At 39.1% G+C, this 142,041-nt stretch overlaps 23 protein-coding genes across 23 annotated transcripts; 7 read left to right on the top strand and 16 right to left on the bottom strand.

Annotated features, from left to right (window-relative positions):
• Positions 1-32,123: 32,123 nt before the first annotated feature.
• Positions 32,124-37,077, top strand: GCK72_009059 (uncharacterized protein; the record flags this gene model as incomplete). Its single annotated transcript, XM_053727189.1, has 5 exons — positions 32,124-32,251; positions 32,604-32,730; positions 32,781-32,836; positions 34,226-34,825; positions 36,861-37,077. The coding sequence occupies 5 exons, from the start codon at positions 32,124-32,126 to the stop codon at positions 37,075-37,077; spliced, it is 1,128 nt and encodes a 375-aa protein (XP_053586766.1).
• Positions 37,078-37,434: 357 nt separating this feature from the next.
• On the bottom strand, positions 37,435-39,946 carry GCK72_009058 (uncharacterized protein; the record flags this gene model as incomplete). The annotated part of the gene is made up of 4 exons (XM_053727188.1): positions 37,435-37,523; positions 37,956-38,166; positions 38,329-38,532; positions 39,902-39,946. 4 exons carry the CDS (start codon positions 39,944-39,946, stop codon positions 37,435-37,437), a joined length of 549 nt encoding a protein of 182 aa, XP_053586765.1.
• Positions 39,947-40,420: 474 nt separating this feature from the next.
• GCK72_009057 (uncharacterized protein) lies at positions 40,421-41,706 on the bottom strand (the record flags this gene model as incomplete). Its single annotated transcript, XM_003095871.2, has 5 exons — positions 40,421-40,557; positions 40,604-40,676; positions 41,341-41,505; positions 41,550-41,628; positions 41,681-41,706. The coding sequence occupies 5 exons, from the start codon at positions 41,704-41,706 to the stop codon at positions 40,421-40,423; spliced, it is 480 nt and encodes a 159-aa protein (XP_003095919.2).
• A 4,759-nt stretch (positions 41,707-46,465) lies between these two features.
• GCK72_009056 (uncharacterized protein) lies at positions 46,466-46,844 on the bottom strand (the record flags this gene model as incomplete). Its single annotated transcript, XM_053727187.1, has 3 exons — positions 46,466-46,509; positions 46,555-46,663; positions 46,713-46,844. 3 exons carry the CDS (start codon positions 46,842-46,844, stop codon positions 46,466-46,468), a joined length of 285 nt encoding a protein of 94 aa, XP_053586764.1.
• A 2,335-nt stretch (positions 46,845-49,179) lies between these two features.
• Positions 49,180-49,718, bottom strand: GCK72_009055 (uncharacterized protein; the record flags this gene model as incomplete). Its single annotated transcript, XM_003095842.2, has 4 exons — positions 49,180-49,223; positions 49,274-49,391; positions 49,440-49,610; positions 49,659-49,718. The coding sequence occupies 4 exons, from the start codon at positions 49,716-49,718 to the stop codon at positions 49,180-49,182; spliced, it is 393 nt and encodes a 130-aa protein (XP_003095890.2).
• A 667-nt stretch (positions 49,719-50,385) lies between these two features.
• GCK72_009054 (uncharacterized protein) lies at positions 50,386-50,816 on the bottom strand (the record flags this gene model as incomplete). The annotated part of the gene is made up of 2 exons (XM_003095872.2): positions 50,386-50,589; positions 50,673-50,816. The coding sequence occupies 2 exons, from the start codon at positions 50,814-50,816 to the stop codon at positions 50,386-50,388; spliced, it is 348 nt and encodes a 115-aa protein (XP_003095920.2).
• A 1,304-nt stretch (positions 50,817-52,120) lies between these two features.
• On the top strand, positions 52,121-54,003 carry GCK72_009053 (uncharacterized protein; the record flags this gene model as incomplete). Its single annotated transcript, XM_003095857.2, has 4 exons — positions 52,121-52,230; positions 52,279-52,403; positions 52,866-53,028; positions 53,073-54,003. 4 exons carry the CDS (start codon positions 52,121-52,123, stop codon positions 54,001-54,003), a joined length of 1,329 nt encoding a protein of 442 aa, XP_003095905.2.
• Positions 54,004-55,715: 1,712 nt separating this feature from the next.
• Positions 55,716-58,718, bottom strand: GCK72_009052 (uncharacterized protein; the record flags this gene model as incomplete). Its single annotated transcript, XM_053727186.1, has 9 exons — positions 55,716-55,828; positions 56,025-56,466; positions 56,535-56,671; positions 56,942-57,289; positions 57,337-57,426; positions 57,487-57,729; positions 58,000-58,117; positions 58,179-58,340; positions 58,689-58,718. The coding sequence occupies 9 exons, from the start codon at positions 58,716-58,718 to the stop codon at positions 55,716-55,718; spliced, it is 1,683 nt and encodes a 560-aa protein (XP_053586763.1).
• Positions 58,719-61,654: 2,936 nt separating this feature from the next.
• GCK72_009051 (uncharacterized protein) lies at positions 61,655-61,858 on the bottom strand (the record flags this gene model as incomplete). The annotated part of the gene is made up of 1 exon (XM_053727185.1): positions 61,655-61,858. The coding sequence occupies one exon, from the start codon at positions 61,856-61,858 to the stop codon at positions 61,655-61,657; it is 204 nt and encodes a 67-aa protein (XP_053586762.1).
• A 141-nt stretch (positions 61,859-61,999) lies between these two features.
• GCK72_009050 (uncharacterized protein) lies at positions 62,000-62,760 on the bottom strand (the record flags this gene model as incomplete). The annotated part of the gene is made up of 2 exons (XM_003095848.2): positions 62,000-62,148; positions 62,223-62,760. The coding sequence occupies 2 exons, from the start codon at positions 62,758-62,760 to the stop codon at positions 62,000-62,002; spliced, it is 687 nt and encodes a 228-aa protein (XP_003095896.2).
• A 137-nt stretch (positions 62,761-62,897) lies between these two features.
• GCK72_009049 (uncharacterized protein) lies at positions 62,898-65,648 on the bottom strand (the record flags this gene model as incomplete). Its single annotated transcript, XM_053727184.1, has 2 exons — positions 62,898-63,046; positions 65,285-65,648. The coding sequence occupies 2 exons, from the start codon at positions 65,646-65,648 to the stop codon at positions 62,898-62,900; spliced, it is 513 nt and encodes a 170-aa protein (XP_053586761.1).
• A 6,916-nt stretch (positions 65,649-72,564) lies between these two features.
• GCK72_009048 (uncharacterized protein) lies at positions 72,565-74,105 on the bottom strand (the record flags this gene model as incomplete). Its single annotated transcript, XM_003095851.2, has 2 exons — positions 72,565-72,707; positions 73,793-74,105. 2 exons carry the CDS (start codon positions 74,103-74,105, stop codon positions 72,565-72,567), a joined length of 456 nt encoding a protein of 151 aa, XP_003095899.2.
• Positions 74,106-76,369: 2,264 nt separating this feature from the next.
• GCK72_009047 (uncharacterized protein) lies at positions 76,370-77,866 on the bottom strand (the record flags this gene model as incomplete). The annotated part of the gene is made up of 2 exons (XM_003095846.2): positions 76,370-76,521; positions 77,371-77,866. The coding sequence occupies 2 exons, from the start codon at positions 77,864-77,866 to the stop codon at positions 76,370-76,372; spliced, it is 648 nt and encodes a 215-aa protein (XP_003095894.2).
• Positions 77,867-82,234: 4,368 nt separating this feature from the next.
• Positions 82,235-84,041, bottom strand: GCK72_009046 (uncharacterized protein; the record flags this gene model as incomplete). The annotated part of the gene is made up of 2 exons (XM_003095866.2): positions 82,235-82,389; positions 83,570-84,041. The coding sequence occupies 2 exons, from the start codon at positions 84,039-84,041 to the stop codon at positions 82,235-82,237; spliced, it is 627 nt and encodes a 208-aa protein (XP_003095914.2).
• Positions 84,042-86,308: 2,267 nt separating this feature from the next.
• Positions 86,309-88,809, top strand: GCK72_009045 (uncharacterized protein; the record flags this gene model as incomplete). Its single annotated transcript, XM_003095844.2, has 3 exons — positions 86,309-86,536; positions 87,225-87,386; positions 88,558-88,809. The coding sequence occupies 3 exons, from the start codon at positions 86,309-86,311 to the stop codon at positions 88,807-88,809; spliced, it is 642 nt and encodes a 213-aa protein (XP_003095892.2).
• A 1,795-nt stretch (positions 88,810-90,604) lies between these two features.
• GCK72_009044 (uncharacterized protein) lies at positions 90,605-99,316 on the bottom strand (the record flags this gene model as incomplete). The annotated part of the gene is made up of 9 exons (XM_053727183.1): positions 90,605-90,914; positions 91,384-91,541; positions 91,596-91,795; positions 92,602-93,457; positions 94,821-95,401; positions 96,312-96,528; positions 97,534-97,787; positions 98,096-98,199; positions 99,048-99,316. The coding sequence occupies 9 exons, from the start codon at positions 99,314-99,316 to the stop codon at positions 90,605-90,607; spliced, it is 2,949 nt and encodes a 982-aa protein (XP_053586760.1).
• A 4,247-nt stretch (positions 99,317-103,563) lies between these two features.
• On the bottom strand, positions 103,564-105,654 carry GCK72_009042 (uncharacterized protein; the record flags this gene model as incomplete). Its single annotated transcript, XM_003095860.2, has 3 exons — positions 103,564-103,668; positions 104,513-105,006; positions 105,528-105,654. 3 exons carry the CDS (start codon positions 105,652-105,654, stop codon positions 103,564-103,566), a joined length of 726 nt encoding a protein of 241 aa, XP_003095908.2.
• Positions 104,456-105,025, top strand: GCK72_009043 (uncharacterized protein; the record flags this gene model as incomplete). Its single annotated transcript, XM_053727182.1, has 1 exon — positions 104,456-105,025. The coding sequence occupies one exon, from the start codon at positions 104,456-104,458 to the stop codon at positions 105,023-105,025; it is 570 nt and encodes a 189-aa protein (XP_053586759.1).
• Positions 105,655-105,977: 323 nt separating the features above from the next.
• On the bottom strand, positions 105,978-111,641 carry GCK72_009041 (uncharacterized protein; the record flags this gene model as incomplete). Its single annotated transcript, XM_053727181.1, has 4 exons — positions 105,978-106,280; positions 108,150-109,080; positions 109,875-110,512; positions 111,405-111,641. The coding sequence occupies 4 exons, from the start codon at positions 111,639-111,641 to the stop codon at positions 105,978-105,980; spliced, it is 2,109 nt and encodes a 702-aa protein (XP_053586758.1).
• Positions 111,642-112,293: 652 nt separating this feature from the next.
• On the top strand, positions 112,294-114,411 carry GCK72_009040 (uncharacterized protein; the record flags this gene model as incomplete). Its single annotated transcript, XM_003095862.2, has 4 exons — positions 112,294-112,701; positions 112,753-113,132; positions 113,641-113,751; positions 113,796-114,411. The coding sequence occupies 4 exons, from the start codon at positions 112,294-112,296 to the stop codon at positions 114,409-114,411; spliced, it is 1,515 nt and encodes a 504-aa protein (XP_003095910.2).
• Positions 114,412-115,379: 968 nt separating this feature from the next.
• On the top strand, positions 115,380-119,700 carry GCK72_009039 (uncharacterized protein; the record flags this gene model as incomplete). Its single annotated transcript, XM_003095843.2, has 4 exons — positions 115,380-115,584; positions 116,739-117,298; positions 118,349-118,513; positions 119,614-119,700. The coding sequence occupies 4 exons, from the start codon at positions 115,380-115,382 to the stop codon at positions 119,698-119,700; spliced, it is 1,017 nt and encodes a 338-aa protein (XP_003095891.2).
• Positions 119,701-120,181: 481 nt separating this feature from the next.
• On the top strand, positions 120,182-130,746 carry GCK72_009038 (uncharacterized protein; the record flags this gene model as incomplete). The annotated part of the gene is made up of 8 exons (XM_053727180.1): positions 120,182-120,238; positions 120,665-120,752; positions 124,666-124,907; positions 125,064-125,303; positions 126,392-126,797; positions 127,821-128,227; positions 129,267-129,983; positions 130,600-130,746. The coding sequence occupies 8 exons, from the start codon at positions 120,182-120,184 to the stop codon at positions 130,744-130,746; spliced, it is 2,304 nt and encodes a 767-aa protein (XP_053586757.1).
• Positions 130,747-131,578: 832 nt separating this feature from the next.
• GCK72_009037 (uncharacterized protein) lies at positions 131,579-134,923 on the bottom strand (the record flags this gene model as incomplete). The annotated part of the gene is made up of 11 exons (XM_003095853.2): positions 131,579-131,621; positions 131,712-131,767; positions 131,954-132,067; positions 132,142-132,403; positions 132,573-132,865; positions 133,286-133,372; positions 133,420-133,530; positions 133,717-133,753; positions 133,807-133,940; positions 134,027-134,255; positions 134,841-134,923. The coding sequence occupies 11 exons, from the start codon at positions 134,921-134,923 to the stop codon at positions 131,579-131,581; spliced, it is 1,449 nt and encodes a 482-aa protein (XP_003095901.2).
• Between the last annotated feature and the right edge of the window lie 7,118 nt (positions 134,924-142,041).

Here is a 142,041-nt window from a genome sequence, read left to right as displayed (position 1 = left end):
CGTGGTTATTGGTGTTCGACCTTGTTTGAACGGTGTCGTGGTGGCTTCTGGAGCTTCAGAAGACGTCACGGTGGGTTTAGAAGACGAAGGGACAGAAACAGTTGTTGATTCAGAAGGCTTTGAGCTTTCAGAAGACGTCGTAGTGGATTCTGGAGATTCTGGAGTCTGAGTGAGCTCATGAATTCTGACGGACACGGTTAGTGAGTCTTCTGTAGACGTGGGGACTCCCTCATCGACAGCTGGAGTCGTCAGAGGGTCAGATGACGTCGTAGATGACACAGATGGTGATGTAGAAGACACTTCAGACTGCACAGTTGTGGATTCTGGAGATTTAGAAGACGTCACAGATACAGGAGACGTCGTGCTAGATTCTGGAGTGTTTCCAGAAGGTGTTGATTCAAATGACAATCCAACAGGCTCTTCAGAAGACGTGACTTCTTCTGAAAGAGTAGAAGGTGATTCAGAAGACGTGACAGCTACAGTGGTGACTTCTGGAGACTTAGATAACGTGACAGGAGCTTCAGTAGGTGTTGAAGACGCAGACGACACTGTGACAGATTCAGACGTACCAGTTGGTGAGGGTTTTGAGGTCACAGGTGATTCTGACGAAGTGGTTTTGTCTGGGACCGGTGTAGACGTCACAATGGATTCAGAAGGCTTTGAAGACGTCGTGGTGGCTTCTGGAGCCTCAGACGACACAGATGTACCAGAAGAAGGCGTGGTGTCTTCTGGAGACACAGATTTTGACGTCACAGGTGATTCAGAAGACGTGACTGCTTCAGGTGCTTTGGAAGTGGTCTTACTTGGTGTTGATGGCGCTTCAGATGACGCTGTCGTCGTGGATTCTGATGCTGGAGCCTTCGATGGAGCAGCAGTCAGAATCAGGGATTCAGAAGTTGGTGACTCTTCAGAAGACGTTGTGGTGGCTTCTGGAGCCTTGGACGACACAGTTGTGCCAGAAGGAGTCGTGGAAGACTGCACGCCTTCTGTAGACACAGATTTCGACGTCACAGGTGCTTCAGAAGTCTCAGAAGACGTGCTAACTTCTGTTACAGGACTTTCTGAACTAGTGACAGTTTCAGAAGACGTGACACTTGGTTTTGTAGTTTCAGAAGGCTCTGAAGACGTGACAGTTTCAGAAGACGTGGTGGTGCTCACTTCTGGAGACTTGGACGATACAGATGAAGACGTGGTGACTTCTGGTGGTGCAGAAGAGGACACAATACCTTGAGTTGTTGTACTAGAATCAGGTTTTCCAGATTCAGTGGATTTCGTCACCGACGTCTCCTCGTCAATCTCGATCTTCTCTCGATTCGGTTGCTTCTTCTCGTCGACTACACATTTGTCGTCCAATTTCTTGAATCCTGTCAAGCAGACACACTTGAATGAGCCGATCGTGTTCTCGCATTTCGAGTTCTCGTCATCGCACATTCCAGCGTTATTGCACTCGTCGACGTCTGCAATTTCTAGAAGTTATAGGAGGAATGGAGGTGTCTGTCTGTGTGTCCGGATGTCCAGATGTCCAAGTTTTAAGTTTTTTAAACAAAGCTGTAACCCTTGGTTTCTGTTCATAAGACAATTTCTGTCTGTGTGTCCAGATGTCCGGATGTGTCAATTTTTTCAAAAAAAGTCTGTCTGACTGTCCGGATGTCCCAAGTACCAAAAATTTGTTTCTTTTCACATTCAAAATCATCTAAAATTAATTTTCTGATCTGTCTGTGCGTCCGGGTGTCCGGATGTCCTAACACCAAGAGTTCTTGTTAGAGCAATCAGAATTTTAAATGTTCGATTCAATGTCTGTCTGTCTGTGTGTCTGGATATCTGGATGTCCACAGAAAAATTCAAAATTTTCCTTTTTTAGACATTCTATTTTTTTTTGGATTTTTGTCTGTCCAAATGTCTGTCTGTATGTACGTCCGGGTGTCCGGATGTCCAAGAATTCCATAACCGAATATTCTATGTAAAATTCAATGTCTGACTGCTTGTTTGTCTCGATGTCCGGATGTCCACAGAGACAAAAAATCAAAAGCTTCTAAAAACTTTCAAATTTTACTTTATTCCGGATTTCTAGATTTCAGATTCTCAGGGTTTTTCGAGAATGCTCTCCCCTTTGTTTCTATATATCCTGATGTCCACCTGTCTGTCTGTCTGTCCAGATGTCCTCTCTCTCCCAAATGCCAACTCACCATCACACATCATTCCATCTCCAATAAATCCATCCGGACAACTACAGAAATGCGAGTCCGGCAGAATATCAATACACTCCGCATGCTTATTACAATCATTCTTCTGAGCACACAATCCAGAAATTTGCAGAGATTGACATGTTCCATTGATTGGATGATGTCCCGGAAGACAAGCACCACACTGTGGAACCTCTTCTTCATCTACAGTACACTGCTTCTTCTCGAGCTCGCAGAGGCGAGACCACTCCTCTGTGCAACTCGTTTTGTCGGATTTGGAGGGGGAGGGCTCTTCTATTTTTGTGCAGTGCGCACCGTCTCCAGTGTATCCGGCCATGCATTTACAGCCACACGATCCCATTCGATTGATGCACATAGCCATACTGTCGCAACCAGCCATACCACGGTCACACTCGTCGATGTCTGGAAATGGTGTACTTGTAGGTGGTGTTTTGATGCTTAGTAATGTATTTTACACTAGATTAGACGTATATTTTTGTAGTTGACAACTTTTTTTACGGACACACCCCAGCAAGTTACATATGGACAAAACAATTTCTCATTCAAATCGTCCCATTTCAGTGCAAAATCGAGTGATTTTTGAGCGGTCTCCTTAAAATGACCATGACTTTCTAGGAAGAACTCGTACAAAAAAGATGTTAACTACAAAAATGAGGAATATAAAATTTTGCACATTTTTGTAATTGACAAATTTTTGAAAACTTTTCTGGTTTTTGAGATATGAAAGCGCAAAAATGGTCTAACGTTTTGCTCTACTATAGACGAATCTTTAAAGGCACGTAACTCAAAAACCGAAAGAACTATCAAAAAGTTGTGAACAATAAAAATGAAATTTTCGTGAAATTTTCCACATTTTTGTAGTTTGTAGTTTTTGTTCATGCTAGTTCAGAGATATGAAAGCGCAAAGAATGCAGATTCTCGAACCCTATCTTGCCTTTCAAGGTGCATAACTCAGAAAATGAACAAGGTAGCAAAAAGTTGTCAACTGCAAAATTAAAACTCTAAACTTGATCTACACAGTGAATACAATTTCAAAATTATCCCACCATTCTAGGCACCGTGAAACGCTTTCAAAGTTCTCTACGATTTAAACTATCGAGCTCAAGTCAAATTCCACCTCAATTCAATGATAACTCACCAGTACAAACACCTCCTTCTCCCTCGTATCCCTCTGCACATTCACACTTGAACGATCCCTCGGTATTCACACAAACCGCCGACGCCGGATCACAATTGTTTCTATTCTCCTCACACTCGTCGATATCCACACAGGAGTTGCTCTCCTTCTCAAACCGGAAACCAGGTTCACATTCACAAACGGACGATAGGGATCCGTTGAATATACGGACGGATAGACAGGAGACATGATCCACTCTACCACAGAACTTCTCGACGTCTTCACAACTTCTCTCCAGCGGATTCGTGCACTTCTTGATGCCATCTCCCTCGAATCCAGAGTGACATTCACACTTGAATGACCCCTCGAGATTTGTGCATTCAGCGTGTGGATGACATGGATGTTTCTCGTCGCATTCATTGATATCAGTGCACATGAATCCATCTCCACGGTATCCTGACTTACAGGAGCACGAGAATGTTCCATTGAGGTTGACACAGTTGGCACTCTTGGAGCATGGGTTGGCTTCACACTCATCAATATCCTCGCATGTTGTTCCAGATTTCTTATATCCAGACATACATTTCTTGCACTCCACAGATCCATCCGATGTATCTACCTCGCAAGACATATTACTCTCAGCGCAATGGCTCTTACTGCTCTGTTCAGTATCACATGGCTTCTTGGTGTTTGGCACACAATGATATCCATCTCCAAGGAATCCGTTCTCACATTCACATGAATAAGTGCCAGGCTTGTTAACACATTGAGCATTGGCTCCGCAGCACGTTGAGTTGTGTTCCGTGCACTCGTCGATGTCTTCGCATGAGCCATCGTCAGTTTTACGGAATCCTGTGGGGCAGAAGCAGGCGTATCCTCCGATGAAATTCTGGCAACGGGCGGTCTCGTGGCACTTGTGGTCTCCTGTGGCGCATTCGTCGACGTCTGGAAAATTGGGATGTCTGTTTGTCTAGATGTCCTGATGTCACTACATAAGCTACCTAGTTAGCTATCACAAAGAAAAAAGTGAATATTCTATAAGTATTTTAAATTTTTCTAAATATCTGCAGATCTGTGTGTCCGGATGTCCCCATTTTGTTTGTATTTCGGATTATCCGGATGTCCAGAAGGATTTTTCCTCTTAGAAATGAATGTGTTACGTCGGAAAGTCCGAAAATCCGTCTGTGTCTCCAGATTTCCAGATGTCGGACTTTTGTGAATTTTCTATTAACTTGTGTAAATGCCTGCGAGTCTGTCTGTAGATCTGTGCGTTCGGATGTTTTAAAATTCAAAAAATCTCAAAATTTTCAGCTCAGTTTTTGTCTGTCCGCCTCTCCGTCTATTCAGATGTCCGGATCTCCGGATATATCTAGTTATGTGTCGGAGCTTTTGATTCCAAACAATTTTTGGTTTCACGTCTGTCTGTCAATCCAGATGTCCCCCCCCCTAACTCACCAACACACTCCTTCTTCGGTGGAGCTCCCTCGAATCCAGGTTCACACCGACACACGCCGGTTCTTCTCTCGCAGAGAGCATCCATTCCACACTCGTCGCTGCTCGTGCATTTCGTGTTTTCACTGAAAAATGTTTTTAGTTTTAACTTGACACTTGAGGTTTTTAGATCACTCACATCGTCTCATTCGCTGGTTTCGGCTTCTCTGTGGTGGTTGGCAGGGCGAACGTCTCTTTCGTTGGCTCCGGTTTCTCCTTGTCCTCACGATTTTGTGGTGGAATAACTGTGGCCGGTTGAGCGGTTGGTGCGGAGGAGGATTCTGAAGGTGTTGTGGATTCTGGAGCAGCGGTGGTAGCTTCAGAAGATTTAGTTGATTCAGATGTGGATTCAGAAGGCTTGCTAGATTCTGGAGCGGCTGTGGTTGCCTCAGATGGCTTAGTGGCTTCAGAAGATGCAGTGGATGACGAAGATTCTGTGGTGGCCTCCGGGGTCTTAGTGGCTTCAGAAGAAGCTGGCACTGCTGTGGTTGCTTCAGACGACGTCGGGGATTCTGATGGCTTGGTGGCTTCTGGGGTAGCCGAGGTTGCTTCCGGAGTCTTGGTGGCTTCCGGAGCAGCAGTGGTTCCTTCTGATGGTTTGGTAGCTTCTTCCGTTGTGGTCTCCCCGGATCCTTCTGGCGTGGTAACCTCTTCCTCCTTCTTAGGTGTCGTTGTCTCTCCAGATCCCTCCACCTCATTTGTGGTCGAAGTAGTGGTTGAAACTTCTGGTGCAGGAGGAGCAGAAGATGTTGACGAGACACTTTCTGGAGTGCTAGCTTCTCCGGATCCTTCTGGAGTGTCTGGTAGACCTGGTTCACCGGATCCAGCTTCAGGAGTGACTTCGGAGGCGGTGGGGGTGGTTGGTGGCACAGGTGACGTTGTGGCTTTTCCGTCGACTCCAGAAGTCTCTCCATTATCTCCACCGTCGATTTCGAGGCGTGGCTTCTTGGTGCTCTTGGAGACGTCGCGTGTCGTGGCGGCTGAAAAATGGGACTTGTAACTTTTGAAACTTTCAAAAACTTTAAACACTTACTAATCTCCTCATCACCAGTTCCTGATCCTTCTACGGCAACATGTGGCTTCTTGGTCGTTGTCAAATCACGTCCGGAAATTTCGAGACCAACCTGAAATCCACGTTTTAAAATACACCCTAAACTCCTTAAACTCACATTATCCGTATCTGGTGTAGTTGGCTCTGGCGTCGTCTTCTCCCACACAATTTCCAGTCCAACCTCTTCCTTCGACGCGTCTGGTTTCTCGGTGGTAACTGCACTGATTTCCAGTCCGACTTGTGGATTCTTCTCAGATGACTTATCCTCTCCAGATGTTGGTGACACCTTTTCCAGCTTCGTTCCATGCTCGAACGTGGCATTTTTACCTCCAGAAGATGTGGTGAGAATTCCAGATTCTGTTGGGGCGGGCTGTCCGGATCCTTCAACTCCCTCAACTTCGCTGACCGGTTTCTTAACTCCAGAATCCTTATCCTTGTCATCTGGCTTTCCTTTGGAATCTCCTTTCGGTCCGTGTTCACCTCCAGATGTTTGTGATGTTGAGTCCTCTCCGTCGGTAGTGATTTGAGGGATTTTGTCCCCGGAAGGTCCCTTATCTCCAGTAGCCGTTGACGTTGAATCCTCTCCATCTGTAGTGATTTCAGGGCCATCTGGTTTTGGTTTTGGTCCGTTTCCTTTTCCGTTTCCGTTTCCGTTTCCGTTTCCTATTCCGTTTCCGTTTCCGTTTCCAGATCCAGTTACGGTAACCTTATTTCCTCGTTCAAAGTGACCCTTCGATCCAGTCTCGATCCATTCTCCAGATCCTTCTGGAAGCGTTCCTCCAGATCCTTCGACTACTGTAGATGGGGATACTGTAGTTTCTCCGGAGGATTCACGTGAGGCGGTGACAGATCCTGAAGTAGATTCTTCGCCGTCTTTTTTGACAGGGAGGTTGGAGGAGTCTGGTTCAGATCCTGTGACAGAAGCTCCAGAAGATCTAGATCCTGATGTGGATGTCACGGAAGATCCAGATGACGAGGTGGCAGAAGATCCAGAGCTAGATGAACCAGATGCTCCGGACTCGGAGGTTACAGAAGATCCAGATCCAGAAGATCCAGAAGAACCTGAAGACTCAGATCCTGATGTTGATGATCCAGAATTTCCAGAGCCAGAAGAGCCAGAAGATTCAGATCCAGACGACGCGGATCCAGATAATCCAGAAGATCCTGATGCTTCCGATCCAGACGATGCAGATCCCGACGCTCCTGATTCCGAAGCAGTGGCAGCTCCAGATTTCCCTGAAACCTCCTCTCCAGTAGACGTCGACTCATGCCCCTCCTTCTCAACTGCCAATTTCTCTCCAGCTCCCGATCCCTCCACAACTTTCTCAGGTACAGTAACCCCTGGCTTAGTGGCTGTCTCCGTCTCTCCATCCTCTCCAAGAGTAGTAATTCTCACTCGAATTGTTCCCTCGGATCTCGGCGATCCAGTGAACCCGGTTCCATTGATTGTGGTACTCCATGATCCTCCTCCGGAAGACTCTTCCATCAGATCATCATCCTCTTCTTCATCTTCTTCCTCTGTCCATTGACCTCCCTTCTTCCCCGATCCCTCAACTCGTGGCTCCAGGGTAGCAGGCAGTGTTATTCCGATTCCAGACCCAGAAATTTCCAATCCGAACTCTCCGGAATCAGTTGTCTGCGTGACAGCTTCTCCGCCTGTGACACTCTTACGGGTCAGAATAATTTGTCCAGAGGAGAAGTTCTTGGATTGCTGAACGACTTCAGTAATGAGTTGATCGGAAGTCGAGTGATTGTTGGATCGTGTGGCCACTACAGTATCCTCTTCGTTTGGTCCGATCACATGAAGTCCTTTTTCTTTCGTGATTTCTAGACCTGGAAACGGTTAAGAAATCAGAAAATGGGACGATGAACAAAGGTGTCGAGGGGGTTATTTGATAGGTTATTGGTAAAGCAGTTTTAGTTTTTAGAATGCTCGAAAACCAGACCGTAACGGGGCCGTCACGGGCCTGCCCGTAGCTCGCTTAAAACGCAATATTATAGGCTGAAAAATATACCAAAATGTAGATCTCGGCGAGCTCTATAACCGTGATCTACACTACAATCCGGATGGCGGATATGTAATGTGCCGCGGGACGGGTAAACAGTACCAAAAAACGCGAAAATGACCAAAAAAGTCATTCTAGCCCGGCACGTGGCATATTGAGAAACCGCCATACTGGCCGTAGTAGGTCACAGACATAGAAATCGCAGAGATCTACATTTTGATATAATTTTCAGCCCAAAATATTGCGTTTTAAGCTAGTTACGCCCCGGCCCGGTTCGCAAGTATGGTTTTTAGTTTTTACAAGTGCGCTCTACCGAGAAATTTCAAAACTTTGCATATCAAAACTCTACAGTAGAGCGCGATTACAATACTTTTGTGAATCTTACCATTCACTTAAACCTTCAAGACCTTGTTAGCCCTTCTCCTCTTACAATAAGTTATACCAGTATTATATGTATTAAAACTATAAAAATTAGCACAACTCATCTTGTAAAGCTAACCAAGTCGTCTACACTTCTTCCTAATCTCAAAATGTTTCTAACTTACCAATACAATCATCGTGTGTCGCATTCGTTGGATTACAGCAAACGAATCCACCGATCAAGTTCACACACCACTCATTCGCCTCAACATTACAGGTCTCAGTGATACACTCATCGATATCTTCACATCCAACTAGTGCATTGCCTCCGTATCCCTTTACACATTCACAGTATCCTCCGGTACATTCAGAGTTTGGTGGGCAGTAAGATGTGCAGGCGAGTCTTCCAGATGTCGTTAGTTCCACATCTTTTGGTATAAGTCCTCGGGTTACTGTAATGGTTCCTCCTGAAGATGACTCAATCTTCCCTCCATTCTCAATAATTTGCTCTCCGGTAGTTGTGAAGTCAGCGCCGTGACTCGAGACAGTAGACGAGTCAGATGAGAATTGACTATCCGTGCATTCGGGGTCAGTTGATCCGTGTTGACAGCATTTGTATCCGCCGAACAGGTTGACACATCTATCACCGACACCGCCACAAACCGAGTCGTTCTCCACACATTCATTGACATCTACGCATTTTTTGTGTGGGTCACCACGGAATCCGTCAATGCATGCGCAGGTGGCATTGGAGCAGATGGCGTTGTCACCGCAACCGCCGGAGCAGAACGCGCCTTGGTCTGGAATTTTGAGAAGGTTAGATCTTGGTGCTTACTACTTTAGGCTTGCTGAAATGACGGAACTGACATCCGGACAGACAGACAGACACATCTAGTTTTGAGCGTTTTGAAGAAGAGCTTCGAATCGTTATTTCATCAGTGAAAAGGTATGAAAAATTGGGTTTTTGAGCTGACAAAAACCACAAAAATCCAATTTTCTCTTACTTTCACTTCTTTTCAAAACTCTCAAAATTAGGTATAGTCCGGATGTCTTTTCGGTCACTTCAGACTAATTTTGACCTGATTTGAGCCAATTTTCTTATCAAAATGACTCCAAAATCAACAAAATGACATCCGACAGGTCACAAAACCAAAATTTTCGACATGAAATCGTCTTTCCCGGGTGTCCGGTGTCTATTTTCACTCATTTTCGAGAAAATTGAGCTCAAATCTTATCAAAATGAATTCCAAAAGTCAAAAATGTCTCTAAAAACAAGAAAACGGGGTGAACTCAGGAGCGTGTCAAAGCACATACAAGCGCGGTCTACCGAAATAATGTGGGCCTTATTCGATAGAGCGTGCTTGCTATGTGTGCACTGGATTTCTAAAGGTTTGGATGTCTGTCGGTAGATCTGTTCATCCGAATGTTCCCAACTCACCCTTAACACAAGTGACATCATCTTGTCCATCCTTACAACAGACATATCCTCCATCCAAATTCAAACATCTTCCACCATCAGAACATGGTGTATCCTTAGCATCACACTCATTGATATCGTGACATGTGATTCCATCTCCAGTGTATCCTGTCTTACAGTCACAGATATCTAGCACAATGTGACAGGAAGCGTGGCGATCGCAGATTGCAGAGTTTTTGCGGCACGATGATTTTGCTGAAAACAAATTATTAAGGTACGGTAATCGAGATTCAAAGCAAAACTTAAAACTCACGCTGACAATTCTTTCCGTCTCCGTCGAAACCTTCTTCACATTCACACTCGTATCCTCCTACAGTATTGATACATTCCGCGCGGACATCACATTTGTGCAACTTCGCGGATGCACACTCGTTCACGTCTTCACATTTTCCATCGATCAACTTGTATCCTGGTGAGCATTTTGTGACACATTTGAAGGATCCAATAGTGTTTTCACAGATTTCATTGGCTTCGCAGTTATGGGCTCCGGTTTCGCATTCATTGATATCCATGCACTTGTCAAGACCGGATCCTTGGTTACCCTGGAAAACGGAAACTTAAATTTTCAGAATCAGCTTGTCAAGATGGTTCAGAAAAGTATAGTCATGACTTATGAATTACCTTTGGACTAAATCCTTGTGTACAATTACAGTAATAAGTTCCTGGCAAATTGATACATTTAGAATGTTCCGGACATCTTGCTGTAGTTTTATCCGAGCACTCATCAATATCCGTACATTCTGTTCCATTTCCCTCATATCCTGGCAGACATCTACACTCATAAGATCCCAAAGTGTTCTGACATTGAGCCATCATGTGACACGGATGGTCTAGACACTCGTTCTTATCCTGAAGCTCACAAGCGGCACCCGAAAATCCAGAGTCACAATAACATTGTGGTTTCGATCCGTCGTAGAGACACGCTCCTTTTCCGCTGCATGTCGACTCGCATTTGTGTTCTGGAAATGGGGAAATGTTGGAATTTGGGCGAAAATTAGTGAGAGGGTTACCACAATACGGGAAGACTTCATCGTGCATAGCAGGGTTTACAAAGCAATCCTGTTTTCCGTCGCATAAAGAGCTCATGTTGTGGATGTGTAGGTCTGTGGGGTCGTTGCTGAAACGAAACTCAGATTAACATTGCAAGTTTGCTCTACTGTACTATGAAAAATGCATTCTTAGGCTGAACTCCGAGGGTCTAGTTTCTCAAATTCCAGATTTCTAGGCGACCAATGTCAAAGTCATGTCTAGTTGATAAAGTTGTGCTGCGGCGGATTAGTTTTCAAAGTTTTTAGTTTCTAGGCCATCACGGTCTCGTTAAACAAAAATTTTGCAACTCCATCGTGATGTCTTATCAAAACTACGGTAGGTAAAATCTGAACAATACTAGGATTTGTTCGTTCAGACAAGCTCATTTCTGAGGGTGTTGCTGTAGACTAGTTTTCCAGCAATTGAGTTTTTAGGCCATCTATGTCTCGCATTTCGAAAATGTGGAAACGACGCTTAGCGATTGTTTATTAGAGCTGCGTTAGGTCTAATATCACTGCATTGAACTATGCGCTTTTAGAGAAGCTAACTCATGTAAGAGCTGTGTGGACTAGTTTTCCAAGATTTGGGTTTCTAGGCCATCCAGGTCTCGTAGTACAAAAATGTTGCAACTACACTCCATTGTGATGTCTTCTGAAAACTACAGTAGGTTAAATCTAAAAGCGCCTGAAATAGCGGCGGCCGAGTTTTCCTAGATTTGGGTTTCTAGGCCTCTCTGCTCTTATTTGCTGCTCTAAGTCTACAGTATTACCTATACCGTATCCCTTGCCCCCCTACCTATCATTTTATTTTTTATTTCAAATCCCAAGTGTTCCCTCCTTCGTTCCCATGCCCTCCAAGGCCGTCATTTAATTGAATTCCGAATTCATTCAAAATTCAAATTCGAAACATTGCTCCCCCCTTCTCATCGCCACCTTAACATTTTGACACCTGATCAATCAGGCATGAAATTGGTGGTGGCATGTTGTGCCACCTCTCGGATCCTCTCCAAGGTTAACAACTCTGAGAAGGCGAACTTTATGACACCTCGTTAAAAGATACGCTTCGTCTTGTTTTGGCGGGAATTCGGATTTTATTTTGAATTCGTTAATTGGCATGACGAACACATTCCAGGAACACTTACCTATGCTGACAAATAACTGTTGAGGTGTCGAAATTGACCACAAATGTGGGTCGAAGATCTGGTGTCGAGGAGTTGACAAAATTCTTTGCGATTTGGTGACTGCCTGAAAAAAATTTTGAGGTATACTGTAGTTTTCATCATTTCCCAAATAAAATCATTTTGTCAAGTCATTTCTCTTAACCAAAACCACCACCAATTCCAATCATCAAACATGTTGTTTCCCGCCGTCATAAATGGGTCAGTGATGACCTTCAGTGCCCCGGAGAGACACCGCTCTCGCCCCAAAAAGTAACGACGGAATAGAAGAAAGAGAGAGGTAATACACAAAGGTAAACGAATTGAACGGATGACAAAACGGGACAAGAATTTTTAGGAGAGAAGAAGTGGAAGGAGAGAGCGGTAGATCAAGAAAACGGTACGGACATGACACATTTGACCGAAATATTGAGATGTTGTGTCATCTTTGAAAATTTTGATTTTTTGAAAGGTTTGAGTCATCAAGAGGTTTAAAACTTTTTGGCAGTTCTGTGGACCATGAAAAATTTGGGATCGTCTAAAATCTATGACAGGGCTCAAAACCTGCAAGGACTAGAACTTCAGAAAAAAATTATCAGGCTTGCAGTTTTTATAATGGTCTAAAAATGCGTGACGCCTGGACCTTGGTTGGCACAATAGCACAATTGTTTTCCTTGTGCTGCGTATCGTCATCGATGCTCAGCGAATTTGGAAAATGCGCATGTGCGTGATGTAAGCCCGTTAGCGAGTTAAGAAATGATCTTGCATCAAATAATGGTCAAGTTCTAAAACGGTCCAAAATCTTCTAAATCCTGCTAAAGATGTGCTAAAGTGATTTGGACTGTCTTTTAAGCTTTAAGGTTGCAAACAAGTCTAAATAAGTTTATACCGTTCTAAAATTAGGTAACCAAGATGGTAAGAGATCGAAAAAGTTTCGTATATATCGAATTCTTGATTATTATCCGGAAAATCAAAAATGTCCAGCTATTTCGGACCAGGAAGGGTACAAAGAGAGAATTAGGTCTTTAGATTTTTTGAGTCCATCCAAGGATTCTAAGTCCTCCTGAATTCAGTCTTAGGTTTAAGTTCTGGATCTTAGCACATGACTAATAACCTGTTACCCTTTCCAGCTATTTTCAGTCATATGTACTCACCTCTGCACAGGACAAGTAACACCAGCGGGGACACGAGCCATGATAAGGGGCAGGAGCCCCGGCTCCTCGTAGACATTCCTGCAATACTCAATTTTTTAGAATTTGAAATTCAAAATAAAAAGTGCGTGTGATCTTGTTGTACTCTTTGAAAGAAGGACAAAAAACGGAGAAAACGAAGACAGATATATCAATTAGGTGGAAATAAAGGAGACAAGAGATATAGACGCTGAGAGGGGGTGGGGAGTGTGACACATATTGGAATAAGGTGGATGGAACGTTTTATAGGGAAAATGAATATTTTCAGTATTGGGGCCAAAGACTAGAACCGGATCTAGGGCTCTAAATCTAGATGGCAAGCCTCTAGACCTAGCGATCTAGTGCTCTACACCTAGATGGCAAGGCTCTAGATTCAAGACCATAATGCCATGGTCTAGATCAAGGCCTGGCCTCGAGCTTAAAGCCTAGACCCACAGGATACACCTCAGGAGTTGGTCTTAGATCTAATCTGACCGAAGAATCTAAATGTTGCGGAAGAAAGTGTTCTCTGTACTCTCCATGACATCTTTTTGAACCCTCTAAACCAACAAGAACAACAAACACAAAAACGTCTTGCTGTAAAAAGTGTAAAGAGGATCACGATCAAACTCTCTTCATCATCCACACCATCCCTGCCTCCCCCCATCCCTAAGCATTTCCGTTCGCTTCCGTTCAAAACACTTGAGGAGAGAATGAGTAGACGTTTAGGAGATCCACGGACTACACTGCTTAATGGGGTTACGGTGTCGTTCGGGTTCTTTGTGTGCAAATATAATAATAGGAAAAACGGGCGGGAGAAAGGTGAGGAAGTAGAGATGAATGCGGGGATGATGAATAACCAAAACACGAAGATTAGAAGTAGTGGAGAAATGGAGAATTCAATTTGGATTAGCTAATTTAGGTTTAGAAAAAAATTGGGGAAGGTAGAAGCTACAGTACTGGTCAGACATGTAGATCAAAAGTGGAGCTTCATTTATTTTAGTACAGCCACTTCCTAGAAAGCTTTATTTCAAGAAAGCAAGTCTCTCTCAAAACGGTGTAAAATGTTTTGGCTATAAGTTGTTACCTGTAAAAACAAAAAGATCAGCCTCTGGTCTAAAAGTTGATATCATGAGACCATTGTTGACACCTTGGCAATGTCTCAAAGTGCGTTATTGTTTTAAAAATAAACTTGAAAGTGCCTAGTACTGTAGTTATGGACTTAGACTTAGAAATGAACATTAGCCTAAAACTTTTAAAGTTCCTGATTTCGAGGGGATTCCACATAGGACTCAAAGTGATATTAATCATTATGAAAATTTCTGAAACAGGCTCAAACCAGTAAGGAAGTCACTGGAAGCCGAAGCCTTGGCGCTAACAAAAACATGAGAAATTCCAAAAATGTTATTTTTCTGATTTCTGAACCAGTATCATAAAATCTTAGATGTTGAGCAAAACCTTTTGAAGGTGCGATCCTTGGAGCTAGATCAACACTGATCAATATTTCAAAAATTGACTTACAGTAAGCTGGAAACTAAGCTGTGACGCACTCTTTGCCTAAAGCAGACCTAAATGTAGACCAAAGTCTACTAAAGGCTTTTATCAAGCTCTACCGTAAAATTTGGCTTTGGATCAAGCCTCTAGGCTTACTATAAGATGCCTATACCTACTCCTAAACCTACTCCAGACCTAAAACTAAACCATATATACCATTACTCACTTTATCCTCATAAATCTCAAAGATCTCGGACAAACAACGTAACCTAGAAAAGTTCCTTTGAAGGTAAGTAAGTTCACTCTCCCTTATTAAGAGAGGAACATAAATAATGAATTTCGGAAACTCTCTCAAGAGGAGGTGTCTCTTCCCCAATGGAATGATGAATCGAGAGTGTCGGAAAGACAGTTGAGTCCTCAATTAAACTGTGACCGAGTCATCCCTCCTCCCCGATTTCCATAGAAGGCGGGAAAATGAGGAACGGCGGGGAGGAATTCAAGAATTCGGGGAAAAAAAACAGAAAAAGGGGGAGGGAAGCAGCAGCAAAAGTAGGTTACTATTAGGTAGACTTCCCTTCCACGAACCAATCCAATCTTCTCAGAATCTCATACAGATAGGATAGTTGGATGGAGGTAAGAAGAGGGGGGAGGCTAAACAGAACATGCGCAATACTTAGCTGGTCAAGGACACCGTCTCCGCCCACTTTTTCGAGACGAAGACGATACACAAAGAGAGTATTTGAGGAAGAGATAGTGTGGCGGTGGGGTCTTGCACTACATCACTTGGATGTGTGCTACTCGGGAAGTAATAGGAAAAAAACGGTCGCAGAGACAGAAGATATGTGTCTTCTCCGTTTTTTTTTGAGATCTCCGTTGGTTAGATGGAAAAAGAAAAGAGAGAGAGAGAGGATGGGCAACATTTAGTAGGTCTAGGTTAATTTCGAAAGTAGGTTAGGTTAGATTAGATACGGTTTTTCTTTTTTTGAAGAAGAAGAAGAAGAAGAAAAGATGATTATTGGTGTTTACTGGTAATCTAGACGATAATTAGGCTAAGGTTCCAGGAGATCAGATCAAAGGATTTGATAGATATGGAATGCTTGCCGTAATTTATGAGATTCTAAAATTCTTCATTGTTGTATTAATCACGTAGAGCCTGGATAAATGCGTCTATGAATGAGAGTCGCTTGCTGATCGAGAACAGTACTGAAACTGAATCGGAATTGAAATTATTTTTAGGGGCCAATATGTAGTCGATCACTTTTTAGCTGGAGGCTACCTTGCTCAATTTGCCGATTTCAAGAAGCTCAGAAGTCCGGAGGCTATATTTTTGTAGGAAGACATTCATGAATCTTTAAGCATTTTGGTAGATCACTACTTTTTTGTTTTGAAAGGAGTTCAGGAGCATTTCTGATTGTGAGGTGGATTTGTACATACCAAAATGTGTTTAACTATGAAAGTGAGGTGCAAAATTTGTATTATGCAATGAAAGATCGGTACAATTGCCCAGAAGCACGTGTTGGTTGAGTTTAGTTGAAACTGAAAATTCCAAGCCTTTTAGTATCTGAAACAGTTGTATGGTTCATTTTGCTTGATGGGTTTTAAAACAAATAAGGATTCCTTTCAAAGTTTGAGTTTCTTATCAAAACATAATCAAGACTAGACGTTCCATTTTGCTCCCTCAAGTCAGCTAAACTAAAATAAAAGTGCTTTACGAATTCCGTGTATTTTGTGAAATTTTAATCTTAAGGTTTTAGGATACTTATTAATGTAAAACCTCTAATAGAGATGCCCCCAGCAAAGCCTAATTAACGCGGTATACCTTTTTTCTTAAAGAAGATATTAAAAAGTTCCCAAAAACAAAATATAGCGGAACATTTATAAATTTTTCTTCAGTTGGAAAAAAATTTTGGCAGACTCTCAAGGCAGTTGAGATATTGTGCGGGGGCACCTATATTAGGGGTTTTACGGTATTTCTTTACTAGAAATTGATTCAATCTTAATAATGTAAAAATGCGCAAAAGAAGGCGACAGTCTGCACCATGGGATCTCTAAAAACCTTGGCCTCACCTAACTAAATTTTGTCCACGATCTTTTGACACATTCAAGTTTACCTCCTCTCTCAAAATAATGAAATATATAAAACAAACCAATACAATCCATCACTCCCCCCAAAAAGCCCCCGCCATCAATTGTGCCTGTATCCCCTCTATCCCTCTCCTAACCTCCTCTATCATCATTCCTCATCTCCGTCATCATCATCATCATCCCCTTTCTCTTTTTTATAATATATCTATGTATTCGTATCGCCATAAATGACAAAGTGGTACCTAGAGAGAGGTCCGTAACCTTGTCCCCTCTGAAATGAGATGGGGAGGGAGTTTCCACGTTTATAGATAGCCATCTGAAAGGAAAGAAGATGAGGGAGGGAAGTGAGGTAATGGAACGGGTTGACAGGTTGACCGGAGGATTGACATGTCATTTTGGAGGTAAAGAAGTCGAACTGGGATCCAACATCTGCGAACATGGTGGTGAAAAAATAATTTGTTGGTTGCTCAAAATTATTCAAAATTACCCAAAATTATTCAAAATTTTGAAATTCCATGAAACAGGTCGGACTAATTACTAGTCTGTGTGTCTGATCTGAAAGTCCGGATGTCCCAGTCAGGTATCTTCTAACCAGCCGTCTAGCTCTAGCTGGTGGCGGTTAGGCTCAACGTTTTCAAAGGATCCGTTAGATAACATCAGCATGGATAGAGAAGATAGCAATCTTGGTTTTTTGACCTTCCTGAGAGGTTCACAACGGACCATTTTGTGCGTTTTCAGGGTTTTTGTGGATCCACGGGATACGGAAGACTGTGTGAATTTACGGGAAGTCTTTGACAATTTACGGGAGAGCTTATGTGGATATACGGAGGTCCTGTCGATTTACGGGTAGTGGATGTGTAAAGTTACAGTAGCTCTTCGTAAACCTGAATTTGGTACGCGTAAATCGACATAGACCTCAGTAATTCAACACAAGCTTCAGGTACAAATTTACAGTAGCTTTATTGTAACTCTACACATACATAACCTAAATTTTAAAAAATTCACACAGCCTTCCGTAAATCTACACTGAGAAACTCTACGCAAGCTCCTTCGTAAATCCACATAAGCTTCCTTGTAAATTGACTAAGACTTCCCGTAAATTTACACAGCTTTCCATAAATCTACACAAGCTCCTTCGTAAATCCACATAAGTTTTCCTGTAAATTGACTAAGACTATCCGTAAATTCACACAGCTTTCCGTAAATCTACACAAGCTCCTTTGTAAATCGAAATACGCTTTCTTTTTTAAATCTACAGAGTCTTCCTATCAATTTGACAAGCATCCCGTTAATCTACACGAGGTTTCCCTTAAATCGGTACGCTCTCCGTAAACCTACACGAGCGTCTCGTAAACCTTCATCCGTAATTTGACAGACCCCCTGTAAATTCTCAGAGCATCCCGTAAACTGGCGCAGTCTCCCGTAAATCTACACAAGCTCGAGCGTCTCGTAAACCTAAATCCGTAAAACGACAGACTCCCTGTAAATTCTCAGATCATTCCGTAAACTGACACAGTCTTCCGTAAATCTCCACAAGCTTCCTCGTAAATCCAACCACACTCACAAATGACCATAATCAATCACATACTTGCCCTTTCACCGTATCTAATTCCATTCCCATTCCACCAAGTGCCGCCGTTCAGTCTGTTAGTAGGTTACGGTCACCCCGAAATTAATCTCCATTTATGTGTTTTTTTTGTCTCCTCCTCCTCTCGATTTCATTTGCATATATCTCCCTTCGCGAGAATCCCATAAATTCCCGAATTGCGTAACACTCGTGCCCGTAGAAGGGCTCTCATTTTCATTAGGAATAAGAAAAAAAGTGAAGATAATTGGATTCGCGGAAATCCTCGCCCGTCGGGATCGACACGCTTGATCACATTTGTCTCGAACTCTCGTTCCAATCCCGAAAGGTCATTTGGGACGGGACGGAAGGGGGTTTATGACAAGAAGATGTGAGGGTCTTCCCCCCCTCTCTGAGGTCTCTTTGATGTGACCGTGGAGGCAAAAAGGGGGATGCTAAGATACGGGAACGGGGAAGGACAAAAGGATTATGACGTGGCAGTGAGGTGTGAAGGTTGGCATTTACAATGATAGGCGGGCAAGGTTGTGTGTGATACGATTATTTGCAAGTGGTGGTGCGGAACTGTCTGGGTAGTTTTTGAGGAAATGGGGGATTTCAGAGGGGTGGGCATCCGGGCGGGCATGCAAATGGACAGGTAGACAGTGATTATGAGAAAGAAGGTTGAGTCTCCGGAAATTTTTTGTGATGTTTGAAAGAAAATCATGAAATTATTTGAGCAGACAGGTGTGCAGAAATTGAGAAACTCGGAAATTGGGACAATCGGACACCAGGACAGACAGACAGACATACAGAAAGTCTCGAGTTTAAGGACAGGTAGTAATGTTGGTTCTCAGTACAAAAATCTTTAATTTTGAATTTTTTCGAAAATTTTTGATTTTTTTGCAAAAAGTGAATAGCGATAAAAACTCAAGTAAGATTTTTGGCTATTTTTGATAAAAATTTCGAAACATTTTGTGAAAAACTTCTGCACATTTTTTGACTCCGGGTCGAGTTTTTGCAAGTCTGGTTTTTTTCGTTTCTCAAACATCCGGACATCCGGATATCCGGGAAGTACAGACACACAGACAGACGCATAGACAGACATCCGGGAATTTGGTATTATCTCTGCAGGGGGCTTAAAACCGCGCTCTGTCGAAACTGAAAAAAAAATTGCGAGGGGAATCGAGAGACGCAGAGAAAAAACAAATGCTTCTTGAAATGATTTCGATGGAGCGTAGTTGTCAAGACCATGATGTGTTGATATGTTTTCCCTGTTTTTATTGAAAAAAAGTGTCATGTTTTGCAACGGAAATCCGAACAACCAGACACACAGACAAAGATTTTTTTTCAAATTTATGCAAAAAATGACATTAGGACACCCCGGAAACATATAATCTTCACAAACTTCATAAAATTTCTGTTGTTTTTGGGCATCCGGACATCTGGACACTCAGACAGACCTGAAAACAGTACAGAGAAACTCCTGATTTATGAAGTGGACATCCGAATGAACATGATGATTGGGTAATTTTTGATTCTGCAAGTTTTGGACTTCCAGACATTTGTAGCACATTATAATGTTTGGTCTGAAATTCCGGAGACTTTTTAAAGAATTTTTCTCGAAACTGCGTACTTGAAATCTTGAAAGGTTCGGGACATCCGGACACACAGGCACACAAACCGACACTCTCTTCATAGTTCATCCGATTATGCAATTCCCCTCAATTTCCCACCGGAACTCTCACTTTTCCTTCGCCTTTCACCTTCTTTCCCATTAATTTACTCTTTCGAGAATAACCAATTAATTTTTGTCCGAACCGTAACCTACTCTTCCTTTTTTTCCAAAAAAAAAGACCAAGTACCTTGCCGTGACGATGAGTTTTTTTGTGAGATAAATCACACGAATAAATGTTTTTCTTGTCGGGAGAGAGAGAAGAGGTTGACCTATTACCGAACCGTTATTTATCTCAACTTTGTTCGGAAATGACTTACCGCATGGAAAATAATGGGAAACTGACAGATGAAGGGGGAGGAGGAGGGGGAGAGGGGGGAAGAAAAAGTGTTTACCATGAAATTTACAAGGATGAGAGAGGTATTGAGGACGAACTTTATAAGGATGGGATAACTTGGAAGAGGACATGTGGGAATATGGATAAAGCAGACTTGTCAGGGGCCGGGCCGAAATCAAAATTATTTTTGGCCTGATCAGTTTCAAACCAAAATGTGATTTTTTCTTTAAATTTTTTAAACTGTTTATCTTTCGACTCCAAATAATCAAGATGTGAATACTGATGGTAAATTAAGCACTTTTACTCTGATTTTTCGAAAAAATTTCAAACAATTTCCTTAAAAAATTAGTACCCTTTTTGAATCCGGGCCGGCCCGATTTTGGACAGGTCCGGGATAAAGATTGCTGGTGGAGAAAAGAAGAAACAAAGAGGTTTCCAGATTTTCGTATTAGACAATAGTGTCTCGAGATAGAAAATGTCGAAGATTTTCCCAGCCTATCCGGTATTTTTTGTGATTAGCTGTTGTCATATATTGACTGTTGACGATTCTGCTGCTATAGTTATGTTAGACACAGAGATGAGCGGAAGAGTTGGCGTAAGAAATCCTTAAATTGGCGGAGTAGCTTTTCTTTGGGACGGTAGCAAAAAGTGTTCAATAGATAAAATTTGCAGCATAAAAGCCCTGATAGTGAGACCATTTGGCGGAAGGCGGAATGCAGGCTTAAATTGACTGTAACTCGTTTAGTTTTTAATATCTTAATGTCCTGTATTTTCCAATCGATAGACAAATTTATGCTGCAAATTTCATCTATTGAACACTTTTTGCTACCGTCCCAAAGAAAAGCTACTCCGCCAATTTAAGGATTTCTTACGCCAACTCTTCCGCTCATCTCTGGTTAGACACCAAATCCTTAATCGGTGACGTGAACCCCAAACGTACTGTTGGATACGACCTGAAACCCATCATAACTTGAAAAAAATCTAGAAACATTCAGCTCATTCTGATTGTAGAAACAAAATCTTCATAATTTGATTTTTTTTTCTCAAATTGAGATAGTCAATTTCGAAACCTCGCCGGATTATATGTGTCCAGCTCTGCACTTTGTACCTCGACTCATTTTGAGCCTAGAGAATTTGAAAACTGATTCAGATTCCTCAGGATTTCAGCTTTCTATCTGTACATGCAGTCATTCAATTTTTTGATAATGCTTGCACGAAAAAGATAACTTTTAAAAAAGTGTTCATCTTACAAGTCATCAAATTTGATAATCTACCACAAAGCCAAAGACATCCAATTTTTGGCTCATCTTACTGTCCGAGCCTAGAACTTCTTTGTTTTTAAAGTTGATCTCTCTTTTGTACAATACATCTGCAAAATTACTGTCTTTCAATGTTGCATGGAATTCCGACTTCCGACTTCCGGATAAGGAGTTTTTCCTTACGTCTTCCGTCATTCCAAAACAAGGGAATTTAGGAAGAATACACATTGCAGAAGTATAAGAAAAATTATCGGTTATGACAGAAAAGATATTTTTATCCAGCAAAAATTGACTTCCCACTTCCGGATAAGAAATTTTCACTTTCATGCAACTCTGCTGTCTATTTTCGGGACCAGAACTCAAATCTCTTCATTTTTCATAAAAATGAGACAGAGGAGTTCCTTTGATGAGCTATAATTATGCTCCTACAAAACTGAAACTCTACAAAATTTCCATCGCCAAACAACCACCGTTACATAATCTCGAAGTGTGATCTACCATCTTTTTTCATAATAATGTTTTAGGTCAGTACTGCACGGCACCTATAAACACTCTGGTTTTTTCAAAAAATTCCAATGACACATTTGGTAACCAGAAGACACTATCAATATTTCGAAATCTAAAAGTGCAAGTCTGTTACTCATCATTTTATTCTTCTCCCCCTCCCTTCTCCTTTGCATGTTTTTCTAATCTCTTTCTATCTCTCAAATTCTCATTTTCCCCTTTTTGTTGTACCAGTACAAGTCCTTGACCTGAAATCTGTTGTCTCGCGAGTGTCTCTCTCTCCTGAAATGGACAAAAAAGGAAGCGGAATGTTGGTGTGCGTATTAGCCAACTGATATGGAAGAATGCGGTCACGGATTCTCGACTGACCATTATGAAGGGGAGTGTACTGTTTTCAATTCTGTTGCATGGGGGACAAATTGAAAAACCGAATCGTCTTTTGATCACCGTCTGTTTCTTCGTTTTGATTGGATACATGTAGGGCAATGGGACATTTATTTTAGTAGGGGGGACATGAATCAGTAGGTGTATTTTGGGAGGAATGGAGGGGGTTTTTGAGAAAAATGAATCTGAAAGTACATATCTGAACACATAGTAATTTCTATACTTGCAAACCGGGCTGAAACGGGCCGACACGGGCCGGCGGGTAACTCGCTTCAAACTCAAAATTATGAGCTGAAAAATATACCAAAATGTAGATATCGACGAGTTCTATGTCCGAGACCTACTAATGGCCGGATGGCTATTCGTTAATATGTCGTGGGCCGGGCTAGAATGGCTTTTTTGGCCATATTCGCGTTTTTTGGCACTTTTTCCCTGCCCGCGACATATTAACGAAGCTAGAACTCGCTGAGATATAGATTTTGGTATATTTTTCAGCTCATAATATTGATGGTGAGCGAGTTATGTGCCTGCCCGGTTTGCAAGTATGATCTAAACACAGAGTAATTTCTCCCTCAAATCGACCCTTTTCAGTGCAAAATAGAGTGAATTTCAAGCTGTCCATTTAAAATGACCATAACTCTCTAGGGAGTGTCCGTACAAAAAAGTTGTCAACTACAAAAATGAAGCTCTACCTTTGATCTGTATGATCCATATAAAATTTACTTAGTGGGACAGTCAGTCATACCGTAACACCCTCTCAAAGTTGGGGATTTTCAACTGAAAAAGGACACATAGTAAATCTTACTGCACTATACTGTACCTTTTGTCTGAAAATATTATGACAGCTGACAAAAATTATGTTTGCTGAAAAAATTGCTGAAAATCAGGGCTCCGCGACATTCCTCAAGTGCGACATTCCGCAACTGCAGCGTTTCGCAACTCACGTATGTTTCGCAACTACGACACTTTGCAACTGCGACAATTCGCAGTTACGACGTTTCGCAACCACGACGTTTCGAAACTACACCGCATGTGCATATTTGGGTCAGATGAAACTGTTGAGTATACCGAAGGGTCTGGGAACATATTTGAAAACAATTAAATAGAAGAAAAGTTATCTGACCCATTTTCTGACAAAACTAGGTTAAACTATTGCTAGTTATATGATTAACCACGTAGTTGCGAAATGTCGCAGTTGCAAAACGTATTAGTTGCGGAATGTCGCAGTTGCTAAATAAACAGTTGCGAAGTGTCACAGTTGCGAAACCTACGTGAGTTGCGAAATTTTGCAGTTGCGGAATGTCGCAGCTGCGAATTTTTGCGGAGCCAAAATCAGACGCTTTGATTATTGAACTTGATAATTATACGTATGACCGGGTATTTACGTATTCAAAAAATGCTTTTAAAAAAACATTCCACGTAAAACCACGTGTTCATTTTCATTTCAATTAAAAAAACAACCAATATTCTCCATTTCAAAATTTCACAAGCTACAATACTGTGAGTCTCCTATCCTCCCTCTAGAATCCTATTCAAAACATTTTCAGAGCTCTATCTGTGTGATACATTGACTGTTACACAAGTGATTTCAAAACAAGTTAATAAGAATCAAAAAATAGATGCGTTCTCTCTTTCTGCTCGTCGTTCTTGTTGGAATGTTTTTCGTTGGAGGATGGACTGCTACTGACGAAATGGATTTTGGGGTTGAGGATGATTTGGAATATGACTATGAGTATGGATATGGATATGATGATGGTGACGATGGGGCAGATGATGATACAGGAGAGATGAAGTTTGTAGCAGGAGCGAAGAAAAATAAATGTGAGTTTTGGAGAGGACTGTAACCAAGGTGATACGGTGAAGAGGTTTGCTGTGCACGGCAGACAGGAGAAACAATAGTACAATAGAGCGAGATTGCAGAGTCAAACAGTACTAGATTTTTGTAAGGTGACCCAATGCTGACCTTGATTAAAACCACACGTTTCTGAACCGTTTTGAAATTTTGCCGGAATCCACTGAACAATCGGTTTAAACTATCAGTTCTAAAATGAGCGGTTTCACAACGGACCTGAGATTTCGAAAGCTGATACGCGTCTCATAAAGCATTGTGGCGGTTTTGAAACGGGCGGTTCTAATTTGGAAGACGTCATTTAAAGTAGGACTGAATTCATTTTTTCCGCGCCGCTGTATAGGCCTCTTTTTCTTCAATTCGTAGAGAAAAATCTTGTCCGAGAGGACTACACGGCTGTGCGGAAAAACTCTTCCGCCTAGGCTCATTTTGAGTCAAGAGAACGGCAATTGTGGCGTTTAGTGCGCTTTTTAGCATATAACCTATTCTCTGTAAGACTCGAGCAACGTGGGTACTAGGGATTTATTTTCGTATTTAAATGTATACCAGGGCCCATACCATAATTTTTGGGCCCCGGCTCCGGGTTACGGTAGTACGGTAGGTGCTCAAAGAACAAAAAACTCGTTGCAAAAAAGTTTTTCAATTCTGATAATTTGAGAAAAGTATGTACTAATTGTGCATATTTTGTTCGAAAAAAATCAGCTTTTAAAAATAAAAAACAAAAAAAAATTTTTTTTGACCTTTGAGCACCTACCGTACTACCGTAACCCGGAGCCGGGCCCGAAAAATTATGGTATGGGTCACTGATAACCTAATGTATGTGCACATGCAATTTCTAATCTGTATCATCAAAACAGGCCGTACCTAACTACTGTGACCATGTTCGAGTCTTACAGAGAATAGGTTATATGCGCCAATAATAAAAGTTTCTTACAGTTTGTCTCTCCTTTTTAAGGATTGTTGACTCGAGGTCCAGGGGTATTGAGCCTTGTAATTTATGATAGCCTAGAAACCCGTCAGCAAAAACAAATAGACCAGTCATTCTTCCAGACTCGGACCTCGGTCTCATCTACAACAAACTCTCCATCCTCACCCGTATCACCAGTGCAATTTCCCTTCAATCCGCTGCTATCACAAAATCTGTCAAAATTCGAGATGTGATACGAGAACTTGTAAAAGCGCCAGCCAAGGAGTTAGACGAATTGATCAAAATCAATCCGACTGGTCTTGTACCAATTCTGGAAACGAATTTCAAAGCGAGCGAAGAATTGAAAGTGATAGAAGCTGAAATCAAAAAGCTGGATGAAGATGAAAATTTTCTGAAGCTTATGTCGCTGTCGATTGATTATGTGAAGCGGGAGGAAATCGATGGAGATCAAGTGGAACAGTTTTTCAACAGTATTTTTAACAAGGAATTCGATAAAGTGGTGCTGACCTGCGACGATAGTCTGGTGGATTTGATGACTAATTTCTCAACATTTATCGCGAAAAACAGTCAAACTAGTTTAATTAAAAAGGATATGATAACACGTGTCGGTTCCAGCTACCCTGACATCCAAAAATGTCTGAAACAGTTAGAAGGTTATGAATCAAAAACTGCAGGTTTGACATCGCAGTTGAAGATTTTTGACAAGTTGATTGAAGCGAAGGGAGGAGTTATTCTATTCAACGGGTTGATTCATAAAACCAAAACTTTTGGGGATACGGTAGACCTCGTGGGTACTGTATTCTCGAAAACCAAGAATTTCTGGAAGCCCGCCAAGAGAATTGGAGGTCAAATGTCAAGAATCATTGAGAATCTGAAAACTATTCTAGACCCCGCCCATCAAACCGAGATGTCATTAACCCTTGGATTCCCAAACACTGGGGATCTTTCTAGAGTTTCACGGGATTTGAAAAGTGATTGGTTTCGAGAGAAAGTGGCTCAAAGGCACAGTGTGAATGAGCTTGGAAGAGAGCTGAAAGGATTTTTTGTGTTTGGAAAAATGATTAGAAAACTTCGAGTCAGTTGGCATGCCCTGCGAGAGAAATTTAAAGAAGTTTCTGGAAAACAGTTTTCTGATTTGATGAAGTGGGTTGAGGAGTCTGGATTGGGAGAGAACGATTTGAAGATAGCACAGGACACCCGAGACTCGTACACCAAGTTCTGGAAGGATGTACCTGTGATAAGTGATGCCGAGCTTACTGGTTTTGATGGAGTTTTGGGAAGTGTTAGTCAACTGAAAGAACACTTTGATAGAGTCAAGGTGAGGGCTTTTTCTTGTTTGAAAAATTGTAAAAACTTCCGCAGCGGTCAGTGCGGGTCGGACAGTTTCTTTTGTGTTACTATGCCACAGAAAGATCTTTATTGCCGGTTTTGCTATTAGCGGTCCACCTTTTCTTACAACTGCGCCCCACCGCAAACGAGAGAGTATCGGCGAGAGACGCAGAGTTTTTTCTGGCGCGAAACAGATCTTCATCATATTTCATCTATTTTTCATAATTTCATCCCAAAAATCGGCAAAAAAATTATAAAAACTTGTGAAAATAGATCAAAAATGATGAAAATATGTTTCGCGCCAGAAAAAACTCTGCGTCTCTCGCCGATACTCTCTCTCGTTTGCGGCGGGGCGCAGTTGTAATGTAAATGTTCGGCAAATATAATTCTACAATTTTTACTTGCGTGTTTTCAGTCTATGAATATGTATGAATAAAACTATGAATTTCATAAAAAATTACACAAAAAACGGTAAGAAATATGAATAGCGATCCTTACGGGGGAAGAACTTTTAGTGGCCTAGAAAGAAATGAAAATGTTCAAATCTGTACCTTTTTTTTCGATCCGAAGTTTCATGTCTCGGGTACATATATTTTCAGGGATTTTGAGTACTATCACAACAATGCTCATATTTATATTTCTGTATATTGAAACATATTTCTTCCAGACTTGTCAACCGGTCCGGCACGTAACTCGCTTCTAACTGAGTTTTATAAACTGAAATATATACCAAAATGTAGATCTCAGCGAGATCTATGTCTGTGACCTATTATAATTAATCGTTAAGTTACCGCGGGCCGGGATAAAATGCTCAAAAACACAGGGATGCGAGGCGTAAGATCCGCAACAAAAATATTTGAATTTTATCCGTGCGTGCGCGTCCCGGTTTATAGAAAGATGATTCGTCTACCGGCCCGTAGTAGGTCACAGACATAGAACTCGCTGAGATCTACATTTTGGTATATTTTTCAGCACATAAAACACAGTTTGAAGCGATTTACGTCGAAACGGGCCGACCCGGTTAACAAGTATGAAAAAATGAATCCCCTGCTTGATTTTTATGATTCTGTAGCTGTTTTGTTCCTATATGCTCCAAACGTGAATACCCCCTAAGATGTATATAACGAAAACTCAAAAAAAGAAACTTCCAGACGACCGCCCATGAAATCTCATCAAACGTGGTAAAAGTTGCTGTCGAGAGTTTCTTGCGTCAATTCAATGATGCCAGTTTGACGGAGTCTACAGCTATTGAGAGAATCAAAGATATGCAGAACATTGACCTTATGAGAGACTTCACGTCGGGATTCCAAAAATTGAAAGCTTCAAAAAAATCACTTTTGAATTACTTGGATGAGATGAGAAAACGCCCGACGTCAAAAAATCTGGTCACGAATTTGATTTCCACTCTGAGAAAATCTCCATTGAAGAGTAATTTGGAGGCGCTGAAGGCTCAGGGAGACAAATTCCAGCCCCAGAAGGTTCTAGAAATGTTGACATTTTCAAAGAATGTTTATAAAATGGCTGACAAAACCAGCTATCAGAATACCAAGAGTTTTCTGGAAATTTTTGAAAAAATGAGAAAAGAACTCCTTGGCGCAGAGCAATACGTAAAGGATATCGGACCGAAGTATGAGAAAGAACATTCTGGAAAAATGGACCAAAACCCAATTCTGAAACTGGAAAATCCTTTGGAGATGGCGTTGAGTCTTGGAAAAGGAATGAAGGTTTTGGGTGATATGGTCAAAGCGATACGGTACAAGAGACGACTGAGAAGGGCTATGAATTATTCAGAAGGGGTTACCAAGAAGATAATAGACTTTAATGAGCACGCATATGTCAAAGAATTCTGGAAAAGCAGTCGAGAGAGCATTGGAAAACTATTGGAGGAGTTGGACGCGCTTAATAATTTTGCCGCGAAAATCCATGATGAGTCACCGATGGAAATGAGGAAAATATTGGATCAAGCTGCAAAAGTTCACGGATTTTCGAATGTGTTCCGGATGATAGCCGAACAACTTTCGCATGATAACACGTATCCGAGGGAAACCAAAAATTTCGAAAAATTGGGAGAACTCGAGTTGGATTTCTCCTCTCATAGAGGGTATCTGCATGCGGCGTCGTTGAGTTTCGATGAGTTGAAGAACTATTTCGATGAGGTTTTCGATTTGAATCATGAGAGACATAGTCACGAGTGAGTACGGTGGGATAGGTATGGTTGGGAAGATGAGATTATGCGGATTCTGGATCTGTTTACTAAATTTGACAGGAGTGAAAATTAACCAAGTTACAGAAATTCGAAAATTGAAGGTAGCGTATTTCGGTTAATTTTGAGGCTAGAAAAAAATTGAAAACAGTTTCAGAATCCTTACAATGTCAGCTTTCTGGTCATATAGGTTTCTAATAAAATGGATTATTACAAGTATGTCAAAAACGTTACGCAATAGTTTTTGATACTGATGGTAGCATAAGTTTGAAGTATCAAAAAATGGTAACGAAAGGGGAAAAATTGCCGGGGCGTTTCGAAAATCAAACTTTTGGAACCTGAGACATTTGGCAACCATGTCGTTTTGAATTCAGACATTTCAAAACCGTGATATTTCGACACATGATCCATCTAAAGTTGAAGGGAAATTTTTCAATTTTCAACGGTTTTTTTCAGAGTTGCAACCAAAACCGGAATTTCTCCGGGCCGGTCTGCCGGATTTTCAGTATTGAAAAAAATTTCCCCGTGCATAATTGCGACCGGCCGGGTTTTAGTACAAATTTGAAAATTTTGAATTTTTTTTAATTAACTGCAAAAAACCGCATTTTCGACGATGTTTTCAAATTTCGATTAATAGTCGGGCTCCGCGACAATTCAAAACTGCGACATTCAACTGCGACACTTCGCAACTGTTCATTTCGCAACTGCGACGTTTCGCAACTGCGACATTTTGCAACTAGGACGTTTCGCAACCATAGTACTAGCAATAGTTTAACCTAGTTTTGTCAGAAAATGGGTCAGACAACTTTTTCTTCTGTTTAATTGTTTTCAAATATGTTCCCAGACCCTTCGGTACACTCAACAGTTTCATCTGAACCCAAATATGCACATGCGGTGTTTTCAAAAATTGTCAAAAAATTCGTGAAAAAAATTATGTACATTTTTTTAATCCGGGTCGAAAACTGAAAACTTTTTTCACTATACCTCTTTACCATTACTATACCTCAAAATGATTTTTGACAATCTTTTCAACGACATCCTCCTCATTTTTCCTGGTAAAACCTCCTACCCCCTCGAAAATGTTTCCAGAGTCGAACCGAACCATCTCCCTGCAATTATCATCTGCGTCGCCGTCTTCTTCCTCGTCATAATCGCCATCTTCATAGCCTATGGTTTCACTCAAAATGGTCGAAAAATGTATGTAAATATCTATTTGTATTATTTCGGAAAGCCAGAAGTGTTCGAGAAGCGATGGAGATATTCGGTATGTTTTTTTTTTCTGGAAGATTTTCTTAAAAGTTCAATTTTGAAATTTCAGCTCTTCCTTGATCGTCAAGACGGAAAGAATGCTCTAATCGATGCCGCCCGTGAGATTAACGCTACGAACGTAATGATTGCAGTGAAGAAAGGAGCCTATATCAATGTTTTTAATAGTAGGTTAAACCTCCAACAAGAAATTCAAAATCGAAAATCTGTCAGAATTCGGAAACACAGCACTCCACTCGGCGACCAAACGGGGTCACCCGGAAATTGTAGAGATTTTGATAAGGAATGGAGCAGATCTTACTCTCCTCAACTCGCAGAACAAGACTCCAGTACAAATGATTCCGGTGAACTATCCGAAACTATTTCCGGATAAAGTTGAGAGATATCGAAGATTAGAAAGGATTTATATAAAATATCAGAATAAAAAGTTTCGACAACGTAAGTGGTGTGTTATCTCGGATAATTGGAAAGCTAGAAAAATTGATCAACAATCAAAATGTAGAAAATGAAATTCTCTACATTTTATTAGTTGATAGTTTTTTGATATGAGTGAAGAGCAAGGAGTTATGACCGTTCGAAGTTGAGCGGACAAGCAGGCACTCTCGCTTCTCTGCGTCTCTCTCTCTCTCCCTCTCTATTTTGTAAAATTCCAATAGAGCGCACTTACCACAAAAGATACCCTGAAGTTATGATTTCAGGTGTCCCAAATGAGTTCCCTGCCACCTCGTATCACATCTATATCGAGGAACGGACGGAGGATAAGCTCACGGATAAATTCACCGAGAAATTCCAGTCGATTGTGAGTTTTCTTTTATATATCAAAAGTGTGCTCTATTGCACAAACTTTCATCAGAGCGCGTTTGGCGCATTCCGATTATAGACACACCTCAGGTTATACCTCGGGATATCTCCGCCTTTTGCTACTGAGGCAATCAGTGACATTGTGGCGCAGTTCCTACGCTTTTGCCCCACGAGCAGACACTCTGGGGTTCGAACCCGCTCCTCGGCAAACTCTTTTTTTTCAAAATCTACTAATTTCAGACGTCCGACGAAGCCACCCTCACCACTACCCACCTAATCGTTCATACTGACAAAGATGGAATCCTTGAAACGGATAGTCTAGAACTATTGGTATGGGTATTCAGCGGAGTGATAGTAGTGAAGGAATCATGGATGTCCGCTTGTCTGAAAGATGAAAAAATGATAGGAAACGAGTGGGATTTCGTAGTGAAAAAGATACGGTACAAAGGAAACGTCTATGATACAGTACCCCAATGGGCGAAGGACGCGGCGAAAGGAGTGATACCGTATCTTTGTGGAATCTATGTGGCAGTGGTGGCCGATGAATATCCGAATCGTGAGTTGATTTTTCTCACGGTCACTATTAGCACATCACCGTGCTTACAACTGCGCTCCACCGAAATTAATATTATAACCTTTTCAGTGCTGGCCCTCGCCTCGATCGTTACCTCTCATGGAGGTGTCATGTGTGAGAAATTCCCAGAAAAAGAGACATTCAACCGCGGATTCCGACCGTATTTTCATGTTCACAAAGGACCACTTTTTCTAGTTCATGATGGAAAGGTATACATGCGCTCTATTGATTGCCATTAGAGCGCATTTTCTATTTTCAGCGTGACCTTAGTGTCTACAAGAACGATCCGGATAAAATGTACACGGTGCTCACCGAGGAAGAGTTTGTTCGATTCATGCTTGAGAGGAAAATTCAACGGAATAAGAGTCCCAATCCAATACCACCAATGAATGATATGGAAGACTGAAATAAAAGATTTTGAAAATTTTTCAGAATTTTTTAGTTAAAAAAAAAATTTCTGGTTTTCAACGAAAAATTTATCGAAAAATAGATTTTCCGACTAAACCAACCGCTCTGATTTCGATTTTCTAGTTTAAAAATCGTAAAAATTAGTCGAAATCTTTTTGTTTGCTCAAATACAGTAAGCTGGCCTAGAAAACCAAATGGTGGCCTAGAAAATCTGTCACGGCGATTTTTCAATTTTTCGTCGAAATTTCAGCGATTTTCGTGTATTTTCTCAACTTTTTATCGGAATTTTATGATTTGTTTCTTGGATTTTCAGTTTGAAATATACATAACTAGTTTTTTAACAAAGTTTTCCGTCCTTTTTCGCGTTTTGTTTGCAAGAAAACAAAATCAGAAAAATATTTTTCAGATGGTCGCCGGTGTGACGGCGTTTCCGTCTTCGAATCATGTCGAGATAGTACACGGACAACAATTCGCAGTCACTCATCGCTACGTTGATTTGCAGTATATTGGGGAGGGAGCCTATGGAATGGTCGCGTAAGTTTGCAGAAAATTGGAAATTTTCGTTTTGTTATTATGCGGAAATTTTTAAAATTTTCGAAATTATCTGGAACCTATAAAGCATCATTTAAACTTCATTAAAATTCATAATTTAAGACGTTTTTTAGCGCAAAAATCGGAAAAAATTTTAACGGAAAACGCGCCGGCGGCGCGCCAGATAAGTGGAAAAGACACAAAGACAGGCATTCAACGACGACAAAAACAATGTATGGCTACTCAGAAAAACAGACAGACGTCTAAAATCCTAGTTTTTCGTCAATTTATCAAAAACGTGCCGGTGGCGCGCCAGAAATACCACATTTTCATCATAATTTCTCCATTTTTCCAGCTCCGCCCTCGACACGATCACACGTGACCGCGTCGCTATCAAAAAGATCTCACCATTCGAACACCACACATTCTGTCAGCGGACACTTCGAGAAATCAAGATTTTGAGTCGATTCAGGCATGAAAATGTGTGGAAAATTGATAAGAAAATCATTTTTTGAATATTTTCATTATTCAGATTATCAATATACGAGAGATTATTCGATCGGAGACTGTCGACTCGTTGAAAGACATGTAAGGATTGGACGGAACTCCCAGTTTTGTGATTTCGTCACATTTTTCGTGACGTTTTTCAGCGATATTTAAATTCAGACTTGTCAAAAATCGGGCCGCCCGAGTCGGCTCGGTACTCATTTTTAACAAACTTTTTTGAAAATTTTAGAGTAAAAGTGTTTAAATTATCATGCATATTCTCTTTTTGTTTGACTTTTAAATTTCAAAGTCGAAAATTATACTTTTTTTCAAAAAAATTTTCAAATTTTTCAAAACGGGCCGAACTGGTCGGCCCGCCAGCTCATGACAAGTCTGTTTATTTTTGTTTTGTAAAATTCGCTAGTTTAGCAATGAAAATGTATGTTCAGCCCTGAAAAAGGCATTTTTATTCTGCACCGACAAAGAGATTTTCAAAAGTTTACTGAACCATCACCCGAAATTGACAAAAAGCCAGAAAATTGTGAAAATCAGAATTTCGCCAATTTTTCTCGTAAATTCTTTCAAAAATGATTTTTTTCAAAATCTCCGAATATAATCAAATTTTCGCGTTGAAAGTATCTTTTTTCGGCCACTCATGCGCTTACAAAGTACATTTATTTAATTTTCAGCAGATTTTCGAAAAATTTGAACTTTTCTCTGTAAAAATCGAAAATAAACTAAAAAAAACTTCTTCAGCAGTTAAAATCATACTTGCAAATCGGGCCGAAACGGGCCGACACGGGCCGGCGCGTAACTCGCTTCAAACTCAATATTATGAGCTCAAAAATATACGAAAACCAGCCTGTCTCCCCCGCCTTCGGCGGTTGAGCCGGCTGGTCTCTCTTTATTCTCGTGGTCATTGACTTTCAAATGTGCCCGCATGGCCGAGTGGTCTAAAGCGGCGGTCGTTGTCCAAAGCACGACAGTTCGGTTTTGCCCGCTGGCTCAGTTTCTCTTCTCTTTCGAAAACCGCTGCGGACAGTGCCTCAGACAACGCCCACTTGTCTTTTATATATAAGAATGATGTAGATCTCCGCGAGTTCTATGTCCGTGACCTACTACGGGCCGGATGATTTTTCGTTAATGTGCCGCGGGCCGGGCTAGAAAGGCTGTTTTGGCAATTTTCGCGATTTTTGGCACTTTTTCCCGGCCCGCGGCACATTAACGAATAGATATCCGGCCCGTAGTAGGCCACGGACATAGAACTCGCCGAGATCTACATTTTCGTATATTTTTGAGCTCATAATATTGCGTTCCAAGCGAGTTACGGGCCGGCCCGTGTCGGCCCGCTTTGGCCCGGTTTGCAAGTATGGTTAAAATCCAGCACATTTTTGATAAAATTCGCCAAATTTTAGACTTTTACCCTTGTTAGCCAACTTTTTCTTCAGAAAATCTGAAATTTTCAGCGCAAAACCATCTCTTTTTTTCCAGATACATAGTGCAAAGCCTAATGGAAACGGATCTCTACAAACTGCTGAAATCTCAAGAGCTCTCGAATGACCACGTCTGCTATTTCCTCTATCAAATACTCCGTGGTCTCAAATACATTCACTCTGCAAACGTGCTCCATCGCGATTTGAAACCATCGAATTTGTTGCTCAACACGACGTGCGATCTGAAAATCTGTGATTTCGGTTTGGCGCGAGTCACAAATCCACGTGCAGATCTTACTGGATTTCTGACAGAATACGTGGCAACAAGATGGTATCGTGCACCGGAGATCATGCTCAACTCGAAAGGATACACAAAATCAATCGATATCTGGTCGGTTGGATGTATTCTGGCGGAGATGATCAGTAATCGTCCGTTGTTCCCCGGAAAACACTATTTGGATCAACTCAATCTGATATTGGCTACAATTGGATCACCGACTAGTGACGATTTGAAATGTATTATTAATGATAAGGCGAGGTCGTATCTGATTTCACTTCCGCCGAAAAGAAAGTTGCCATGGGAACGTTTGTATCCGGGAGCCGATCCGAGAGCACTCGATTTGTTGGATAAAATGCTCACTTTTGATCCAAACAAGCGGTCAGTGGGGAAAAGAGAGAATTCTGGACAAACAGACATACATACAGACTTTCAACTGATTTTCAGCCAGACCTGTCAAAAATCGGGCCGGGCTGGGCCAAACTTTCTCTCGGCCCGGCCCGGATCAAAAATGGACACTCCTTTTTGAACAAAATTTTTTGAAATTTTAGAGTGAAAATGCTTAAATTATCAAACATATTCGCCTTTGGATTGAATTTTAGATTTTTAGTCGAAAACTATACTTTTTTAAAAAAATTTCAAAAACTCAAAATAAACAAATAAATGTGTCAAAATGGGGCGAGATTTTTATTTATTACCAGCCTGGCTGCCGCGCCTTCGGCGCTTCATCCGGCTGGCCTCTCCTTATTTACGTGTTCATCTTCTCAGAAATGTGTCCGCGTGGCCGAGTGGTCAAAGGCGGCGGTCTCCACAGGTGAATCGCGGAAAGTGTGTAATTTGTCAAATATTGTTCGCGCGCTTGTCCCGATACGTACAAGCGATGATACCTATTATTGGTGTGTAATTGGCAAATCGCGAATATTGACGAATAATTCACATATTGCTCGCAAATCGCGACTAAAAACGTATGATATTTGTGTGATCGCGAGCGGTAGTTGTTCACATATCGCGAAAATTATTTGAATTCACTGGGTTTGAAAAAACATTTTTATTGGAAATAATAAATAAAAAAGGACAAAAAGGGTAACAGAAAAAGGGGAAGGTGATTAAAAGTATACAAAGTAAAGTCAGTTATAAATTATTTTTCGTCCTCACGAACGCCGCCTCCTTTTCGAAAACGCTGCTCCTCTCCAAACAGCTTCTTTGAATCGTTGCAGTCGGTGGTGTTGCTCATGGAGTTGAAGAGTAGTACGATACTCTGAAATAGCAATAAATACTTCAAACAGAAAGTTTTAAAAAATATATATTACCTAATTATGTTCCCATGTATTCAGCTTACAAGCCGAAAAAGAATTGAAGTTTGTCGTTCCTCTTGATCCTCTTCCAAATTTGTTCGAATTACCATCCTATACGGTTCTACCCATATCTTAAAATATGTCTCCATTTATCATTAGACTCTCAATGTGATTGCAGACAAACCTCTTCTTGTTGATTGTCCAAGCAGTTTGTACTTTTTAGGTTGTCACATAAAGAGGTGATTTTACAGAGACCGGTAAAAATAAGAAAAACAGATAAAAATAAAGTAAAATAAGAAAAAGAGACTTGGAAAATATGTTCCGCACACGCTTTCGCGATTTACCAATTACTCATCATACTTTTCGCGATTGTCCAATATTTCGTTAATTATTCATGGATGTGTATAGTTTCGCGATGATGCGTATTACAAGTCTTCCATTTTCGCGGCCTTTGAGTAATTCTCCTATTACTTGTAAACGTATGATTATTCGTGAGTCGCGATTCACCTGTGTCTGCGCAAAGAGAGCAAGTTCGATTTTGGGCTCGGCCGTATTTCTTTCTCATTTCTCAAAATTTGCGGACATTGGGACAGATGGACAAACCCCACATGCGTTTTATATATAAGAATGATTTCCGCCCGACCCGTGACAAGTCTGTTTTCAGCTGACTTTCAGACAAATTTCACTTTTTTCAAAGGCGTTGATCGCATGAAAACTGATCCTCAATTTTGTTTTTTAAGTGAGAAATCGTTGAAAATTATTATTTGTATCGTTTGTTCTATTAAATTCACAGGAAACAGCTAAAATATCTTCTTTTTTTCATGTTTCTTTTGCAAATTCACAAAAAAAAGAGCATTCAATAGGAAACCACCCAAAAACCGCAAAAGATTTTTTAATTAAAAACTGGTCTGCTTCTGTGAAAATTTAAAATTGATTCTAGGGCATTATAAGTTACAAATCCGAGACGTGAGGACACCAGACATCAATGAAATAATTAAAAAATAAGTCATTTTCCTCCAAAATCTCATATCCTAATTTTAATATTTTCAGTTATTTATCTCCATCTGACAGAAATAGAAAAGACATCAAAAGACTTTATAAAATCACAAAAACTATTCCAGCATCAGCATCGAAGACGCCTTGGCACATCCATATCTCCAACAATACTACGATCCAAGTGACGAACCAATTTGCGAACACCCGTTCACTGTCGAAATGGAATTCGATGAGCTGCCGAAAGAGCAGTTGAAACAGTTGATTTGGGAAGAAGCGGAAGCTCATCACAGACGGTCGCAAGCGGAATTGGCGGCGAGATTCGGAAGATCACCGTCCGTTTAGTTAGATAATTGTTTTTATTCCATGTATTATACTAATCGCCATATTTTATACATTGTTCTGTTAGTAACCATCTCGTTAATTAACCCCTTACCATAGTTTTTCACCCCGTTTCTTTTTGTGTCATAGTCCCAATTCAGCACCCAATTTTATATGAACTCTGTCCCGGAAAGCTAGCAAACTGAAAATTGTTTACCACTTAGATATAAGCTCTGTTGGAATCTTTGAATGCGTCATTGACAGCTGCTCTACAAAAAAAAAGAAATATCCTTTCTTCTTTTTTTTTTCGGAATATCCGCCGGCAGAGTAATGACTTTTTATTAGATTAGTGAAAGAAAGGTTCAAAAAAAGAAAACTAAATTAAACTTGTTGGACCTGCTTCAACTTTTGAGCGACTGTCATGTCGTGAGAAACAAGTTTGCGGAGCAGAAGAAGTTTTGCGGTGTCGACTGAAAATTGGAATTTTAAGCGATTTTCGTAGCGAGACCTTTACTAGGAAAGGTCATGGAGTCAGTTTGGAGTTATGGGAAGTGACCTATACCATTGGAAAGCTGAGAAAACGCTGATTCCAAGTATATATCAGTTTTGCCCCCCGAGGCCTGGTATTCAAGAAAAAGGAGGTCAAAGTTTGGAAAAATATAGAATTATTACCTTTGTATTTAACACGCGAAAATTGAAACGAAAAAATTTCGCGTGTCAGAAAGGCAATAATTTGTCATTTTTCAGAACTTCGACCTTCTTTTTCTCGAATTCCAGGCCTCAAGGGCAAAAACTGAGTATATATTTGGAATCAGCGTTTTCTGAGCTTTCCAATAATATAGGACACGTCCCATAACTCCAAACTGACACTATGACTTTCCCTAGTTAATTTCAAAACTTACAAGCCAAGAAGAGAAGAATGAGGATAGTCGAAACGAAACCAAGAATCAAAGCGACATAGAAAAATTCCATGGTTGAAGTGACTTGGAATGCAAAACTGGAGTGGAATGATGAGACGAACGGCATGTGAAGATAATAGCCAGTGGTATTTTCAGCGACAGAAATGACTGGAAGAGTCAGAAGACACAAAACGCCGAGAATGACATCAAGTTTCTGAATTTAATTGATTTACGCATTTAGTTATTAGCTCGGCACAGTTGTTACAACTGCGCTCCACCGAAAGCCCTTAAAAAAGTCTCTTTTTCTCTGAGTCTCTTTGTTTTCTCCGGTTTCGGTAGAGCGCGGTTGTAAGGAGGGTGTGATGAGTTTACTTACACAAACAATGAGAGCAAATCGATTGCCAGCTGGAGAGTTCATCAAGAGACCACCGATTACAAAGAGTTCGAAAGATGGACTTGTTCCAGTTAAGAGATGAGTCCATGGAAGATTCGGATTGTATTTGAAGAAGATGTCGAGGATAATTCCGGTGATACAGAAGAAGAAGATGCAGAATCGAGGGGAGGAGATATGGCGGCTTAGCTGGAATGAGGAGGGGAGGTTGATTAGAAGAATTTAAAGTTATAACTACAGTACCGCTCACAACGTTATCAACTTTGGCTGGTTTCAGTGGAAAATGACCAACTTTGATAGTGTATTTCGGTGTTAACGGATTGTCCGACAAACTCAAGTTTATATGGGTTGTAGTTGACCATTTTTTTGTATGGACACTACCATGAAAGTTATAGGTTGTTAAAGTGAAAGTCTCCAAAAGTTCGCTAATTTGCATTGAAATTAGTCGATTTCAGAGAGTAATGGGTTTCTTTACCTGTAACTTTCGAGATAGTGTCCCTACGGAAAAATGGTCAACTACGAAAATGATGTACTATTTTTGCTCTGTTTATCCCATATAAACTTGAGCTTGTCGGACAATCCGTTAACACCGAAATACACTGTCAAAGGTTGTGATTTTCCACTGAAAACATCCAAAATTGATACCTTTTTGTACGGTACTGTACCTCATTGGGTTTTCGAATTCGGTTTTTTTTAAAAGTATTTCACGTTTCAGGGTTCAAAGAAAGCACTGCTGTATAATCTATTTGAGAATTGTTAGAGCTAGGGTCGAGCCTTCACAGATGGCTTAAAGGTCCGACTCAAAGCTTAAGCTCATAACTCAAGTTCACTAGACTTTCGCCGGAAGTGTCATTAAGGATTTTGAGGGGCGCTACGGTAACGTTGCGTACGCACTGATATCTCTGTGAATCCGCATTTTTACCAAAAAAGCAGATAGGTGCGTACTCATTGCATTCAAGAAAAAGGATTATAGAAATTTGATCTGAAAATTCAGAGCCGGAAAACTCGAGTTGGCACCGAGCCAAAAGCCTCAATAATAAGATTTTTACAGAAAATACGAGATTTTGAACTATTCACTTTCATTAACTGTAACTTTCTAGGTCGATTATAAAAATCAAGCTCTACTTTTGATCTACACGCTCTATAAAAACTTGAAAGTGAGAGATAATTAGTGAGGTCGTGGAACAATCCTCAAGCGTGTGATTTTGTATGCTGTATGTGTCTACAGTAGTCCATCTGATTTATCAGTATGATTTTCCAGAATACCTAAACAAAACTACCAGCAAGGCTGTCAGGAATCTCGGCCGGCCGCGGCTTTTTCCTGAAAATTTCCAATAGCCGTGGCTTTCTAGAGTTTCAACTGAAAACATTAATTGATATACTTTTGACTTTTTGGTAACAATCTGACAACCAGGGTTCGACCCCCACTGGTGCCAAATTTGTTTGGCCAACCGCGGCTATTTGAGATTTTCAAGAAAAAATCGCGACCGGCCGTACGACAGCCTTGACTACCAGTCAAACCCTAGGAACCCCACTCAATAATATACCAAGCGCTCACCTTATTATAAAAATTCATCCTTGCTGGTTGAGTCGCAGCGGTCATATCTAGATTACCAATGAAAATCCTGCTGCTCTTTTCCTTTCCCCCAAAAGATGGGCGGTCCTCCAAGTGCCTTCCAGTGTGTTCACGTGATCTCAAACTCCATCACTCATAGTTCAAACACACATGTGTTTTCTACATTCTCTTCTTCTTTTTTCTTCTCTATGAGCTGTCAACCAATTGGTGTGAGAAGAAAAAGAAGAAGAAGAAGGAGGAAATGTCATCGAGAGAGGAACATTTTTTGGCGGGAGAAGCCGATGAAAAGAGTTTTATGAAAAGGATGTTATTAAGAATTCAAGAAGCGTCGGAGATCAGTTTTGAAAAGGAAACAGTGATCAGAAAGCAAAAACATAAATTGATGTCTTGCACCAGGGGAAAGTTATCGATTTATTGGTTTCAGAATCAGAATCACAAGGAGAGTTATTAAAACATTGAATTTTTATTGAGAGAAGCAAATAACTATTTGTTTGTTCGGATTCACTCAAAAACAGTCGGATAAGCCTGGTGTCTTCTGTTTCGGATAGCCGGTTCCTCTTCCTCTCCCTCCAATTGTTCGTCGGCTGCTGGGAACTCGTATCCCAGCGTTTTCTCGAGACGTTGGCAGGTTTGAATGACTGGAAATGAGAAGGAGGTAACATTATACAGGCAGAAGGCTCTTACTCATGATAATGATGACTGGGAAGAACAATGGGAATTGGAACACGACAGCGGTGATGAGAGCGACGAGGAGTTCCTGTAAAACGATTGGTATAGTTGGGATGGTTTTCTGGTGTTCTTAGTAATCGCCCTCTAGTTAGAAACCTTCATAGCTTACAATTAGAGCGCGGCGCGGTTACTGAAATGTTGAAAAAGGTCCCATTCACCAGAATTTTAGAAAATGAATTTCTCTATCGAATGAGCCAGAAAACGTGAATTTTGGTCAGATTTTTTCGATACAAAAAAAACGATTTATTATTTTTCCAAAAAATTGTAACAGTTTCAGAGCGTCCTCAAGTATATTTCCTTTGTTCGAAAATGTTCTCTGCAAAAAAAGTTATACCACTTTTCTCAAGTTCAGTTTTTCTGTATCAAAAAAAGTTATTTTCTCAATAAAATGCCCGTTTTCTGGCTCATAAGATAGAGAGTTACATTTTCTACAATTATGGTGGATAGGACCTTTTTTCATCCGTTGCGACATCGTAAAACCTGAAAATACTGCATTTTCAGGTTATAGATCTCAAGCCTCTCTCCCAATTTGCAATAAACCACTCTTCTGTACGGACACTTCCAGAAGAGTTATAGTCAGTGAATGTGAAGAACTCAAAAATCTCTTAATTTTGAAGCAAGAATTCAACCCGCCTAGGATAACTCCGTAAAAAAGACACCTATGAAAACGAAGCCTTTACAAATAAACTAACCGCCATAATAACAATATCAAATCCCCGGACACTTCCAAAAATCGAGACCAACATGTTGCCAGATGCCATGAACCAGAACGGAATCTCTTCTGGTGCGTAGCTTCCAATGACACCGTAGTACTGCTGGAGACCGTAGATGGCAAAGGAGACGGCGATGTGGGCCATCTGGAAACAAAGCTGTGGACATCCGGACTTATGGACAGATATACCATGGTGCTCTTAAGTCCTTTTGGGTCCCTGTAGTAAGGCTTCTGGGTGATGATCATACACTCCTCGGAGTTGAACAAACTGAACATTTTTGAATTTTTGAAAAATCCTTTGATTTTATTATAGAACTCACTCTCTCAAATTCGATAAGAACGCCATCGTTTGAGAATGTCTGAAAATGAATCATATATGTATACATATATAGAAAACAAAAAAGAGAAGAAGAGTCTAGAGAGGAGGTTGCCAAGTAACGCGACTGCTCCCGGTAACCGAGAGAGTGAGTGTCAAATGAAATATTGTTTTTCATGTTTTGCTAAAATTAGAATAGAAATGTATAGTTGAGGGGGAGGACATGATTTGTTTTTCGAGACAAGTTAATGAGCGGTCTTGTCTGTCACATGGCTTTTAAGGGAAAAATCTAATCGAAAAGGCATCGAAAAGAAGGGGATGTTTTAAAGCGGGATGCTTGTTCAATTGTGGGAGAAGTTCGTTGGAGCGCAATTACGAATTCCGTAAAATGATAATAATGGAGGAGGACTGGAGAAAGAGGACTTTAGTGCGTCCGGTGGAGCGCAGTTACAAAAAATGTACAACGTTTATAAGGAATTTGTTGGTTTGACAATTGCGCTCTAATCATAATGGTGAAATTATTTGAAAAATAACTGGATCAGTTTTATCATCAGAGCCAAGGCTGTCAAAAAGGCCGTGGGCCGATTCTATATCTCAGTTCCCAGCCATGGAAAATTTTCGCTTCTTCAGGCGGCCATGTAGAGGACCAAAAGATTAGTCGATGTACAAAAATTCAGCCCATTTGGTTAATCCACGGCCGGCCGTGCGACAGCCTTGATCAGAGCGCAACCGCCAAGCACATTGACTATCGTCGAAATGAATGGTGCTTCCGGATATCAAAATTTCAGTTCAATTTTAGGCTCCGCCCCCAAAAGAGGAGTCAGGACATATTGCCCTCATAATACTCTCAAACGGTCTGTACATGTTCCTATACTCAAAAAGTTTGCACCGGCCAATTCAGATTTGTTTTGGACGCGCACGGAGCCAGGGACTGCTAAAATCAACCGCGCTTCGCTGAAATTAGCAAAAATTTTTATTGCGGAATTCAAAATAAATTTGTTATTCAAAAATTATATTAATTTTTTTAAATAGAATCGATCTCGAAAAGACGCGAAATAATCGAAAAACTGACCAAAAATGCTGAAAAATACAAACCGGCACAAAAGATGTACGATAAAGCTGAAAAAAAAATTTGAATTTGCCGCCAATGACTAGTGGAGGGCGTTCAATTTCAGTACTCACCCCCCAATCTCGTGGGCGCGGAGCCTGAAATTCCGACAAAAACTCTGAGTGTGCAATCATTGCATTTGTGAACTAAATTTTTTTTTGAAAATTCTTGGCCAAACTTTATTTCTTTTTCACAGTAACCTAATGACCGTGTTTCTTTCCTCAGTAGAGCGAACTAGCTTACTAGCACAGCGTCCTGTGCTTGTAAACACTTTGAGAAGAAAAAGAAAAAGAAAAATGATTTCGGACTACGATTCTACTACACAACTGAAAAGTTTCCATCGATTTTGTATAGACTCTCAGAAACAAAAATTTTGTTCGAAAAGTCATGTGAAGACACACGACGGACGTACGAATGAATCATGGAAAATGATGAAACAAAAAACCATTACTAGAGGGAGAGGGACATGTGTCAACAATGTTGACCCCCAATGTGTCCACTTTCAAAAGTTGTGAAAATATGTGGAAATAGAGGAGATAAGGGTCAATGATCAGAACTAGTAAAGCTAGGGTTGTGAAGAAATGGAATTGTGTAAAACTGCCGAAATTGTAGTTGTTGCAGTTTTGAGAGATTTGAATATTTTGAAAAACACAAGTTATGTTACATATAATTTTAATCCGAAAAGGAAAAGTTGTAATTTTGTTCTATAAAGTATAGACGTTGTTTGATAATAATTACAGGATTCTAATAGCTTCGGTAATGTTCTTCTAGTGGAATTTTGAATTGAGCATACTTGTCACGGGTCGGGCTTCCAAATTTTCAACTACCCGGGTGAAGCGAACATGTTTTTTAAACAGTAACTTAAAAAAAGGTTTTTGAGATATTTTGAGCTATAATTAGAGTAAGTTGACAAGTTTAAGTAGTTTTACAGTTAATTTAGTGATGAAAAGTACTACTTGAAAATTATTTTTTGAGTGTAAAGATTGTTTAAAAAATTGAGAGATTGAAACAGCTGGATGGAGTGAGAATCAAGATAAATACGCGTATTAACAATTTTGTATCAAGAATGTTAACAAGGTTTTTGAAGGCTTTATTTCACCCCTTGAAAGAAAAAGTACCGTCAAAAAGTTTAGTTTTTTAGTTTTCAAAAAAAGAGACGAACTTTCAGAGGCTCTCCAAGTTCCACTGATTGTATAATTATGAAGATTGTTTATTAAATATAGAATTTCCTTTTGTGGTTGATTACTTTCTTGCATGACCTTTTTTTAATGATCCCAAATTAAAATATTTTACACTACTAGCAAAAAATAGTATTCAGCGTGGGAATAAGTCCATAAGAGTTCGCAGCTTGGTAAAGTAACTGTGTTCTTGAATTCGCACAATTTGATCTACAACCTACGAGGTTTTGACTTCATGGGGAAACATCAAAAGTATGAACAATGAAATTAAAGATTTCAAAATATTACTCCTTGCTATTTAGATCAGGTGACACGAAGGAAATTGTACATACGTAGGGTTTAGAATGAAAGTACAAATTTTATGACATCAATATCTAATAGAACTGGAAAGGGCAACCAGGGGGATAAAAGGGGCGCCGCCCGACATTTTATCACCTGGTACAGCCAGTTACGGTCATCGCGGAGCCGCCGTTTTTTTCCACAAAATCAAAATGAGCACCCACCCTTCCTTCCAAAAAAAGCAAAGAGAAGGTCGGGAGGTGCTAATAAAAGAGGATGCTGCTCACGGCTCCTCTCCTTTCTTTCGCCTTTTCATCTCATTCAAATGCAAATGAACAGCATCAAATGAGAGGGGGTTTCAATAGATGGAAACTAAGTGGCACCGAAAAAAAAATATATCGAAAAAACGGGAAGGAAAAGAGTCCGAGAATAAAATAATGGAAATGTGGGGGTGAGAGGGGTGAGTGACGAACGGGGAGCACAAAGATATAAATTGAGGAAATGAAGGGGTTGGAGAGGAAGAACGGGGAGAAGAGGAAGAATCGGGAAATGAAAAAAAAAAGAAAATTTTGGCTTTGGAGAATATATTGGGGATAAGAAGAGATATCAAAATTTTTTAATAAAGAAGATAATGAGCGTGTCCTTGTTTAAAATTTTAGCAGTATTACCATTCTCCCATCATTTTTCCCTAACTAGGGAGTGTTCCAGACGTAACTCAGCCTTTCAAATTGGCTCATATCCTACTGTGTACTTCTCAACACGCTGATTCCGAATATGTTATCCAATTTTGCAGAACGCTTCACTAAACCGAGATATATGCATTTTGAACATTTTCCAGTGCAAAAATTGCATTTTTCGGGTGACTTAAAATCAATTTTAGACCCAATTTTTCTAATTTTTTCTGTGTAATACGTATAAATAAAGGTTGAAAAAGCACATTAGCAAAGTTTTCTGTGGATAAAGTTTTCAGACAAAAAAATTATATCACTTTCATTATTGACATTTGGGCAGTTGTGATAAAACTTTTTTTGAAAATTTTTTTAACCAGTAAACATTCCTAATGTGCTTTTACAACCTTTATTTACACGTATTACAAAGAAAAAATAGGAAAACTGGGTCTAAAATTGATTTTAAGGCATTCGAAAAATGCAATTTTTGCACTGGAAATGGCTTAAAATGCATATATCTCAGTTCAAAAAAAGCGTTCTGCAAAATTGGATTCCATATTCGGAATCAGCGAGTTGAGAAGTACTTAGTAGGATATGAGCCAATTTGAAAGACCGAGTTACGTCTGGAACATTCCCTAGTAAGACTGCCGCCTCTTACCGTCGTCTTTTATCGATTTAGCCATATTCTATTCTCTGAAATTTATTATCTACATATGTTTGGAACCCCTGTTCTAAAATCGAACACAAGGTCACCGGAAATTCCTCGAATTTCAATTTGTTGTTCTTTCAGTTTTTTTCAGATACTAACTGTAGAAATAAATTAGATAGAATAGTTTCTTGAACAGCAATGAAACAACCACTTTTGCTCTATCACTATCTTCTTTTGTACTTCCGGGATGAAAGGATTGTAGGTAATCTGTTCGTTTCTTCTTCAATATTTTCGCGCTCTTTAACAAGTCTGTAACTAGAAAAACTACATTTCACAAATTTATTTTTCTATTATTTATGCAAAGTAATTTTCTACGAAGCGTATAATTTAAAGCTAAAGTTTTATCGAAATGTTATATTTCAAAGTTTCAGACATCAAGACCGTTTTGGTTGATGTTGTTGAAGCTTGATCAGAACATTATTATATAAGCAATTATTTTAGTTGTAGTTTTATATATTTATTGACGAAAGAAAATAAGAAAAGAAATACATGGGAAGGGGAAACCAGATACAATCCCTCACGAGTTGGACTAGTAAAAAGTATGGAGGAAAATGTGAGAAACCGGGGGAGAAAATATGATAATTAACAAAATAATTAAAAACGGGTAATAGAGGAGGAGGAGTTTTTTGAATTTGATGGGGGAAGGAAGTGGGGAACATTGGCAGTAATTGCATTCAATTTTTTTTAATGCAAAAAAATCGGGGATAGAAGGATGGCAGCAACTTAAGGACATGGGACGTCAAAGGGATTGGGAGATTTTGACATGATAATTAAAATGATAGATGGCACCACTGATGAGACTGATAACAAGTCACTCAACGTTCACAACTTCAGTTGGTTCCACTCCTCAGCCACGTCGGATTTCAAGCCGAGTCCAGGAATAGAAGAAGACTGAAATAGAATATTGAATAACACTTTTTAAAAAGGAAACTGTACCCGAATATGCAATCGCCGAGACAGTACACTCTTCGGTAGTAGCATGAAGTTCCGGCGGGCTCACGAAAATAGTTATGAAGTTGCAGAGGGTGAAGAAGGCCAAAATGCACTGAAAAAAGATAGAACTACAATCATCTTACTAAAAAAAAGAAACATACTAATAATACCATGAGGACCTTTTGTTTAGTCCTCCTCGAAATGAAGTCCACACTGGGATGACCCGCTAAGTAGCCTTGAATGGCGAGGGTGATGGAAAATTGCATTTTCTCTGGGATTTGAAGGTGACCCATGAAATAGTTGAGTAGGATGAGTCCGGGGAAGTAGAGAAGCTGAAAATGGTACTATTTTAAAGTTTTTCAAGGTTCGTTGTGATACTAGTCGTGAAAATCGGACCTAGACCATTTCACTAGTTCATCAGTGTGAGTCCACTAGCTTAAGTATAGCAGCTCCTAAAAAATCGGAGCTTAGAGGTGAATTAGCAGAAAAAGCTACGAGGAAAAGTGTTAATTATTTCATTTCCTCTGTACATTTTTTGCTGCTTATCGTAATATACGCTCATGGACATAAATTTTTTTGAATTCGTAGTTTGGATATAGATAAAACAACTCTGACAAAGGAAATTATGCTACCTTCAATTTGATTGTTCAAAAAAATTTATACGAAATTCAGATTTTCACTATCTATCAAACAAAATCCTTTTAAGTTTGAAACTTATTTTTCACAGGAATTATTCACCTCGACAGTCAGAAGTTTTCACGAAAAACCTTGCACACGTATAAAATTAAAAACCTTACCCAGAAAACTATTTTACGCCATTCTCTCCTTTCTTCAGCCGCCGCTGCACGTTGTCTCGGCATGTTTTGCAAGTTTACCTGCAAAGTGATATTCAGAACAAGAAGACGTGAAATTTGAAAGCACGATGTATACTGCTCTGGCAACAAGGATTTCTGTTAATCCTGCTACAAAAACGAGTGTGACCAAATCTCCCTCCTCTTTCTACGTACGCATTATCACATGGTTCCACGCAAAATCCTTCTTCTTCTTCAGCTCACACTTTCTCAAAAGTACAATTTCGAAAATTGGCACGTTGACTGAAGACGGAAGTAGTAAACAAGAAAAGAGTAATCGATTTCGTCCTGGAGTTTGGTCGGAATTTTGTGTTGTGATAAGAGTAAGGGCACTTCTGCTAGATGTCTGTTGGCTAATTAGGAGACGTCTAGACATTTGGTGGATTTTCATAAAAGATTTGAAACTGCGTAGATCAGCTGGGAGTAAAATGATTCCTCTTTGCTAAATTCAAAGCATTTTTTCTCAAATCAGAAGGTTTCTGTAAAAAAGCACTCTGAAAATACCATACTTGCAAACCGGGCAGGCGCGTAACTTGCTTCAAACTGAGTTTTATGAGCTGAAAAATATACCAAAATGTAGATCTCGACGAGTTGTATCTCCGTGACCCACTACGGGCCGGTAGGCTATTTGTTATTGTGCCGCGGGCCGGGCTAGAATGGCTTTTTTGGCACTTTTCGCGTTCTTTGGCACTTTTTCCCGACCGCGGCACAATAACAAATAGCCTTCCGACCCGTAGTGGGTTACGGATATAGAACTCGTCGAGATCTACATTTTGGTATATTTTTGAGCTCATAAAACTCAGTTTGAAACGAGTTACGCGCCGGCCCGTGTTGGTCCGTTTCGGCCCGATTCGCAAGTATGGAAAATACCTACACACAGAGCATTTAGTAAACATGCCCTTAAAATTTTTAAAACGTGACAGCTACTACATGTCACGGATCTTGCAATCATGCTCTACCGCAACGTATACCGAATAAGCACTAGCTTATCAAAAATACTTCAATATTAAAAATACTTCAATATATACAGTTCCTGGAACCGTGTAATAACTTATCGATTTATCGGCAATCAGCTGAATGGAGGATCCAAGTGCTGGAATATCGACAAGTCGTTTCTTGTTCCAAATTTTTAGACTGGCAATATTGACTTTGAGAACTGGAATAATTGTGCAAGGCTAAATTATACGAACGACTAATTTATTTGTAATACAACGAAGAATTGAACAAGTCCCTCACAAGACAATCAATTTTAAGTAAAATTAGGAGGGAAGATAGAAGGAATAATGACTGGGGATGGAAAGATGATGAAAACGGGGAAACGATAGGAGGGTATGCTGTGCAGCGGTATAAGATGTAAATAATGAAAAGACGAGAGTGAAAATCAAAAATGATCAGAAAGTGTAGACATTAGGTAGGTAATATCATTTCAGAAACACACTCAGGCAGAGGAATTGGGGTAGTGAAAGGGAGATTTGAGAGCAATGAATTTATAAAATAGGTGATACTAAAACATCTCTTTGAGAAAGTGAGGTAAGAAATTTGGAAACACCTCAAATACTGTAATTGAAGCACATTTGTGCTTCTATTCTAAGAATTCGGAATGTATTTCCATTTTACATCTTGAGGTACGAGTCTACCGACATAAAAAGCTTCCAAATGGAAGAAATGTTTAAAACAAATAAAAATAAGAAGAACTACAAAAATAGCTGTGAGAAAATGCGAAATTCATGGAGGAATACGAGATGGGTCGTTGGAGTTTTCACAATATCATTATTGCTCAATTCTGATTGGCCATGATATCATTTTCCGAACTCGCGAACACTGTAAGTTAGTATTTTCGAGGAGCATCTTGTTACACAAACAAAACTCACCTACAAACGCAGTTATAGTGTCGAAAATAAATTTAATATAACCTTTGACCTTCCAAAACTGGAAGTTGGCGTCTTGCAGGTCCGAATAACAGGCGATCCATTGAAAAAAGACCATTGCCTGAAATTAAGACTTTTAGTTTTTTCCAAAAGAAACTCGTAAGCTCACTCTCAAACTTCGCAATTGCAGAAGTTTGATTTCCGATGGAATGAAATCAACTGAGCGGTGTCCAATACAGAACCCGTAGTATGTGTAGACCATTATGCGGTTGTTTCTCTCAGGAACGCCTGCATGGGATAATATAAAACGAAGGAGAGCGCCAGATGAGATAGTGAGAACCTGAAATAAGTAAATTTATAATTATATATAAGGCAAGACAAATCTCACCACAAAAGCTATTACGAGCATTATTGTTTGGTTAAGAGTTCTATTCTGAACACGAATCATTTTTGAGTCTGAAATGGAATCAGTTGGAATTTCGGATAGAATTCTTGAAGAACTCACTGTGTAATTCACTGTGTATCTGAAGAACTGAAAACTCTCCAAGCTGATAATGAGAGGCTGAAGGGTTGATGAGACTATTAGTTGACCGCAGGAAGATGTATGAAACTGATAAAATAATTAAATAATATTTAGTTCACATAAAAAAAGAGTTTCCAAAAAAAAAGCTAACAACTTTGTCTTGCGTCAGGATTCAACAAATTTACTACAGCATAGGTTGAATGAGAAAAGTACCAAATGAGTCACAAACCAAAAAGAAGTCGGAGTCAGGAGAGAAAATCTCCTAGAACACACGGATTTATCACGAGACTTGTTGTTGAAGTTTGGTGACTTCTAATTAGACGAAGATTAGAAGGACAGGAAAAGAGAAAATATTCGAGCATTTATTAAAGTTCAATAGAACAAAATAGAGATAATGCGAGTTGGGGGAAAATCGAAAACATATGAAGGTGGTTTTCAAAGTCTTAACAAAACATTTTCAACACAATTATCTTTCACAATTCAAAAATAGAAGAAGTTACTCATAGAAAAAAAACATCGACTACAATTCCAGTACACGGGTCAATCGAGTTCACAGGTTAAAGAGAGGATGTGTTTAAATGAACAGCTCCGTTTAAGTTGACTGCTGAAACGTACAACGGATGATCATTTGGGGGCGCATCTCTTTCAGGATTGGATCAGTTACGACTATCTTGCGGAACTTGATTCGGAAGTTGGTAGCATCTTCGGCAGAAACAAATTTGAGGTGAAAGTAACCATTAGTGAAGTTGCGATGTAAATGAAGAGGGACTGGCAGATGATATTTAGTGGATAGGCCCTGAAATAAAGGCTATTTAAGATTTAGGAACAATTGGGGCATTATAAAAACATAACAAAAAAGAGGACTAGAGCAAAAAGTACCTGAATAAATTCAATATCATATTTCTCCTGATTAGGGTCATCCTTGCTTAATGGCAGTCTCTCAATAATAACTTTTGTTTCATTACCGGTATCGCTACCGGTCTCCACACGTGCACTTTCTGGAAAAAATAAGGTAATTTGCATTTTGAGTTTTGCTACCCCGAGAGTCAGAGAGCCAGGGCTTGCGGACTTTGGATGTCTTTCTTTCTTGACGGGATAACGGAACATCGTTGCCTCACAAAGAGTCTATTAGAAGTCACGAGACGACGCATTTAAGTATACATGTGTTTTGCAACGAAGCTCCGCTATCTCTTGAAGAACGAAACTCATCCGAAGTTCGTTCGCAAGCCATAGATTATAGGTTCCCAGCAGAGTTGCATGGAAGTGAGTTTTCTTTCGACAATATAAAACAAACTGCAAAAATATGAAATGAATACGTTGTATTGATGGTATTACTACTTTTCATACTTGTCAACGGGCCGAAACGGGCCGACTCGGGCCGGCTCGTAACTCGCATCAAAATGGATATTATGAGCTGAAAAATATACCAAAATGTAGATCTCGACGAGTTCTATGTCCGTGACCTACTACGGGCCGGATGTCTATTCGTTAATATGCCGCGGGCCGGGCTAGAATGGCTTTTTTGGCCGTTTTCGCGTTTTTGGCACTTTTTCCCGGCCCGCGGCACATTAACGAATAGCCATCCGGACCGTAGTAGGTCACGGACGTAGAACTCGTCGAGATCTACATTTTGGTATATTTTTCAGCTCATAATATTCATTTTGATGCGAGTTACGAGCCGGCCCGAGTCGGCCCGTTTCGGCCCGTTGACAAGTATGCTACTTTTCGAGCATAGAAAATTCCGACATTTTACTTATCCCCTACCAGTAGACCTGAAAAAGTCTTCACTTCCGACTTCCGACTTCCGGGATATTCCGGGTTTCAAAATCAGCTCTTTTTTCAAGTCCACTGGTAGAGGATAAGTAAACCCGGAAGTTAGAGGGAAGTGAGTTTTATTTCGACAATATAAAACGAACGGCAAAAATATGAAGAACAATGAAACAGTGTTCAACATGTGTTTTCCCAGAAACCCGGGTTACTGTTGTTTTCTCTGCGAGACCTTGAATCCGTTCAAAGTCAACAAGGAATGTTACCGTGAGAAACTGGCTCAATTGATATTGACCCCCTCTGCAATCTGTATTCTCTTCTCAGTTTGCCCATTTGCACAGAATATTCATTCATTCCTCCCTTTGTATACCATGTCAGATTCCAATTCTTCGGAGGTTTTCGATGAATCCCTCAGCTCCAAAGTATTCGATAACCCCCATCTACTCGAAATCATTGTTAGCAATCTAACCTGGAATTGTGAGAGTAATTTGAGCACACGATTAATCAATAAATCATTCAATTACCTATTTCTTCGAATAATTAAAAGAAATCATCGGAAAATGAAAATTGAGTTTATCGGAAAAGAGGAGAGATGTGAGCAAACTGCAAAGGATTGGATTTTCATCAACTATCGGAAAATAAAAAAATCAATAATTCCCGGATATTTCAAGTGAGTTTCCAATTACTCTTTTGTAATTTGCATCAAAGTGATTTCCAGTTTCCTCAACAAAGTGGTCTGTGTGAAAGTGGAAGAAATAATCACAAAGTACTTATGGAAACCTGAAGAGATGTTCGCTCGAAACCTCCATAACATCATTTACTCGGATTTAATTGGCGGGAATCGTAAGTTTACGGAACTTAATTTTTGAACATCGACTGAAAAAAAAGTAAAATGTTTCTTTGTCGGGTTAACGCTATTATTAAATTGGCCGACGGAGACAACCTTGTCTGAGGTGAAACGGTAGGATCACTTCAATACTTTGATGGAAAATAGGCTAACTAAAACATATCAAATAATATCAGCTGCACATAAGAAGTTTCCATGAAAACGGCAAGCAAAATTCTTTATTTCGAACATTCAAGTCGATCCGCTTTGAAAATCAAAAGCATACCTTAAATGTAGCGTACATTTCCATCTTTCAATTCCAATTTATTTTTGAAAGATTTCCCTGATTGTGAGACAAGCAAAGTTATGATGTTTCACAGCGGATTGACATGAATTTTTAATAAAAAAGAATTTCGAAACTCGAGCTGAGTCCAGCGTACCGAACGCGTCTGTCAAAGAGTCAGTCTAATACATTACAGGCGGAAGTGTCCGCAGACTGATCGGACTGGAAGAAGTGTGTGAAGGATGTGTGGATTGTATGGATATGGCAAAACGATGTGTGGAGTATGGACCATTGAGGTTTCAAGTGCTCAAAGAAGTAAAGAATCCGATTCATTATAAAAAACTGCATATTTCTGATAAGTGAGTGTGAACTTTCATAAGTGGGTTAGTTGGTATTAATTCAGATTACTTGAAATTGTCGCCAATCACTGTACACTGAAATCGACTACAAAAGAGGAGTGTCTCAAGCAGTTAGATAGCATCATACGACGTTCTATTTTATGTGACACACTGCTTCTGTGGATATGTGAAACAAAAGAATACTACGTTAATGGAGTTCGGGAAAACGCTCACTTCCCAATGCCACGAGAAGTATTGGATGTTATGATAAGGAAATGGAAGGTGAAAACAATTCGAATGAATATGATTGGATGCACAAGTGAGAAGATATGCCGTGAAAACTGGATAGACGGAGGATACTTCACAAAGATAAAGTTGGATGATCCATACTGGAAAACGGGTCAATCCGGTGACTTGAAACTCCAGCATGTATCCGTCAAAATGTCGGATTCATACGATTGTGCTGGTGGCCTAATGTACAGTAATCCAGAAACAGGTTACGAGAAAAATTTCGAGAACTACATTGCAAATCTCCGAAGACTATTCCAAATGAACAAAATATCGATTGATTTCAGTCACTGGAGTCATAAATACAGTGGTAATTTGGAAGAATTCATGAAGAATATATTGAGAGTAATTCAACTGGAGAAACAACGGAAACTCGAAGTGAATATTCAGTTTTTCACCGAGATTTGCAGTTTTAAAGTGGGAAATTCTGAAGAATTGGCTGGAATTCCATCAGAATACTCATTGCTCAGTGATCGAGTGGAATGTATCCGCATGTTTGTTCCTTTCGAAATTGTCGAAAGTGGTCCAGAGAGATTGAATATGATTAAATGGGTTGGGAGACAATTTCAGGTCAAGGATATGGATAATCATTTCACACTCAACTTGAATATTTATGTGAAGGAAACAGAGTTGAGGGAGTTGGATAAGGGACTGATGGAGAAACATCCGAATAGCTTGATTGGAGTGTTCTTGATTGTGGTAACATAATATTCCCTGAAATTGGTGTTGGTTTTCTTCGTAACTTTGTTGTAAAGGCGTCTCATGAGGAGTTGTCATGACTGTTTTTAGCCCTAACCAGTTATTTCTCTCTCTCTCTAGAGATAGTTCTTATCAAGAAATGGTCAATTACAGACAGCTGACTCCTTTAATATCACACATATGTGCACATTTACTTGAATTTTTATTGTACGTGACAAATCTCAATGTTTTCATTTCATCTTGTTTTTGTTGTTGCTTGTCATTTATTGTTTTACAATAATAAATCTGTCATTTTGTTTTGTAACACGTGAAATTCACTGAACGCTCACAAAACCCTGAAAACCTCCCTTATAAAAGGATTTGTTGTAGAAGATGTCGCTGGTCTAGGATCCGCAACTCGGCCATCACACTGTCCAGCCAATTACAGTGACAAACTACACTGACAATTTTACACTGCCCAAAATTTCTATTTTCGTAAAATCGGGCAGTGGCTGACCTAGAATCCGACAACTCGGCGATCGTTCAGAGTTTTCAATACCAGGAAGAGTGAAAATATTTGAAAATTATAATTGAGACTTTTTCAAAGTTCAACAGAACAACATTGTAAAAATATCGAAAACATAGATATGAAGTAGATTTTCAAATGGGTGACTCATAACGGATGGTTTTCAAAGTCTTAACAAAACATTTTCAATTGCTCTATCGTAATATGTAATACTGGGTGTCTTGGAGAATGAAAAAGATTGGAGATTGTGAGGAAGGAGTTGACAGAGAAGAAAAAGAAAATGGGGTGCAAACAGGAATCGAAGGTGATGTGATAGAACCAAAATGATACGAAATTAGAGCTGGTATCGATGCCGGAGCAATAGTAATCACTGGTGAAATGTCTTCGGAATATCTGGTAGCCTCCCCACTTGCACTTTCTGAAAAAATTAGTTTAGGTGATTTGCATTTTGAGTGTTGCTACTCAGATACCTCAAAAGGGAAGTTTTTGGAGACGCCACTTTCAAACGATCTATAAATTTGGTTAAAGCTATTTCAGACCACGAGGAGTCCATTTCTGCAGTCAAAACGTGCTAAATGTCTCTGCGAGTCGAGTTATGAGCTCTCAAACTTTTCATATATGTATGCTTTTTCACATGGAATTCCAAATCGGTATTAAAAGTTTCAGAGCTCATAACTCGGCTCAAAGAGACATTTAGCAGGTTTTGACTGCAGAAATGGACTCCCAGTAGTCGAAAATACCTATAACCAAATTTATAAGTCGTTTGAAAGTAGCGTCTCCAAAGACTTCCCTTGTCAGATACCCTCAGCCAGGGCGTGCGTTCTTAGCGGGATAACGGAGCATCGTTGCCACACATGTCGCCTGACGCCTTTAAGTACATATTTGCTTCGCAACTATGCTCCGCTATCCCTCCAAAAAAGAAAGGCGTCCGAAGTTTGTCAGTACGTCATAGCTTAGAGGTTCCCAGTACAATGCTCCGAAATCCCGTTGCCAAATTTTAAACCGCCCCTCTCTCCGTAGATGTTTGTTGCAGTCTCTCCTTCTCACTAACCTTTCTTCTTCATGACGGTTTCTGAAACCTTCTTTCTCCGTCACCCCGATTTGTTAGATTTGAAGCAGCATCCTCGGCCGACCCGCATGTTCTCATATGTCCAGGTAGCTGGGATTGTTCTGGAATAGTACACGTATATACCCACTGCCACTAGATACCATTCAACTAACTACTTGATGTTGAAAGCATCATGGTGTTGTTCCCGTAGTTAAACCATCCATATGATGGAGGTGCGTTTTTGGTAAGCAAGATTTGATTCACTGGCCCAGAAGTATTGTCTGAAACAGTATTGATGTTTGGTGGGGTCTCTTAAATGCCTAGACAAGTAAACTTTATGAATGAGAATTGGTTTTACATAATGAATAATATCCAAAAAAAATATCGTTAGCCTTTCTTTGTGACTACAGTGTTATCTACTTTCATGAAATTGGAATTCCATGCTCACTTGCACTCCATTTGTTGGGGTATACTCACTTGCCATGTTCACCATAGCATATGGGTTTCCCATCACTGGCTGAAACAAGGGAACAGGTTGCATTGAATGAAAGATTTCTTGTGGAGGAGCATCTTGAGGCAAAAATTCTGGTACTCGTGATTTCCCTTCGCCATTATAGTATTCCCAGCTTAATTCGGGATGAGTATCCTTCAAGATGTATTTCTTGTATCCAGCCTTCATGTTCTCCTGAGTTACAAACTTTCGAGAATTTCGAAAAGTTTGCATTTCTTCGAGACTGAAGTCCCGGCGGACTTCCGGTTTGGGGTTCATCATTTGGAGAACCGGATCCTTGTAACTGATGCCACTAAATTTAAAACGGAATGAATCTGCGTCTCGGGAAGAATTGAATTGCAAGCTGAGAAGAGTACGATAATACCGAACATACAAAGGAACACCCAAATAGTGCTGAACAGCGATTTTCTGAAAACAATAATTGAAAATTGCTCTAACGCGGACATGATTAGAGCTAAAACTCGATGCAGCCCCACCTGAAGAAACAGAAGAATGCCTTTGGGATCTGTCATGCCTATTCTGGTGAACGGCGCTTTTGTCATCATTACTCGTTTTTTTCTCTCCTCGTCGCTCGGTATGAAAGTGGACTCTTCGCAGATCATTTGTGATACATCTGGAATAATGAATAAATTTGAGTTGTTTTTAGAATCACTCAGTCATCCCGACGCTCTTGTTGACAGTGCTAAACGTATTCCCATGTTTTGTTTAGCAGATTTTTATTGCTTTCTGCGGTTTTTACTGATAGGTTTGCGGTAGAGCACAGTTGTAAAAGGTGGTGGGCTGCTAATAACACTCTGTCCGCTAAAGTTCTAGACGTTCTTTTCAGTTCTGAGAATCGAATGAGCCCTTCATATTAAGGATTAATAATTCCCTCCAAACTTACCCTCACTCTCCATATCTGGTTCTGAACTCATTTCAACGAGGTGAGGATCCATCGAAGGAGACTTTTCATTAGTCGCTACTGAGTTGAGATCAGCGGCAGATTGATCTGCATTTTGAAAGTGTTGCGGTTCGCTTGAAGCTGATGTCATAGACGATAGAGCGGTATGATATTCTTCGTTTCGTAGTATTTCGATTTTTGGAAAAGTAGAAGAAGTCGACACAGAAGTCGGTGGCGATGAAGTCGTCGTAGCAATTTTATTCGTGACAGTTGTTTCTTTAACCTTCAGGAAGACCGGATTCAGTTCGTAATTCATATCTTTGTAGCACGGCTCGGCTGGCTGTGATTTATCTTAAATTAGTTTATGGGTTATTAGATAGCACAGTGTTTTGTGTTACCTGAGACTTTTTTCGATGTTACCAATGTGAATGGGGTGTCATCTGAATCGGGGATAGTGAGTTCTTCGGTTCCATTTGTTTCATTCTTCTCTGAAATAGCTTTATGAAAAAAAAATATATGTGTAAAATCAGGAGACACTAATTACTTACTCGCAAGTTTCTTAGCCTTCTTCAAGCGTCGTTTTTCGCTTTTCTCGTGGTTAAGACTTTTGTTGTTCATCAATGCCTTCTCATCAATATGTTCTTCGTCAAAAGAATCGGAAAGTTCAAGTGAATGGTTATCAATAGATTGCGTGGACAAAGCATGTTCGTCAGGGTTTACTGGTTTTGTGTCATCTGGAGTGAGCGTGGTCTCCGATGCTTGAGTGATTCCGTTTTCCAGATTACATAGTACTGTAACAAGTCTTTAATTATGTTGGGTCTCTTTCGATTTCAGGTCACATTTGATATGCAGCCAATCAGCATTGACGTTTTCAATTGGCTTCTGTTTTCAAAGTTTGCTAGATAGTTTTAGCTCCTGGAGACATTAAAAAACAATTCAAAAAGTTCAAAAACACGAAAGTAGAGAAAACTTTGAAAACAGAAAACCAAAATGGTAACTTCGGTTGAGACTCCAGTGTAGACATTATTGAATTTTTGCGATTCTGATTTAATTGAACCCACCATATCTTGCAACTACAGAAAATAAACATAGAGTTGCACAATCAAAAAATTCCGAGAATTCGAACAGAACCACAACGGCTTCCAAGAACTTGTTGACTGCCAGAAAAATCCACGAAGTCTGAAACCCTATTGTTAAAATTATCTCGTGAGAGCGTAATTGTCCCAAGACAATGACTCACTTTGATAAACTCATATATTTTTCTTGAGGAAGTTGGTCTGATTAAAGGACGATTCAGAATAATAGTCCATATAGTGGATACAATGATGAACTGATGGGAACATGGAACACCGAGTGTGTTGGAAACGTCGATTGATATAATTGTCAGGGGGATTGCAAGGCCCTGAAATATTAAATTTATGCTTCACGAGAATATTAGATTTTTCTCGGTCCGGACCTCGACCATCAAAGCAAAATTTTAACAGAATTTTCAACTGTATCATGGAATATACCGTAAATCTTGATTGAAAAAGTTCAACAAATTATGTCAACAAATGAGAACCCATTTTTTATTCAGAGCCGACCGGGTCAAGGGGGAAATTTGACAAATTTTATTCTGAAATTGTCCGATTTTCCGACCAAGCCTGACATAATTGATTTTAAACATCCAAAAAACCGTTATGGAACAAGTAAATAATTTTCAAATTTACCAACCATATTCTTCATGTTAAACTCTTCGAAAAGAACTCACCACAACCATAATCGCAAGGAACAGACACATCGTTGACTCGTATCAATCACCCAGAGGAGATGAACTAGTGGAAGTCGTTTGATCAAGCAGAAATGACTGAAAATGTTAAATTTTAAGAAAATTAAATTTAAAAAAAAGGACATGTCGTTTGGAGAGGAGAAATGTAGAATAGAGTTATTAAAATGTGAAACTCATGGTCTCAAATCCAAGTTTGAACAATGCTCAGACTCCTCACAAGTTCAACTATGCACGTAATTGTTCCATAATCAAACTCTGACAAATATCGTCTGGATAACCAAAATAAATGGTCATAAGTTTCGAAAAGCAGAAATACTCTCGACACTCACACTCACTCATTACAAATCAGAAATGGCAAAGTTGAAAAACAACATAGAAAGTGTGAATGGCGATTTAGTACTCTATTTGTGTCTTCTTGGATAAGTTATCATGAGTTGTTGCTTCGAGACACTCATTTGGGATTGAGTGATAATTAGACAGAATATAAGGAAAAGAGGTGGAGAGAGAGAGAGAGAGAGAGAGAGAGAGAGAGAGAGAGAGAGAGAGAGAGAGAGAGAGAGAGAAGTCGGATTACGTAGTCAGAGATAACTAACGTCAGTCGAGATAATAATAGTAATAAAAGGTTTATGACGAAACGAGTAGTTTTATGAGAATAAAGATCAGGTAGAAGATACTTTATTTTTAAAACGTAATTAAGTATTGAAGACATGGGTGGGTTTAAATAAAACTTTAAAACATCAGAACGGTAACATATGCCGGCTTTCACATCAATGAGGGTACAGGGATAATTGGAGGGAAAATGTTAGATGGGTCTAGGTTAGATGGGTCTAGGGGGGGGGGGGCTACTGTTTGGTGGGAAAGCATAAAACGAGAACAACAAAAAGGGGAGAAACGAAAATGGGAGAAAGGTGAATAGCACGAGTTCTTGTGGGTAAGTTGCAGGAATTTCAACATGAAGAGGATCAATATGAGTAAAAGTTTACCATCGTCCCCTTCTATTGGCTTTAGAGGTTGTGGAAGAAGTAAGTGTCTCGGATTCAGCAATACAGACTTCCAAGAAGGCGAGTGCTGGAAAATAATTGTGTTTTTTGGTAAGTGAAGACAGGTCTCGTTGTAGAATTTCAGATTTACGGCGTCTCCCTACCGTACTTCATCCATTAAAACGTTTTAATAGTACGGTAGTCACAACGAGACCCACTGGTCGAACTTTGAGCGAGCGGTCAGCCACCGGTGGATAGGTAATAACGTAAAAACTCTATTATAACGGCATGTTGTTGTATTTTTGAACTGTCCTCCAGAAACATTTTTGGGTTTTCGAGACTCATAAGACTTCATTAAAAAAAATTTTTTAGGCATTCTGTTTGCTTAATCCTACTAATCACGAGAATGCTGGTTGTGAGTTTTAAGCATGGAAAAGGCGCTGTTATAATACAGGTTCCGTTCTATTACAGGTACCGCTATAATACAATTTACAAGATATTTTGAAAAAGCGAATAGCAAGAACTGTAGTTTCTCGCTTTATGGTTAGAAAAAATACGGTAAGCTACGATTTGTAGCCGCCAATTCTTAACACTTCACGAAGAAAAACAATCTTACCGGAATCTGTAGTCAATACCAACAAACCCAAAATGCTCAGACCCAGAAGCTCTGATAATACGCGGCCGGCGAAAACTGCTTCAAAATACTTCCAACATCCCATGAGAATTATTGACATCTGAAATATGTATAATTTTCAGAAAAAATTGCGTCTAGCTGAAAACTCACTCTTATTATACGGATAAGGATACATTTCTTGTTTGATGAAATGATTGTGACCGACTCTTGGCTAACCATAATTACCCAAATATTAGAAATTAAGATAAACTGATAGATGGCTGGGACATCAAACGAATTAAAGACTCGAATAGTTCCAATTGTTAGAGGGACTCCGAGAGACTGAAATTTTTTAAAGGTTTAAGGGTTGAAATCTCCCAAATTACTCCTACCACAACTAAGACTGCAAGCAGTAAAGTTTTCGTTTGAGGCATCGTTTCGGGAAACAACTGAAAATTGTATTTGTAGTTTTCTGGATCTATTAGCATTCCAAGGTTTTTACAACTGCGCTCTACCGAAATTCTTTATCTCCGGTGTCTCGCCATTAGCTAGAGTATATAAAGTAAAGTTACGCAAACGAGAAGCAAAAAAGAGAACTTCAAGAAATCGATTTTCTTTAACACTAGGTACTACCAAAAGGTTTCGAAAAGCAGCAGATAATCTCTTCGCGTGGCGTACCCCCTAATTAGAATATGAGGAGTCCAAGGTGGCAAAGATGGAAAACAAAATAGAGAGAGGGTGAGTGGAGACTCGTACTCTATGTGTGTCTCTCTGGATATGTTATCACGAGAGTTGTTGCTTCGAGAGATTAATTTGGAATTGAATGATAATTAGACAGAATATAAGGAAAAGAGGTGGAGAGCAAAGAGAAGGGAAGCAGAAGGAAAATGTTAGGATGGAGGAGAGGGATTCATGGAAAAGATTGAAAAAGAGAAGTGAAAAGGTGAGAGACTCGGTTGAGAGAAGTTGGACCTGAATGAGAGCTGAAAACAGGGAAAATATGATGAAACGGGGATTGCGCTATACCGAAGTTAAGAAAAACTCTTGAAAAACTTGACAGGAGGAGGGTAAATTACTATTTCGATGGAGCATAGTTGTAAAAATCATGGTGCACTAATGAATTTAAGTTCATTACTTCGTTGTTTCTGAAGGGAAATCCGAGTTTGTCGATATACACAATTGCTTTTCCTGTTCTGCACTTCAAGAAGGGAGGGAGTTGGCTGGGAGGAGACTTCGGTTCGACTGGTTATCTTCATGCTGGCTACAATCATGTCAAACATTTTTGCTCCATAATGATAATTGTCCTGCAGAAAATGTAGTTCTAGCTGTTCTTCCTCCATAATAAGTGTTTGTTTCTAATCATCGTTATATTTAATCAACTTTTCGTGATTCTCCCGCTCTGCCGTCAATTCTTTCTGAACATCTTCCAATTCCTTTTTTGCTTTTTCGAGATCATCATCTACTTCATCTGCATGGTGTTGGCTAGGAGGAGATTTCGATTCGACAGGTTCCATCACTTGAACTGTTTTCTTATTCTTTTTCCCTCGTCTTCTAGTCATCTGAAAGCTTAGCGGGTAATTGTGCATTTGTCTTTGAAAATGAAATAGACGAATCGAAATGAAACGATTGAAATAAGAAACGTTGACATTCGGCTGATTAATAACAAATTTATTTGAAATCCAAGAACCATTGGTCAGAGATTACATATCAAACACTTTATAATTTTTCGGGAAATCATCGACTGTCTCCGTCGTGCTGGAACGCCAAACTGCTCCATCAAAAGGACACTTGGTGTATGTCGGCTTCATAAGTTTCCGAAGACAAGCTGAGCAGATGGTGTGTCCACATTCTGAAACAACAATAATATAATACATGTTTTCCTCGATGAGGGCGGAAATAACTGTCAAACACAAAACAACTCACGCAAGAGCCTTGGAACCATGTCTACGTTTATGGCAAACTCCTGGAAACAAAGCTGGCAATCTTTCCAGGGCTTTATTTTCAGATTGCTCTTCAAAGCTTCCTTTAATTGGTTGCTCCTTTTTCTCAAGCTTTCAGTTGTCTCCTGTTCCATTTTCAAAGCTGCTTCCTGGTCTTCCTCGTCCTCCAGAATTTTAAGTTTCAACATGAGGTCTTGAGTGTCTTGTTGAATTTTTGCTCTGCTTGATACCAGTTTTTCAACATCGAGTTGATGAGTTAGGGAATTAATTTCTGATTGCTTCTCTATCAATTTTTTATCCAATTCCAAAATAGTCAATGCTTTTTGGTGATCGTTGGCCAATGTGAAGTTGCAGAGTTTTTGAAAATCCAGTTTATGTTGAACAGCTTCCAATTCCTGCTTAGCTTTTTTGAGCTCATCATCTACTTCATCGGCAACAAATTGGCTGGGAGGAGATTCCGAATTGACAGGATTCATCACGTGGGCAGTCTTCTTACTCTTCTTTCCGCGTCTTCTAGTCATCTGAAGTACTGATAAATAATTGAAGAGCATAGATTCTTGAAAAGAAATATAAAGTTATCGGTATAAAACGATTGTACCAGGAAACATTGATGTTCGATGTATTAATAACAAGTTTATTCGAATTCCAAGGTCAAAGATCAGATATCAAGCACTTTATAGTTCTTCGGAAAATCATCGACTGTCTTCGTCGTGCTGGAACGCCAAACGATCCCATCAAATGGACACTTGGTGTATGTCGGCTTGATTAGTTTTCGGAGACAGGCTGAGCAGATGGTGTGTCCACATTCTGGAACGACAATAATAAAAATATAACTAGACACTGTAATGTTTTTCTCGACGAGGACGCAAATACTGAATTATAACGGCACCTGTATTCTAACCCTATCTATACTCAGAACTCATGAATATGATTATCCTGGTGTTTTTTTGGATCTGATTAGATGCAGCGCAACTATTATAGTAACTTTTTGATCAGTGAATAGAACGTCCAAAAAATTGTTCCGTTTAACTTTAATGAGTTTCTGAACAGGGCTGGGCAAATTATTTGATCACGTTTTCAGTTCACGGTGACCGCACAGCCTTGTGCCTTAAATTTGGTCACCCAATGTAAGAATTGGTAATTAAAAACAACCGAGAAAGTTTTGAATAGATTGGTCAACTTTCAAGAAAGATATCTCCTCTCCGTTTCTTCACCAGGAAAATCTTTCAACGCTGTAACATAACTTATTCCTCCTATTCCGATCGTCTAGCCCAACTTAATCTCTTCTCATTGCGCCATCGTAGACTAAAAGCCCAGCTTCTCCTCCTATATAAATTTCTAAGCGGTACCTCATACTTTCCACACCTAGATTCGTACATCCGGTTTTCCTCCTCCACCCGTCGCCCTATGAATCTTATTTGTATTAAACCCAAGTGCTCTGACTTTTTTTCCCACACCATTCCCATCTGGAATGCCATTACCTCCCAAAGCTCATATTTTCTCTCCCCTTCCGAGTTCAATACCCTAATCTCATCTAGTATCACACGCTATTAGAGCTTATTCTTATTCTGTACTCCCAAACCACCTTTCCCCGCATTACCACATTGCTCAATTCTTAATGCCTTCTTTTATTCCCCTCATACCGGTCATTATTTTTTTTTGTTGCTCCACTTCTCTCACTTTAACCCACCCTTTGAATGGTCTCGTGAGGAACTCATTCTCAGCCTCCCGCCCCATATATTGATAATTTTTTATAAGAATAAAATACAAAATATCAAACATTCAAAACAAGAATTCAAATAATTTGCCCCGCCCTGTTTCTGAAACCACGAAATTCCTCTTGAAGGCAGTTTAGAAATAAAACGGCATGGCGTAATAATATACAGTAGCGAGCATAAGTGAGCACCCCTAGGTACTTTTATGTGTAACTCAGCTGAATCATGTCCATTTTGCTTAAACTTTTTTTGAAAGAAAGTCAAAATATTCAGCAATACAAATATATGTTTTTTGAAAAACTTCCATCACTGATTTTTTCGATAATCAATTTTTCCTGATCTTGATTTGAAAATCCGAAAAAAAACTTTTTATTTTTCTCTTGGAGTTATTGAGTTTTTTGTTTCAAAATGTTGGAAAATGCTCAGATAAACAAAAAATTATGTTGAATTGGCTTCTCTGCTAGAGCTCCAGAAGTCAAAAGTAGAGCCCTCAGAAAAATCTTCATAACTCATCAAAAAAGGCTTCAAATTAGCCGAAACATGCACCAAAAGACGTGTCTTGTGTTTTTCTACAAACCAACATTAAAAAATTACAGTAAAAAAAAATAGTTTTTCTAATTTTTTTCACTCAAAATTTTTTTAATTCTTATTTTTTCTCAATATCTGGTATTTTCTGGATGAAAAACAAACATAACTTTCAAAAACTGCACGCAAAATACTTTATCACACATAATAAAACACATTTATGTTTTCCTTGTTCGTGTTGTAGTCACAAAATACCAGATATTGAGAAAAAATAAGAATTAAAAAAATTTTGAGTGAAAAAAATTAGAAAAACTTTTTTTTTAACTGTAATTTTTAATGTTGGTTTGTAGAAAAACACAAGACACGTCTTTTGGTGTATGTTTTGGCTAATTTGAAGCCTTTTTTGATGAGTTATGAAGATTTTTCTGAGGGCTTTACTTTTGACTTCTGGAGCTCTAGCACGATGCTCGGGAGTTGAGAAGCCAATTCAACATAATTTTTTGTTTATCTGAGCATTTTCCAACATTTTGAAACAAAAAACTCAATAACTCCAAGAGAAAAATAAAAAGTTTTTTTTCGGATTTTCAAATCAAGACCAGGAAAAATCGATTATCGAAAAAATCAGTGATGGAAGTTTTTCAAAAAACATATATTTGTATTGCTGAATATTTTGGCTTTCTTTCAAAAAAAAGTTTAAGCAAAATGGACATGATTCAGCTGAGTTACACATAAAAGTACCTAGGGGTGCTCACTTATGCTCGCTACTGTAATATTTACGGTAACTGTTAAATACAAAACAACTCACGCAAGGACCTCGGGATCATGTCTCCTTCTTTGCTGAATTCTTGACAGCACAGCGTGCACGCTTTCCACGACTTTATATCGAGAAGTTTTCCCAATTTCTCTTTTAATTTTTCGGTTCTTTCTCTCAAGTTTTCAGTTTTCTCCTTTTCCACTCTAAACTTTGCTCCCAGGTCTTCCTCGTCGAACCAAACTTTCCATTTCAACTCCAGATTATGAAGTGTTTCCTTCGTCTTTTCGTGATTCTTCCGCTCTGCCGTCAGTTTTTTCTGAACATCTTCCAGTTCCTTCTTTGTTTTCTTGAGTTCATCGTCTTCTTCATCGGCATGGTGTTGGCTGGAAGGAGATTCTGATTCGACAGGATTCATCACTTGAGCCGTTTTCTTGAAATCTGAAACTTTAGCGGGTAATTGAAAAGCATATGTAGGTCTTTGAAAAAGGAATAGCAAAATCGAAATGAAACGATTTCAACAAAAAAAAATCATTAATTGATAGATTGATAACAAGTTTATTCGTATTCCAGAAACGAATGATCATAGATTACATATCTTAACAACAAACAAGCAACAGGTTACATAGCATAGCACTTATAATTCTTTGGGTGTCCTTTGAGGTCCTTCTTTCTTTTGAATATAAGAATATCTCCGTCGAAGGGGCACTTGATATATCCGGGTTTCGCAATCTTCCTAGTGCAGGAGAGACAAAAAGTATGACCACAATCTGAAAAAGTTTAAAGTTATCTTAAAATAAATAGGCCCCACCTACAGATGAGCTTTTACTCGGAGCATAATATTAGTGTTAATTTGTTTGTTTTTTTTTTTGAAGAAAAATTTGTAGTTTGGCATATTTTTTAGGCCTGGGAAACGTAATGATTGCAAAATGAGACGGTATATCTTCACGAAACCCCTAAACTAAAAAGGACAAGAACCGTCTGTAATCAGGTTAATATTTTGCAAAGGAAAATCAATTTTTACTTTCAAAAACAGCATACTTGTCAATTGTCATTCCGGCCCGGCACGGATTGCCAAATTGTATTGAATTTTAACACCCAAACAAAATTTTCAAGCAATTTTTATCACTAAACTCACTGTGGAACTACTTAATTTTGTAAATTAACTCGTATTATGGCTCAAAATGCCCCCAAAAACTCATTTTTCCAAAAAATTACTCTTGAAAATAACTTATTTTTCTGATAAAAAGTCGCTTCACCCCGCAGGGCTGGTGAAAATTTGGAAATCGGTTCAACCCGGCTCGTGACAAGTAGGAAAAACAGTAATTTTATCGGACCAAAAAAAACTTTCACAGATCTTGAATTCACTTACAGTACCGCTCAAAAGTATATTAAGTGTTGGCTTTTTTCAGTTGAAAAGGTCTAACTTTGAGAGTGTGTCATAGTAAAACTAACGGTCCCGCAAAATAACTTTTTATGGGATCGAACAGACCAAAAATAGAACTCCATTTTTGTAGTTGACAACTTTTTTGTACGGACACTCCCTAGCAAGTTACATATTGACAAAGAAATTTCGGCACTATTCTAGAACGCCGGAACGAAAAAAAAATCCCGGAACGAAAATAAAAAATCCCGGAACGAAAAAAAATCCCGGAACGAAAAAAAAATCCCGGAACGAAAAAAAAATCCCGGAACCAAAAAAAAATCCCGGAACCAAAAAAAAATCCCGGAACCAAAAAAAAATCCCGGAACCAAAATTTTCATTCTATTATTTGAATTTTTTACCTTTTTCTTTCAATATGTGTCTTATAATTTAGCTAGTCATACATGTTTTCTTCACTCTGCCTTTTAATTATTAAACATGATTTTTGCGGATATATAGTTTTTATTCGATTTAAATGTGTAAAAGGTAACTAGAGATACAAGAAACATTTTTAAAACTTTTTTGGGTTCTTTTTCTTCTTCTTCTTCTTTTGGCTGGAGGGTTACTTCTTCTTTTTCGTCTTCTTCTTCGTCTTCTTCTTGTTCTGGCTGGAGGGCATCTGGATGGGGAACATGAGGGTACACCTCAATGACACTTATGCCAGAGATGAAGACAGGTACAAGAAAGTACTGTATCAAGAGAAAAACAGTGAAGATGAAACCGATCAGGAAGATGAGTCCGAAGCTGAACAGGAAGATGAATTCGAAGCTGAGCAGGAAGATGAACCCAATACTGATGATGAACCCAAGACCTACTCAAGTACACTACTCCACAAAAGTATCGTTCCACCCCTCTTTTTTTCGAAAAACAGTGCTCACGTTAATTTTTATAATAAGGTGTCCACATGAAAAATACTTCATATCCAAACAGAATTCGGGTCCGGGTGTTTTTATTCCTACACCGTGACCCAGATTTGAGAAAATCGAAAAATTCGATTTTGACGATTCCACAAAAGTATCGTTCCACTTCGAAGAAACAGTTTTTTGGGTCAACGTCTTACAAATTTATTTCGAAATTGTTGCAAAAAACGTTTTTAGTCAGTCCGACCTCGTTTCCCTGACATTTCCAGAAAAATTGTGTATCGACTGTACGTTGAGTGGTTTTTGGCACCCAACCACCTTTAACGGCTTCCGGTGCCAATTTTTTCATAAAAAAGTCTTCTGTTTGAGAATTTTTTCAGAGTAATTGTGTTCATTTGTACCCAAGCACATGATTCGGCCAAACAAGACCAGGAGCGTTCTCATTGACGCAGTTTTACAATTCTTCACACCACAAACTGTCGTTTGGAACAGATGGACCAGATGGGTACCGTTCCTACTGGCACAATCTCCGAAAAGAGAAGTTGAGATTCTGTCGTCGTAACCTCAAAGATGGTGAGGTGATGGTCTGGGCGGCCATCACATCTACGGGACGAGTCAAGTCATGATTTGTGTCAAAAAACTGAATGGAGCCGATTATCGAATTGTCCTTCCCAGAAGATTGACGCCGTTTTGGCGTAGAAACCGGAACGGAAACTTTATCTTCCAACATGACGGAGCTCCAATAAACAGAGCAAGGAAATCTACCGAATGGTTGACCAGAAGAAACGTTTCCGTTCCGGTTTCTACGCCAAAATGGCACCAATCCTCTGGGAAGGACAATTCGATAATCGGCTCCATCCAGTTTTTTGACACAAATCATGACTTGACTCGTCCCGTAGATGCGATGGCCGCCCAGATCATCACCTCGCCATCTTTGAGGTTACGACGACAGAATCTCAACTTCTCTTTTCGGAGATTGTGCCAGTAGGAACGGTACCCATCTGGTCCATCTGTTCCAAACGACAGTTTGTGGTGTGAAGAATTGTAAAACTGCGTCAATGAGAACGCTCCTGGTCTTGTTTGGCCGAATCATGTGCTTGGGTACAAATGAACACAATTACTCTGAAAAAATTCTCAAACAGAAGACTTTTTTATGAAAAAATTGGCACCGGAAGCCGTTAAAGGTGGTTGGGTGCCAAAAACCACTCAACGTACAGTCGATACACAATTTTTCTGGAAATGTCAGGGAAACGAGGTCGGACTGACTAAAAACGTTTTTTGCAACAATTTCGAAATAAATTTGTAAGACGTTGACCCAAAAAACTGTTTCTTCGAAGTGGAACGATACTTTTGTGGAATCGTCAAAATCGAATTTTTCGATTTTCTCAAATCTGGGTCACGGTGTAGGAATAAAAACACCCGGACCCGAATTCTGTTTGGATATGAAGTATTTTTCATGTGGACACCTTATTATAAAAATTAACGTGAGCACTGTTTTTCGAAAAAAAGAGGGGTGGAACGATACTTTTGTGGAGTAGTGTACTTGTTACAGTGTCAAAGTTTTACTCCTCGCTTTTTTTCTCGCCGAGAACGGAGCTTTGATTTACACGCAACTTTTTACGTTTTTGAAACGTTATTTTGTTTTCAATCGTTTCTGGTCTAAAAATTATGTCATTCAAAAGGACGTTGCTGGTGTATGTTAACAAAGGTCTCTTTGTTTTAACGCAAATACATTTTAATTCCAAAGATTTGACAAAAGAAACTTGGATCTGACTGAAAAAATTCGTCTCTTTCAGCAGTCAGTGCTAGATTTGGAGTTATTGCAGGTAATCGTAGAAGCGGATCTGTATCAAATCACCCTTAGGTTGTCAACGTCTTTTAGGGTGACTCATGTAACTGTAGTTCATGGATGGAAACGAATTATCGGAATGAGAAAGTTCGTCGTTACATACCACACGTTTTGAAACAACATGAGATGATACATCACATGGACCTAAGTTGGTTCTTAGTACTTTTACACCCAACACACGTATGGTCAAGCTGTTTATTTATTAGAAATAAGTAGTTGAGTTGTTACTCTAACGATGTGAGGGAAGTACAGTGTGTGGACTAAGATTTGCGCGTTCTGGATGTTCTCAAACCGAAAAAAGTGGTTTTTTAAATCTGGTACTCAGTACTCTGGGTGGAGTAGTGGGAACTCCTGAACGAAGACAGGGAAGTAACATCAGATGTTTACGTTTCTTATTTTGATAAATTTAAAATCATGTGACTGCAGGACGGTGAGATATAACAAAACGGCGTTTTCAATATGACAAACCTTTTTCATGTGTTGGGAAAGTAACCCACAACAAACTGTTGCCATCTGGCTGGGCAATACTTTTTTATTCATCGTATTAATTCAACCTTCTTCTCTTTAATTACAAAAATTTTGCCTGACTTCAACGACATTTTAATAGGAAAGAATCCAAATAAAAAGGGGATATCAAAAAGAAGCAAGTTTCCTTTTCCAGTGATCTCGAATAGATGGTCTACGCAGAGAGAATCAGTAAGCTATCAAAATCTTATCAGAAGACTACCAATGCTGATAAACAGTATTTTGAATTTTAGAAATCTTTCTGGATTTGAAAAAATAGAAGCAAAGTTTTATCGAAAAATTGCAGAAAATTATGAACCAACCTATTAATAGAATGAAAATTTTGGTTCCGGGATTTTTTTTTGGTACCGGGATTTTTTTTTCGTTCCGGGATTTTTTTTTGGTTCCGGGATTTTTTTTTCGTTCCGGGATTTTTTTTTCGTTCCGGGATTTTTTTTTTCGTTCCAGGATTTTTTTTTCGTTCCGGGATTTTTTTTTCGTTCCGGCGTTCTAGAACAATGCCGAAATTTCTCCATCAAATCGACCCATTTCAGTGCAAAATGTCAGATAAAAATTAAAAAAAGAGAAGTATACGTTGGCGAGACGATTGTCTGCAGGAGTTGAGCTGTCCTCTTAAAATGATCATAACTCTCTAGGAAGTGTTTGTACAAAAAAGTTGTCAACTACAAAAATAAAGATCTACCTTTGATATGTACTATCCATTAAAAATCAATTTGATAGGACAATCAGTATTACCGTGACACACTCTCAAAGTTGGACATCTACAACTGCAAAAACCAAAACTTAATGTACTTTTGAGCGGTACTGTAGCACCTACTAGCTGTGCAAATCTCAACACACCAGCTGCTCAGATTTATAATAACTATGAAAAAACTCACCGAGAACTTTTGGAATATTGTGCCCTTCTTCTCCAAACTCCTGCAGACAAACCGGACACTCTTTCCATGGTTTCACATCCAACCCCTTCTCCATTGCCTCCGTCAACCGCTTGTTTTTCTCTTCCAGCTTTTGTTTCGTTTTCTTCGCCTTCTCCAGTTGTTCGTCTTGGGTCCCTTCATCCGTTAGAACTTTCAATTCGAATTTGGACCATCGGATTTCTTCTCGTATTTTCTTTTTGATCAGCTTCTTCTGCTTGATTTCCAGTAAAAAGTCTGCTTTCTTCTGAAGTGCTTCATTTTGAATACGGCGTTGGGTTGATCTCAATTTCTTGATTTTTTTCTTGATCTTTACTCCTTTTTGTTTCTCGGCGATAAGATCTTCTTTGACTTTTTCCAATTCTTTTTCCAATTTCTTGAGTTTCGTTGATTTTGACTGCGGGTTTCCAGGAGGAACATTCTTCGTTTTAGGCATTCTGAAATGAACAATTATTAGTGGAAGCAAAGAATACGTCAGTCAGTAGAAAACGGTATTAAAGTAGAGTAGATCAGATGATGACAATAATACGAGTGTGCAAAGTAAAAGGAAATGAAATAGAGATGAGAGACGACAGACAGTTTGGTTTGAGACAAGAAGGGAGATGGGTCTGTTAGGGGACAGCAGCTGGCAGGATAGGTGTTGCAAATGAGAAAAAGAAGAGGGGTGTCTGGTGGGGGCGGAGCCTATGGCATGGGTCACATACAGAGAAAAGTAATAGGATAGCCACAAAAAGCGAAGGCGGATATGATTCAAATGTTTGTAGGGAAATGAAATTTCTCATTAGAGCGTACTTGCACAGTCCGTGCCTCTGTGAGATGAAAGGGTCGACATGACATCTGGTGGAAGAAGCTAACTAACAGGGGAGATGTTGCACACCAGGAAAAGAAGGGGAGTCTGGTGGGGGTGGAGCCTAAATGTCACCAAAAAAAAGAAGGGTAATTGTATGGCTCACAGATTATGGCCTGGGTGAACAAAATCGTTGATCAAAAGCGCCCTACGCGTATGAACTCGACTTTCTCAGATCTCTCAGTAGAGCGCACTTGGACCTGTACCTCCCTGGGATATCAAGGTCACGATTCAGAAAAGTTGTCTGCGTCTCATTCTCGGACAGAATAATCGATAAATCATTTGGCAGGAAAAGCATTGGCAAATTGAGGGGAGCGGCATGAATTGTGATGACTTCTCTTTTTTCTTACTGCGGGCGCGGGCGTGGTCGCGACGCGTATGTTTCACTTTTAACAGAGCGAGTTCAAAAATGAGGAATGATATAAGAGATTGAAAATTTCAAAAAAAAAGTTTTGAAGTGAAAACGCAAAGTTTTAAAGAAAAACTGTAGTGATTATACTTTGTTTCTAGAATATTATATTCCTCCTACTTTTACATGTATAAATATACAATTTCCAATATTGAGCCATGTAAACAGTTGGAAAGTGTATATGTCGGAGAAGTGGTTTATTTTTCATACATTTGTTTTCATTATTTCAGTTTTGTTATTATCAGTTTATTATTTTAAGTCAACCAAAACAAATAATGTGACATAAAAAATGGAACAGTGAGGAAAAAATAATATACAGAAGTTTGAATTTAGAATTTCTGTATAATTTACAACAAAAAATGATTACGTGAGAAATATACAGAGATTTAAATCCGAAATTTCTGCAGAGCAATGAGAGAGAGGGTTAAAACATTGATTTATACAGTCAAATGAGGTGTCATTGGGATGAATTAGATCGGGATGAATTAAAATTGGATCGATAATGAATTACAAGACTTTCAAATTTTTGTGAAGATGATTGATGTTATTAAACTCGGTGAAGGCAAAGACGGTTCCATCAAACGGACATATAAGGAAGTCCGGATTAGCGAGATGTTTGATGCATCCCCAACACAGAGTGTCGCCACATTCTGGAAAAAACAAATATTAAGTTTTTAAAAAGTACAAAATTTCCGGCTCCAACTAGGGAATGAATGGCCTACAAAAAGAATGGTGTACTAAATGATGCATGTCCACGGGGTCTCAAAACTGACTTCGTGATTCGTTCTTTCGTTCAAAATTTCAGTTCAAATTTTTTAGCCGGGCCTTGGAAATTCTCGTCACGGCCCGGCCCGTTGCAAGTATGAGTTTTTCGGATTCAAAAACTGCTAAAATGATGCAAAACAGGAGTCTAGCAAGGGAAGTCTCTTGAGACACGGCTTCCAAACTATCTAGAAATTTGGTTATATGTTGAATGTAGGTACTTTCGACTCCGGGGAACCCATTTCTGTCATCAAAACCGCCTAAATGTCTCTACGAGCCGAATTATGAGTTTTCTTACTTTTCCCATGGTTTAGCTTTTTCACATGGAATTCCGAATCGGCAAATAGTATACGCAGAGATGTTTTCATATTTTAACGTTTGAGTACAGGTGAACTGGGGAACATATTTGAAACCCCGAGGTGGCGTACATGCGGCCTGTTTGGAATTCGATGGGAAAACTCTTGACGAAATGAAAAGCTTGAGAGCTCATAACTCGGCTCGCAGAGACATTTAGCCGGTTTTGATGGCAGAAATGAACTTCCGGAGCCGAAAGCACATATAACAAAATTTATAGATCGTTTGAAAGCCGCGTCTCCAAAGACTTCCCTTCCCTTTGTAACATACTTGCAACGGGCCGGACCGTGACGAGAATTTCCACGGCCCGGCCCGGCCCGAAGGCCCGGCTGAAAAATTTGAACTGAAATTTTGAACGAAAATTTGAATTTTTTTGATTTTTTTCCCAAAAATGTCGAATTTTTGACTATGCTTCAAAATTCAATCAAACTATAGTTATGCATCAAAAAATTGAAATTTTTAATGTAAAATTTCAAAAAAAATTCAAAAAATTTGGTAAAAAATAGATACCTTTTTTGAAGCCGAGCCGTAAATTTGCAAGTATGCTTTGTAAAACATTGATAGTGAAAACTTTGAGACCCGTGAAAACCAATATTTTACTCAATATCCACCAACTTACTCAACAGTTTCGGAACTCTGTCTCCTTCGTCCTTGAATTCTTGTGAGCACAGTTCACACTCATTCCAAGATTTCCTGTCCAATCCGTTCTCCAGAGCTTCAGTCAACTCCTTATTTCTTTGTTCCAGACGTCGAATTGTCTCCTCGTCTTTCTTCACAATATCCTCCTGAACCTTCTTATCGGTTGCCAGTTTCAATTTGACCTGCTTCTCCCTCAACTCGGTTCTTGTCGTCTCATATCCACCTCTTTCCATCTCAACCCGAGCTTTATCCAGTAAAAAGTCGACAGCGACACCGCTTATGACATCTTCCATCTTCTCGATCGTTTCCACATGTTCTCTTCACGATTGACGTCTTTTCTTCTTTTCCTCTGCCATTTCTGCATTGATCTTCTTCAGTTCTGCATTCATTCTCTGAATTTGAGCGTCTTTTTCCTTTGCATTCTTCGGAGTGGTAATTCTAGGCATAGTGTTCTCAGTTCTGGAAACAGAAAAACTATTAGTAGAAGTCTAAGAGACTGCAAGGGAAAAAGCATACTTGCAAAATATCGGCCCGGCCCGGCTCGGCCCGTCGGCCCGGGCCGGGCCGGTAGAGAAAGTTGCCGGCCCGGCCCGGTCGGCCCGGAGTCAAAAAATGAGCACTATTTTTTCACAAAATTTTTCGAAATTTTTTGAAACTTTCATCAAAAATAGTCAAAAATCCTATGTACACTTGAGTTTTATCGATATGTAAAAACATAGTCGAAAATTCGATTTTTTTGCGAAAAAATCAAAAAAATTTTCAAAAAATTCAAATGTTCAACTTTTTGTACTGTGACCCGGGCCGGGCCAGGCTGAGCCGGGCCGGGCCGGGCCGGTGAAAATTCTCAAATCGGCCCGGCCCGTTGCAAGTATGGGAAAAAGAGAGGCAATCGACGGCAGACAGTTTTATATGAAAAAGAGAGACAGAGAGGGTAAATGTATGAGGAATGGGAACTCACGAGGAGAGAAGTGTCATATAACGTGTTCTTTGTAAGACTCGAGCAACGTGTGCCCTAGGGTCAGATTTTTATATAAACAGGTACTATGAGTCTTGGGTAACCCATATGCATAATATTGAGTCGCAGCTCCGGGTTACTGTAGTACGGTAGGTGCTTTTTTTTTCATATTTTCTGAAACTTTGTGAAAATTTTATTTTATAAGCCTACACTATGTGGTAAAAATTTCATTTTTGCACCTTTGAGCACCTACCGTACTACAGTAACCCGGAGCTGCGACCCAATATTATGCATATGGATTACCCAAGACTCATAGTACCTGTTTATATGAAAATCTAAGCTCTGTCTTCTCTACAGACACTAGGCCCCTATCTACTGTGGCCTTGCTCGAGTGTTGCAGAGAACGCCTTATATATTACAAAGTTGTTGCACGGATGATTCCTAGGGACGCGATAACATGAAGTATGAATGATTGAACTGATAACCGGGCGTAGATAAGCTACTGTCGCGGTTCTTAATTTGGAAAAAACAACTGGAATTAGAACCGCGCCGCTTAATTAAGCTTGCAGTTTAAGCTCCGCCCACAACTTTATGCGCTTGCGTGTTCCAGCCCGCGAATTTTTTTTTGAAAATCCTTGTCGAAACTTTATTTTTTCGACAGTACATACAGTAACCATATGTCGTTTTTATATAAAAATGGCCAACTTGGAGAGGGTATTACTGTATCACTGATTGTCCTACAAAGTAAATTATGTATAAACCATAAAAAACAAAGACACTTACTAGAGAGTTATGGTCATTTTAATACGTAACTCTCTAGGGAATATCCGTACGAAAAATGTGTCAACTACAAAAACGGAGCACCATTTCTGATCAGTATGATCCATCGAAAAATTACTCGGAGGAACAATCAGTAATGCCGTAACACCCTCTCAAAATCACAATTTCAACTGAAAACGATCTTTTCATCTCACGGAGGCGCAAACTGTGCAAGTACGCTCTAATGAGAAATGCCATGTCCCTAGGAACATTTGAATCGTAGCCGTCTGCAAAGGTCGCTTTTGATGGATATCCTATTACTTTTATCTGTATGTGACGGGCATTTTCAACTGAAAACGGCCAACGTTGTTAGAATAATGGTCATTTATTGCAGAAAAAATTATTTTATTTCGGATCTACCGAGTTTTTACATGTCGGTTATGCAACTTTTGCTATTTTGTGGTGGGAGCGTAGAATACTCATCATTGCAAAATGAGAGAGAACCAATGAATCAAGGTGAAAACAAAGAATGAGACGAGTGAGAACAATGAGAAGAAGACAGAAGACAATGGAAAACTAACATAAACTTTATGAATGAAGTGATGTGATTATTTTTCAATAGAGCGCGTTTTCGATATTCCTGTAGTTAATTCCTACCATATCTCTCACCTACTGTATTTCTATTGAAAAATGTGTTGAAGATTATCACCATATCTGAAAATATGCTCATTAATAAACTGGTAGCCAAAGCAGTCTCTTTTATTTTCAATTTTTGATAAAACCAAAAGGAGATTTATTAATCAAAATAATTAAATATTAAAAGAGAGAAAAACAATTAACAAATTATAAAGCATTCAAGGCTCGGAAGTTCTTCGGAATCTTGTTGACGTCATCATTCTCGGAGAAAACGAAGACGGTTTTGTCGATTGGACATCTGATGAAGTCCGGTTTTGCGAGTCGCTGGACACATCCCCAGCAAAACGTGTGACCGCATTCTGGAAATTCAAAATACCGTAGAAATTATAGCACAGAGGTGCGAGACGTCAGGTCCGCAACGAAAAGTTTTGAATTTACCGCGCCAGTCGCGTTGCGTGTGCGTCGCGTTTTTCATTGAAAGATACGACAAACACACGCTAAACTTGAACTTGGCACTCGGCCAAGTCTTTTTTTGGCACCGTGCCAACCGCTGAGCGGCGGAGCGCATTTAAGAGACCTTGCGTCGCGCACCCCTGTGTTGTAACGGCATGCCGTTATATTATTCAACTGCCTCCGAGATAAATGTTGTGGTTTCAGAAACTCACTAAAATTAACCAAAAAAAACTTTCATGGGCGTTTTATTTGGTCATCAAAAAGTTACTAATCACGCTGCATCTATCCAGAACCAAGAAAAAAACACCCGTGATAATCATAATAATGAATTCTGATTATAGATGGGGCGCCGTTATAATACAGTATTTACCGTGTATATTATGGGGACCGATGGTCAAGAAGTTTCGAGTTGGGGCACTCTGACTTTGAGAGTGGGCTCTGGCAGACTTGCAACGGGTCGGTTTTCAGTAAAAAAATTTGAAATTATGATTTTTTAAAAATAAATTGTGCGCCTTTTTTTGAATCAGGACCGAAATTTCGCAGGTCCGGGCTCTGGCGTTGAATGGCTGCTCCACATATAAAAACATTTTTTGTACAGTTTTGTGTAGTCACTTACTAAAGAGTTATAGTCAGTTACCGGAGCATAATCTCAAAATTTGTCATTTTTCACATAAAACTGAACCAGGCTAGGAAATGCGCTCTATTGATAAGTTATATTTTTAAAAACAATTCAATAAAATCACCTAACAACTCACTCAACACTTTTGGAATCCAGAGTCCATGCTCCTCGAACTCCAGGGAGCAGAGCTCACACTCCTTCCAAACCTTCCTGTTCGATCCTGAATTCAATACCTCCTCCAAATGCTTGGTTCTCCGTTCCAGACGCTCTCTTGTATCCTGATCCTCCTTCACAATTTCCGCCTTGACTTGCTCATCAGTTGCTAATTTCAGGTCAACTCGAAGCTGTGCCAATTCGATTTTTGTCTTGTCATAGTCTTTCTTTAATACACCAATTTGAATTGCATGTCTTGAAGTTTGGTAGAAAATTTCGTTGTTGATACCGCGTTCTTGCCATCTCAATCTCTCCATGTCTTGTTTATGTTTTTGTTTCGCTTCGCGTCCTTTCTTCTTCTCGGCAAGTATTTCCGCATCGAGTTTCTTCAAGTCTGCCTTCATTTTCTGAATTTGAGCGTTTTTTTCGTCAAGGCTCGGAGGGACGTCATCATTTTTTGGAGTTCGTTTCCTTGGCATGGTGGCCGTCCTTAAAAAAAACTGTTAGTGGAAGGTTTTTAGTTGAAAATGGTAAAGAGACGAAAAGAAAAAGAGAGGTAAAAGACGGCAGACAGTATTTTTAATGAAAAAAGGGAGAGAGAGATGCATTTTGCCAGCAAACAGTCTCCTAAAGTCCGGGTAAGAACTGCAAGGAAATTTTTGATCTCCCATCCCGAAACGAAAAATTTGAGAAATTTGCAGGTCTAAAAGTGCATTTTTTAATTTTAAGCGTAAAGCTAAAGGTGGAAAAGTCACTACAATAAAGGTTAATGTGATGAATACATCAAGGAAAAACAATTATTTTTCTAAAAACCATGATATCATGTCTTTTGAGTGTTGCATTTGATAATTTTGCTAAGAAAACACCATTTTCCGCAGAAAGTTTTTTGCCGAATTCTCGACTTCAAACTGTATCCAGTGCTCTATTTCTTGACGTTTCCATCTCAATTATAGCTCAAAAAATCCGCAATAAATAGGTCTTCATTTCTGATGGATGGGTCACTTTTTTGCCGAATAAGTTTCGAGAAATAATGAAAAAACTGATTTCTCAGGCCAAAACTTCGATCTGTATCAGCGCTCCAAAACTGGTTTTCTTTTTTCCGAAATGTTGCTATTGTCTTTCTCGTTTTTGTAATGGACAATTTATTTCCTTTAATGTTCATAATTTAAATAAAATCAAAATTTTCAGTTGAAAAATTATTTCTGCCTACTGTAGCGCGCGGCCTTTGCGCTCCACTGAGAACGTTCGCTTGCAGTTGTTTCTCGGGGTTTGGGAGACTGCAGCAAGCAAGACTTGTAAAAGAAAAAGTGGTGAAATTCTGGAGAGAGAGAGAGAGAGAGAGACAAAAAAATATGAGGAGTCAAAGAAAGAGGTGTTGGAATAGAAATGAGGGAAGGTGGAGGGGAAGCTTTTCATGGGACAGAGAGGAAGAGAGAAGGTGTTAAAAGTAATAAGAGAGAGAAAGAGAAAAAAAGATTGTTAAGAATGGAAACCAAGGCAGATGTTGGGTGAGGAGGTGGGGCTTAACGGTCAGAAGCGACGCTTTTTTTGGATTTCGCTGAGTATTGTGAAGGGGGATCCCTCCAGAACCCCTTCTGAATGCTCAACCTTCACCTGATTCCTCGGGGGCTTATTAAAGTGTAGTAGTGTTGATTATATGTGGATGTATATATGGGCTTATATATAGAGATTATATAAGAGAATAATATAAGTGAGTAATCATGTGTAATGAATAATGGGAGTAATATATACAGGGGCCTAAGAATCCTAGTGAGACCCAGTCCTGCTGAGGTACAGTAGGACGGGGACTCACCCCATGCTAGGTGACGTGCCTGGGCTAGAATCCAGCTAAACTAACTGAAGAGGGGCGACGCCCTTCCCTTGGTGAAAAGGGCGGAGCCAGTTTTCTCCGACTCTTCCTCTTTGTGTTGAGACGTCTAGAGAAGAGAGGATAGAGAAAAGGAGGAAGACAGACAGTTCTACCCTTTCACAGTATCGACTGCGGCAATTAGAAATTTAAAATTTGATGAGCCAAAAAGATGTTGTCACTAATCAGGACTTTCCAAAATAAAACAGCCAGAATATTTGCTTTATATACCCTTTTTCTTCCCAGGGACCGTACGCAGGGATGCATTTCTCCAGTCCCTTTAAACGCATTTGGATGGTCACTGGGAAGATTCTTCTCGGAAGAAAATTGTCGAGCTCACGATGAGGCTACCCTGCTAACCGCAGACGCGTTTCATTGATAACGGGGTGACAACTTGTCGTGACGGTGAACATAACTTTAGGAACACGCAATTTCTCATTAGAGCGCACCTGCGGAGGTAGTCTCTGCCTGATCGTGATAAACAGAAAGTATGCGAATGAACTCAACCAGTTGAAATGCTTGTGCATTTTAGCGTGACGGCGTTTGCCGAATTTTCGTCAATTACAGTAAGCCTTGCTGCCTTGGTATTACTATAATTTTTTCTACCTCAATAGTAGGTTTCAAGAAAAATAGTAGACTTTCCCGTACCTCGAAGAAATGGAAAATGAATTTGGCCGAGTTATTGCAAGGCCGTGACCGCGATAGTACAGTTGATAAAAAATCAACGGGATTGTAATGGAATTATCATGGAAAAACCTACAAAACGATAGAAAAAAATCAATGAATCGCGGCGCACACAGAACGAAAGGGATGCGTGAGAACAGCACAATAGGAAAACGAGATGAACGTCATAAATTAGACGTGGTCACATTTTTGTTGCTCCTCCTGGTTTGGCAATAATGGGGCACGGTTCTGTCTCCCTTTTTTAGATTGTTATGAGTTGGATTTCGCAGAAAAACAGGGGTTTCCGATCTTTCTGGATCACTCTTAATAAAGGTTTAATTACCCAAGTTTGAGGTAACGATTGGTCTTGAGGATCTTACATGGAATGTACTTCTGTTGCCCCCCCTAAAGTAACAATTTTTTTTGTTCATTCGATGAGTTTTCCCGAGAGAAAATGACCCATAAAGGGTTTTCCTGTGACGTGACCTCGTTTTTGAGAAATTGAGATTTTTCAAAAAATGCAATTTTTTCGAAAAATTTTTTTCATTAATTTTTTTCATTATTTTCCTGGTTTGTTCAAAAAAAGAGTTTAGAACATAATTATAGCAAATTTTATGTAGTTTTTGGCAAAAATATGAAACTTATGAAAAAATAATTTTTTGGTCCTGAAAAAGGTCAAAATGTGACACCCTCCAAAAAAAAAAATTTTTTTTTCGAGAGCGGCAGAGGTGACATATATGTGGTAAGAAAGTACAACTCATCTGGATCATTTTTCTATATAGCACTATAGTCGCTTCCAGTCAAAAATTAAGGAAAAAGTTGGTCTGAAAATTTTCAATTTTCGAAAAAATGTGACATGTCAGAAATGAGTTCGAATTTCTAATATTGTCCAAGCTCCCAATCAAATTCAATAAAAATAACAATTTTCAGATTATGTTCCACCATTTTCAAACAATGATTCACATCCCTGTTAACTTCTCTTGTCATAACACTCGTTCAAAGATTGCAAGTTTTCTCATGTGGTGGAAATTCAATTGCTTCATAACTCCTCTAAAACTGAAGCAAACTTGTTCAAAAGCTCAGAACAACCCAAAAATGACTATTGCTTTTCAAAAATCATAAATGGGCTGTTTTTCCAAAAATTATTTTTTTCGATTTTTGATAAGGGGGGACCACATGAAATTTTTTTCAGAAACTTGAAAAATTTTTTTTTTGAAAACAACCAAAATTAACGGTTTTTAGCATCTATTCTTGTTTATACACTAGTTTTAAGTTGTTTTCAAAAAAAAAAAATTTTCAAGTTTCTGGAAAAATTTTCATGTGGTCCCCCCTTATCAAAAATCAAAAAAAATAATTTTTGGAAAAACAGCCCAATTATGATTTTTGAGAAGCATGAATTATTTTTAAATTTTTCTGCGTTTTTGAGCCTGTTTGCTTCAGTTTTAGAGGAGTTATGAGCAATTGAATTTCCACCATATGAGAAAACTTGCAATATTTGAACGAGTGCTATGACAAGAGAAGTCAACTGGGATGAACTTTTTTATTTGAAAAGCATGGAATACAATCTGAAAATCTTTATTCTGGAAAGATTTTAATTGGAACGTATTCAATATTAGAAATTCGAACTCATTTCTGACATGTCACATTTTTTCGAAAAATGAAAATTTTCAGACCAACTTTTTCCTTAATTTTTGACTGGAAGCGACTATAGTGCTATATAGAAAAATGATCCAGATGAGTTGTACTTTCTTACCACATATATGTCACCTCTGCCGCTCTCGAAAAAAAAATTTTTTTTTTGGAGGGTGTCACATTTTGACCTTTTTCAGGACCAAAAAATTATTTTTTCATAAGTTTCATATTTTTGTCAAAAACTACATAAAATTTGCTATAATTGTGTTTTAAACTCTTTTTTTGAACAAACCAGGAAAATAATGAAAAAAATTAATGAAAAAATTTTTTCGAAAAAATTGCATTTTTTGAAAAATCTCAATTTCTCAAAAACGAGGTCACGTCACAGGAAAACCCTTTATGGGTCATTTTCTCTCGGGAAAACTCATCGAATGAACAAAAAAAATTGTTACTTTAGGGGGGGCAACAGAAGTACATTCCATGTAAGGACAACCCTGCGTTTCATTCTCCACGCCGTAATAAGATATTTAGTTGAAGATAATGTTGATAAAACCATGAAAGTATCATAAAAATGAAACACATTATCAGAATTATAATGGAATACAACCAGTATAGAATTATCGTTAGGTAAAAATTAAAAAAATTAATTAAGTTTATTCAAAGGAGAATGAAAATAAACGATCAATCACATATTAAAAACAATAAAATTCTTTGGGAGGGTATCGATAGTCTTCTTCTCTTTTTCGTCAAGATCGGTGACAAGGCCATCAAAGGGGCAACCAATAGAGTACGGTTGGGCGATTTGTTTCAGGCATCCGACGCAGAGAGTGTGACCGCAGTCTGGAACAAAAAACTTGATGAGTTAACAATGAAAACATAGATGCATATATGAGTTTTAAAACTGTAATCTACTCAACACCGGTTTATTGCGGACAGGGTTGAACGGAATTCCGGCTTCCGTCATTTCAAAAATCGCATTCCGCTCAACTCTGATTGCGATCTGGGCTCAGAATCCAAAATTCTGATGCTTCTGTTTAAAGACCCACTCACAATGATGAAAATGACAAGAAATATCAGATCTTTTTTCTAAGTTTTCACAACTTCTGGTAAAGCGCAGTTCCCAGAATCAACCTTCTTTGGAGATGTGGCTTGCAAGCGACCGATAAATTTGGTCATAGGCACGTTGGACTATGTGGAGTTCATTTCTGTCATCAAAACCGGCTAAATGACTCTAGGAGCCGAGTTATGAGCTCTCAAACTTTTCATAAAGTTAAGCTTTTTAACATGGAATTCCAAATTGGCCGCTTATACGCCACCGTGTGGTTCCTCTATGTTCATACGTTTGAAAAATGAGAACATCTTTGCGTATACTATTTGCCGATACGGAATTCCATGAAACCGCTTAACCATATGAAAAGTTTGAGAGCTCATAACTCGGCTCCTAGAGACATTTAGCAGGTTTTGACAGCAGAAATGGGCAGTCGAAAGCACCTACAGTACCGCTCAAAAGTATATTAAGTTTTGGTTTTTTCAGTTGAAAAGGTCCGACTTTGAGAGTGTGTTACGGTATCACTATTCGTCCCACCAAGTGAATTTTGTATGAAGTATACAAATCGAAGATAGAGCTCCATTTTTGTAGTTGACAACTTTTTTGTACGGACACTCCCTAGAGAGTTACGGTCATTTTAAGGGAACAGCTCAAAAATCGCACTATTTTGAACTGAAAAGAGTTGATTTGAGGGAGAAATTACTTTGACGATATGTAACTTGCTAGGGAGTGTCTGTACAAAAAGTTTTTAACTACATAAATGGAGCTCTACCTTTGATTTGTATGATCCATTAAAAATCTATTTGATGGGACAATAAGTATCACCATGACACAATCTCAAAGTTTGGCGTTTTCAACTGAAAAAGGCAAAACTTAATATACTTTTGAGCGGTACTGTATAACCAAATTTATTGATTGCTTGAAAGCCGCATCTCCAAAGACTTCCCTTGTTAGTTGCTCAAAAAAACTCACCCAAAACCTTTGGAACTCGATCTCCTTTTTCACCAAACTCTTCAAAGCAACGACCGCACTGCTTCCATGGCTTTATACTGATTCCATTATCCAATGCATCCTTCAATTCCTTGTTTCTCCGTTCCAGCTGTCGAGTTACCTCTTGCTCCTTCTTCAACATCTCTTTCTCATACTCCTTCTGAACCACAATGTTCATGTTGTATATGAATTCCTGGTATTCGAGCTCTTGACGGGTTTCTCTAACTATTTGTTTCATCTGATTCATTTCCCATTCTTGTTCGAGACGATGCTTGGTCAAAATCGATTCTCTTATAGCATTCAACTTTTGAATTTCCTTCTTATTGCGTTGAACAGTCAGTTGATTTGTTAATTTCTGTTTTTTTAGTTTAAACTTAACAAATTGAAGCTCTTTTTTGAGAGCTCTGAGTTCCGTGTTCTCGGCCTTTGCTTTTTTGGAGCTCCTTCTTGGCATTGTTGGACTGATAGTGAAGATGCGGATTCTGAAACAAGTGAACTATGAGAAAAGGAATAATTCATCGGGGTGCGTTATTGGAAAAACCGTCGAGAATCAATAATTGACGAGAATGAGGAAACGACGGACGTCTGCAGATGGATGGTATGTACTGCCTCCCATAGAATCTTAGAGAAGACTGGTGCTCTGGGAAGATCAAATCGATTAGATAATAGTGTATGTATTCTCTAATGACATTGCATTTAATTAATTGAGCAATTGTCTCCTTACCCCAATTGGGAAACATCTATTGTCGTTTTGCTTCACAAGATTCCTTCCACGCAAATAGAGTGACCGCAGTCTGGAAGAAGTCGATATGAGTTCGTGGGGAAAGTGGCCATCCCGTTTCTGAACTCCGTGAAACATGAACGGTTTTGGAATCCAGTTAGAAACGGTTACTGTAGTGCCACATCCGGATGATGTTTTCACACTTGTAACCTGATTACCCTAACATTATGAAGCAATTTTGAGACAATTTTTTGACAACTGCAATAAATTTCAAAAACTATTGGAATTTGCGCCAGCAAGATTCATTCTACTTCACTGACGTGCCATTATGAGAGATTGCTTGGCGTACTGGAAGCTGAGGAGGCGATGAAATTCAAAGGTACAGTGTTGTCAAACGTCAGTGGAAAGTCCTGAAACAAAACGGCTAGTGACTATTCTTTATACAAGCCCCGTACTGACGTTAAACGCAGAACAAATAAATTCGGAACATTTATTTTCACATTTTTCTTATAAACTTCAACAACACCTTTTTGTCATCATTCAAAAGAACCCCTAAAATCAAGTCGATATAGAAAATTTATGACCTTTCACAAGTGTTTTATAACACGTTGTGCAAACTGTTTATTCTGACGCATAAAACTGTTCTTTTCTTTTCGTTGTAATAAATTATGTTTCTGTACTGACTCAATATTTTACTTGGCAAAAAATGTGTGAGACAGCTATTACACAAATGTCTAGTTGATTTTTGAATTATTCTCAACGCGAGCATGGCTTCTCATACAGGGCTCATAAAAATTATATCTATTGACATGGAACGGTTTTAACAAATGCGCTCCGCCTGAAAGTTGTATGAGAAATGAAGAGATGTTGAAAAATAGGAACCAGTCAATTTCAGTGGAGAGCAGTTGCTGTTCCCTAAGTTTATCTACTCCAATTCTACCAATTACTTCGAAAACTGTCCCTTTTTCTTCATGCTTCTTCATGCTACTTTTGTTTTGCAAGTTGAGATTCGTCCTCCAACTACATACTCCCCACCTGTTCATATGTTGCTTCTCGAAAGGGCCAAGGTTCTTTTCGGAATGTATCAACACAGACATACTCACACGTGTTCGTGGTACCAGACAACCTTCTCCCTCTCTCATTTCTCTTGCAGTCATCTGTCTGATACTACTTCCACTCTAGACGATCTAATAATTTTTCAAATCTAATCTTTGAGAATTTTGCAATTTACATATTAAATCACCATTCACACTAATAAATGTGTAGTACCCATTAGTTTTTATGCGTGTGTGAACTATGTGCTCAAAGCGAGGTGAACAGGCCGATGAGTGAATAAAGAGGCTACTAAAGTACCATCCAAGTTTGCAGTACCTTGATAAGAGCTACAGTATACTGGACTACAGTAGTCCTCCTAATTTTGATTCCAAATCTCAGACTTCTGAATGTTCAAATTGGTGCTGATTGATTCAGCTTCCACCAGCTACAGTTTAAGCTGCTTTATTATACCCTTACTGTTCTACCGTAACCCTGGTACAGTACACAAACGCGTTTCTGAACTACCAGAAGCCCTGCTACAGTACTTTGATAAGAACTACAGAACACTCAGGTGGACTACGGTAGTCCTGATTCTGATACCGTGTCCCTAGTCCGAATTCTACAGTAATCCTGCTTTCCCACAGTAACCCCTGCAACCCTGTCGCACTCCCCTACGTAATATTTATCGTCCCACCCCTCGCTGATTTTTTCTTTTCAGAAAATTTCCGAAATCACAAAACAACAGATTGAAGAAGAAAACAGCATCTCTCCCCTCCCCATTCATTTCTCTGCGTCTCTCGTATTCCCCATACTATTTCTCTCGTTGGGAGCCTACAGTTACACTCTCCGCTCTCCCTCTCCACGTTCCCTTATTTTCAATTCTTTCTCCAACATAATATTATAGTCCCCTTCCCCTCAATCTCTTTCTTCATCTCAAAAATATAGATTTCGAAATTTCAGAAGGAATGCAAACATACTCTTATAAGCCTCCAGACGCCGTTAGTGATGTAGACTGGGATCTTCATATCATGTCGGATGGACTTCCAAGGTATTACATGAAGAAGCCACGTGGGGGACCACAGGAATATGCAAGACCACTACCAGCTGATGAGATGTTGGATATGATCAGAGCACAAAAGGAACAGGAATGGAAGAAGACATGGAGATATTGGTGGGATGTCGTTTGCCGAGTGGTGAGTTTGAGGGTTTTTTCAAATTTCATAGCGTTCACTGCAAAAATCACAAAGATACGACTGCTTTTTTCTTTTCGTGGCGAGACCCATACTATCGAATTTTTCACTTTTCTTCAAAATGAGTCATCATTATACTCATTTGAACCGTCTCAACATGGTGATCTTAAATATATAAGTTTGATGTCATTCTGACAAAAACTGACCAAGTTACGCGGTAGTTTTTGTGTTGTCGCGGCGAGACCCAAATTTAAAAAAAAATCAAAACTTTTTAAATGTTGTTTTTCGTCTTTTAAAAAGTGAGGGAATGTGAGTTTAGCGATCTTTCATTGATCTGACTGTTATTTATTTGCTTTGATTAACTATTTTCTATTTTTCCCACCGCATTGTGCTCAAATTTGATCACATAACTATGTCTATTAATACAGTATGGCTCGTACAACCGCGCCCTACTGAAACGAGAAAAAAATTGCTGTGAAATTTAAGTGACGGAGAGAAAAAATAACTTTACTCAGGGAGCGAGCGCAGCTGTAAAGACTGTGTGCAATCGTAAAACGTGATAAAAAATGTTTTTGTTTTCTGCACATTTTGGAACATATTATCAGACTACCGTAATTCCACACCATCATGGACAGGAAGACTCAACTCAATAATTTCTAAATCTACTTCTAACTCACCACCAATTTTCCAGATTCTAAAACTTCTGGACCTCTCGACAACATGGTTTCTTTACCGAATGTCCTGTTGTTTCATCCGTCTTACCGTTGGCATATTCTGCGTGTTCACCTGCAAACGATTCATTCGATCCGTCATCCGAGCAGAGAAAAAAGGTTGCAAATTCCCAATGACCGTGGTAAGCTACCACTGCACAGGGAGTAATAAAATCAATCGCGCTCCGCTGAAATTTGCGAAATTTTTGCGCGAAATTTAAAATAACTTTTATTTAAATTGATATTTAGAAAAGTCGAAAACTGACCCACAGGGTCTAGGGGTGAGTAGTGAAATCGTATGCGTTAAAATTGAAAATTCGGTCTGAAACCCCTCATTTCGCTGGCCGGTGAAAATTGGCGGTATGGCCCAGAAATTCGACTTCGGTCGTATGTTTATTTGTTCATTTCCGTGAGTTCATTTTCATATCGAAACAATTTTTCAATTCGGTTCAATCCCCGCTGAGAACGAGCGGCGAAACAGTTTGAGCATTTCAGTGGCCGTGCAACATTCTAGAAATTTCACTTCGAAAATATTGATTTTTCAGGTTTTCGTCGTTTTTTCCTACTATTTTTGTAGTGTTCCTATCAGTTTTTGTCGTTTTCTATCAAATTTATTAATAAAAACCACAAAAATGAGCGAAAATAGCGACAAAATTCGAAAAAATCAACATGGCCGAAGTCGAGAATTTCTAGGCCAGCGAAATGCCCAAACTCACCGGCGCACGATGATTCAAAGTGAACCAATGCAAACGCGCTCTTTTGAGAAAAATCGCTTACCTAAATTTTTTGTTTAAACTGAAAAAGTTTGACAAGAAATAGTTTTAAGGAGAAATATAATCGAGAAAGGCCAATTTTTTGAAAAAACAAAAAATATCAAAAAATTGCAATTTAGGCGTCAAATAATATTACCAAAATGTAGTCTCAACAAAGCGCGTTTGCATAGGTTAAGATTGAATCAACGTGCCGGCGATTGCTCTCAGCGGGTCTTAAACCGATTTTTTAAATTCTTTCGATATGAAAATGAACTCACCGGTACTCATACATTATTCTATGGAAAAATCAGAGTCAGAGTAGTCCACATTACGTTTTGATACGCAGCTTAATCGATGACTTTTTGTGCCGATTTGTATTATTTTTCCCTCATTTTTGGTCATTTTTTCCACTGTTTCGCGTCTTTTCGATATCAATTCTATTAAAAAATGATAAAAATTTTTAAACAACAATTTTATTTTGAATTTCGCTGATTTCAGCGGAGCGCGTTTACTTTCAGTACTCACTTGTGTTACTGTACTTTGAATATTGTTCTAATTTCAGTACCTGCTAAATCTCATCTACGCCCCCTTCCTTCCAACCACCGCTCTCCGTATCTTCTTCTGGTTTGACGATCGAATCGAGGGACCGATGTTCTCGAGTCCAGAAGTGCAGAAATATTATTTGTGGCTGAAATTCGTGTCGACACAGCTAATGGATGTCCCCACTATTCTTATTGCTGCTGTTTTGAAGCCTTTCGGATCTTATGGCACAACGATTTCGGAAATTTTCAATTTGAAAGTTTTGCCCAAGTAGCTCATCGGATAACACTTTTAACCTAACGCCCCGGCCAAGTACATCTTTTACACAATTTTTTCTAAATAAAGATTTATAAAATCTTCATTTATCAACAAGTGACTTTTACAGGAAATTACAACAAAAAAAACTATACATTTGAGCAAACGAACGATTAACCCGGAATATATTGATTGGGGGGATAGCGGCCTATATAGCAGAATTTGGGGACAGAGACAAAAAAACCCGCGTAATTTGAAATGATTAGAAGGCATTGGATTAGAATTTTGAGAAAATATGGCAAATGGAACAAATGACTAAAAAGGAGGAATCTATCTAGGAAATAACTGGAAAATGATACAGATATGAAAAACGTTTTTTTGCAAAAAAAAATCAAAAATGATTTTTGAGTTGTTGAGTGACATAGTCGGGAAGCGTCTCCGGTTCGGCGAGGATGTTGGAGTTGGTGGCGAGAGAGACCTGAAATATCAAATAGAGACTTGAGAGAGCATGCAATAAGAGTGTCTGTATGTGGATCTGTGTGTCCAGATATCCAGAATTTAGTTTGAAATTTGGAATAACTAGTAAAGAATAGTTAGTGGAAGAAGTAGGCGGGGTTTCACGGTGACTCTCGTCGGTTCAATACCGTAACTCGCTGCGCCACGTCGCAGCAAAGTTGGCGGTAGGCGGCCGAGGAGGCGTTGTTTTTTCTCAAAACACATTTGCTCCGGATGTCTGTATGTGTGTCCGGATGCTCAGCAGCCTAGATTTACGAAAGACCAGATATCTGTCTGTCTGTCTGTATTTCCGAATTTCCGACATTTAGCACAAAAATCAGTTTTCGTCATAGTTGTCAAGGCCCGGGCAAATTGGCGCGAAAGTCAAATTTTCAAAATTTCAAATTTTTTGAATTTTTTTGAATTTTTTCGCGAAAATGTCAAATTTTCGACTATCAATCAGAATTAGAGGAAAATCTGAAAAGTGTCATTTTTTGAAGTCGGACCTTGACAACTATGGTTTTCGTCAGATTTTTTAATTGCTTAAGTATGTCTAGATATCCCGATCAGGGCTGTGCGAAAAACTTATCCGAAAAAGTCGGAAATAAAGATTTTTTCAAATAATTTTTGACCGAAAAACCCCGAAAATTCTAAAAAAAAACTCTCTGAGAAAATTAGTTTTTCGGAAGCGAAATCTTGAAGTTTTATGAAAACTGTAAGTTTTTCAAGGATAGACCCTCAGAAACCTGTTTTTGAGCACAAAATTAAAAATTGTTTCCGAAAAATCGAAAAATCACTATTTTTGTTACTTCATTTTTGTAAATTTCAGGAGAAATTTGTTATCTTTTTCGAACGGTTTTTTTTTTCGAAAATTATCCGAATATTTTTCTGAGAGTTTCGAAAATCACCAAAAAAACCGAAAAATCACCGATTTTCGGTTCTGAAAGTCTGTCTGTGTGTCTGTTTAATCTAAAGTCCGGATGTCCGAGTTGCCAGATGTTCCTTTCTCAATTTCAAACATGTTGTCTGTCTGTGTGTCCGTAGTGTCCGGATTTATGCATTCCCACTTTTCGGCCTGTCCGTAATTCTGAACATCTAGCTGTCTGTCCGTGTGTCCGTAAGAACAGATGTCCGGATGTCCGTGGTTCTGAGCATCTATCTGTGTGTCTGTACATTTAAAGTTCCGGATTTCCAAGTTTCCGGACTTTCTGTCTGTTCGAATTTCCAGATGTCCGGATGTCCGTGTCTCTGAATTCCCGGATGTCCCTAGTTCTGCTTGTCTGTCTGTCTGTCTGTGTATCCGTTTATCTCTCTCCCACTCAAAAACTCACCAACAACGTGCTAGCCAACGGTCTCAACTCGGTCGCCTTCCAATTCTTATTAATCCAATCGGAACACGACGCTGCGACTTCATTCCGTGACGACGAGTCACCGGCGACAGTGGCGGCGAACGAGTTGGATTGTGTGACACAGATGGGTTTCAGCATTTGAGACATCACCCAGAAACGCCAATCCTTCTTCGCTCCTTCCTTCATATATCGATCGAAAAATGTCTCGAGAGACGTTTTCGAATCGATTTGAGTCGACGTCGAGGGAGCGCTCGATTGGGGAAGATTCGTTTGGATTGATCTGAAATTAGTGAGTTTTTGAGCTGATTTGGCTGAAAAAATAGCAAATTCATGTGAATTTACGGTGTAAATCGACCCCTAAGACTGTGAAGTTGGGAGTGCGAAAAACTTGAGTTTTTTTTTCCGAAAACTTTTTTTTCGAAAATTTTTGACCGACAAGTTTAAAAAAAACCATTTCAAGAAAACAATCAGAAAAAAACTCGAATTTGTAGGAAAACTGTAATTATTTCAAGAAAAGACCCCCAGAAACCTGTTTTTGAGTACAAAATTAGAAAAAAAACAGGGAAAATCGAAAAATCACTATGTTTGTTACTTGATTTTGTAAAATTTCGGGAGAAATCACCAAAGTTTTTCGACCGATTTTTTCGAAAACTTCGAGAAAAAAATTTCGCACAGCCCTGGTTGGGAGCCGATTTTGGTGTCGATTTACGCCGTAAATCCACACAAACGTTTCAAAGTTAAAAACCCACGATATCCGCTGATTCAACTTCTCAATCTTCGCCTTCGCCTCCTTGATTTTATCCGCTTTATCCGATTTCTCATTTTGAAGACGTCGAATATGATCGGCGGCTTTTGCGAGGACGACAGCGTTCGTTGGTTTCACACCGCCCGAGTATAAATCCGGAATCTGGAAATATTTGGAAAATGGATATTGCAAACGCGCTTTATCGAAAAAACTCACAATATCCATCAGCTGATCGAATCCGTCTTTCAACGCACTCCGCCTGTTCTGCTCGGCGTGTAAATGGAGAATTCGTTTGCGTTCTTCTGGATGCAACGTGGAATCTGGTGCCTGACGTCTCATTGATTTCACACTGGATGGCGCACTCATTGGGAGTGGTTCCTCTTTTGTCACCTCGCGGAGATCGGTGGATATGCTGGCTGAAAAAAAGCAACGATTTTGAAAAAAGTTGGGTTGAGAATAGAGCGCGATTGCTAGGATATCAGCTAACGCGCTCAATCGCTACGAGTCTGGGAAAGCGCGTCCTAATGATATTAAATGGTGCATTTCACGTGGACAAGAGGGATTGTGCTTTTTCAATTTCCAGGTTGCATTTTTTTGTTGTTGTGAAGAAAACCGGAAATTCAACTTTTCCACAAGGAGTACACGGAACATTCCGATGGAGCGCGTTTTCTAGAAGTTCCTAAACAATTACGCTCTAATGAAATTCGTGGAAATATAGCATTCTATCAGTTTTCGATGATTTTATGAGGAAAAAACAGGAAAATTGGCGAAATTTAACTTAAAAGCTCAAATACAGTAATTCGACTAGTCCACCAATGGAACGAGTTTGCTACAAATTCTGTGATTTCCTAAGCAATCGAGCTCTACCGAAACACTCGTGTACTCTGCGTGGACAAGTATAATTCAAATTTCATGTGAAAAACTAGTTGAATTCCATATTTTTCAACAAAATGCCGAGTTTTTTGTCAAAAATTGTTTAAAACTTCCGGATTTCAATGGAGCGCAGTTGCTACTTTCTCTTGGGGGAGCGAGGCGCAAGGTCCGCAACGAAAAAATTTTACTTTTTCCAAGTCGCGTTGCGTGCGCGTCGCGGTTTTTATTGAAAGATACGACAAATAAACGTTAAAAAATCTTTTTTGGCACCGTGCCGACTGTTGTGCGACGGAGCGCGTTTTCGCGATCTTACACCTCGCACTGCTGTGAAAATCCCAATAAAACTAACATTGTCTAGAAGGAATCTCTTCCTTCTTCACCACCGTATCCTCATTCTTCCTTCCATTTAACAAATTGACATCACACGATTGTTGTCGATCGATCACCGATGGTTGTGCCTCTCTCTCCGATTTCTGTCTACTCCTCGGCGGAATGATTTTTGGAAGCGTAGCAGCCGCCGGCACACTAGCCGGTGCCACCAGAATATCAGAATTCGCTGGGCTACTCAATACTGATGGTTTCGTGGTGACTGATGCGGCGAGCGCCTGGTAGGTAGGGGATTGCTCGGCAACCGGACTCATTTTCCACGTCTCATTTAGAGAAGTCGTCCGAAGACGTGACAAACTAGAAAAGTCGATTGGAGAGGGTGTTGGGGTGTTCTGAGATGTCAACGAGGCTAAGATCTTGTTGTTTTGCGATTTGTTATCAACATTCCCAAAAATCGAGTTTGTCGTTGAGATGGGCGGTTGCTCTAATCTCTGCGAGAGTGTCGGTATTCCGTTGTTTCCTCCACTCATTTTAAATCCACTATTCCCTCCGCCCAGCAATCCGTTAAACCCATTCTCCCCTCCAATCATCAACTGTCCCAATGGTGTCTGCGGACCGTTCTGATTGGCTAGAGGTAACGGAGTGGCTACGGATAACGGGGATTGTACACTGGCAGTTAGTGGACTATCCAGCCACCACGACCGTGATGGAGCCATCATTTGATCGTGTGTAGGAGTGGGTTGGGGTGTCGGTTGAGCGGATTGAAGGAATTGGGGCATGTAGGGATCGTTTTGTGGGAGGAGTTGGGTTGAGCGAGTGGGGAGTGGCGCCTGATTGTTGAGGATTCGTTCGACGTGAGATTGATGCGGGAAGGATGCCTGGAATTAAAGAGATTGTGATGGGTTTTAGGCATACTTGCAACGGGCCGGGCCGGGTCACAGTACAAAAATTTGAAAATTTGAATTTTTTGAAATTTTTCTTGATTTTTTCGCAAAAAAGTCGAATTTTCGACTATGTTTTTACATATCGATAAAACTCAAGTTTACATAGGATTTTTGACTATTTTTGATAAAAATTTCAAAAAATTTCGAAAAATTTTGTGAAAAAATTGTGCTCATTTTTTGACTCCGGGCCGACCGGGCCGGGCCGGGCCGGCAACTTTCTCTACCGGGCCGGGCCGAGCCGGGCCGGGCCGATATTTTGCAAGTATGGTTTTAGGGAAGTTTAAAAAAAAATTTTTTTTGAAATTCGGGATTTTGAGCTCAAAACCGGCCCGGAATCAGTCAAAATTCAAAGATTTTTGTTTGGGGTGAATTTACGTAGCGATTCAATCACGCTCTAATGGGATCCGTGAAAACACTCTGTCAGAATTCGTTTTTTTGACGAAAAAAACGAGAAAATTGGCGTAAATTGCTGAAATACTGTAACTCGACTTGCCCACGAGAAGTACACGGCGCGTTTCCAATAGAGCGCGCTTGCTACGAACTCTGTGATTGTCTAAGAAATCACGCTCTAATGGAAAAGCTCGTGTACTCTGCGTGGACAATTACAATTCAAATTTCATTTAAAAAATTAGTATGCAGAAAAAATTTTTCAAAAAAAAAGCAGAAAAAATTTAACGTATTTCTGAATTCCAGACAAAAAGGGGATCCCTGGCCTAGAAAACGCGAAAAATCGGCCACGAGAGTCGATTTACGCCGTAAATCGAAACCAAACTAAGTTTTTTCCCGAATTCACTTGTCAAGGTCCGGGTATTATCGGAATAAAAAAGTTCCGACAATTTTTCTTACGACAAAATGCAGACTCAGTAGTAATTTTGCACTGAGTCTGCATTTTGTCGTAAGAAAAAATGTCGGAACTTTTTTATTCCGATAATACTTGGGGCCAAAATTCAAATTTTTTCGAATTTTTTTGAGTTTTTTCGCGAAAAAGTCACATTTTCGGCCATCATCTGAAAAATCATCAAAAATGTTCACATTTTCGATGAAAAATTTCAAAAAGTTCAAAACGGAAAATGCGGAAATCAGGTTTTCCAGCAAAAACGCGTCAAAGGAACGCCAGACGGATCCAAAACTCATCAAAAATCGCTGAAAACGCGGCCAAGGCGCACCAGACATAATAAAAAATCACTGGAACTGACGATTTTTCGCCTTAAAAACGCGTCTCAGGTGTGCCAGAATGTCTAAAAATCGATTCAAATTCCCAATCTGTCTGTACAGGCCATCCATCCCGATGTCCTACCAAAAAATTCTGCTGTTGCTGTTTATTCCAGTGTTGAGCATGAGCCAAATTATGATGTTGCGTCGACATGACATTTCTGACAGGCAGAAACGCGTTGTTCGTATTGTAATGTGTCGACGTGGCATACTGTGGTTGGGATGATGACGTGGAAGCGGATTGGCTGAGCATGAGCATTTGAGAAGTGATTGCTGAGGACTGTCGAGTGGGCATCAATCGATAATCCATCATAATCGAGTGAGCCATGAAATCTTGAGTGGGGTTTCGGGCGACGGGTTGTTGAATTTGAATTTGTTGGGATGGTTGGGCGATTGACTGTGGCGGTTGTTGTTGTTGTTGTTGTTGTTGAATGACTTGCATCTGATGGAGTGACGCTGACGACGAAGCGGATCGTCTCATCTGAGGAGGTGGTTGGTTAGAAGACGTCGACGGTCGTTCATGGTCTATCGGTGTTCTCATTGTATCCCGATCGCCTGGAAACGGCGGCGATTCGGGGAAATCGTTGAGCGACATCATGATGTCTTCGATCGTTGGTTGGAGGGGTAGAAGACCCGGTTGGATGATGTCAGCGTTGTTTCCACCGTCTGGAAAAGAGAGAGGTTGTATATTAGCTCGCCACAGTTCTTACAACTGCGCTCTACCGAAATCCTCTTGAAAACTGGCTCTTTTTCTCAGAGTCTCTCAATTTCGCACACAATTTTCTTCGGTTTCAATAGAGCGCGGTTGCGAGAAGCGTGCCATGATAATAATTTGAGACTTGTGAGTTGCAGTAGGGCGCGGTTGCTGAGTTGCCAGTTCCCAGGTCTGGAAGGCGAAATCAAACTGATGATACTTCAAAAGCCCCGGGTGTTTTGGCGCCAATGTTCAAATTTCAATTTGTTTTAAATTTTTTGAAAAATTTTGAATTTTTTTCGTGAAGAAGTCAAATTTTCGACAATTTTTCAGAATTCGAAAAAATTCTGAAGAATCATCAGAAATGTTCACATTTTCGATAAAAATTTTTAAAAAAGGTTCATTTTTTTTGAAGGCCTTATCAATTTTTCATCGAAATTTTTTAAATTTTTTCATCGAAAATGTGACATTTGTGAAAAAAAATTCAGTATTTCTTCTAATTCTGAATGATAGTCGAAATTTTACTTTTTCGGAAAAAAATTCAAAAAATTTGAATTTTGAGTTTTGGCGCCAAGTACCCGGGCCTTGACAAGTATGAAACTAATGGAATCGTTTTTGGTGAAATGCGGCAATGATTTAGACAGCAAGTGCGCTCTACCGAAATGCCACTTGAGTGATTTCGGTGGAGCGCGTTTGCTCAATTTACGACAGAATGGACGGTAAAACAGCAAAAGTGCTCTATTGAAATCTATTTTGCAGAAATACGATTTTAATAGAGCGCGTTTATCACCTGCAAACGCGCTCTATCTGACTTTCTCCTTTTTGCAGTAGAGCGCATTTACTCACTAAAATTCAATTTTAAAATAAATTTTTTAAACTCACAAACATCTCTAGAATCAGGAAACAGATACGGCTCATTCAAAGAATCCAAAAAGTCATCAGTGAACACATCGCCGAATTCATTCTCCAATTCATCCAAATGCCACGCGAACTCATCCGAAATCGTGTGTTTCGGCGTTTGACTTCGTTGAAGTTTGACGGGCGGCTCGTTGACATGTGCCAGATGAGTGTCGATTCGCTCTTTTTGTGCTGGTTGTTTCTGGAACTTCCGGACGGTTTTTGGGAGGGAAGGAATTCTTTATTTCAGATTCCGATACTTCAGAAAATTCTAAGAAACTTTCATTATTGGAGCATATGCTTAAAATCTCTCTAAACGGTCTAAATTCCCGTTTTCCCGGCTCAAAAGGAGCCTTCGTGGAAGAGTTTTTCCGCGCGGGTCGTGTAGTCCTCTCGGACAAGATTTCTGTTCAATTCCTCGATTTCTCACTTTTTCCAACAAATTTCCTTTTCTTTTTTGTGATATAAATTGAAAAAAAAACACGTGAGAGTGAGAAAACGAGGAATTGAGCAAAAATCTTGTCCGAGAGGACTACACGGCCGCGCTGAAAAACTCTTCCACCTAAGCTCCTTTTGAATTAGGAGAATGGAAATTGTGGCGTTTAGAGCGATTTTTAGCATATGATTCAATAATAAAAGTTTCTCAGAATCTGCAATTAAAATTAATGAGAGTGGGGGAATTTTCGAAACTTTCGGTTCAGTCTGAGAATAATCTTATCCGTAGAGCGCGCATTCACACGATCCCTCTAAATGAGGTAAAGTTGCAGTGGAGCACGTCTACATTCTCCATCGATTTCGATAGAGCGCGATTGATCGCAGATATTCGATCTACCAAACATGCCTAATAATATGGTGTCTACCGTAATCTTAGCGTTATTTTCGGTTTTAGCGTGAATCTTACAAGTGCGCTCCACTCAAATCATCTTCGAAAATGCAATTTCACTAGAGCGCGGTTGCATAAACCGTCTTATTCTTATATAATTTGACGCTTTCTCATTATTTTGCAGCTCAACAGAGCTGATATCTTCTCCTACCATTTTTAAATTTTCTAACAGCACCGCACAGTTCTTACAACCGCGCTCTACCGAAACCGAAGAAAACTGTGTACGAAATTGAGAGACTTAGAGAAAAAGAGACATTTTTCAAGAGGATTTCGGTGGAGCGCAGTTGTAAGAACTGTTCTAAGCTAATAAAACCAAAAACTCACTCGTTTCCTCTTTCCACTCATACTGCTAACACTTGTCGATGAACACGTCGATACCATTCCTCCTTTCTCCGGATGAATACTATGTTTCGATCGAATTCTCCATCGTTTATATTGTGCACACACTCCTTCCATTTTCCTCTTCCAATACATTCCTTCTACAATCGATCCCTCGATCTTCTGATGTGTTGTATCGTCATCGGGCACTGCGAAGTAGCAGAACGGCTTCTTCGGTTTCACCGGCTGCTTTTTTCGGACTGAAAATGGAAAAATGGTAAAGATGCAAACGCGCTCCACCGAATTTCAGAAGGGCGTGATTCTAATAAATCTGACAACGTGACGCGTATTACAACCGCGCTCTACCAAAACCGAAGAAAACTGTGTGCGAAATTGAGAGACTCAGAGAAAAACGAGACATTTCTTAAGGGTGATTTCGGTGGAGCGCAGTTGTAAGAACTGCGCCGAGCTAATATATTTTCAGATTCTATAGGACGTCAAAATTGACCGATTTATATCGATTTTTTGCTTAAAAAACTTCTAAATTTCAGCTAAAATCAACACTCACACTCAATATAATATGCTCTCCAAATCACATTATTCAACCGAACTCTCTGCTTCCAATGTAGTCGTAAACCTTTGAAATCTTTCCATTTCGGTGTCGTCATTTTACTGAAAGTTGGGGTTTTTTTAAAGCTTAAATTCATTTAATTCGGTTAAAAATGAACAATTTTTGTGAAAAAAGTTAAAATTTAACTGAAAAAGTGTCAAAATTAAATAAATGCAAGCTGAGAGCATTGAATATGTCTTAAATCGCTCTGAAACTGATTTTCAATGTAAAATTTATGAAAATCAGTTTCAGAGCGATTTCAGACATATTCAATGCTTTCAGCTTCCATTCAATTAATTTTGGGACTTTTTCAGTGAAATTTTTCAAATTTTTTGAATTTTTGACACATTTTTCGAGTTTTCTTTTCCAAAATTGTACTAATAGAACGCAGAAGACGTGAGGATTCTGAATCAGTTTTTTTGAATTTATTGGGGATCGAAATGAACTGAGATACATCACTTTTAAGCTAGAAATATATCAATTTTCAGAAAATTAAAAATAAAAAAACAAGGAAAAATCAAGATTTTCATTGAATTTTTGAGAAAAAATATATGAATTCAAAGCTAAACTGATTCAGAAACCAACCCTTTTTAGCTTTGAATTCATATATTCAAAAAAAAACTGAAAAATATATAATTTTTTCTCAAAAATTCATTGGAAATCTCAACATTTAAATCGTCTGGGGCGCCGGCGGCGCGTTTTTCTTTTTTTTTTAAGGTGTCTAAGACTTCAAGGAAACAGGTCATAAATCAATAATTATATTAGTTTTATTTCAAAAAATCATAAATTTTTGGAATTTTCCGCGAGAACATCTATACAGAAATCGTCTGGCGCGTCGGTGGCGCGTTTTCGTTTTCGTTTTCTATTTTTAACCGATTTTCCACATTTCCAATTAAAAAAAAACCCTTACTTATAGGCGACTTTGATACACTTGTTCAGCTTATTCAACGACACATCAATAGCGATGGATTGTGTTTTTCCGACTCCAAACTTGTAAAATGTGACGGGTTTCTCGTCTAAAACTTTATTTTTATTCGCCAATGATTGGGGTTCCGTCGATTTCTCGTCATCCTCCACAACGTCTACTTCGACGTCTTCTTCGTCTTCATCCGGCACGAGGTCGTCGTGTAAATTCGAGCACATAAAGTGCCCACTGTGGATTATTTGACCCCGTGACATGTTGTCTGAAAATTATGAGAGTGGGTGAGTATGTGCGCTCTATTGAGAATAAGCAAAGTTTGAACAGTAAGAGTTTTGTATTATCTCAGCACAGGTCGTACAACCGCGCTCTACCGAAACCGAAGAAAATTGTGTGTGAAATTGAGAGACTCTGAGAAAAAATACATTTTTCAAAGGCATTTCGGTGGAGCGCAGTTGTGGAGTGGTAAAATTTCAGTTTGAGTGATTTTTTGCCAACGTTTTCATTGTTTAGAGAAGTTTTACCGAAATAAAAAAGTATACTGAAAATACAGCTAAAATAGCTTTTTTTGATAGAGAAAAAGATAGGAAAATCTATGAAATCGGCTATATGGAAAATCCGCAATAAAAACCTCGAGAATAGACAAAAGCTATCAAAATGTTCACAATTTACACGAAGGTTTCTGAATATTTCAGCCAATGCTTGTGAATTTCTCAAAAATGATTAATTATGACGGCACGCCTGTTACAACTGCGCTCTACTGAAACAGGAGAAAACTGTGAGCGAAATTTAGAGACTCAGAGAAAAAGGGGCATTTTTCAAGGAGATTTCGGTGGAGCGCAGTTGTAAGAACTGTGCCGAGCTAATATCCAAAAAACTTAAACTCTGACAGGTTTCCGAGAAAACTCGCACAGAAAACAACTCAAATCAACAGAATCTCGCTACAAAGCTCAAATTCCAAAACTCCTATTCTCCACGAGAAGTACACAACATCAAAAGATCTTTAAAACAAAGTTTCCGAGAAGAGAAAACGATGGAAACCAAAGAAATGTGGGAAAACTTTTTGGGGTGGAGAAGGGAACGAAAACGTAGAAAATGTTGGTGTAAGGATGAAGGGAAGAAACGAAGTGAGGAGAGACAAGAAGGATCAGTTGTTACAACACGTGACCCGACTAGAAGAACTTCTCTCATTCTTGAGTACTCTCTCACCACGACGTGTCGATTGTTTTCGGAAACCGATGCAAAAGGCGTTGAAAGATAGGCAGAGGGGGGTCACTTATGGACGTATTTTGGGAGGTGTTTCAGAGAACACAATAATATTTTGATAATGATCTAATTTGTGGAGAGAGAGAGACGCGACTAATGCGTGTTTATGATGGAAAAGAGCGATAGGAGTACGGAAAATTAGAGAGTGTTCTGAGATCAGTGGTGAAAAGAGCCATCAGGTAGCAAAAAATGAGATTATATACAACTTTAGACCTGCTAATTTCATTTTTGTGATGGCAACCATCGAAATGCTGAGGACCATACTCGCAAGCCGGCGCTTACTAGGGAATGTTCCAGACGTAACTTGGCCTTTCAAATTGGCTCATATTCTATTAAGTACTTCTGAAAACGCTGATTCCGAATATGTGATCCAACTTTGCAGAACGTTTCACTGAACTGAGATATATGCATTTTAAGTTCAGAAGTACCTTATGGGATATGAGCCAATTTGAAAGACCAAGTTACGTCTGGAACATTCCCTAGTTAGCTCGCAATGTTATGAGCTGAAAGATATGCCAAAATGTAGATCTCAGCGAGTTCTACGGGTTGGATGGCTAGTCATTAGTGTACAGAGAGCCTGAAAAAGTGCCAAAAAACGCGGAAATGGCCAAAAAAGCCTGACTAGCCCGGCACACGGCACATTAACGATCCACCAGCCGGTCCGTAGTAGATCACAGACATAGAGCTCGCTGAGATCTACATTTTGGTGTATTTTTCAGCCCATAATATTGCGTTTTAAGCGAGCTACGTGTCGACCCGGTTTGCAAGTATGATGAGAACCAGTTTAAGTCCAGAAGAGTCTCTTTCTGAAATTATGATTTCTAGACCACCGAGAAAAAGGTGAAACGTGTATGTCCCTGTTCAACGATGGCTCGTTTAGTATTCCAGGAAATCTATTTTTGCTAGAAATCTCGTTCTTGTTAGAATTTCTAGTTGGAAAGTGTCTGAAACTATCGAAATTTTGTGTAAATCTGTCTTTTACTACGCGGAATCGAGAAATCATTGTACGATGCTAGAAAAACAGTGAAAACTCGAGATATCTTGAATTTTGGTGTGAAATAATTGAAAGTTCTAGAAAATTGGCTCATAGTGAAAAAAAATCCAGTCGATTTTCTTGGTTTTTATAATTTCCATTTTCCGTTTACCTGACCTTCTCACCTACTGAAAACTAAAGAAAAAGAGGGAAAAAATCGAATTGTTAATCCGATTTTCTATTCAATTCCCCTAAATTTTTTCCGCTGGCTACTATACTCTCCCCGCGAGGTGCAAACATAACCTAACTTATAGTATTTGACCATGAAATGTATATTTCTATATTTCCAAAATCAATCAATACTTCCTCTATGAACCAAAAAACCAACAAAATGACGTCAGAAAATGGACGGAAAAGTTGCGAAAAAAGGGTGAAAAAATATTATTTTGTCCTGTTCTTATTGTGAGAAATTGTTCAGCAACAGCAAGAAGGCAACAGAGAAAATACATGAAGAAGAGACATATTTGTGATCACGAAAGAGACGATGATGATGGAAAATTGGGAAAGAAGACGAAGAAGAAAACGATTGATAACACAGTGGTCTGATAACAAATGATAACAAAACGGGGAGCGGGCCGCCCGGGATTTGATGATTTTCACAGATTTTGCTGGGGGAAAATCGATGAAAATTGCAATTAATTGGAAAAAAACTGGTTGGAAATAAAAGAAAATCAAATAAATTACAGTAAGTCTCGTAAATCGACACAAACGACGCAAAGCCAAAATTTGTTATTGGGGTCTCGTCACGAAAACCGTAATTTCACGAACTTTTAAATTTTAATTGGAAAATGTAATTTTTAAAGGGTTTGTATTGAAAATATTATTGTTTTAAGTAATTAAAAACAATTTGATAGCATTTTATATGTTTCGATCACCAAAAGCCTTAAAAAATGCTGAGGTATGTAAAAACACGTATCTTTGTTAAAAGTTGAAACTTTGACATTTTTCTATCAGATTTGTTGTTTTCAAAAGTTTTTCTATTAGAAAAACACAATATTTCAAATTAAAACAAGCTTAAAGTTGAAAAAACTGTCAAAAATTTGCAAGAAATCGTTGAATACTTAAATTTAAAAATTAATTACAGTACACCTCGTAAATCAACACCTAAGACGCATGCATGAAAATTGTCAATCGAGTCTCACCACGAAAACTGTATTTTTGTCAAATTTATCTTTTTTTGTTCGATTTTCATCAGAATTTCCCCCAATTTTCTCCGTTTTTTCAACATAAAGCAATAAATAAAGCCATTCTAATGCCAAACAAAACAAAAAACGCCAACTTTTTGCCATTTTCTCGTGAAGAAAGTGTGGCGTGTGCGTGTGTTGCGTGGATGTTGTGTGTGGTCGAGTGCATCCACAAAAACCAAAAAAACGATGAGAGAGAGTATTGCCAAGGGAGAAAAAGAGCAATCGTTGAGGCGAGTGAGAGAGTGCATGACAATTAAGAGACGCAGACATATTTACAAAATTTTCTTTCTTTTCGTTTGCACCGCCCGTGCCACGGATCACATGACTTTATATGACTATATCTGAATTCAATGGGATGAAACCATGAGAAAATCTGAAAACAGTAAACCACAGAACACATAGAATACACTTTTTCGCTGGAGAGAGGGGGCACGTGGTGTCTCTCGGCGGTGAGACGCAGAGAAAACGAGAGTAAATACGTGCCGTTTCGGTGTCATATAATAAAACTTGTCTATCAAGAAGGAATTGATAGAAGACCCCCGTCCACCACGTGACTTGAGAATTCTTGTTTCCGATGCGCGGTGACGTCATCGAGGTATTCTGAAGGGGGGTTTTGCCATTGATCCCTCCATGTTGCCTTGACCCGATGTGGGGAGAATGCGGAGAGATGAGATTCCTAGATAACGGTAATGAAACGCGCTCTATCGCACAGTTAGAGCTCTAATTGCGGCGAGCACTAGCAGTTTTATTTGTTTCTTTCCTTCAACACAACGAAGCGGTTAGTACAAGAAAAAGAAGGGAAAAATAATAAGTTTTCTACGCGGCGCAAAATATAATTGACAAAAAAAAGAGAGTATATAAATGAACTGATAACAGGCGAAACGAACGAAAATACGTGGTTTCAAGGGGGACTTTCGAAGGGGCGGGGCTTGGGGATGGCGAATTCGAAAAAACGAGACAAAATATAACCACGTGAATTATAGAGTTGGAGAACAGGAAGTTGGAAGCTGCTGGAATGCATTTAGAAGTCGTCGACAGTGGAGAGTTTGACAGTCTCGCCAGGTTTGAATGGTGGTTGTCCGAGGTATGGGCACGTGGCACAACGGAATGCGTCTCCGAGAGCACACTGAAAAAATTTTGGGATTGGTTTTGGAATTTTTGAAGATTTGGAGCACCAATTGGTGTTAGTGAAGCTCCGCCCATTTTCGCGGAACTTTGGGGGCGTGGTCTCATGGCGGTTTGGCACGAAACTCCACTCTAAGTTCAAATTTCAAAAATGACCTATTTCCACTGAAAAGTTGTAGTCAGGAACACTAAAACAGGTTTGTGTAATCAACCGTGCAGCAAGTTTGCAAAAAGGGGCGTGGCTTGAATCTGAGATTCAGATTCTGAGAACAACGCCATTCCGCTCATTAGGCGCATCATATCGGTGCTTCAACTTTAAAAAATGTTTTCAGAAAAAACAAATTTGCGGCGCGGATAAAGGGGCGTGCCTTAGCTCCTCCCACTTTTGCAATATGCCGCACACCTTTTTCGGCCTTTTCAATTTTCGATCAATTTTTTTGAAAAATTAATAATGAAATTGTTGAGTTTTTGTTTAAAAAACATCGAAAGCAACTATTTTCCTGCAAAATCCAACTCAAAATAATCTGAAAATACAGACTTGCAAAATATCGGCCCGGCCCGGTCGTCCCGGAGTCAAAAATGTGCGTTTTTTCACAAAAATTTTCGAAATTTTTAGATTTTATGAAAAATAGTCAAAAATGCTATGCACGCTTGAGTTTTATCGATATGTAAGGACGTAGTCGAAATTTCGGTTTTTCTTGCAAAGAAATCCAAAAATTCCAAAAAATTTCAAATTTTTGTACTGTGACCATGCCCGGCCCGTCGGAAGCCTGCAAAACCGTGCCGCGATGTTGCCAAAGTGGGCGGAGCCAATAATCAAGGCGGAGCTTCCAACCCATCCTTACATTTCCGCAGCTACTCTTCGGCGCCTCGGCAATTTTGCCCATTTTCTCGGCCTCCTCCTGCTCGGCGAGTCCACAATTGCAGTTCTTGCATGCCCGTTTCTTCTTATTCGGATCATCTGGTCCACATCCTCCGGCCTTCAACTGATCTCCAGTTGGTTTCTCGAAATCCTCCTCCTGAAGAAGTCCATCCTCATCGATGAGGTCCTCGTCGATGGTGGCGGCGGCGGTTCCGAGATCCAACGCGACTTTATCTCCGAAATTCACCATTTTGACACCACGAACCGGCCACTCGGTAGCCGTCGTCGGAACACGGAATCCAGCGATACGAAGTTTGCGAGACGCGGTGACGAGATCTTGGGAGAAGACGGCGACTTCTCCGTTCTGTTTCATCACATCGAACACCGTATTGCACACTTCGGCGAGCAGTTCCGTCTCCTGTACTTGGATTATTGCGTACTCGACCTCCTCGGTCAGCACGTCAGCACCACGGAGTTCTGGAAAAGCGAAAGTTGATTAGGGGGATGTGACCGGGAAATAGGCGGAATCTGGACTGAAAATAAGCTTTTTTCGAATCACAAAACTAAAATTTGACAGGATTGATGCCAAAATTTAATTTTTTTGCGAAAAAGTCCAGAATTTGGAAAAATTCAAAAAAAATCATACTTGTCAAGGCCCGTGTGTTTTGGTGCCAAAGTTCAAATTTCAATTTTCGCGAAATAGTCGAAATTCCGACAATTATTTAGAATTGGAAGAAATTATCAAAAATGTTTGCATTTTCGATGCAAAACTGAAATTTTTTTGAAAATTGGTTAATTTTTTGGAGGCCCGGGCCTTGACAAGTATGAGAACAAACTTTTTTCGAGTAAAGAAAAACAAGAATTTCACAGAATTTTCCAAATGAAACTGCACAAAAAATTATCAAAATTATAAATTTCTACCATTTTTTGACCAAAAATTTTGCGATTTTCTCACAAAAAATCTGAAATTTCCATAATTTTTGTTCTCCAAAACTCACGTCTCGCCTCGGCAACACTTCCGACAACTCTCGTCCCGGCGACCCCATCGGTTCCGTCGACCAGCGGTCCGCCGTCCGTCACTTGAAGCAAATTTGGTTGCTTCAAAAAGTCGGACAGAGCAGACATCTGGAAATTGGTTTAGAGTGGGAAGGGGTGATAAAGAAACGGGTAAAAAGTACAGAAATTCGGTGAGAAACCGATAGTCAAATCGGGGAAATAGAGAGAAAATTCAAAAAATCAACTTTTTTCTGCAAAAAAAAAACTTTAAAAAATACAGAATCATGAAACACGAAATGGTGAGATACATGTGAAATATGAGACAAGTTATAGTAATAAAATTATAAATTAGTTGAATTAATTTAAGTTTTGACATAGAAAAAGCAAACGCGCTCCACCAAAGTGTTCAGCAGAGCGTGATTGCAAGCATAACACAGTAAAAATCATAACATTTAATCCGAATCGTCTTCCGACGCATCCGATGCATCCGATCCTCCCTCCGAGCCATCACTTTCCCCGGAATCCTCTTTTGGTGCCGCTTTCTTCTCCTTTTTCTTCGGCTCCTCGTCATCAGAATCGTCCGAATCACTGATATATTCCTTGGATTTCGCTTTTGATGACGATGGGCCCGAACTCTTTTTGGAAGAAGAAGACGGTTTGGATGAAGAGGAGGAAGCTCCGCCTCCATTCTTCTTGTATTCCTTCATTTCAGCCTCGTAGCGAGCCTTGTCTTTCTCCGCGAGTTCTTCCCATTCCTGAATGAAATAGATAGATGAATCAAAATTTTGATTTTTAGCGCTGCTTAGCTGGTTTTAGCGCTGCTTAGACGATTTTTAGCGCTGCTAACAATAAGATGATTCTCACAAGGGAATTGACTTTCGGTATCCGTTCAGAATTTTCTATAAACTTGCACACTAATAGTTTCGAATCTGCTTTAAACAATGATAATAGTGAAAAAGTGCAAAACTCCAGAAAAGTTGGACTTTTTTGCTCCGAAAGTTTGCTCATTTTTCATCATAGAAAACACAAGTGCCAATTCGGGAGGACTATCGGGTTCGTAAAGACAACTAGCTGTCTTCTAGACCAGCGGTTGGATGGCCACGTGGCAGTGAGGGGGACTGGTAGGAGGAAGGTCTGGGGATCGACCCCTTCCCCTTTTTTCTTTTTTGCATTTTGAAAACTGACCATAAAATGTCAACTACAGCGTTTTCGAACTATTCCATCAAGTTTTCTTCCGTTTCGAACTGTTTTCTACATTTTCTGAATATTTGGTAAGAAACTTTTTTGAGAAAATTTTTTGTTCTCATGGTCTCATTGATGATGGAGACTCCTCATTGTCAATTCTTCAATTAATCTTGTGTTTTCCGAGGACATGTCGAATAATCATACAGTGCCTTCTTCATTTTGAAACAATGACTGGTTCGAGAGTAGATGCGATGAAAAATTTGGTTTACAAGCTTTCAAAATGAGTGGGTAGACCATGGTGAGATGAATGAGACCATGAGAACAAAAAATTTTCTCAAAAAAAGTTTCTTACCAAATATTCAGAAAATGTAGAAAACAGTTCGAAACGGAAGAAAACTTGATGGAATAGTTCGAAAACGCTGTAGTTGACATTTTATGGTCAGTTTTCAAAATGCAAAAAAAGAAAAAAGGGGAAGGGGTCGATCCCCAGACCTTCCTCCTACCAGTCCCCCTCACTGCCACGTGGCCATCCAACCGCTGGTCTAGAAGACAGCTAGTTGTCTTTACGAACCCGATAGTCCTCCCGAATTGGCACTTGTGTTTTCTATGATGAAAAATGAGCAAACTTTCGGAGCAAAAAAGTCCAACTTTTCTGGAGTTTTGCACTTTTTCACTATTATCATTGTTTAAAGCAGATTCGAAACTATCAGTGTGCAAGTTTATAGAAAATTCTGAACGGATACCGAAAGTCAATTCCCTTGTCAGCGCTGCTTAGTTGAATATTAGCGCTGCTTAGCTGGTATTCGTGCTGCTTACCTAGTTTTCGCGCTGCTTACTAGGGGAGGGCCGCGCTAAAATTCACCTAAGCAGCGCTAAAAATCATTACCTTTTCTAGATGATTTTTAGTGCTGCTTAGCTGGTTTTAGCGCTGCTTAGATGATCCGAGAGCATCCAAAAACAGCAAAAATTTAGATTTTCAGGGGTATTTGAGTTTAGAACTCGGAAGAATAGAACTGCGACAAAATAAAACTGTGAAAATATAGAACTCTAGTTCGAATGGAGCGCGTTTGCATTTTTTTTCTTTTTAGAAGAATCAGAACGACTTTTTTTTTAATTTGAACAATTATTCGATGAAAAATATGAATTTATTTGAGAAAAGTCAAAAATAAATTGAATTTTTGCAAAAAAAAGCAAACGCGCTCCATTCGAACTAGAGTTCTATTTTGTTGAGTTCTGTTTTGTTGCGGTTCTAACTTTCACTGTTCCACTTTGTTCAGTTCTATTTTTTCCTGTTCTATATTTTCACAGTTTTATTTTGTCGCAGTTCTATTCTTCCGAGTTCCAAACTCAAATACCCCCGATTTTCAAGCTGAAAATCAAGTTTTGGCAGTTTTTCCCAAAAAAGCCGATTTCGACTGAAAATTGCGACTTTTAAGCACCTTCTTCTCCTCTGCACTCATCGATTTCCACTTCGCTCCTCCCTTCTTCGCCACATCCGCCACCGAGTCTCCGTCCTCCTTAATCTTCAATCGATTCGCCGTAAACCATTGGAAGTAGGCTGTGGACGCGCGTTTCGGTGCATTCGGATCCTTCTCCTTCTTATCCTTCTTTCCACGTTTTCCCTCTTTCTTCTCCTTTTTCTCTCGTTTCTCTCTTGGCTCCGATCGTTTCGATTTCTTCGCCGGCGTCTCAGATTCCGATTCCGGTTCAGACTCGCCAGTTCCACTTGAATCCTGCTCGGATCCTGAATCATACTCATCATCTGGCTCCGATGCGGACCCCTCTGAAGAGTCTTTTTCAGTCTTTTTCCTTTTCAAATCTTGATCCAAATCGTAATCCTCATCAGTCTCATCATCACTATCATCATCTTTCTGTAGTCCTTCCGCCTTAACCGCCGCTTTGTATCTATCCGGCTCCTCATCACTCGACTCGGCAGCTCTACTCTCAACTCTCGCTGGATTTCTGATTTTGATACTCTTCTTGCTCAAATAATCGAACAATTTATTGTTCTCCTCCTTCTCCATCGCATTGAATATGATTGGAGCTCCAGATTTTAGATCCACTTCGAAGTCTACCGTACGGGTTACGGTACCACCATCAGAACGAGCCAAGTGACATGAGCTGACGTCTTCGAATCGAATATACATTGCGGGTTTATGAATGAACAAGAATCCCTTCTCCAATGGGTACAGTAATCCTGGATTCTGACGATGAGTACATTGGATAGCGGGAGTGCCAGAGTGACCGATGAATCGTCCGGGTTCAGTGATTTTCAGGTTGCAGATCGATTTGAAGATGGCCGAGACGCTTTTGTAGAGAGCTCCCTCCATTGTTCTCTCGAGTGCTCCATTGCTTTGAGCGAGTTGCTCGCTGGAATAAAAATGTGGTAAAATTAGGATTTCTGATTAATTTCTGTCTGTTTGAAAGCAGTTTCCAATTGAATTATTGGGAAAAAAACAGATTATTTTAATTGAAAAATCAGAATTTTACAGTATTTTTGGGTGAAAAATGATAGAATACTATCGTTTTTAATAAAAAATGTGTTTAAAACCGCTATTTCCTGTTTAAAAGCTGAAAAGAGTAATTTTTGGGGTATTAACTGAAAATTTCTGATAAAAATTGAGAGAAAAAACTATGAAAATTGGGTTTTAGGAGAAATTCGTAGCTTGTTATCTGTAAATTGAAATCTTGTTGAAAAAATCATCAAAAATAAGAAAACCTATATGAAAACTAGCAATTTTTGTCAAAATTGCTCTAAAACAGGCGATTTTTCCGACTGAACCACGGTTTCCAGCTCAAAAATTCGCTTGAAACACCAGAATTTCTATATTTTTACCCCAAAAAAACTGAAAAAGTTCACATTTACTTTTACTCAGTCAACGCCCACTATTTTCCTGTTTAAATGACAGAAAAGGCTGAAAATAGTACGTTTTCAGGTGTAAAACTGAAAATTTCTGATAATTTAGAGAAACACTATGAAAATTGGGTCTAAGCTGGAATTCATTAAAAAAAAACTGATTTTTCATGTGAAATTTTGTCAAAACTGCTCTAAAATAAGCGAATTTTCCAACAGAATCACGGTTTCTAGCTCAAAAACTTGCTTGAAACACCAGAATTTCTCTATTTTACACCTAAAAACTCTGAAAATTCTCATTTCTCCTTACTCAGTCAACGCCAACTCTAAATCCTGCTCCTCATCTTTCGGGAAGTCCATAATCAGATAACTATATCTCGTCTGTCCCTGACGAATCGGCGGATTCAGTGACAACACGAAAAACACGCTTCGCCCATCTTTATGAGGCACCAAGAACAATCGATTGATCGATTTGATTGGAATCTTGTAGTCATAAGTCTTTCCATGGAGTGCAATACTTGTCGGATACACTTTGATATCATATCTTCCACGTGGCGTCGTACAGAGAATATCCGTGAGTAGACATATCGGTTGCTCAGCTTCAGCTTCCAATCCAGCAAATGCCAACACTGCTTTCTTGAATTCCTCTACTTTATCCACGTCATCCTCAGTCTCTGCGTCAACTGGCATATGAAATCGCATTTCCATCAGAGACACTTGACTATTATCATTCTGATGGAACTCCAGAACAGCCTCATTCTTATTTGCTGTCACATTGGACACGTTCGTGCACGGAATCTCGAAAATCGGCTTGTCTTCCCACGAGAATTCGATATTTCGTCCTTTGACCTCGGCTTGTCCGTAACTCCATCCTTTGATGAAGAGATTGGATTGTTCTATTGGTTGAGACCACGCGGCGTCCGTGAATTTTTGGAGTTTTTCGAGGTCCTGGAATGGAAAAATTGAAGAAAAATCATGTGGAAAAAGAAGGAAATCACAAACAATTGGTTTAAAATCTCCTAAATTTCAATTTTTGCTCGATTTTTCATGTTCTGGAATCAAAATTTTGTGAGAAAAAGGTGAAAATAGAATAAAAACTGGAACTTTTTCGCGAAAAAGTCAAATTTTCGACTATGAATCAGAAATCGAGGTCATGGAATGTAAAAATTGAAAAATCATGTGGAACGAATTTTCTAAATTTCAGAAAGAAATTTCGATGCAATTGCAATTTTTCAAGATTTTTGAAAAATAGACATTTATCTTTAAACGGATTAAAAAATAAGGTTTTTGCAGTTTTCAAGAAATTTTTTGGACGTTTTTTTGGTGAAATTTTGTGAGAAAACTTGGAAAATAGAAAAAAAAAACTACGGAAATTCGCTATACTTGTCAAAATCCGGCTCCGAGGCCCGGATAATAAGCCTGAAAATTCAAAATTCTTTTTTTTTCGCATAAAAGTCAAAATTTCGACTATGATTCAGAATTAGAAGAAATTCTAGAAAATCATCAAAAATGTTTACATTTTCGATAAAAATTTGAAAAAAATATGAAAATTTTGATAGAAACTACGAGAAAATCGATAAAAATCGTCTGAAATTGAAAAAAATGTACTGAATTCATCGTTTGAGACCTTTTTCAGTAGTAAAGATACTTTATAACTTCCCAGCAGATTTTAGAGTGAAAAAAATACAAAAAACTGTCAGAAAATTAAAAAATAGCCTTAAAAAAACTATTTAGCAGAACTAGAAATGCTGAAAATGAGCTCTTTATATTCAGATTTATCAAAATTTATCTTTTTCTCATTGAAAAAATAACAAATTTCCTGCAATTCCCTACTACTCACTGTATCTTTGAACCCTCCGAACCGATGGACTGCACCATCACTGACACCAACTCTGAGTCCCGGCTTATTTCCGAGTTTTTGCCATTTCAGACCGTCGATATCGTCTCCATTGATATTCACCGATTTCCCGCCTTTTTCACTCTTGAAACTCAACGATTTCTCGTTTAATTTCAGAGTTCCCATGGCGAGAAGACCCACGTCTTCCACGTAGACCCCCGGAAACTCCAGCTGACTCATTCTGCAATGAAAATTTCGAAATTTTGAGTAAGAAAATGAAGGATTCGAGAAAAATCGATGGAGGAAGTTTTTTAGGACAAGCGAGTTGAAAATTACCGTATTTTTTGCCGAGAATTCTTATCAGAGATTAGAAAAAAGACGTAATACCTAAGCTAGTCAGCTAAAATCGATATTCAGTCAACTGGAAACTCAATGTGTAGGCAGGTGAAAAAATATTGATTTTCCAGATGCCCATCCTATAAACAAAAAATGAAATTTCAAAATTTTTTCAATTTTTCATATCGATTCCTAAATGGAAATCGCCAATTTTTTATTCTGAATTTTCTGTCAAATTTATTTTATTTTTTCTTATTGAAATCCTAAAAATTTCACAAAAATCGATTCTAGAAGAGGGGGTGAAACGGGGCATTGTGTTGCATTATTTTTGGCGCGTCGCAACGAAAACATTGGATTACGGTGTGTCATGTACGCAAACACCGAGTGCGCATTGGACGCATGCACCGGATTTGACGACAATTTGGTGGCTGAAATAATTTTTAGTTTTCGAATTTTGAGCAAGAATTTTGGGATATTGGGGTATTATTTTTGCTGTTTCGGTTGACTGGACCATTTTTTGAACGAGGAATTCACAAAAATACATGTTTTTCCAGAAATGGACGACGACTTGGACCAATATTTCGAGTCGAACGAAAAACCAGAGGAAGACTTCTCGGAAGACGATTCTGACGAGGAATTTATAGATAATATTGATACAAACCGCGATTTGGAATGTGAGGAGCCAGCGCACAAATCTGCTCCAGAATTCGCTGAATTTCTGCACTCCTGTGAGTACCCGGAGGACATTACAAAGTACCTGGAATCGCTAAAACTTTTCGAGAAAGATGCGAAAACTGGGGATATTATTCCCACGAAATCGTTGAAATCAGTAGTTTCCGGGTTTGTTCAGTACCTTCTCGGCACCAAACGAGTGCAAAAGCCAGTTTTGAGAGGAATTTCGAAGATTTTTGGGCGGTACGATGTGTACCATTATATCGCTGCGGTTCTCGTCAAATCCATCAATGTGAGTTCTTTAAAAAATCAAGTTTTGAATAAAAAAGTCATAATTTTCCAGGGTTTGACAGAAACTCGTACTGCCGCCTGGTTCAATCTCTTCAATTTCCTCTCTTTCGTTCCTCATCCATCTACCAGACTTACTAAACCTCTATTCCGCAAACTCTGTGCCAGAACACCGTTCAGCGAGAAGAATATGAAGAAACGAAAATTGGCGTGGATTTCGGCGGATTATGACAAAGTGTGGATGGCTGTGATGAATGGACAAATTAGTGATAAATTGACGCTGAAACTCATTCCATACATCACTGAAAATGTGATTTCGAATCTGAAAACGCCATTCAAATCTGCCGATTTCTTCTTCAAGATGTTCGACAAGAGTGATTATCATGGAATTTTGTCGTTGGGCGCCATTTTCAGACTGATTTCTCAGCATAATTTGTTAGTTTTTAACTCCAAAACCGTTTTATTTCATTTTTGCGTGAAAACTATTAGCTCGGCACAGTTCTTACAACTGCGCTCCACCGAAACGCCCTTTCTCAACTTCGCACACAATTTTCTTCGGTTTCGGTAGAGCGCAGTTGTAAGAAGCGTACACGTGCGATAGGTGTTTCTCACTAAAAATTTGAGTAATTCGGTGTTATTTCAAAGTCTTCAGAAACGAAATTATTATGAAAATTACTAAAAACCGAAATTTTAAGTTTTCCATGTGAAAAAGTACTCAAAAAGGTGAATTTTGCAACGTCACTTATGTTTTCAATTCAAAGCTTACTGATAATCTCAATTTGGATGAGAAAAACATTAAAAATTAAATTTTTTTTGAAAAAAATCACTAGTTTCTCATTCGAAAACGATTTTCACCGATTTTCTAGAAAAAAAACACTTTTTTTGTCAGAAAATTCACAATTTCAAGCTCAAACTTTATATTTTACCTTTATGTCTATTTCAGCGAGTACCCAAAGTTCTACGACAAAGTCTACTCTCTCACCAACCCAGCGCTTCTCTACATGACTCAAAAGGAGTCGATTTTGACACTTCTCGACAGTTTTCTCTCATCAACGTAAGACAATTTTCCAGTTTTCCCCTCTATCATTCATTTTTCAGCCACATTCCAACATACATCGTCGCCTCGTTCCTCAAACGATTATCTCGTTGTCTTCTATTGGCTCCAATTGATGCTCAGGAGCCAATTCTGGGTCTCATTAGAAATCTGGTGATCAGACATCCGAATTGCTCTGAATTGGTGCATCGAAAGCTGCCATTGACTCTTTACGACGATCCATACGATAACGAGGAGACCGATTTGCATAAAACTCGCGCCCTTGAATCGAGTCTTTGGGAGATGAAACTCCTCCAATGTCACTGGAATCAAAGTGTCCGAAAACGTGCTCATTTCGTCGATAAGACTCTCCAAAAGATCGAGTCCTACGTGAGATTCCGTTGCTCTGATGAGCTCTTCTCGGTTAACATGTCGAAATCGTTCGGTGGAGAGGATGGAGAGGCAGAGAAGTACAGAAAATTGCAAGATGGAGATGAGGATGATGAGGGAACCGGCGGAAAACCGGAGCCAAAGAAGCCACGAAGAAAAGGATTCGGGAAGTTCGCGCCGAAGCATGAGGAGAAGGTGATTAGAGCGGTCGGAGTGAATTCAGAAGCGCCGAAAGGGATTCTGGATCGACACGTTCCGATTATTGATGTGCCGACGTTGTGGAAGATTTGATATTAATGTTTAGAATTCAATTTCTGTTGTTGTTTTTTCGTTATTGTTGATTTGGTTTTTACATTTTTAAATGCAATTTTTGTTTAAAAGTATTTTTAAACATTATCTTGAACCAGTTACAGTGTTTTAATCACTGAAAGTACCTAATTTACTTTGTCTTTTTGTGGTTTGCATTTTTCAGGCTCGAAAAGAGAGTTTGCAGCATTTTTCGAGCAAAACGAGTTTATGTTTCCCGAAAAATTTGTGTTTCAGAATCTAATCTGCTAAATTCGAAATTTTTCCTCAAGAAAAACCCATTTTCTGTCACGAAAGGTGAAAATTTCAAATTTTTGTTGCTGAAAATATATTTTCGAACTAGAAAACCGAATTTTATAACAAAAAAGTCTGAAAACTCAGTTTTTTTTTAAGTTTCTGGCTCATTTTTCGCCCATTTTCTTTTCGTTTTCAGGATTTTTGTTTAGAATCTTCGAAAAAATCTCATTTTTCCCAAAAAATACTATTGAGTAAAAATTGAGAAAATAGGCGTGGTCAGTTTATTCAAACTTACTAAATTTCGGGCCTGCTCCGGATTGGAAGTTTTGAATTTTTTCACTATAATCTTTTTTGCAATGATTTTTTTTCTGAAAAATTTCTTTTTTTCTCATATATTCCTCAGACAATTTTTGATCTTAATTACCTAAAAAATCAGTCCTAAAAAAATTTTCTAGAAAAATCAGAAAATTTTCGAAAAAAATTGAATTTTTTCACTACCACCCGGCTGGGAGTGGCCGGCCCGTTGTCACTTTGACTGTATTGATTTCCTTCCTCATTTTCGTTGTTGATTCCCACGCATAAATTGCGACAAATGCGCTCTGTCGTAGTCGTCATCGAAACAACACTTTGACCTTCTCACCCGCCCTGTTCTTGCTTTTCTCGTTCTTTTTTCCATTCAATTCATGATTTCCATTTCCAGGAACTCATATTCAAAAATGAATATGAACAGTCCGGCGAGTCGTTCAATGCTTGGCGGTGAGACCCCTGCTCACGGTGGTCCCAGTTCGGTTCTCGGAGGACCGTCGTCGATTCTAACAGGTCACGGACCGAATTCAGTGATGGGACCCAATTCGATTCTCGGTCCTGGAAGTATGGTTAATCCACAATCGATTCAACCGATGCAGTCGCATCAGATGCATAGTGAGTTTGATATTGTGATTTACAGAAATTTCAGAAAGGTTATGATTTTTCAGAAAATTTTTTATTTTCAGAAATGGTTTTCTGAAAGAAAATGTGTGAAAATGTCAGTTTCAGCCGAACTTTGGCTGATTTTTGCGATTTAGCGCATATAAAACTGTTTTTTTCGTCAGAAAAAATCGAAAATTTGGAATGAAACATAAAATGAAATTTTTAGCAGCCTGAAACGTGGCGCTGAAAATTTTGGTTCAAAGCATAAATAACGCTGAATTTGAGAAAAAATAGATGAAAATCTCGTAAATTGGCTGAATATCGCGAATTGAAACATATAAAACTGATTTTTTCTATAGAAAAATCTAATTAAAGAAATTCCGGAGCTGAAAATCATGGTTCAAAACATCTGAAAAAAACTGTTTTCTCAGCTATAAATTTTTGTTTAAAAAACAGATGTTTGATCTCCCGATGCATGAGAAACCAAAGGGAAATTTCGAAATATTATCATTTTCAGAATTTCGGCATAAACGATGATTTATCACACGAAAATCGTTGACTTTTTTGTGGTCATTCGCTAAAAATTACTGTTTTTCTACAAACATTTTGATCGATGTGTAAAACTGAAAATTATCAAAAAAAAACTTTATATACAGATTTTTTTTTTCGAAAAGTCGGCTCCCATAAACAAAAAAGTTTATGATTCTGTTTGCCATCCCTCGATATATCGATATCGATAAAATGCCTTTTTCATGAAGATCATTTTCCCTTTTCTCGGCATTTTCCTCCCGGCCGAACGATCGTTTTTCTCAAACACCAAAAACGAAAAGTTGTTCAAAACTATGAGAAATGGTTCAAAATTTGAGCCGAAAATCCTAACTTCTGACTGTAATGAAAACTTCTGGTATTATTACGGCGCGCTTCTTACAACCGCGCTCTACCGAAACCGAAGGAAATTGTGTGCGAAATTGAGGGACTCAGAGAAAAAAGAGACATTTCTCAAGAGCATTTCGGTGGAGTGCAGTTGTAAGAACTCTGCCGAGCTAATATAGAATACAACTTTCGGAATGATATTCTGAACATTTTCAACTTCTCGTTGTTTCTTTCTATAAATTCTGTGAATCCGTCATCCTTTAGAATCCCTCCCCTAACCTTTCTCTTTCCAGGTCTCCAAGGCTCCTCAATGCAAATGCACTCTCATCTCGCCAATTCCAATCTGAATCTCAACATAAACCCCGCCTCCGTGGGACCAGACCGTAATCCGGGATCAGTAATGCATCACAGTATGGATATCAACCCACCGTCAGTCGCCTTTCAAAATCTGGCCATTCCAATGACACCAATCGCCTATAATAACTTCGAGAGGGACTCTCTGATCCATCCACCAGCCAGTAACATCGCCGCCACAATGGTTCCAGCCACTCCAGCGAGTCAACTCGACATACCCATGCCGGCTCTTCAGAATATTGTTTCAACTGTCAATTTGGGAGTCCCATTGGATCTGAAAAAGATTGCTTTGCACGCCAGAAACGCCGAATACAATCCGAAACGTTTCGCGGCGGTTATCATGAGAATTCGTGAGCCGAGAACTACTGCTCTCATCTTTTCAAGTGGTAAAATGGTGTGCACTGGAGCGAAATCAGAGGAGGCTAGTCGACTTGCTGCTCGAAAATATGCGAGAATTGTACAAAAATTGGGATTCCAGGCGAAATTCACTGAGTTTATGGTGAGGAATCGCTTGAAATTGGCTTTGGGACGTTTTGTACCGTTTTTCAGTGATAACTTGACTTTTTCAGATAATTGAGAAGTCAAAAATAATGTAATTTTGATAAAAGGGACATCAAGAATATTTGTCCAAAAAAAAAAATTGTTTAAAAAACTGAAAACTGTTTTTCTCGTAGAACTCAGGGTTGGGAAATTCCCCGACAGAAAAATTTTCCTCAGCCCGGCCCGGCCCGGCCCGGCTCCCGTAGAAATTTGAAATTTTATGAAAACATTTTTTTTCAAAAAAGTCGAATTTTTTACTATGTTTTGGAATATCGATACAAACTGAAGTGTACGAGAATTTTGGAGCATTTTTATTATTTTTTAAATGAAAACTTCGAAAAAATTGTGCACATTTTTTGAATCCGGGCCGACCGGGCCGGGCCGGCAAAAAATTTCTGCCAGCCCGGGATTTCCCAACCCTGGTAGAACCATACTTGCAACGGGCCGGGCCGGGCCGGGCCGGGCCGTGACGAGAATTTCCAAGGCCCGGCTGAAAAATTTGAACTGAAATTTTGAACGAAAATTTGAATTTTTTTGAATTTTTTTTGAATTTTTTCCCAAAAATGTCGAATTTTTGACTATGCTTCAGAATTCAATCAAAAGATAGTTATGCATCAAAAAATTGAAGTTTTTAATGTAAAATTTCAAAAAATTTGGTAAAAAATAGGTACCTTTTTTTGAAGCCGGGCCTTCGGGCCGGGCCGGGCCTTGAAAATTCTCTACCGGCCCGGCCCGGGCCGGGCCGTAAATTTGCAAGTATGGGTAGAACTGGCCGTACAACCAAGAAGTTGAAAGGTTCGGAAAATGAAAAAACCGCTGTTTCTTCCAAGAAAAACAGTTTGCAGCTTTTTCAACAATTATATTTTGTTTTTTGGAAAAAAAAGTTATTTTTGACTTCTCAGACAATTAATTATCTAGGAAAAGTGAAGTAAATCACTGAAAAAAACGGCGAAATTAAGATTGTGCCTTGAAATTTGGCTGGAAATCAATAAAAATCATCGTATTTCAGGTCCAAAACATGGTCGGCTCATGCGATGTCCGTTTCCCGATTCAACTTGAAGGATTATGCATTACTCACGCTCAGTTCAGTACCTATGAGCCCGAACTGTTTCCCGGATTGATTTATCGAATGGTTAAGCCGAGAGTTGTGCTGCTGATTTTTGTGTCGGGAAAGGTACTGATTTATGGGAAAATTATCATGAAACGATTGAAAATTTATCGAAATACTGAAAAAAAAACCGAAAAATCATTATGGAGAGCTCTATATTTGATTACTTTTTACAAATTTGAGCGAAAATCTTGGTCTTTTTTCTGGAAAAAATGTGAAACCAAAGCTGTACTAGGAAATTCAAATTCAGAGCGATTCAAAACTGCAATTTTATCAAGAAACCTTACTTTCTCTTCTAAAAATGGGGAATCTACATAGTTGTCAAGTTGGCGCGAAAGTCAAAATTTTTGATTTTTTTTCGCGAAAAAGTTAAATTTTCGACTAACATTCAGAATTAGAAGAAATTTTGAAAAATAGTCAAAAATGGTCACATTTTCGAAAAAAAATTGGAAAATGGTCATTTTTGAAGCCGGGCCTAGAAAACGTTTTACCGGGCCTTGACAACAATGGGAATCTAGAAGTTTCCAACCTTTTGATGATCACATTTTTTAAGAAAATACATATTTTTATAGCAGGAATTCATTTATATGTTGTCAAAAATTGTGTAAAAAGCCAACAAATGAGTATTCAGTACTTCTTTCCAAGCTTAATTTAATTTAATTTATTGACACAAAGAAAAAAATCAATAGTTGAGACCTGATCAATCCCCAAGCTTTTGATGACTAGATTTGAAAATATTTATTAAACTGGACTCCGGTGAACAATTCGTGACCGAAGAAGTTAATTTTACTGAAAAATTCTAATAAAAGCAAAAATGTTAGCTTCGAAAACTAATTTAGGCAAAAAATTAATGAAAATTGGTTCATTTCCATCGGAAAACAAAATCCTGAAACACTAACCTTGCCGTATCTCGATTAATAGCGGTCCAATTTTTTTTAAATTGAATTTTCAGAATCAGCGTGTCAAGGCGCTTTGAATGAGTATGATCAAGACTAGGTTAAAATGTTTTGGGTCTCAACACAAAAACTACAGTAATCCGAAAACATGCCAAATCAGTTTCTGCGAAAAATAGTGGAAAAAATTGTGATTTTGGCTGATTTTCACTCAAAAATCACAATTTTCCAGTCAAAAAAAGACTCCATTACCAAATTTCTGCCCATTTCCAGGTTGTTATCACTGGAGCCAAAACGAAGAAGGACATTGACGACGCGTTCGGGCAAATCTATCCTATATTGAAGGGATTCAAGAAATAAATTTTCTCGTTTTTTCTCCATTTTTCAAATCCAAAATCTTCCATATTTTTTCCTTTTTGAACACTACAGTACGCCTCCCCTCCCGGATCTCGTTAATTACAGGTAGAATAGTCGTCCCTTCCTAGACTCCGCCCACTTTACATGTTCTTAATCATTTTTTATCGTTGTCTCCTCACAACTCCTTACTCCTCACCCATATCTTTCCTAAAATCCCCCCGTTTTTTGATTTTTTTTGTATTTTTTTGAATAATTTTTCTTTTGATAATGTTTAATTTTACTATAAGAACTGTTTTCCCTACCTCTCTCTCTCTCTCTCTCTCTCTATTTTTCTCATATCCCGCCTTCTTTGAAATAATAAGTCGTGATTTAATAATTTTTCTCTTCTTTTTTGTGAACTATGAGGTTTCTAGAAAGAAAAATCTGCCTCTACCATTTATTTTTTGATTTTTTTGGCTCCGCCCATTTTCAGCTGAAATTTCAGATGGCTGATTTAATAGCAACCATTGCTGGATTATCGAATGAGAAGCAGATTGAGGAGGTGAATTGGAAATTAAACATTTATTTTGAAAAAAAGAAAGAAATATGGAGAAAAATTGAACTAAAATCTCTAAATTTTTCTGAAAATTCGCGAAAAATACAAATTTTCGCAAAAATTGAATTTTTTGCCATTTATAGATGTAAAAAATGGGATTTCTTCCGGAAAAGTGTACGAAAAACGAGAATTTTCAATCAAAATTCATTTTTTGCGCTGAATTTTCACTTTTTTTTTTAATTTACGATTTTTACTTTAATTTCACGAAAACTCCGCTGACACTTAAGCCACGGCTACTTTTGCAAGTTTTGCGAAGATTTTCAACAAAATTGCTTTCTTTTCCATTTTTAGCTTAAAATTGCGGTAATTTCGTGCGAAAACTGCAGAAAAATTATCAGCTCTTCCTCTAAAACCCCTCATCTAATTTTCCAGATCACCGAAAAGCACCGAGACGACATTTGGCCGTTTGTGGCAAGTCTGGTGACTCATGTGTTGGCGAGCAATCACGTTGGATATACTGGTAAGGGAACAGACAGAAAACTGGAAGGAGACTGAAATCCAGGTAGTATGAAAAAGAGTCAATGAGATTGAGATTTGCTGAAACTCCAATCATCAGAACCTGAAGTGGGGTTGAAATTATATTTGTTACGGCCTCGAAAGCATTTCAAGATTCAGATTATCTGAATTTCTTGAATTCTTGGGACGAAAAATGAAAATTCACTTGAATTTCAATTGTCGAGCTTAACAAGGACTAAGAAACTGGCTGAATCGGACAGACTTTTTCAAACGGTTTTTTTCGAAAAGTTTTGACTGAATTTTTTTGGTGCCGATTCAAACGTTACTGTACTTCTTTCCTTCCCCTCGACTGTCAGTATGAGACCCGTTTTTTGAAATAAGGAACACAAGCGGAATGACATGATTACAGTACACTCAGTGCTGTAATCATGCCATTCCCTAAAGAAATAACGAATTTATGCGCGTGGTAAACAATAATATACAAAGAATAACGAGAAAACAATACAAGTTCAACAATCATTCTTCGTCTGCCTTCGTCTTGATATTCTTTTCTGAGGTGTTGAATTCTTGAGTTCTGATACATGTTTAGGAAAACAGGTGATTAAGTTAAATACTATCAGAGCTACAGTAAGATCAGGGAACACGTCACAGGCATGACCTCAATACATTGATTCAAGCTATGAGTTAGTCATCCGATAAGAGCGGCATATTTTAAAGCTTTATGATCATCTCAAGACACGTCGTAGGCGTGACCTACGTACCTCAGTATTTCAGTACCAGGGTTCAAGCTACGAATTAGTCTACATGATCAAAAATTTTTGTTTGGAAAGCATCCAGAAGGACGGACACGTCATAGGCGTGACCTATGTACCGATGATTCAAGCTATGAGTTAGTTCCTCAGACACTAGAAGTATCTACATGGAGAGGTCCTAGGTGCGAAACTTGCAATATCCTGTATCGATCGATTGATTGGCTCGGCGTCGTCGTTCATCATTTGGATCCTCTAGAGTTGAGCATCGTAGTAGCAGCGTCACCTGAAAATCGCATAATCAGTCTCAGTCTGAACGGCGGTCTTCTGAAGCCGGAGTCCCCGCGCTACCCTGTAACACCGTACTCTGTCATTATCTCCGGATCTTGGACATCTGGTCACCTGGATTCACACATTTATAGACAGACGTTACTGTAGCAAAATAAGATGTGACAAATGCGCTCTAATTATAATCTTTGGAAAATGACAATTTTTCATTGAAAAACGGGCATTTTCATAAGATTATGCCCACATTTTCTCCAAAATTCCAAACATATTTAGCCTCTCTGTTTTTCTGTCTCTGCTGAAACTCACCGTTATTAGAATCCTCTTGAAGATCTCTTCGCTTGATCCAAATCGCTTCTCAGACTCCAATGAGTTGGAACTGATTTCATTCGTATCTCCTTTCCGATCATCATTGCTCTGGTTTAGTTTTTATCGAGAACGTGTCACGGGAGTCCGGAAATTCCACGCTTTGTAGGGAGAAATAGGAAGAGGTCGCGTATAAAATAGGACTTGTTTATTGTTTAGCGAGAATTAATGTTTTATAGAAAACGTGGACATCTAAGATGTTTTAAATCGGGAGCGTTTAGAAACCAAGTATCAGGATAGGGAAGCTGAAATTCAAGTTTTAAATCAACTAGGCTCTATCTAAAAATATACCAAAATGTAGGTTTCAGCGAGTTTTATTTCACTGGCCTACTACGAGCCCCGGATGGCTATTCGTTAATGTGCCGCGGGCCGGGCTAGAATGGCTTATTTGGCCATTTTCGCGTTTTTTGTCACTTTTTCCCGGCCCGCGACACATTAACGAATAGCCATCCGGCCCGTAGGAGGCCACCGACATAGAACTCGCCGAGATCTACATTTTGGTATATTTTTCAGCCCATGATATTGGGTTTTAAGCAAGTTATGGGCCGGGCCGTTTCGGCCCGGTTTGCAAGTATGAAAAAATTCAAGCCATCCTAGACCCTCGACTACCAATACACTCATGCAATATATGGAAAGTCGTATAGTTGAAGCCGTCGGCAGCTGAATAGTGCACAAACCCTCTCGTTTCTCTGTCATCTTCCTGGCGCCGGGTACTCTTCTCTCCCCTCCTCGTCGCCGCCGCCGCCGCCACCACCGACCCCATGTGCTCTTTTCCCTCGAAGAGCAAGTTGCTCTCTCTCTATCTCTCTGTTGTGTTACTTCGTGTGTGCATGTGCTCCATGAAAAGAAAGAAAAAAACAGAGTACACAAAAAAAAGAAGCAAAAACGAAGCGAAGCGAAGAAAAAAAAGACTGCATGCGAAAAGAGAGAAGTGGTGCTCACGCTATAAGCAGTCACCGTCGTCGAAACGAATCAGCGGCGATGGTTGGGTGGATAGGGCTTCTCGGCGACATCTAGTGGGAATCGGCGACTCGGGTTCGATTCTCTACCCCTTCCACGACGCATTGCTTTTAAATTTGGGGGTTTTGCGGTAATTAGATGTGATAGAGGAGGTGAGCAGCTGTGGAATGAAATACAGTTTTGATGTTTTCTGGGGATTGTAAGAGAATAGAAGTTTGAGAAAGGAGGAAGGTTTAACTGGGATGTAGAGCTGGAAAAGAGCTATCGATTGAGCTTTGAATCATTTGAAACGCATGATTTTGGAGGGAGATATGGCTGAAAATGTGTTGAAGCTGAAAAAGACTGAGAATAGGAGAATTAGAAGAATGAGATATCCAGTGTATAGATTTGTATGCTGTTGTTTTTTGAAAAAGTGGAATTCTGAAAATTAAATTTGGGGGTTTTGCGGTAATTAGTGTGATAGAGGAGACGAGCAGCTGCGGAATGATATACAGTTTTGATGTTTTTCTGGGATTAAGGCTTTTTGGAAAGTTGAATGTTTAACAGGATTGATTGAGCTATGAATCATTTGAAAAGCATGATTTTGAAGGGAGATATGGCTGAAAAGGTGTTCAAGCTGAAAATGACTGAAATTTTCAGTCTGAAAATCAGTGAGGAAGGAGACATAGTTTGGACAGTGCACGGTCTCCCGCACTGCGAAAAAGAACTGCAAGAAACGTGAAGCCGACTTTTTTTGCTCTGAAAATGCAGTATTTTCAGGTTTTCAGACGTCGAAATATATTCAAAAAAAGATCCCAACCATCAGAACTGTGGAAAATTGAATTATCTGTCTTATAGGCCGGAAAACGTGCATTTTGGTCTGAAATTGACTTTTTTGATACAGAAAAACTGATTTTCAGAAAAATGAGATTTTCTGTGATTTTCGTCAATTTTTCTTTTTCTAAAAATTGTAACAGTTTCAGAGCATCCTCAAGTAGATTATATGCAAATTTAATTAGGAAATGTTGTCTGCCAAAAAATTTATACTCACTTTTTCGGAAATCGGTTTTTGACAAACCGTTTTTCTGTATCAAAAAAAGTCAATTTCTGACCGAAATTCACGTTTTTTAGCTCACAAGTTAGATAATTTCATTTTCCAAAATTGGGACATTTTTTTCATCCATTGGGACGTCTGAAAACCTGAAAAAACTAAAATTTCAGTGCAAAAAATAGAATAATTGAATTAAAACGTAAAAAAAATCGGCTTCACGTTTCTTGCAGTTCTTTTTCGCAATGTGGGACACCGTGCAGTGTATAAATTTGAAATCTGAAATACGATTTTGCTGTTTTTCTGGGATTAGGGGTTTTTGGAAAGTTGAAAGTTTAACAGAGATTTAGAGCTTGGAAAGAGCTATCGATTGAGCTATGAATCATTTGAAACTAATGATTTTGAAGGGAGATATGGCTGAAAATGTCTGGAAGCAGGAAAATGACTGAAAATTGGTTTTTAGGACAAAAGATTTTTTGAAAAAAATTCTGAAAATTTGAAAATTCTCCTCCACCCTCCCATTTTTCCAGACCACAACACAGCCACATTCATTTCCGAAGAACTCGCTCGCCAGCATCTGAGCCGTGGACTAAATGCTCCAAGTGCTGCGTCGAAATCACTATGGGCTCTTCACTTGGCTCACGGACATGTCCAAAAACTGAAAGATTCTGTGACACCAGCTGGTCTCAAAGTGATTCTGGAATTCTATTTGGTGTGGCAACAGCTTCTTATCGATCCAGAACAGTCGATTAAAACCGATTTGGAACCGATTGTAAGTTTAATTTGGATCGAAACTACAGTACCCCATTAGGATCCAAATTTCCAAACTACAGTATTCCATTAGGATCCAAATATCCCAAATAACAGTAACCCATTAGGATCAAAATTTCCAAATTACAGTATTCCATTAGGATGTAAATTTTTTCAGATGACAAAACTGAAAACTCTCATAGCTGAATCTGATCCAAGCTTCTCATCAGATGAGAAATGTGAGATACTTCTTGAAATGGCCGCCGTACACTACCAATTCTTCGAATATGACAAAGCGGATGAGCTGATCAAGAAAGCGAGTGACGAATGTAATCTGAATATCGATTTGACTGGAATGATGGGAAAACGTACACGATTTCAGCAGAAGACTATTGCACAACTGGTTTTGGTGCATAAGGTGAGACTGGAGAGAGCTACAGTAACCCAGCATCAGAAATTCTGTAATCTAGATGATCCTATTATCTAGATCTATGACAGTTTCTAAGATTTTCAGATTCAAGATAACTGCAGGGATCTCTGAATTCCAAATTGAAATTATAGTAATCTATAGGATCACAATTATAGAATTCTCGGATCTTAGGAATGACTACAGTAAAAACTGGCCATCCAGGATTCTAACTACAGTAATCTCAAGGATCCGAAATATCTTGATCTTCTGATATACCTAGGATCTTCTACATTGATCATGAAGATCCAGAATCGGGACTTTATCGATAAAAGTCGATTTTGGTCGACAGTTAACAATCGAACAAATTTTGTCGACATTGTCAACTTTTTTATCGATAAATGTCGACAAATAACCGATTTTCACTGCTTCTTTTGATAAAATGAAAATTATCGGGATTTTATCGACAAAAGCCGATATCTACCGTACAATATCTACCCAACAATAATCGATTTTTGTCGACTATTTCAGAATTTATAAACACTTTCCAAAATGTGTTGATAAAAAAGTTTTCTTTGACTTTTTATCGATAATTTCGCAAAAGTAGGCGGTTTTATAGTTTTATCGATAATCGATGACTTGTATCGACAAAAAATGAAAATTATCGACAGAAATCAGAAACGTCGACTTTTTTTTAAATCGATAATCGGGTTTTCGTCGAAACTATTGACTTTTTGTCGGAAATTTCACAGAAATTGAAATTATGATTTAAAAAAATTCATATCGACATGTGGGATCTTGCGGATAGTAGCTACAGTAATCAACTCAAAAAGTGTTTACATCTTCTGATCTCACATACCAAAAAAGTCTACATCTCAGCTACAGTAAGCTGGGGGATCCAGGATCTGAACTACTGTAGTTTTTGGATCAAAGCGGATACTGTGCCTCTGAAGATCAAGGAACAAAAACTATAATAACACTTATTATCTCGGCATCCTAGATTCTAAGAACAGACTACTGTAATCTATAGGATCTACGTGAATCCAAATTTACAGTAACCACTCTATTCCAAACTACAGTATCACCTTTGAATGTTCCAGGACCACTCAATATCGGTTGGCCCCCAACTCCCACCAGACACCGACATTCCACAAAGCTGCAATCTCAACGACGACACTCTCCTCGAAGAAATCGCCATCAGCGCCGAAGAGGGCACCGCCCGTGTCGATGGACGTACTCTCACCGCCTGTCAACTCTCGTGTCTTCTATGGATCGCTCGTCACGAGGCGGCCACTCATCGACACGATGTATTGATTCATGAGAGATGCTCTCCGTTCCTGGATACTGTCATCGCGGCGAGACGTCATTGGAGTATTCAGGCGGCCGCGTTGTTGGCGAGAGCCGAACTGGAAAAGGGGCGGGGTCGACATGTGGATCGAGCGTGCGTTCAGTCGGAATTAGTAGTCAAGTTGCAGCAGGGAGTGGAGGATACTGTAGATGTTAAAGGTAAAGAATCTAGAGTTGTGGAGGCGGAGCGTACCCACAATGGGCGGAGCTGGATAACTTGGTGGAAGTGATTTAAAAGATTCCGGATAAGCTCCGCCCATTTTTGCCGTTTTCAGCTTTTTTAGTGGGAAAAGTTCGAAACAAACATCTGAAAAATTTTGGTTTTAAACTTCCAAACTCCGCCCATATTTAGGCCACGCCCACATTTTCAGCTCTCAGTTTCTTTTTGAGCATGGATTTGAAGACTAGGCACACCCCTTTTTGTCATTTTCTTAAAAGTGGGCGGAGCTTGTTTTCATGCATCTTACATGAATATAAGCCCCGCCCATGTTTCAAATGGATGAGCGATGCAGAAGAAGCGATTGCTATTAAGCTCCGCCCACTTTTGCGGTTTTGAGCTTTTTGAGTGTGGAAAAAGTTCAGAACAGCTGGAAAATTGGTTTAAAAATTTTCAAATTTTCGAAGTCCGCAAATATTTAGGCCACGCCCACATTTGCAACTTTCAGTTTCTTTTTAAAGACTGGCCACGCCCATTTTGATCTGATTAAAACATTTTGAGCATCTGACAAGGGGTGTGGTCTAAATTTAGATTTTTTAAACTCCACCCATATTTAAGCCACGCCCAAATTTTGCTGTTTCTTGGGTGTTTTCAAGAAACGTGGGTTACAATTGCAAAAGGGGCGTGGCCTAAAAAATTTTTTTTGATAAAAAGACTAATTTCGCCACAGCTGTCAGCCCGAAAGTTTAAAGAACAGCTTGGATAAGAAGTGGGCGGAGTCTAAACTACAAGCCCCGCCCCCTTTTCACACGGTGGTTTTTCCGACATTCGCAGCAGTAAATTTTAAAGCATGGAGTTGAAAACTAGCCACGCCCATTTTGATCTGACTAAATAGGTTTGAGCAGCTGAGCAAAATTTTAAGCTCCACCCATATCTAAGCCAGGAGGGAGTGGGCGGAGCCTGCCCACAGAGCACGGAGCCCTATAAACCCCGCCCATGTTTTTTTCTTAATCCATTTTTTCCAGACCGTCTCCCCCGTACCGCCCACATCCTCTCATCTGGTCTCACTCCATTCTGGCAATCGTCTGTCCTTTTGGCTGAAATTCTGAAATCACTCGGATGCACTTCCGAAGCGCTTCTCATCCTCGAACGTCTCGAAATGTGGGATGGTGTCATTGAGTGTTACAAACAGCTGGGTCAAATGGACAAAGCTGAAACGCTGATTCGACGACTGATCAGTGAGAAACCTGGCGATTCGATGCTCCACGTCTTCTTGGGTGATATCACACGAAATCCCGAATACTTTTTGAAGGCGATCGAATTGTCTGGAGACCGAAATGCACGTGCTCATCGATCACTTGGACATGTTCTGTTGATGGATAAAAAGTTCGAAGAGGCATACAAACATTTGAGACGAAGTTTGGAGTTGCAGGTTTGTTTGGGAGCTGAAAAATGAAGAATCGTGCGTCAAAGTTGCGAAAGTGGGCGTGGCTTGTGGTTTAGGGCCCGCCCATTTTTTATAAATCCAAGCTCTTCTCTGAACTTTCGGACCGAAAGCTGAGGGGAAATTAGTTTTTCTTATCAAAGATTTTAAAACCACGCCCCTTTTTACAAACGTTTCTTGAAAACTCACAGAAACAGAAAATTTGGACGTGGCCTAAATATGGGTGGAGCTTAAAATTTTGATAAATTTTGACCCCTCAGCTGCTCAAAACTTCTTCTAAATGCGCCAAAAAATGGGCGTGGCTTGTCTTCAAATCCATGCTCAAAAAACTGAACGCTGCCAATGAAGGCGTGACCTAAATATGGGCGGAGTTTGAAATTTTTAAACCAAAATTTTAAAGCTGTTTCCAAAGTTTTCCCACTCAAAAATCTCAAAACGGCAAAAATGGGCGGAGCTTACCAACAATCGCTTATTCTTTCTCTCCCATCCGAAAAGAAAAATGGGCGGGGCTTATATTAATGAGAGACGCATGAAATAAGCTCCGCCCACTATTAGGAACTTGTCAAAAATGAGCGTGTCTAGTCTTCAAATCCATGCTCAAAAAAAACTGAAAGCTGCAAATGTAGGCGTGGCCTAAATATGGGCGGAGTTTGGAATTAGAAAAAAAAACTTTTCCCCACTCAAAAAACTCAAACCGGCAAAAAATGGGCGGAGCTTAACAAAGAATCTTTTAATTATTAAATCATTTAGATTTAGTTGCTCAGATTTGAAAAAATGGGCGTAGCATATATTCATGAAATAAAGTTCCGCCCACTTTGAGGAACTTGACACTTTTGAAACAAATTCATTTGTTCCACCCGTGAGAAAATAAAGTTGTGCTGCGAATTTGCAAATGTGGGCGTGGCCTCTCTAATTGAGTTTCTTTTTCAGCCCATAGGTTATTTTTTTAGTCTTTAAATTCAGAAAATTTAAGCTCGAAATTTTTTTAAACGAGTTTCCAGACTTTCCAATAGAGTTTCATTTTCAGCCAATCCAACTGGGAACGTGGTTCAACGCAGGTTACTGTGCATGGAAACTGGAAAACTACAAAGAATCGACTCAATGCTATCATCGCTGCGTTTCCCTTCAACCCGATCATTTCGAAGCGTGGAATAACCTCTCGGCCGCCTATATCCGTCACGGTCAAAAGCCGAAAGCGTGGAAACTGTTGCAAGAAGCGTTGAAATACAACTACGAGCATCCGCATGTCTGGGAGAATTATATGTTGTTGTCGGTGGATGTCGGCGAGTTTTCACAGGCGATTCAGTCGTATCACCGACTTTTGGATATGAATAAACGAGGAGCTGATGATGATGTGCTTGAGTTGATTGCTCAACAAATTCTGAGAAGAGAAGCTGAAATTTCAATGGAAACTGATGAAGAAGAAAAGGCTGAAAATCAGAAAGTTAAAGAGGAAATGATCAAATTACTGGCTCGAATCTCAGCTAATCATCAGACTCTCTCGTCGAAAACTCTTCGTGCTCATGCTCTCCTCAAGAAACCGAAAACGCTGACTTCTGAATCTCGAACGGAATTTGAGAAGTATTTACAGTTGATGGAGAAGAGTCTGGCAGCGGTGAATGGGAAGTTGACGTGGCCGAAAGATGAGAAATTGGCGGTTGAGGTGGTGGAGACGGCGGTCAGATTGGCAGAGGATCGACTCGAATTGGCGAAATTTGTGGCGTCGGAGACGTCGGTTAAAGAGGTAATTGTCAGAAATCCGTACAAAAAACGCGTGATTTTTTGAACCAAATTTTGAAATTTTTTCCAAAATTGTCGAAGTTTTAACTATACTTTAGAATTCAATCAAAATCTATTATCTCATCACAGTTTTTACAACTGCGCTCTGCCGAAATGCCCTTGAAAAATGTCTCATTTTTTCTGAGTCTCTCAATTTCGCACACAATTTTCTGCGGTTTCGGTAGAGCGCGGTTGTAAGAATCGTGCCGTGCTAATAGTTATGCATCAATAAATTTTGGATTTTTTTGATGTAAAATTGCTGAATTTTTTTTAAAATTGGTCAAAAATAGGTACCTTGTCTTGAAAATTTGACAAGTTTGCAAAATTCAAAATTCAAATTTTTGAATTTTTTGCGAAAAAGTCAATTTTCGACTATCATTCAAAATTAGAAGAAATTTGGAAAATTCATAGAAAATGTGAACATTTTCGATGAAAAATTTCAAATATTTCAAAAAAAAACTGTTCATTTTGTGAAGCCGGACCTCCGGGCCTTGACAAGTTTTCAGAAATACGTTTTCCATTAAAAAATTTAAAATTCATATTCTGTTTCTTCTTTTCCAACTTCAATAATCTTCTTCTAGGCATCCGCTAAAGTGCGTCTATCCCTTCGTGGAATCCTGACACGTCTCGATAAGGATGCTGGAAGTCGTGTTGCTGGAGATGAATCGGAGAAACTCGCCGAACTTGTGGAAGTGGCGAAAACTCTTTTGGAGAGTGTGGCGCTTTAAATTATTGATTGATTCATTTCCGGTTTTTCTTTTTTTCTCCCGATCAGTTGTTTCTTTTTGCTCTTGATTTATTTTGTTTTTTCATTACCATCGTTGATTTTGCGTTGTTTTGTTTCTCACTTCATTAAAATTTAATGTAACACTTTGTGGATTTCAGAAATTGAGAATTTTCAGAAAAGTCGGTTGTTATTAATGATGTTGAAAAAAATCGAACTCTTTTCAGTGAGTCAAGATGTTCTTATTTTCGAACAATTTCTCAAAAGGGGAATACAATAATTGTCGCTTCAACGGAGAACCCCGAAGAAGCTTTTCCAAAAATTACAGTTTTATCAACACACTCTTTCGAATGGTCGAATCCCTTACTAACCTTGGTTACTGGGGTTAAAACCAAATGGAAACGAAATCTCCGGGGAGGTCACCAAAACGTGCAGCCGACATCTCGCGACTTCCGCCGCTCACTATGTTTTGTGTGTGTCCGCAAACACAACGCTGTGTGCTTGCATCAGATTTGACGACAATTTTTGAGAATATTTTTTTTCCGCTTTTTTTGTGCTGCAAATTTTTTTTTAAATAAAAAATATGTAATTTTTAGAATTCATTTTAAATATTATACGAAAACATGGTAAATACAGAAAAGACACAAAGAATGCAAGCTACAACCCTGATTTTGTTTTTTTTAAAATTTACGAAAAAGAAATCTGTTTCAGAGACAAAAATGGCACCGGAAAATGGCGAAAAATGGAAAAAATTGGTCGATTTGAAGAAAAATGTAGAAAAATTGAAGGAAGATTCGATGAAAACGATAAAGACGGTTGGGGGAATGAGAAGAGAATTACATAGGACGATCCATTTTCATGAAGTAAATTGACCAGTATCTGAAAATATTTTTTTGAATAAAAATATAAATTTGTGAAGAAAAAAGAAAAAAACAAGTATTTTCTGAAAAAAAATAGAAAAAAACTTACACAACGTTGAAGATGAGAAATGAGAGAGGAAACATTATCATAGAACACCGATCGACCTGGAAATCAAATTCTATATGTCTGAATGTCCAGAATAAAAAAGTAAAAAGGTTTAGGCTACACCAGGAATCGAACCAGCGACCCCTAGCGCGACGAGCAGACTCACTACCGCCTGCGCCACATGGGTGGAAGAGTGACCGAGCTCTCCTTGGCGTCAAAAGCCGACGGAATGAGTGATATCATACCTGTACACTCGTAATAGTCCAATCACGATCCGGCGGACAAATCGCGTAAACGAATCGCTGCAAACGATGAGCAAATCCGTTCTTCTTTTCGTATGCATACGTTTCGTGCTCTATCTGGAACATGGGTAATTTATATTTCAGAGGAAAATATAAATTTAATTTTCAAACTTTTCTTTTCGAATACCCACCGAAGTAAAATTATTTGCCACCAGCTTATTATTATCCTGAATTGAATTCGAATTCGGTGATGTGATCGCCGTCGTCGTAGTTCCGGTTCCAGAATTCGCGTCAGCCGCCGCTTTCAGTTGAGCTAGAATCGGAATCCGCTTCCTGAGAGCTCCTCCACCACCGCCTTCATCTCCTCCTTTCGTCTCTTTTTTCCTGGTTTTTCGGATCTGATTCAGCCAATGACCAAGTACTTTTGACCCGATTTGTCGTTCTCGTTCCCATCTGGAAGTTAGCAATCTCTTTCATTTCTCCCGGTTTTATCACCACCCTCGGCCGCTTTCTGATTTTCACTGTTGTAGCCTACTGGCTAACACTCTCGTTTTGAAATCTAGCGGCCATGGTTCAATTCCTCTCCCCCTCAAATCTTTTTTGTTTTCTTTTCCAGACATACCTATTCAACTGACAAACGATTGCCAACTCCACCAGAGTACAAAAGATAAAAATGACGGAGAAAATCATCCATACATCCAGACACTTGATATAACTGACACGTGGCAAATGTCTCAAAACGTTTCCGAATTGAAAAGTAAGTGCGAGAAGAGAAGAGACACCGAGAGTGATTCTTGCGGAGACACTCCTGACGTCGAAGAAGAATCCAACCCATGACGAGATTACGGTAAGTGAAGTGGGAAAGTACGATTGGAAAAGGTAGAAACCGTAGCGACGGGCGAACGTGAATTTGACCTGAAAGTTTTTAAAGATGAATATTTTTGTGGAATGTATGTCTGTGTGCCGGATGTCTCTTACTAAATATTATATGACAATAATCAAGCGGAAAAACTTGAAAATCGGAATTTTTTTCAGTTTTTGAAAAAGTTCTCAAAATTTTTTTGAATTTTCAAATCGCAGTCCGCAATCAGTGTGCATTTGTGCGTAGGGTCAGGTGCAACGCCAACATACACACACGTGTGTAGATCAAAAACTGGGAGATTAATAAGAGGGAGAATATCGATTGAATGAAATATTTATAGGGTCATGCTGCCTCGACTTACAAATGCAGTTTTCGTGGAAACTCTAGTCTGAAACTTTCGAAATCTAAACACCATGACCCTACGCATCTATGACTATTTGGGTTACTGTAGTAAGACATTGGATCAAACTCACCTTCGCTCGATCCCATATTCCATTCGGATATTCTAATCGTTGATGGTCGGTCGACCAACCTATTAGATCGAAATCCGGTAGCTCTACCTGGAGAAAAATATTTTGATCTACTTACGATTTTTTGTAAAATTAACCTTTTCCATCATTGTTATAGGCACGTCATGCCACATTAACCGTACTTCGTCAGTGTTGAATGAGTAGGATTCCAGGACGATTTCACATGATAATGAGTCGAAGGGGAACATCTGAAACGTAAAAAATTATGAATATATTCACTAGACACCCCAGAAAAAAAACCAAAAAGTTTTAACCGGGGTGGGGGATCGAACTTTGGTCAGACCACACAAAAGCCTGGCGCGTTAACCACTCGGCCACGCGTGCACCCAAATATTCACACCCCAGGCGATACAAGAAGGTCGCCGCTGACTCACCTTTAGATTCACGGAGCACGGAGTCTTGACATTTAACCTAAACTAATTATCGATTAATTATCCAATTAACTGGCCAAACTAGAAACGCACCTGAAATTACTCCAAACTAGTCCATTCTCGTATAAAATCACAAATGTATTCTCGCTGGGCGACGAGTGAATTGAGCTGGATTTCGAATTGATAATACACGTATCGGGTGTCCAGATTTTTTTGCGGAAATCGGACTGCAAGGTTTTCAAATTAAGTATTGAGTTCGAATGCGCTCCATCGCACTCCCAGGTGGAGTCCGATAGAGCGCACTTTCTCTCACCTTCAATGTGATATTCGTTGCGCAAACATTCAAATGCTTGAATGATAACCTCGGATCTTGCCATATCTCACTGTACATTACGTCCAATGAGAAGTCACCCGTGATCTCAGATATACCGGAAACACCCTGAACGTGAAGCTCAATTGTGACATTGACTCCCTCCGCTTCCGGCAACAAATGTGTGTCATAATCGGTGAGTAGTGTATCGATGAGTTTTCCGAGGTTTATGCTAAAAAAATTATTATAACTTTTTCAAAAATCGAATTTTAAGAGTTAAGACTAATTTAATCGAATTCAGCTCATTGAGATCGTTCGAATGAGTATAATCACGGCAAGGTTTGGTCGGAATTGGGTCCCGACACGAAAATGGAGCAGCGGTAGGTCAAAAATAAAAGTGCACGGAATATACTCATGATTATACTCATCTGAAAGTTCTTGATTCACTGAGTTCGAAAATATTGATTTTATTGGCATTAGCTTGAAACTGACCGAGTTACGCTGAAATGACTGCGACGAAATTTTCGAAAGTTTTCGAAAATCTGTAATTTTTTCTGTTTTTGTTATTTTTGACTAAAATTTTGTGTAACTTGTTTATCAAAACGTGATTTACTCTGGAAAAATATATTCGGTAGGGTCCCGTAGCGAAAACTACAGTAATCCCGGCCTACTGTACTTCTTGCGGTTTTCCTCGAAAACCGGACATGATTACACTTTTCTGAAAGCTCTCGTCACGCTGAATTCAAAATTTTAATTAAAAAATAAATAAATAACAAAATCAGAAGCAAAAAAAAAACCAAAAATAATTTTCACTAACCTATTTCTGGAGCACTTCTTCTCGCTGTTGGCCGCCGAGGAAAAGTAGAAGAAGAAGAGTTGGACGATGAGCAGAAATCGCATCACTCTCTTTCTTAGATCATTTGGATCGGTATTCGCAGAAGGCGTGCCTGGTGGAAAACGTCTTCTGGAGGAGGGTGGGCTTCTGAATAAATTTTTAAAATTTCTATTTTTTTTTCGAAAAATGGTCAAAAAATAAGGAAAAGGAGGAGATGACAAAGAGGAAATAGAGAAGGGAGGTGCCAGAAGAATTTGAATGTAAAATAAAAAGAATTTTATGGAATTTTAATTGGAGGAAGGAGGGGGGTAGGGACTCATAAGATTCTGAAAAAAAGAAAAGAAAAAAAAGTGATGACACTTCAAAAATCATGTGACGTAAAGGAAAAATATATAAAGGGATCCAGTACATTTTAAAACCAGGACGTTTCAAAACGTCCCCCGGAACCCAAATATACCAATTCCCTGCAAAAATATAGAAGAAAGAAAAAAACTAGTCGTTCGATCTTTTAATTTATTAATTTTATTCTGAATATTCATAAGAAAAATTGAGAAAAAAGGGATGACTATGAATGAGGTTAAAGGCTAGATGGTGAATAATTGGTGTTCGTAGGGGGAATAGTGGACATCCGGATGGTACAGACACACAGATGGGCATACAGACAGACAGGCAGAGTCTATTTTTGATAGTGTAACTACTTTGGACATTTGAACATCCGGACATTGGGATTCACAAGATTGAAAAATTTGAAAAAAAAAATGAAAAAAAAAATTGAAGAATTGTTAATATTTCTAAAAATTAAACAGAAATTGAATTTTGAGCATTCTCCCATAAAAAAACTCAATAACCAAGTGTTTTTGGGGGTTCCGGAATGAAACGAGGAACTCAAATTTTTGGAACGAACGGGACCACACATAATATTCCGGAATAATGAAGTGTGAGAACTCTGTGTTTTTTCCGCAAGAGAGAATCGTTAACACTTACAATGGGTTTCTGGAAACGGGTGAAATAATGTTTGGTTCTTTTTGACTTTCAGACTGCTTTGAAGGATCCTTGTTTACAAAATTAGGCTATTGGAGGGGATCAGAGTTGTGCGGAAGTGATTTTTTCTAAAAACGGAAGTCGGAAGTCGGAAGTAAAATTTTGAAAACGGAAGTCGGAGGTCGGAAGTAAAATTTTCAAAACAGAAGTCGGAAGTCGGAATTCCGCGCAACTCTGGAGGGGACGTTCGCCACATCTGGCATATCATGGCGAAACGAACGGTGCTCGTCACAATTGCTCACTGTAAAACATCTTAACTAATATTTTCTGATCCGGTGCAAGTGAAAGTGGAAAGTGGCTGAGACGAAACTACCCAGAAAAGTTCATTGATAGGGAAAACCAGCCTTGCCACGGGCCGAAATCAAAATTATTCTCGGCTTGACCCGTTTTGAACCAAAATTTGAAATTATGGATATTAAAAAATATAAAATTTTAAGTCAGGTTTTCTACTTAAAAGTTAAATTTTTTTTATAAAGTCTGGAAAAACTGAGAATAGTGTTCAAAACCATTTCTATCAACTTTCGGACCCTTTTTACAGGATCCTTGTTTCCAAAATTTTATGTGTTGGAGGGGTACCCACCCGCCACAGAGCGGAACCCCCTAACCAACAAAATGTTCCGCTCCCCATCAAACTTCTCTACCGTACGCCTTGCGTCATGGTTGAAAAAGGTTTTTTTGGGTTATAGGCGGAGCCTTTTGGGTTGTTTAGGCGGATCATCAAAAAAGTAACTCTATACACCACAAGCCGCCGACATCTCCCGGGTTCCGCGTGTCGCTATGCTTTACGTGGAAAGTGGGCGGAGCGACACGATTTGCGAAGTTGTGGAAATTTCTGGTCTAAATTTAAGTGTTTTTATTCAAATTAATTGATTTTTTCGAGTGAGAACCAAGTCGTGTTCTAGTTTCACAGGACAAATTATTCAATCGGCACTAAAAAATTTTGAAGAGAAACAATTTTTGGAAAATCCGATCATTCTTGTACAAACCGATACAGACTTTCGGATCCCTTTTACAGGATCCTTGTTTTCAAAATTTAATGTGTTGGAGGGGTAACCCACCCGGCCGAGTGCGGAACCCCCTAACCAACAAAATGTTCCGCTCCCAATTTTCTACCGTACGGTTGAAAGATGAAGCGTGGCTTAACAATGACCGCCGAAAAAGTAAATTTATGCCCCACGCGCAGCCGACATCTCGCGGGTTCCGCCTGTCACTATGCTTTACGTGGAAAGTGGGCGGGGCGACACGATTTGCGAAGTTGTGGAAATTTCTAGGTTAAATTTAAGTTTTTTATTCAAATTAATTAGTTTTTTGAAAGAGAGATGCAGAAAATCAAGTCGTACTAATACCTAATGCAGAACCTCCTAATCTTCTGATTAGGCGACAAGATTTGAATTATAGAACCAGTGCAGTCAACGGAAAGTGGGCGAGGCGAAACTATTCGAAAAATTTCATTCATAAGAAAAATATAAAATAAGAACTTACAGTACCGCTCAAACGAATATTAAGTTTTGTTTTTTTCAGTTGAAAATGGCCAACTTTGAGAGTGGGTGACACTGAGTGTCCCATCAAGTAGATTTTTAATGGATCATACAAATCAAAAATAAATCTTCATTTTTGTAGTTGACAACTTTTTTGTACGGACGCTTCCTTAAGAGTTATGGTCATTTTAATGAAACAGCTCAAAATATCGCACTATTTTGCACTGAAAAGAGTCGATTTGAGGGAGAAATTACTTTGACGATATGTAACTTGCCAGGGAGAATCCGTACAAAAATGTTGTCAATTACAAAAATGAAGTTCTACTTTTGATCTGTATAATTTATTAAAAACCTACTGTATGCGACACTCAGTATTACCATGACACACTCTCAAAGTTATGCATTTTCAACCGGAAAAGGCAAAACTTAATATACTTTTGAGCAGTACTGTATTTCTTTTAACTTTCGGATCCCTTTTACAGGATCCTTGTTTCCAAAATTTAGAGTTGGAGGGGTGACTCACCCTTTCGCGGCATCCGATGGATAGCGGCGAAACGCCCAATGCGGAACCCCCTAACCAACAAATTGTTCCGCTCCCCAATCTACTCAACGCAGATCGTAAGGTGTGTTGTTATCCGCTTGGCGTTAACTCATCTAACAATGCAAGCTAAAATATACACCGCACGCAGCCGACATCTCACGGGTTCCGCCGGCCGCTATGTTTAACGTGGAAAGTGGGCGTGGCGACACGATTTGGGAAGTTGTGGAAATTTCTGGACTAACTTTCTGGGTAAGTTTATGGGTTTTCATTCAAATTCATTAGCACAGGGGTGCAAAACGCAAGGTCGCTTAAACACGCTCCGTCGCTCAGCGGCTGGCACGGTGCCAAAAACTGACTTGACTGAGTGCCAAGTTCAAGTTTAGCGTGTGTTTGTTGTATATTTTGATGAAAAACGCGACGCACACGCATCGCGACTCGGCCGGTAATTTCAAAACTTTTCGTTGCGGACCTTACGCCTCGCACCCCTGTGCATGAGCTTTTTGAAGTGAGCGATGCAGTGAATCAAATCGTACTCTAGTTTTACAAGAATATTCTCAAATGATTAATTTGTCACTTAAAAAAATATTGTTTTCAAAAAGCCAACGTTTTTTAATCGAAAACGATATATTCATAAGACTTTCGGACCCTAAGGATATTTAATGGAACTTGTGGAAACCTCCTTTTCAGAAAAAATCGGAAACTTTGAATTTAAATGTAAATAGAAATGAAAGAAAGTGAGCAATCCGTAGTGTAAAACTGTGAATTTTTGAGGAAAAAACTCTCCTGTAAACCATTAAGTATTGTGAAATTATCCGAAATCAATTCTTAGTTTTCGATACAATTTGTAACATGTCTTTTTTGTCAGCAGCAGAACTTCTCTTATCTAAAACTGGGACTGCGGAAGTTTTATATTAACGCTCACGTCAGCGCATTGATTCGCTCACTCGTGGCGTAGTCGGTAACGCGTCTGCCCAGCACACTGGAGGTCATCGGTTCAATTCCACACTAGGCGGAAACATTTTTGTTTTTATTCTACTGTATTTGCGCACAAACAGAACGACTTTTCCGCGATATTTCAACATTTTCTAATAGAAAAAATAGATCAATCTCAAGGCCAATAAGATAAAAAATGGAATGACACCAATGAATGAGAAAGAAGCAGTAACAATACAAAGCTCGAAGATAAAAGGGATAAAGGATTGACGAGAAGTTCAGTGGGGCCTATCAATCAAACAAACGGCGTCGAAACAACGCGAAAACCACATGACTCTGTATCAGAAACAGTGGTGAGGAGAGGCCAACGGACCGCCACTTTTTGATGGATTTTAAAGTTTTATGAGAGTGGTGATAAAAATGTTAAAGCAATCAGGGGAGCAGAGAATGGAGTTCTAAATTTAGATGGTGGAATCTTCAAAATGTGTCAAATATTTGTTATAGTATTTATTTTCAGATAGATATTTGGAACTAGGACGTTTAGAGCTTTTGGGTCTCGAAGCGAAAGGAAAGGTCAAAAATCAAAATGCACTATTGTCGCGACAAAAAAGTTCCGACATTTTTTACCGACGCGTGTTTGCGGACTTAGTGCTAAATTATTAAATTATTAAATTTTGCACTGACTAGGAAAGACCTCCGAGTGACCGTGGAGTTATGGATCGTGACCTATATCATTGGAAAGCTGAGAAAAAGCTGATTCCAAATATATATTCAGTTTTTGCCCGCGAGGCCTGGTATTCAAGAAAAACAAGGTCAAAGTTCGGAAAAATGACAAAATATTGCCTTTTTAACACGCGAAAATTCCAAAAAATTCCAAAACAGTTTTTCGCGTGTCAGAAAGGCAATAATTCACTGTTTTTCCGAACTTCGACCTCGTTTTTCTCGAATACCGGGCCTCGAGGGCAAAAACTGAATGTATATTTGGAATCAGCTTTTTCTCAGCTTTCCAATGATATAGGTCACGTTCCATAACTCCACGGTCACTCGGAGGCCTTCCCTAGTGAGTCCGCAAACACGCGTCGGTAAAAAATGCCGGAACTTTTTTATTTCGATAATATAATAAGGCAAGATTATATTCTTCTGAAAGCTCCAGACTTCGTGAATTTATTTGAAAAACTTAATTTCATACAAATTGGAGTGAAACTGCAAGAGATACGACAGAAATACGAAATTTTTTATTTTTCGAAATTTTGGATTTTTAATTATTTTCTGGATCTTTTGTTTTTATTAAATTTCTCACAACATGCACTTTGAGGGAAAAATAGTTTTGGCTTGGTAGCCCAGTGAAAACTACAGTAATCCCTTGTTAGATAAAAAATTACCAAAAAATGTTTTTCGAGCAATTTTTGCTTATCCAGAACATAGAACCGTGAAAGTGTTGGGAAAAATAATTTAGCAAGTCCTGGAACGAAATCTACAGTAATCATGGGATCCAGGGTGAGCACAAGCATGTTTAGGACGGTTTAGGTCCTTTTTTTAATTTTCAAATTTCTTAAATCTTAAAACTTTCTCACCGATTGGTCAAAAACTTCTAAAAAGTATCCTAAAAGTCCAAAAATTTCGAAAAGTGTCTATCATTTTGACACACAAAAAAAGAGATTAGTGGAAGAAAAAAGTCTTAAAATGTGATACATAGTTATGAAAAAAAGAAACAAAACAGAGAAAATGAAATGAGTGGAAACACAACGAGAAGAAAAGGATGACTCCATCAGGGTGTCTCAAAAAATGAGCGAGAGACAATGGGGACCGGAGAGACGGCAGACATGACAGTTGTTGGTTTCACATTATGAAGTGGAGATGAAGAAAGTGGCAAGTGGATTGGAGGGAATGTTGGAAGAGGCGAATGGAAATTAGGAAAATATGAAGAAAAGTGTTTTTTGGTGTAGTGGTCAGAGAGATAATGTTTACAAAAAAGTTTCGAAAAAAAGAGCAAAAGAGCACAGTTGTCACTTCATCAGCTGTTTGGGCGGGGTGGTCAAAAAACATAAGTTTCCGATTTCTAAAAAGTAAAAGCATACCATAGGTCAAAGCCCTTATGAAGTACAGTAACCCTGGGCTACTGTAGATTTCGTGTCGAGACTTGAGGTCAACTATTATTTAATTGAAAGTTCGTACTTTAATTTTACGGAAGAACTAAGCCAGAAAGTTACAGATTTTCGAAAAATGACAAAAAATATTTCACTATTTATGTTATATTTTGGTCAGATTCAAGTCAATCTTAATGAAATTAACATTTTTAGAAATCAGGAAAATAAGAACTTTTAGAAAACTATCATTATACCATAGTTCAGAGCCTTTTATCACACATATGATCTACACGAAGTACAATAACCCTGGATTACTGTAGATTTCGTGTTGAGACTTGAGGTAAACTATTTTTTAATTGAAGTTCATAGGAGGACTGATGTCATATTTTTATTTCAGATTACGATACTCCAGTCAATTCTAAGAAACTTTTAGCATCGCCTTTCATTACGCTAAAAATCGCTCTAAACGTCACGATTCCCGTTTCTGGGGCCTTCGCGGAAGAGTTTTTCCGCGCGGTCGTGTAGTCCTCTCGGACAAGATTTTTTCTTCAATTCTTCGTTTTCGTACTAGTTCCAACAAATTTTCTTGGTTTTTTGCGATAGAAATTGGAAAAAAACACGAAAATTTGCTTTCAGAGCTTTCAGAAAAGCATAAATATGTCTATACTTGGAGCAAATTTGATTTTGGCTAACTTACGTGAATTTCGTGTAGGTAGGAAAAAATTTTCACAGAAAAATATTATTTTAATAAACCACACATTCTAGAAAAAACAGAAATTGGGAAAATTACGGATTCTTAAAAAACCACAAAAATGAATGTTTGGTTCTTGTTATGTCAGTTTTTGCTCAATGGTATAAATTATTGTAGAATTAGTTTTCCAACATTTGGAATTTTCAGAAAAGTATAATCATGCCCTAGTTTTCGAGTAGTTTCAAAAAAACTGCAAGAAGTACAGTAGGTTACTGTAGTTTTCGTTGCAGGACCTTACCGAAAATATTTTTCCTAGCTAGTTCATGTTTTGAGGAACAAGTCACTCAAAATTTTAGTCAAAATTAACAAAAACTGGAAAAGTTACAGATTTTCGAAAATTTTCGAATATTTC

This window comes from Caenorhabditis remanei, chromosome III, assembly GCF_010183535.1.
Source record: "Caenorhabditis remanei strain PX506 chromosome III, whole genome shotgun sequence".
Taxonomy (NCBI): domain Eukaryota; kingdom Metazoa; phylum Nematoda; class Chromadorea; order Rhabditida; family Rhabditidae; genus Caenorhabditis; species Caenorhabditis remanei.
Note: the sequence above shows the minus strand (reverse complement) of the source record. Positions and strands in the feature narration are given on the sequence as shown.